Source organism: Pinus tabuliformis, chromosome 6, assembly GCF_031772625.1.
Source record: "Pinus tabuliformis cultivar Carrire ecotype Pingquan chromosome 6, CPIR1, whole genome shotgun sequence".
In the NCBI taxonomy this organism is placed as follows: Eukaryota; Viridiplantae; Streptophyta; class Pinopsida; order Pinales; family Pinaceae; genus Pinus; species Pinus tabuliformis.
The window spans coordinates 1,705,293,673-1,705,437,851 of NC_142292.1; the positions used below are offsets into that span (position 1 = coordinate 1,705,293,673).

The 144,179-nt window shown below is 36.9% G+C and overlaps 2 pseudogenes; both read right to left on the bottom strand.

Moving 5' to 3' along the window:
• Positions 1-31,240: 31,240 nt before the first annotated feature.
• LOC149265554 (uncharacterized) lies at positions 31,241-101,272 on the bottom strand (annotated as a pseudogene).
• A 2,562-nt stretch (positions 101,273-103,834) lies between these two features.
• On the bottom strand, positions 103,835-106,623 carry LOC149265555 (uncharacterized; annotated as a pseudogene).
• Positions 106,624-144,179: the final 37,556 nt, after the last annotated feature.

Sequence of the window (144,179 nt, forward strand, 5' to 3'; positions counted from 1 at the left end):
ATATATTTAGGAAAATAAAGACATCAAATGTACATCATTGCTACATAGATGATCATCCGAATCAAAGGATGATGGCTCTATCAGAATCATCAGTCTGCCACACAGACGGTTGTCTGTCTTATGTACATGAAAATGAATTTATAAAGCTGAGCATGGGAATGCCCGCCTCAGCTAGATCATGAAAAATATTATGAAGATAATGTATTGTATTTTATCTTATTACAGGTCACCTTCCAGCTCGAAAAAACTTCGGATCCTCGTAATAAAGCATTTCACCCAACATCAAAAGATTAATGACCTCATGCTTTAGGGGGAAACTGTTATAGACATTTTTGGGCACTACAACCCCAATCATACATGTCCATAAACCAAGGGCTCCTAAGTCCCTAAAAGTGTTGCTTCACACCCTAAAGGAACAAGGTCAGCTGATTACATCATCTCCCAAAAGTTCTCCACAGAAAACTGCTCAGAACTGGTCAAAGCTTGACCATACAGGTTGAACAGTGCAGAGGGTGCGATGCATCTCACTTGCTCAGTGTAAAGGGTGCGATGCATACTGGAAATCCCTTCTGTAGGGTGCGGTGGCTGAGAGTAGACAAATGGCAGAGACAGTTTGCAAGGTGGATCGTCATGGAATCTTCCAGAAACTTCTCCTATGACACTTGCCTCTCTGAATTCGCCCAGGGATGAGTAAGAGATCATCAATCTCCAAGTGGAATGAAGAAATATCAGAGAGAAGACACTAATCAAAATCCCAGAAGCTGACTCACCCCCTATAATCATCTATATATGGATCCCTCATCACAGAGATCCAGAGGCTGGAATTTTGTATCTTGTAAGGAAGTGTTGTTGGTTTCTTGGTGGAATATCATAGTGTTGGGTGATCTAAGCTTTTCATGAGGTGAAGAAGGGCTTTCATGCTGGGAGGATGATGTTGGGTCAGAACAATTGGTTGTAATCCTCTATGCTATTCTTGATATTAATAAAGCTATTCAAGTTTTCCTCCACATTCTTGTATGTTTGATGGTATATGCATTTGTGTGGTCAATATATATCTGGTCCTATATTGTTTATAATTGTAGATCTCTGTTCTTCAATAGTATTATGCTGCTTTGATTCCACAGGTGCCCTTTGAAGCTGGGTAGATGAAGGAAAAGCGGCAAGGATCTGTCAGAAGGGAGAGGAACCAAGCAAGGAACCAAGCGCAAGACTGAGGTTGGTGTCCTTTGTTCCCCTCTTATCTACTTCTCATAAAGGAAAGTGAAAGTAGTTTTAGTTTGTTTGTTTCTAAGATAGCTACCAGTCTTAGTGGGACTAGCAGCTCTGAGTGGACACTAAGTTTCCCGATAGCAGTGTTGACCCAAGACCCTAGGGAACTTTGTCCCTCAAGAGAATTGGCGACTCCACTGGGGACAATAGTATCGTTGTTCCTAGTTTGGGTTAATTTAAGCCAATCAGGGCTCAACCTTTGATTTTCTTGTTGTGACTGAGTTGTCTATTCCTATAGAAACTCAGACTTTAAGTCTGAGCATTTCCTTCAGACCATTTTTTTTGCTTTTTCTTGTGAACTGTTATATACGCATCTTTGTCAGGTTACAAAAGCATATATACGCAAGTTTCCCCATATTAACGTGCATATACGCAGGTTTCTTTGGGCTTAATCGTGTATACATGCAGTTGTGCATTAACACAGTCGCGTATACCCTAATTTTCCATGATTTTTTCAAATATTTCTTGTTTACTAAATTCTTTTGCTGGTATGAGTACTTCCTAAGCAGTCAAGTTTGGTTGTCAGTCTCTGTATTTACAGCAAGTTTCCAATTTCGAATTCTCTTCGTTTGTGGAAAGTTTTGGTCTTGTTTTGCTTTGTTGCAAGAGTCATCATTTGTGTTTGAGAACACAAGATTTCTCTCTAAGAATATTGGTTGTTCTGGTATTCGAGGACAGAAAGATTGTTTTTAATATTTGTGACAAGATTTATCTTTGTGATCTTCTTGCTTTGTGTCAAAACTGCACCTTGTGGCCATTTACTTTTCTTGATTTTTGAAAGCTGTTGAGTGACAATTTTGAGAGTTGTCTTTCTTGATCTTTTGATCATTGTCACCAAGCTCTTTTTTCTTCTTTTTGGTTGTTTAGAGCATCTTGAAATACCTATTTTGTTGAGTTTTCACCAATTTTGAGTTGATAACTTGCAAAGTGTTTTGGTTGCTTATTCCTTGGTCTCAAAGTTTTCAATAATATTTAGAGCACTTTTGAAAAGTAATTTTTGTTTTTTCTTTTGAAGAAAACTTCTTGAAAACTTGGTTTTTGCTTTCTTTGGCCTTGTTTTGATTTAGTTTCTTTTTTGTGAGTGAAAGTGCATTTTTATTTGTCTTGTGATTTGCTTTTAGTGTTTGGACAAAAATGAGCATTAGCAACTTATATTCTATCTAAACATCTTCAGTGGCTAATTAGAATTGATAAGCAAGTTACTTTCATTCTTTGATTTAGAGTAGTCTTAAGTTTTGCATCAACATATACTTATTGCATTAGGATAAACTTGTGCATCTTTTAGGGCATCCATAGTTTTGTTAATTTTTGTGAGTGTGAAGCTTGTTAAAAGAAAAGGAAAAGGTTTTTTGCTTTCTAAGTGTTTCTTAGAACCCAAGTAGAAGTTGCTTTTCATCGAAAGAAAAATGATTGCATTCATGTAGTTACTTTTTCTTTGATTTTGGTTGATTCATACATACATCATCAGTTTCACTCCCATACCCTTAACTTCAAAGAACAGCCTTTAAAATCAAGCGTTAATTAAAATATACTAGAACTTTTTTATATTGTAAATTTAGACACACCAACAAGTTTTAGGATTTTTAGGGCCTTGGATTAGGCGAGAGGAAAGTAAACTCTCCAAGGTCACTCTAAACTGTCAAACATAGAAGTCTGAATGGCAAGTGCAAATCCAATAGCATTAGGGAGACCAGGAAAGCTCCGGATGTGGGAGTTAAGCACGAGGGTTTTTGAAGATAAGAGAGATACCCCCTCTCATACTTGTCGGATCTTACCTCAAGACTGTTCTACCTGGCTTCTGACATGAGTTTGTAACCTTAGTTGCTTATCCTAGGGATCTACATAGGTGGCTGTGGAGGGGAATCCCGTAGCACCTGAGGTCGATGTTGTATCACTCTCAGCAGTACTTCTGGAGGGCACCCTTGCGAAGCTTAGGGGCTTGCACCAGCACAGGCTGTCATTTGGAGGTCAACATAACTTCCTCTAATACCTTCGCTAGTAGGCCTAGGCCATCGTTATCCCAGACTATCTTTGGAAGGCCCCTACTTCACTTTCTTGTATTTTGTTGTCCGGTCCTCATCACCTGGAGTAGAAATACTCGGAAGTCGCTTGATTGGTTGTATCTTTAGGGACTTTATAGTTGAGTGCTCTTTACTCCTTGTATATAGTGAGCTTTAGGTATTTTTTGTCTAGACACTTTTGAACATTGTATTCTGAGTGACTGGTTTACCACTCTGTCGATCTTGAAAGGCTTTTGGTCATTCTTTTGAAATTGTGGAGTTGCCTCCTCAAGGGCAAAGGTCTTGATTGTGTGTCTATCTTCCTTGAAAAGTCATTTCTACATTCCTGTAAGGGAAGGGTCTGTGAATCAGTTAGATATGGCCCATATTCCTATGGAAACCAACCAAGGTACCCTCCCAAAAGGCAATCCTTGTGCTTTTCCTTTCTTTGAAACGTTGGTACTCCCTTGATGGCCTATTTGAATATTCCTGGATTGAATGTTGGACTACCAGTTTGGCTGTGGTCCACTCTGAATATTCCAAATGCTCTTGAAGCTTCTCAGTTGAACACTTTATTTCAGGGGCATCGCGTTGATGTTTATTATTCATCTTCTTTCAAAGAGAAATCTAGGATTCCTATTTCTCCTCCTTCTTGTAATAAGAAATCTAAAAAGAGGAGAAAGAGGAAGACGAAGAAGAAGAATAATTCTATCCATTCATCATCAACCTCTGCTAGTCATGTTGAAGATGAGCCTTCACCCACTGCAAGTCAGGTTGGGGGCACGAGTCTAGTCACTGCAAATCATACTAGCAATTCATCTTCAACCTCTGCTAGTCATGTTGGAGATGAGCCTTCGGCCGCTGCAAGTCAGGTTGGGGGCATGAGTCTAGTCACCGCGAATCATACTAGCAAAGAGTCAAGATCCTCTGCAAGTCATGTTTAGGGCTCTCAGCAAACCACTGCTAGTCATGTTGGTGGATTGGAGGTTGATAAGAAACCTAGATGTAGAAGTTTTAATCCTCAGTTCCCTTGTAAGATATGCAAGGGAGACCATCTTACTCATTTATGCCCTGATATTCCAGAGGTACAAAGGATATGGTCCGAGTCTAAAAGTACTTCTACTCCTAGATCTGATATGGTTTCTCATCAATCCCATCAATGATTGGTTGATAATGTGGTTGAGCCAATGCAATCGCTGGTTGATTACACTCCTCTTTTGGGGGGTGAAGTGCCTAATAAAATAGTCTATTTAATCTCTAGTATAGAGTATTCTGGTATAGGGGACATTTCGGTTTCTTTGAATGTTCCCCCTCCAAGTTCTAGGAGTGTTTCCTTTCATTGGGATAGTCTTTTCGAGCCTCGTCTTCCTTCTACAGCACCTTTCCAAATAAAGGTCAAGGTTAATTCCACAAATGTCTATCGATGCATGGTGGATGAAGGATCCTCTGCAAGTATTATATCCTCTTTGACTTGGAAAGCTTTCGGTTCCCCAAAGTTGTTGACAACTCAAAGTCAGTTGTTAGCCTATGATAGAAGACCTGGTGAATCTACGAGTGTTCTTCCTCAATTGCCTATTACTTTAGGTGGGAAGATTGTCTTAATCGATATGAAGGTGGTTGATAGCCCTTTAGACTTTAATATTCTACTTGGGCGTGATTGTGTCTATGCTATGAATGCTGTGGTGTCTTCACTCTTTCAAGTGATATGATTTCCTCATAAAGGGAATATGGTCACTATTGATCAGCTTGCATCTGATAATCACCACCCTAATTCGACTTTACTACAGAATACCCCTTGGTTTGTTCCAAGTGTTCAAATAGACTCTACCCAGCCACGAGTGAATTATGTGGCATTGAATCCTCAATGTTCAATCACTTCTGAGAAGGATCCTTTGACTTATTATTCTCCTTCTTGGGACTTGGTCTCATCAATTGACCGAGAGATTCTTCCTATAGGGACATGGGACCCCTTAATTCCCTCTTTTGATCATTGTAGTTCTCATGATTTCTTAGAACTTGATTTGTCTTCATAGGAGAAACTCTTTGAAGCCATGAGTTTTGACTACCAAAGGAGTCCTTGGCCTGAGCCCTGCAAGTGGTTTGTCCAAAAGAACTATTATACATAAGCCGCAAGGTTGCGTGGTTCCCTATACCATATTGTATATATAAGGTATGCATTTTTCAAGTTTTGTATTCTATAACACAAGATTTTATATGAAGTTTATATGCGGGATGTATTAACTTCTTGTCTAGTGTTCCTATTTATGTCTACAGAACTTGGAAGGTTTCTCCTTTGGAAATTTTTATGGTTGGTCTGTTATTACAGGTATTAGTTCTCAAAACTAGCATATGGGTTAGGTTTTCCCACCTGCATTGTGCACTTATCAGTTTCCTTTCCCATTTTGGCCTTAGGATCGACCCCACCAAGTTATGGTGCTGAACCTTCTCATGGCTTAGAAGTATCATGACTTGTGTGGTAGAGCCTACCTTATCATGGGTGCCCTAGTTAGTACCTTATTGTCACTTGGAACTCCTGCTGATTTTTTTTGTCCCTAGGCTCAGGAGTCCTCTTTAGTCCTGCCATGACTTATGTGCTGAAGACTCATTCCTCTCTGCTTCTTCGCTTCGTTCTAGCCTTATATCGTAGAGGCTCCTTCGTGTTGAGTTGTACTACTGCATTACATATTGACTATTTGCACCTTTTGGCCTTTAGCCGGCTTCACTGGACTTGTGTTTAAGCCAACCTTTGACCATGACATCTGCAAAATCAAACTTGCATCCCCTTGACCTCTGCAACTCGACACCCTATGACCCGTGGAAGGAACATACCTTTGAGTGTCTTTGACCAGTTTTCACCTCCCTACATTGAGCATAGGATTGTTCCATTCCCAGGAACTAGATCATCCGCTTCACGAACACTCATTCTTTCCACTAAATTATAGCATTCTTTTATTCTTTTTCCAGCTTAAATAAAAAGACAAAAAAATTATATATTCAAAAAAGAGTGAGAATGAGACAATATTTCCATTTATTGTTGGCAGCTATAGTTAATCATGTCACCCTCGAACAAAGCACTCAAAACAAAGTCTCCTCCATTTGGGTGGGATTTAGTTTGACTTAGGTCCACCTTAACCTTGTTATTGAGTCAATTCTCCCTCGATTGGTTATCTCTTCCAATCATATGGAGGTTTCATTTGTGCCTCCTGAACGATGAGCTTATACAGAGTCATCATATGATGCCACATAGTCATCATTGAGTCGTGCTTTTGTTCAAGGGAAGTTAGCCTGAGTCGGCCTCTCTACGGTGTCTCTTGACTGATTTTTCAGTCGGCCATCCCTAGTTGTCAGTGTCTTTTCTATCATCACATCATCTATATTGGTCCTTTACTTGTGCCGTTTGAGAAGGTCCCCATTGAATTCTTGTTGGTGGGTCTTGTCCTTATCGATGATGACATCTTTCTCTGAGGATAGGCCTAGAGCTACACACTGGCCTTATTTTCATTATTGATAGGTCATCTTGTGCTCAGCATCAATCAGTATCATGGATCTTTGACTGAGTGGTTACCCTTGTGTTTGACATCAGCCTATACTATCACACATTGAGATTCGTGCAGTACCTTAGTTTCCATTTGACCCTATTGATGGATACCTCACCTCTGTGTCAGCTTTCATTATTGGTTGGTTCAGAGGGTTTCTGTCGTGTGCTAGCCATATCTTGTGTATGTCGGAAATGTGCTTCGATTGGGTTACTACATATTTTTCATCTGATTCCTTCCACATTATTGGTCCATGGGTTACACTCGTGCTAGATTGATGAAGGATGCCTTAATGCCTTCATTCCAGTAGATCTTTCCCTATCGACTATGAATCATTGCTCTGGGGCAAAGATCTAGAGTCCATTTGGCAGTACCTTGGGGTTTGCAGTCATTAGTGGCAGATCCTTCACTATCGACAATGGGAAACCATCATTGTCTCCTGATTGATAGATTCTTACAGGTGTTTGACTCCAGCGCATCTATTCACACTTGTTAGATTGTACTGGGTACCTTAACACTCATTGTCATTATCAGTGAGTAGTCTCACGTTTGTTAATGGTATACATCAATCACCGGTAATCAAACAATTTCTCACATGGTCGACCTCAGATCATTTATTCCCATGGTGTAGAAATGTACCACGGCGGTCGGTGAAGACCTCAGGTTGCATCAGCATTTATTGGTTCACTTGATAATTGCTCCTGTTACTGCTAGTTGATACCACTCCACCTTATATGTTTCAGTCATTCATGGCGACATTTTATATGCTGGTACTTGAGTTTGAAGTGTAGTACCATCTTACTCCATCATGTTCATTTGGTACTTTTGGGATTAATCTTTGATATCAATGATCAGCTCCATCCTTCAGCATCATTGACATTCTTATATGTGACATTCAAACATGTACTTGTTCGATCGTGATCAAATGATTCATTATGTATTTTCCAGTCTTCTATACTTATATACTTAGTGGATCCGCTTGTACTTGATATGAGGACATGCTTTACTTTCTCTGAGCATGGGTATGCCCGCCTCAGATAGTGTTTCTTTCTGATCTCCTTTTGTGGCTTGGCAGGTTCAACTCTGGTGAAGTCCTCCTTAGTTTTTGATAGGTTTCCTTTCCATGCACTTACATAATATATTTCGGCCATCATGTAGCCCTTCTGACCTCATATATTAGGGGGCATTTGTTATAGCTCCAAGTCTCACTCTTGATGTTTGTGATGCTGCACTCATGGCCTAGGGCAACCCCTCCTTTCAGACCTGGTCCAAATACTTAAAAAACAATGTTTTACTCCCTATATGCGACATTTCCCTCAGCTAAATGCGTGTGTACGTGGGTCTGTGTATACCCAACCCGCGTATATGTCTTAAAACACTTTAAAAAAATGAATCTCCTTAATTTCAGGCAGAGATCACGAGTTTTACCTATTGATTACCTGTTAGTGCTCATGGCCCAACTGTTCGCAACGAATTCCCAACTAAAAAACTACATTGGGAGAAGTATAAAAAGGCTTCAATGGGAAGGCCTAAGGGAGGAGAGAAGAGAGAGACAAATCACTCTGCTAAGATTATCCCTGATCAGGTCTGAAGATCCTTATGCTTCCAGAACTTCCCCCCATTATAGGAAACTCTTGTTTCCTTGAGCTTTGATGTTATTTCACTAGTTGAGATACTTTGCTATGAGTCATGGAAGGAGTTTATTGAAGGCTTGAGATTGGACGGACCCAGAGGACGGTTTTTCTTGGAGACTGCGAGAGGAAGACTCATGTTAAAGGATCGAAAGGAACTCCAAGAGGGTTTGGACACTGGCTGGATCTACCCAAACGAAGGACCCCCAGGTACACCTCTCTTCGTGTAATTTGATTATATTAGCATCATGGCTGTGTGGAATGCTTGTTTTTCATTGTAGATAACCCCCGCTCTGCTAGGGTATTAACCCAAGACCCTAGGGGACTTTGTCCCTCAACACCACCTTCATGCTTGGAAAATGGCATGGGGGTGACTGGCTGAAGAGAGACTTGGGTCAGCCAATCTATGATCGGGTGGAACGTGGTAGTCCCATCACTAGTTGGTTCATTATATTTATTAATGAAAAATTCATTCCCTTGATTTTCATGTGCAAATGTACTGATCTATATATGGATTTTAATGGCTGATATGTTTATTTTATTTCTATTCCTATTATGTTGTTTATATGCACATTTATGCCGGAGGGTGTTAGAGAGTGGTATTAGAGCTTCCAGGTTCAAACACTTGGACTGGATGGGCTCTATCATATGTGAAATGAAGAACAAAGTTTAAATGCTAGACCTTTATGTCATATTTGTTATAACTATTCTTCTGTGGCATATTAGAAGTTGAAAATTTTTCCATATTTAAGGTAAATCCCACTGATAATGTGGTTAAAATTTTAGATATTCGTTCACAATACTTTAGGAATTATGATCTAAGGAAGATGACCTTCCTGAATGCACCTTTAAACAAATCATGTTGGAATTTCTGCAATAACTTATCTTCTGTAGGATTTCAGAAGCCAACAAATTGTCTAAATTGAGGGGACATACCATTTATTATGTGGTAGAAATTTCAGATATTGGGTCACAATATTTTAGGAGATATGAGTAGAGGGAGTCGAGCCTTCTGAATGCTCCTAAAATCCGGCCTCAAAAAGGTGATGCTAGAATTTTGGTTATAACTTTTGTTATGGACACTCTCAGGAGCTGAAATTGTTTCCACAATGTAGGGAAATCCCAGTTATATTTTAATACAAATTTTAGACATTTATTCACTATATTTTAGTATTTATGGCCAGTGGAAGTCGAGCTTTTAGGATACTCCTAGAATTGTGCACCAAATAGGATTGTGTTGGTATTTTGTTATAACTTTTCATCTATTAAATCTTAGAAGTTGAAACTTGAACCATAGTGAGGTAAAATACCATTAATCGTATGGTTTAGTTTCCATAACTTTTATTACTACCTTTTAGGATATATGCATTGGATCATTCGCTATATTAGTTTGCATGCAAAGTGTTTGAGGAAATGCTCAAATCATTCAACGATTAATTTCATACAAAATGTTTGATAAAATGCCCCAATGAGTATGTTGTTTGTGGTTGGAGATAGTATTGATGTGTAATAGTATTCTTGTAGTTGATATATGCTTACATGTATGCAAATAGTTTTTATATTAGTTTGCATGTAAATTGTTTGAAGAAATGTTTACATGCAAACGTAATAGTATAGTAGTTGTTTGAGGAAAATGTAAAAGTATGGTAATTGTTTGAAGAAAAAAAAAAAATTGGATGGGATAGTATTGTAGTATGATAATATGGATGTAATTTATATATGCCTATTTCCATGAAAATAATTTGGATATTTGTATGTAAGGAATTTGAGAGGTTGTGTGCAAGGAAGTTGAAAAGTTTAATGTAAGGAAATGGAAAAGTGGCATGTTTTTAGTTATTATGTTACAAGTGGAATAAGTGAAATGTTTTGACTTAATCTCATAAAAAATGTATGATAAATGAAAACCAATTTCTTTTCAAGTGTGGTTAAATTTAGTAGAGCTTTGGAGATCCCATTTCCATAATTGGACATTGGATATCGAGCCATTATAGTAGCTCCCTCTTTCTACCTTAGTGTGGACCATGGATAGTAAGGGGGTATGCTTATAGGTTGTTTGAATGCTTGAATAAATGTATGATATGTGACTCACTGTGTATAGATTATATGTTGCTTACATGTTGATTTCATGATACCTACTTACATCCTTGTATGTTAGGTTACATTTTTTAATATTTTGATTACATGCATCAGTCTTGTAGGTTGATTACAAGAACTAATCAATTATGTTCGACTACATGTGGTTATGTCTATTGGTAGTTGGTTTGGAATTGCTTATGCATATTTTTGGTTGCATGCGGAAATGTGTACAATGGAGTAATGGTTGTTGTCATGCATAATTTCATGGTTTGTGTAGTTGTTATGGTCATGCATTGATGACTGGACTCTAGCTGGAATGATGTGTATATGGTTTGGTACTCATTTTTTATGTGTGTATATGCAGTTGTTATGCGTGTATGGTCTTGGTTATGATTATGCATGTATAGTAGGTCAAATATGCCTTATGAAGTCATTGTATGCAATTTATGTCATCATAATGCTATTGGATGTTATGATGCTAATATTTTGGCTAAGATAGAGGAGGAGATGCAAATCATTATAATGAGGTTGCGGCATTGGACTTTGGGATAAGAGTAGATCATCATACATGTATTGTATGTTTGGCATGCAAGTATTTAGGTTAAGGATTTTTATATACATTAGGTTTATATACATTAGGTTTATGTACATGTCTTTTGATGTTATGGTTACATTAATTATAGATGTTGGTTGATTAGTGTAGTTATATTCACATGTGTCAGATAGTCAAGAATGATAGTAACATGTAGTTGTATGCATTGCTATTGTTGTTTTATATTAGATAACTTGATGATTATGCTATATGTTGTTGATGAGTATGTTATAGGTTAACTTGTTGATTGTTATATGATAGTTAGATTAAAGATTTGGTTTTATGTTGTTAATGAGCATGGTATATAGCTAATTGCTGTTATATGCTATTAACTTGATGATTAGAGTTATTTCATTGAGATCTTGATGCCGTAATTTGGATTGGTCATAGGTGTGATGGTTATGTTCATTGCATTGAAGATCTTGATGTTATATGTATTTTTTTAACCTAGTTTGACCTATGCATATGGTTATGGTTGCGATACTCAGGTATGAAATGACATATTTGTGATGTGGTGTTGTACTAATTTGGACTGATCATACATATCTGATTATTATGCATGAACGATAGATGCTTATGAGCATGTAATATGAACATGTTAGTTATTTACTGTTATGGATATCATGATTTATGTTGACATGTTGTAAAGTTATATCTCACTAACTAGATTGATTATGCAGACAAGATAGCCTCTCCTGATATACATAAAGGTATGAGTTTTCTTATGTTGTATATTTGGTTCTTGGTTAATTGATGGTGACGTCTATTTGGTGTTTGAGTTTTTGGTGCTAGTTGATCTATTTAACATGGCATGATTGCAAGTGGTTGAATGATTGATGAATTTATTAATATGAGCATGTGTTCAAATGATCTTGTTTTAAGATGATTGTACTAAAATATAAGTGTTGAGACAGTTGATATGTACATGAATGTAATTGATAGTTGTAGCATTATGTCTAATTGATAGTTGGATGCACTGGGAAATCATTGGGATTGATTCATGGTCTTTGGTGTCAGTCTTGTGCTTTTGGTCTTTTCAGCTTGATTTGTAGTTTTGTTTATGTCTGGTGCAAGGCCTTGCCACTTTGTTGTAGTGCCATATCGTTATGGGCTTCTGTGGTCTTCTTCTTGGTTTTTTTCTTGTTTTCTCTTTTATTGTTTGAGTCTTGGGAATAATTGATTGGAAAATAGGAAATTTGATGAAGCTTGGGGAGAGTTGTGTGGTACTTGAAAGGTAATGTAAGATTTAGATGAAGCTCGATGCATGATTAAGCACAACGGAAGGTAAGACTATGCCAGTTAATTGGACTCGTTGGGTCCATTGTGGTAAATGGACAGTAGCAGTGCAAACATCAAAAATGTAACCAAAAATGGTAAAGTAAATGGATATGGCATGTCAAATTCTTTGTCTATGTTGGGAACGGTTGCTCTCAATGCCTGTGCATAAATAAGGAATTTCTCTTAACCTAGACCTTATATTATCTAGTAATTATGTGATGTTTATATACATATACATAATATATATGTATGAATGTCGTTGTCTAAGATGACCATGATTGTTTTATGCTAATGATTATATATGCATGTATGTATGTATCTATGTCACTGTCTGATAGGGATTGTCAGGGATCATTCTTGTGAAGGAATAATTGCTTACGCAGCTGAATGGAATGAAGAGGTTCTTAGTTCATGAGGAATCAAGTGGGAATAGTAGTCATGACAAATATACTAGGTCAGTATATGTGGTTATGAGTTGATATTATGTGATTATATTATGTCTATGTTATGGACAGGTTATACCAAGGGATACATCCACAAAGTGAAAGCAGTGTGGTCTACGACATGCTAGGATAAGCATCAATAAGACACTGGAAGCAAGGTTTCTTGGTAAGGACATTGTGGTTTTGAATGTGTGGTACTATTTTTTAGCATGCATTGTATATGTTGTACATGTTGCATCTATGATGTGTGCACTTGTGGTGTTTTGTATACATAGCATGTGTACATGTTACTTATGCAATGTTATGTACAGGATGGTACAAATAGGGTTGTGCAATTATTGCATATGGGGTGTTGTATACATATCCTATTGTCTTCAAGATGTATATGCGGTGTGTGTGCATATGGTGCTCTATGCATGTTGGATATGCAGTGTTGTATACAGATAATGTTATGTACATGTTGGGAATGTGATGCTATGTACAAGTGGTGTTGTGTGCATGTTGTACATGTAGTGCTATGTACATATGGTGTGGAATTCATGATTGTACGAGTGGTGATGTGTGCATGTGGTGCTATGTATATGTTGTACAAGTGGCGCTATGTGTAGGTGGTGTTCTGTACATGTCTTACATGTGGTGCTATGTACATCTAGTATTGTGTACACATTGTAAAAGTGGTGTGGTGTACATGTCACATTATGTACATGTTGTGCAGGTGGCACCATGTACATGTGATGTTGTGCACATGTTGTGCAGGTGGTGTGATGTACCGGTGATACTGTGTACATGTTGTACATATGGTATTAGTGCACGTGTGATATTATGTGCATGTCATACATGTTGTATTGAGGGCATGTGGTATTATGTATGTGCCTCATGTAGTCATGGTATTGTGGCATGTGTACTCACTGTGTGGTACTCTGTGTAGGTACATGCATTGGGTGTTATTTCACAGCGGGTATAGATGGATGTATTGTATGGTATACACTGGGTGTAGGTGTATGTGTTGTATGTCAGACGTTGATGCATGTATTGCATCGTGTGGTATGTTGTGACGTTGTATGTGTGTGATGCACACTATGCATATGTGCACCTGGTAGAGGAGAAAGAACTCGGTGTTTTTTGGGTGTGGCAACCGATCTAGTGTCTATACAAAAGAACAAATGCAAAAGTAAGGATCGATGAAGGATACATATAGGTATTGTATTTTAGTTTTATTATGCATGTGACTTATGATTCTGGTATTTGACGATTACATGTGAATTATGATTCTAGTTTATATTCTAGTTTATGATCTATGATTCTGGTTTATGATAGTTACATGTGATTTATGATTTTGATCTATGATGGTTGTGTTTTGAGCTAACCTGATGTGATATTTTTATACATGTTGATTTGGTCAAAGATGCTAGTTTGACTTCTTTTCATAGGAAGTGAACATGATTCCAAGTGTACCTTATTAAAGAACTACCAATGAGGTATGATTTGAAGTTGTTTCAATTTATTTTGAATCTAATAGAAGTTATGTTCTTTCTACAGGAAGCATGAACATTCCTAGTTGGGTAGCTGAAATCGACTACAAGAATTAACAACAGTAGCAAAGGAATTGAAACAGGCAATAGTATGTTAGCAAAGCACTTCAGGAATAGGGCCATTGTGGGACACTGGTACCCAATGGTGTCCATTGATTGCCATGAGCATGCTATGACCAGTATGATGTGTTGAGGTAGTTATATGCCTTGGTTTTTGTATCTTCCGATGCGAGGAAGCCTTGCCAAGGGATAGACTGTCCAGGATGGGGTTTCCAGTAGAACATGGAAGGTGAGTGGTTGCATGGAAAGGTGATCAGATTCCCAAGGGACTGTGTAGCAGATAAGGGAAGGTCATGGATGGATTTATTTTTTGTCATTAGCATTTCTAGATGGAATCAAATGCACATTAGGAGTGTGCCTTGGAACAATGAGCTCGTAATTGTTCATTGAGAAGACAAGTGGAACGGGATTATAATGCTGGACATTGGATGTAGATTTGACTTTGGAGTGGATTCTAGATTTCTTGGGAAGGAGCTAGATCATGGTATTACTTCAAGGGTGGAGGTTTGAGCCTCTAGATTCTCTTATTGTTGATGCAGACATCATATTATTTTATTTGTTGGTTGCACAAATGTGCATATGTGTATATGTATATGTGGTTATTGTAAATATCGTAATGAGTTATTTTATAAAGCTCCAGTATGTGGTATGTTGTCATGATGTTTTGATTTTGAGTAGATCTTTCATTGTAAATATTGCAACGAGTTGTGTTATAAAGCTCCATGGGCAGTATGTTTTTTTTCAGTGGTCATGTTGATCATAGGTGTCATTGAACACCGAGGACGGTGTTCTCCCAAGGGGGAGGGTTCTGTAACAGCCCTGGTGAAAATTCCATGTAAAAAATATATAAATAACACGAATGATGGGACATGTATTCCAAGTTGAATGTTTGGCAAGGAATCCTAGGGGGTGTTCATTTGGTTGTTTATGGTTGTCATACCAGGACGTAACTCCTCAAAAACCATTCGTTATATTCATTCAGATTGGTCTTTATTATATACATGAGGGAGAAAATGTTCATTTCATCTCCCGGTGATTCTTCATATTTTCTATTATTTATTTACATTAGTTACACTTATTCACCCAATCCTGATGATTAGGTGTCAACATTCCCCCCCTTAATCTGAAGGGATGTTGGTGAGTCCAAGCATCGTTCTGAATCTTTCAAGATTTTCTCTTCCAAGCACTTTGGTTAAGATGTCTCCAATTTTCTCATTAGTGGAACAATGGTGGAGATGGATTGTTTTGGCATCAACATGATGTCGAATTAGATGATATTTAGTATTATTGTGCTTCGTTCGATCATGAAACTTTGGGCTTTTGGCCAACTTTATTTTTGAGGTATTATCAATCATGAGTGGAGTTGATTGTACTTGTTTTACCTGCAAATATTCAAGAATTTTCCTGAGCCACACAATTTCTTTTGTTGCCTCAGCTGTTACCACATAGTTTGCCTTTGTTGTAGAATCTGCTGGAACTGATTATTTGTGTGATCTCTAGGAGACAACTCTTGATCCAAGACTCATAGCATAACCTGAAGTAGATGCCCCAGTTTCTTTGTCTCCATCAAAGTCTAAATCAGAGTATCCAATCAAGTTGAAGTCGTCCACCTATGTATACTTGATTCCAAAGTCTTGAGTTCCCTTTAAGTACCTTAGAACTCTTTTTGCAGCAAACCAATGTCCCTCACAAGGCTTTTGCATAAACCTATAGAGGATTCCAACAGCAAACGAAATGTCTGGTCTGGTAGTAGTTAGGTAGTTGAGACTTCCTACAAGCTTTCTATACTTTGTTGCATCCTCAAATTATTTTCCTTCAATGGATGTGAGCTTTAAGTTTTGTTCCATTGGAGTAGTAAGAGGATTGCATTCTGTCATGCCAAACTTGTTCAACAGATCTCCAATGTACTTCTTTTGAGAAAGGAATATGGACTTCGGATGTTGAGTTACTTCAATACCAAGATAATAATGAACATAGCCCAAATCAGTCATTTCAAAACCTTTCCTCAATTCCTTGTTTATGGATGCAATGTAGCTCTCCTTGTTCCCTGTCATCAAAAGATCATCTACATATACCACAAGATATACAACTGTTTTGCCAACCTTCTTGACAAACAAAGTTGCATCATCAAGATCATAATGTTTGAAATTGAGTTTCAGAAAATGCTTAGTTAGTTTTTCATACCAGGCTCGCGATGCTTGTTTTAGGCCATACAAGGATTTAACAAGTTTTCATACTTTATGTTCATGTCCTCTCATAGCAAATCCTTAGGCTGGGACATAAAAACATTCTCTTTTAGATCATTCAAGAAAGCAATTTTTACATCCATTTGATGGACTTTCCAACTGTTCTGAGCTGCGAGGGCAAAGAGTGTCTGGATGGTAGCCCATTTTGTTGTGGGGGAAAAAGTCTCCTCATAGTCGACCCCTTCCCTTTGTGCAAAACCTTTCACCACAAGCCTGGCTTTGTGCTTATCAAGTGAGCCATCAGCTTTATACTTGTTCTTGTAGACCCACTTGCAGCCAATTGGTTTGGTTCCTAATGGACGATCAACGAGCTTCCAAGTGCCATTCTTTATGAGGGCGCATACTCCTTTTGCATCGCTTCTTTACATTCATCATGAGAAGCAACTTTTTGAAGGAAGTTGGTTCAAAATCTATAGACAAATTCAGTTCACAATCATAAGAAGCATTCATATCAACAGGTGAATCAGAGTCATCTACATCACCTCCATTTTGCCGGTTTGAATTTCTAGTTCTTGTCTTTCCAACCTCATCAGGATGAACACTTTCAAGTGTCTTTGTCAGCCACTTTGGAGTACCTTTCTTAGATGGTCCAGGCTACTCCGTTGATTGAGTTGGGACTGAATCAAGATTGAGTCTCCCAATTCTATCAATCACATCACTTAAAGCATCATCCGTTGTTGGAGTTTCATGCGAGGAAAAGAGTGCTCCAGAAGAAGATTCCACAAGTTGATCTAGTATAGGAATCCCCCCTTCAAGATGTGGAATCTGATTATCAAACTACTGAAATGGTTTTTCATTTGTGAATCTATCCAAGCAATCAAGTTTCCGCTCAACAACATTGTCAGTTTTGGATGATTCAAGAAAGATTACATCTCTAGGTACAACAAACTTTTTATTGGCTTCATCATAGAAACTGTATGCTTTGGAAGTGTTTGAATACCCTAGGAAGATACAATTATGACTTCTTGCACCAAGTTTGTTTCTATGTACCTTTGGTATCAAGGCATAAGAGGTCGAACCAAAGACCCTGAGATGCTTTATAGAAGGAACATGCCCATACCGCATTTCATAGGGAGTCTTGTTTCTGATAGCATTAGATGGACATCTATTCTTTATATATACAACACATACAAATGCATCAGCCCAAAGCATTAGTTTTACATTTTTTAAAAACATCATGGAGCGCACCATATTTAAGATTGTCCTATTCATTCTTTCACCTACACCATTTTGTTGGCAATTATAAGGCACAGTTGTTTGATGTTTGATCCCATGTTGGCAAAGATAGTTTTCAAATTCATTTGAACTGTATTCTCTCCATTATTAGTGCGAATAGAACCAATATGAGATTGTGCATCATTTTCAATCCATGTATGAAAGTTCTTGAATGTTTGAAAAGCATCAGATTTGTTCTTCAATAAATAAACCCAACACATTCTGGTGTAGTCATCAATAAATGTCATCATATATTTATTTCCATTTGCAGAAGTAACAGGCATTGGACCACATAAATCTGAATGAATGAGTTCAAGTTTTCTATGTGGTGTGAATCATGAAAACATTGTTTGTTATTCTTTCCTAGAATACAAGCATCACATTGCCTAAGTTTCCTAGGAATTGTAGGCAAACCAGTAACACCATTTTTCTTCAACAAGTAGAGGCTGTCATAGTTCAAATGTCCAAATCTAGCATGCCATAATAAACTTGATGGAAGTGTACCTTCTTCATAATGAGAATTGTATGAGAAATGTTGTGCATGAGTAGAGGTACCCTACAGCTTGAGAAGCCTTTCTTCTTTTATCCCCCTCATGACAAGTGAGTGGTCAGATGTTTTTCTCACCTCAATCTTTCCATAAAACATATGAATGGAGTGACCTTGCTGGTGGATGTGGACCAAGGACAGCAAGTTTCTCTTCAGCTATGGGAGATATAGAACATGATGCAGAAGGAAGTTTGGAAGACCAGGCAATTTAAGCATGATTATGCCAAGCCCTAATGCCTTGAGTTTTGATTGCTCTGCAAAGTATACTACTCCATCAACATTGTCAGTGAATTATTCAAAAGAATATTTTCTATGAGTCATGTGGCAAGTTGCTCTTGAATCAAGCAACCAATCATTTTTCCAAGAAGCAAGTGAAGCATTAAATAAGTCTTCATTTACTCCAATATTACATTGTGCCACAACATAATGAGCAGGCTCAGGTGCTTTACCTTTGTCTGTGTCATTAGTTTTACATTTTTGTTGGTTTCTTTGCTGCACAATTTTGTCCCAAGGTAACTTGCATGTAGAGGCATCATGTGATCCATTTCTTTTGCAACGTATGTAGTGCAAATCTAACTTTTCTCCTTAAGAGTGTCTGCCCCCCCCGCCTCTGAAATATCTTCCTCTTCCTCTTCAACCACCTCTTCCTCTAGAAGAATCTTGGGCAAGATTCTTTTCTTTATGAGTAAGGCACACAGCCTCTTCAGAAGATTCAGGCGTTGTCTTCTTTCCAAAAGCTTTCTCTCTTTCAGCAAATTTTTTCACAAGAGAGTCAAAGGTAATATCTTTGAGATTTCCATTTGCTTGCAATGACACAAGATAATTGGAGTAAGTAGGATAAAGTGCCTTGAGAAAAGAAATAAGAGGAATATCCAATTCAACCTTAGTGGCTTTGATATCATGTAATATAGATTTTACTTCGGATGCAAGAGAAATAGGATCATTATTTTGTAACTCAAGAGTGAAGAGTTTAATCATGAGTTGAACAACTTCGAGTGCATAATGTGAGTCATAGAGTTCTTTCAGCTTTTGTAAGGCTTCGAAATCAGTTGAAAATGGCAAAATATGGCGACTCACCTATTCACTTACAGATGCTGCAATTAATGTATAGGCTTTGTTGTTCTTATTTTCCCAAATTGTGAACTCTTTGTCTGAGGTAGGCTGTTCTGGCTCTTTGTCTCCATCTCCAACACACACTCCTTTCCACAACTCATTGAAAATGAGGTTGTATCTTCCGGGACCACTCAGGATAGTTCTCCTTGCCAGTGAGAACTACTCCCACAATAGATATGATTGAATGCATTGTAAAATCTATGTACTGTAAAAAATAATACTTTTGGCAATATACTGAAAAAAATTGTACTTCTAGTGGCAAACTCTGATATGTTGAGGCCAACGAGTGTATTAAAAATGATGTATTAAAAAAACACAGCCGTACTAAAATGAGAGTGGAACGAGATTCATTGAACACATAATATCATATGGTGGTATGTGGGTATAGCATGGGAGCCAAACGCAGTGTACTGGGAGAGCCAACTGTTGGGATGGTGTATTCAACCGCGCATAGATTGGAGCAGATGGTGGCAAAAAAATGCACTGCGTGGATGGGGGAGAGCGTATGGACCGACCACACTTCCGTTGTGGAGCATCCGGGGTGTATGGGGCATTATGCCAAGAGAAAATCGAAGTTGTGGTATGGCAGCATATGGCATGGAGGTATGGCGCATATGGCATTGCAGAGCTAAATGTGTATGGTAGCATTCAACGTTGCAGAGCCGACTGTGTTAAAAAAACGCAGTGAATATACAGTGTTGTACCACCAATGTGGGAGTAGATGTAAAACTGGAAGTGTCGGATCCACACAGGGTGAATGGGGCATATTATAAGTGCATATGATAGTATTCACAGATATATGAGAGTGGCTAATAAAAGCGCAGCGTTCAACACATTCACATGTTGCAACAAAATGCACACCAGTATTTCAAATGATTCAATGCACAAAGCTTTCACAACTTGCAGAGAAAAGTGACAAGACCAATGGTGGGCACCAGATTAAGGTTCCGATCCGAAAGGTGTGCATTCATATCCACAGTTGTCACCAGATGCACAAGTTTCCACTACGTTTCCACTACGATTCCAGCGATACCATTTAGCTGTCTTTAATGAGATACCACCGAGCGGGCTGACTGTTCAGAGGGAATATAAAACACATATGACAATGGGTTCAGGAATGTGGGTGCAGGCCTCAAGAGCATGGCAGAGGTGTGAGTTCTACAAAATAGGTAGGAAACTAACACCAGGAGTTACACAAAAGCTAATTTTGGAAGCTGGCTCTGATACCATGTCAGACAAGGAGGTAACTCCTAAAAAACCATTCGTTATATTCATTCAGATTGGTCTTTATTATATACATTAGGGAGAGACTGTTCATTTCATCTCCCGGTGATTCTTCATATTTTCTATTATTTATTTACATCATTTACACTTATTCACCCAAACCTGAAAATTAGGTGTCAACAATGGCAAAGGCAATGACTAAGGCATTAAAGAGGAAAAAAGACATTTTTGGCACATTTATTTATGAAAATAATGGAAATTAGGATAAAAGGAAGGGGAAAGGTCATAGGTTGCATGTGAGGAGGAAATTGAAGGAAAATAATGGAAAATGAAGAAAATAGAGGCCTCATTAATAAAAAGGCCTATGAGGATCAGTTGGGAAGCTTCTTCCTTTCAGTGTGAACCTTTTGTCAGTTTATCTTTGGAGCTCTCTCATTATTCTCTCTCTCATACTCTTGGACACTTAGAGCTTTCTTAGATCACTTTATCATTGGAGCAAGAAACACAAAGAAGGCAAGAGGAAGCAAAGATCAAGGAGGGAAAGGAAGGATCAAGCAGCTAGAATAGGCTTCATTGCAAGTATCAACTTGCATGTGTATTTTCATTGCTAGATTTGACATGAATGGGATTGCATGTGTTTCTTTTCTACCATGGCATGGGTTTTTCCAGGTGTGACAGTATTTTCAGCCTATCCTTACCATTTCTTGATAGCTTTGATGAGATGGGTTCTCTCATGCGTTTTGTGAGGGATGGCCGCATTGGATTCGAAGCTGAGTGGGGTGGATCTCCGAATTGAAAAAAACATGGTGGTAGTGGTCCCTGAACCAAACTGAGGATGCACAAAGCCACTAACCTAGTAGCCCCTGAACCGAATTGTGGGTTGCGGTAAAGCCAAATTGTGTGCCTCGGTGGGCCTAAGAATTATTGTCTATGAATGGCAGGATATACGGCAAAGCCAAGAGGTGTTTTTTCTCTCTGTTCAGCCTAGTGATTCCGGGATGGAATTCATGGTAAAGCCTGGAGAGTATGTCTCGATGTAGGGCCTAGTGATCCCTATATCAGATTCTGGATGCACGGTAAAGCCTGAGAGACTAGGAAGTACTCAAATTCCTCACCATGTAGGTGGAGAACTCCGATGGCATCCACATTGATTGGTGTCTTTGATGTGTTCTATGAGTCCCACAGTCATGCTTGGAATATGGTACGGGAGTGATTGGCTGAAGAGAGACTTGGCTCAGCCAATCTATGGTTGGGTGGAACGTGATAGTCCCATCACTAGTTGGTTCATTGCATTTATTAATGAAAAATTCATTCCCTTGATTTTCATGTCGAAATGCACTGATGTATATACGGATTTTGATGGCTAGTATTTTTATTGTATTTATGTTCCTATTATGTTGTTTATATGGACATTTACCCCAGAGGGTGTTACAGAATCATTGGTCCAACTCCATGATATCGTTCCTCCTCTAATTTATGCAAACCACGATTTCATTCATTTTGAAACTAGATCCAAGACATTATGCTCAACAACATTCAACTCTACAATCCAATGTCTAGTAGAAAGACACCATCAATAATATCAAAAACATCAAAAATAACTTGTTCTCTACTCAAGCAAAATAGTGGCTCGAATGCATGCATCAAATATGAAACAACAAAATCATTTAGAAAAATAAACACAACTCACACTCAGACATAACATCAAACCCTCAATATATCTGGAGTAGAAAAGTAATCTGCCATATGCACCAGCAATCTTGAAAAAACAAATTTCAATAGGTGGACCGCTCAAACATTCTCAGCTCCATGCCATTTTCCCTCCAAACAATTTTTCTACACCAGCCATGAATATGGTCTGCAGGATGACAATATGCTACAAAAATCTGCAACATGCTTCAGATATGATCACTACACTGCCATTTGTACTCATTCACTAAAGTATCTCTGTTGATAACTAGGTCTAAGGCATCCTCCTCTCTGCAACTTTCTCCCACTCACAATATCACTGCACCAACCAAATCTCAAATCCAAACTGGAGTATATGTAACATATGTAATGTGTTGGGTGAATTCCACTTTTGGACTAAGATAAAATGTGCACAAAGTTGAAAAATCCCATCCATAACCATCACTACCTATGCACTAAAGGTGTTCACATTCAATACAAGACTTACTCAACAAGTTTCGACCTTATCTCATTAATTTAGAAGCTTCTAGGAATAACCAAGTTGAATCTCTCTTGATATGTGTGAGGAATGTGGAGAAAACAAATTCTACATAGGGTAACACAGGTTTTTCCTTAGGAAAGGGTGTTACTAATAGGGGTAATTTTGTTTTTATGTGTAAGACCCAAGTCAAAACGCATGTTTCCTTGGAGGACCCAAGTTACCCTTTTTTTAGCCCCAAAACTTGGTGAAAATTATTCCAATACCTCCTTAACTTGAAATATGATTCCCTAATCATATCCCAACCTTGTAGACCCTTTGTAAGCTCATCTAAAGCCTCTAAAACATCATATCAAATCCTTCAAACTTTTCTAACTAATCATCATGTTAATACCTTTGAAACTAGTTGACATCATGCCAATAAGTCATTTTCTCTTCCCTAGACACATGCATGCCTTCAACACTTCTGCAAAAAATTTATAGACCCTCTATAGCATATTGGTAATATGACCATGAGCCTAAACATATTTGTAACAAGTCATGAACATCAACATGAAGACCTAGTCTTCCATAGTCCTCAACATGGATCAACATCACTAACACCTGAGCAATCATCTCCAGCACCTGGAGATATGCATATGAAACATGTCAATTCAATCATCTAGACCACCATGAGATTCATATAAAGCATCATCTCAAGCCACAAAAGGCGTCACAAGGTTGACATCAATGCATCATGAGGGAAACACAGGGTTGACATCAATTCCAACACAACCAACTCAATATCAACACAACTAGTTGTAACCAATTGAACATATGCATGACTAAACATCTGCAACACATGCTACAAGGTTGACATCAATGCCAACACAAACTAGCTACAACCCTACAAGCCATAATGCCAACAATTTTATGTGGAGATATTGCAGTCATTCCACAATCATTTGCTACTACATTATTCCTTAACTAAATCCCTCAAGAGTTCTAATTTAATCACAATTATCACAAAATCTTGTGGTGTTCCAAGGGGGGATGTTTCTTCTTGTTCATTTCTTATAGTCATTTTTATTTAAGCTTCCACTTACTCACCTTAAGTATCAATCTATCACTCTTTTCTTTTCATTTCGTCATTTGAGGTTGATCATGGTTATAACATATACCATTCATTTTTATATGTTCATTGTATCCTTCTTCTCTACATAACTTTATCAAATATATATAGCTATTGAGGATTACATTTATAAACTTCCTTCCTTTCTTATAATCGTTGGCTCTTATAATTATTTTCCATCACCACGTTCTAATAATAGGCTTACCACCCTTTGAGGGTAGTTTCAATATCATTCTTGTACATTCCTTCTAGCTTAGACTTCATTTGGCATGTGCCTTCAATAAAATATATTATTGTTCTCTTACTTTGATTGCTTGAAAGCTAATAATTTTTTTACTTCCCTAATCCAACATATTATGTGATTGTCCATTCCTTCAAATTTATTGGCCTCTTTTTAATGTTAATATTTTGGTCTCTAACTTATTTATCAAGGATAAGGGAAACATTTAAGATATATCTTGATTCTTCTCCCACACTCACTATTACATTACCAAATAATTCCATTACATCTTCTTTCTAGGTGTATCATTTAGAGAAATTTATAAATTGCTTTTTCTTCCTTGATGTATTGAGTTTCCCATTATGAATGTGAGTTTATTTATCATTTTTCTTATTTTTAGGAGTGATGTCCTTAGAGAAAAGTAAAAAAATAACCCTTTCATTATGCCTTGAACTACTCATATTTCACATAATCACCGTGATTCCATCTCCATTATTGCTAATTTCCACTACCTAGATAAGGCACATGAATAGTTTTGTTTTGATTTGAAATTTTTTAATTAATAATCAATAGTTGACACATTGAGGAAAATTTATCACTATTCACTTGAACCCTACTTATCTCAGCTTTCATGAACCAATGTTTGATTAATGAGAGCCAAGATCCATAGGGAAATATTAGTATCACCTTCGAATATTTGGGGTAAACTATAATCAAGGAAGGATACTAAATGCTACTCCTTGAATTTATGATAAGGTAATTTGAGTATATTTTCATTGGTTGCACATGATAGCTATGCTTTCCTCTCTCCTCCCTATAATGGGTATTGTTCTTGCCTCTCTCAACCCTTTAGTTGGTTGACCATTGAGAAAGCATGTAAAAGTGTGATTACTTCCTAACTTAATGGTTTATGTTGTCGTAATAGATTTTCCGAATTTATCCCATTCATATTAATTATTTTATATTGACGTTTTGAACCTTCAACTGAGGTTGATCATCAGGATGAAAGTATGTGGAAAATTGATCATTTCTTTGTGGTTAATAAATAGGGAGAAGGTATTATGGTTTAAATAAATGGCTGACGCTGAAATTAAAAAAAGGAATTATGTAATGATTAAATTAAATGAATTAAATTCCTATATTATTTTCAAAAATGAATATATTTTATTAAGTCATATTATGATTAAATATTTAATTAATAAGAGTGATTAATTGTATATTTTAAGATTTTTTATTATGTTAAAAATATATTAATGAGGGAAAATGAGGATAATGATGTAAGGAATTTTTATATTAAAAATATATAAATATCAAGAATATATATATAGATATATATATATATATATATATATATATATATATATATATATATATATATATATATATATATATATATATATATATATATAGAAAAAGTATTGAAAGTGTTTTTTTCCAATGGAAAAATCGTAATCTTTCATTAAATAGAAAAATTACATGTAGTAGATGCCTGTGGCATATGCGAGTTCAGTTGGTCAAAATGACCACTGCATATCAAACTGTAGCAAAAAATGAATGGCCTTGCCATTTCCTATACATATTCAAACTGAATGTCTGTATATCAGCATATATAAATATTTACATATTTGGATGAAAGTCTGGCAAAACAACAAATATATATATATAATATAGGGCCTTTCGACCCTATTGTAATCCTGGTCAATGTATGGCCTGTGGTGATATTGGTAGAAGTTTGTTCCCATCTGTTCAGAGATTATCCACAAGCCTCGAGGAAGTAGCGAACCCTCCTTCGAAAGTTTGTCAACATCTTGATTGTATTCCCTATATATGTGATGACAAGAGATTGAGTTAAACTCTACTTTGTAATTTTAGACTTCATCCAAAATATTTTGTAGAGATATAGCATGAAAATGTTTTTTGTTGTTGAACCAGTTGATGATAATTTTGGAATCCCCATAAATCTGAATAGAAGTGCAATTATGTGCTAATGCAAAATGGAGTAGGTGTCTGAGGGTAATAAGCTCGGAAAAATTGTTTGTTCCCTCCCCTAGACCTAATTGGACCTTAAAGGAATGGTGTTCAGAGATGAATAGCATGAAGCCCCCCCCCCGCCCGCAACCATGTGGTTGAGCAACTCCATCGAAAAAAGCCCATGGCTTAGATTTGTTGATTCAACCCAGTGTCAAGGTTTTGCGATTGTGTGGGTTTGCCTCTTCTAGGATGTCCTGATAAGATGCTACAATGTTTGCTAAGAGTAGTGGCCAGCGGACAGTTTCATTCTTGAATATAATCTTATTCCGAGTGAGCCATATGGTCCAACAGATGATGAGAGGTAAGCATTGTGCCTTAGCTCCCTGGTGTGCTACAATCCAGCTGCTCCATGCTTGGAGAATAGATGTGCCTTGCCATGTGTTCAGCAAGGAGAGATGATGTGTTATAACTTGCCAGAAATGTATGACAGCCAAACATAGGAGGAATAGGTGATCATTGTTTTCTGAGTCATGTTTGCATATAACACACCAGTTCGGGCCATGGATAGATTTGTGCATAAGGGCCTCGCTTGTGGGAATTTTGTTACATAACACACTCCACATGAATAGACGTGCCCTAGGAGGGGCTTTCAATTTCCAGATCTGTTGCCACCATGCATTGGAGTGAGTAGGCTTGCAATCCAATAGCAGTTGAATTTATCCATGTTCTGGGGTGTATTTCCCATGATCAACTGGGTTCCAGACTAGAACGTCAAGGTCGTGATTAAGGTGTATATGAGATTCATACAGAGTTTAAAGATATGAATCCCAGGTCTATTGCCATTATGTAGGGATGTTCAATTCAGGAGTTGTCCTCCATTTTTTCCTAAATATAGAGCTGTGATCGGGATCAGCGATGTGTGCAATCGTTGAGGTATTCCTATGCTGTAGGAATTGTATGAGCTCAGGTGTTAAGTGATATCTGTTACCCCCTCCTATCTAGGGGTCAATGCCTATGCGAACAGATGCACCATTATTGATGTGCCATGCCAAGCCTGATCTGATGAAAGGCATCGATTATATAATATCTTTCCATACCATGGAAATTCCCACCCGAGGCCAGTCTAGTAATCTTACCCAGTCCAATAATTGCTGCAGCCATATATATTTGTGGTATGCCACAGTCGTCCAAAGATTCTGAGATGTGAGAAGGGACCAACTCATCTTGGCTACAAGTGCTTGGGAAAAAATCGGCAGGTCTTTTAGTCCCCATCCCCCCCACCGCCCCCCCCCCCCCCCCCCCCCCCCCCCCCCCCCCCCCCCCCCCCTCCCCATTTTTTTGGCAATGCAATGTTCTTCCATCTTACCAAGCAAATGTTTTACCTTCCTTTTTTCCATTCCATAGATATTGACAGCATATCTATTGGATATGTCCAAGTATTCCCTTGGGGATCCAGGTAAGTGACATCCAATATACAGGGGTGGCTTCCAGGACTGATTTTATTGGTGCAAGGCACCCAGCTCTCGATAGAAATCTATGATTCTAGGATTTCAATCTCTTCTCAATTTTGATAACTAACCAGATTCGGTCAGCAATCCAGTAACTATGGGGTTTTATTCTAAAACCTAGGTGTTTCAGACCATCCGAGAAATTGTGCGGATGATAGTGGAAGAAGTGGAGGGAAGCTCGATCCTCCTATGGGGTGGTATGTGACAGAGATATGGTGGATTTGACCTAATTTGCAGCCATACCCGTGGCTTTTTCAAAGAGGATAAGAATGTCATGGAAGGAGGTAGAGTCCCTGATGCTGCCATCCAGGAAGATCATTACATCATCAATGAAAAGGAGATGTGTGAGATGACATAGATCATTCATTTTCAATCCTTTAAGTCTGCCTTCCCTTTTTGTGGTGCTAATGAGCCTGCTGAGACCTTCCATCACTAATAGAAACAAAAGGGGAGACAAGGGACATCCTTGCTGGAGTCCACGTTTGGCATGAAAGAAATGGGAAGCAGAGCCATTAATAAGTACACTGAAGGATGCTGAGTTTATACAATAGATAATCCAGTTTGTGAAGTCCAGGGGGAATCCAAGATGGATCAGGATCATCTTAATGAAGAGCTAGCTGACACAATCAAATGCCTTCGCAAGATCTATCTTGAGGATAATGTTTTTCAGGTTTTTAGCTTTGATAGAGTGGATGGCTTCCTGGGTTGTGCCAATGGCCTCATGGATCTACCTATTTTGGAGAAAAGCAAATTTCTCAGGTGATATGTGATGGGAGAGAATAGGGCGGAGCTGATTTGCAATGATCTTTGCAGTGATTTTGTAGAGGACGTTGCAAAGAGAGATGGGTCGGAAATCATTGAAGGATACAGGAGAGTCAGATTTAGGGATGAGGGAAATAAAGGTGGCATTGATAGCCTCATACATTTTTCCAGAGATCTGGCACTCTTCTACCATGTTGAGGAGGTCATTCCCAATGAGGTCAAAAAAAGCTAAGTAGAATTCAATGGGCCACCCATTAGGACTAGGGCTTTTGTCTTTCTGAAACCATTTTAGAGTCCCTTCAAGTTCATCTCTGGTGACGGGAGAGGTTAGCTCAACTGCCTCTTCTGGATCAACAAAGCTTGGGAAGTGCCCTGCTACTTGTATGATATCAGCTAGATTTAAGGTAGGTGGCTCCTTGTAGAGCTGTTTGAAATGTGAGATACCTAGTTGTGCTATTTGATTAAAGGTTTTTGCAATGCTTCCATCCAGTGAGGGAATTTTCCAGATGGTGTTGGAGGCTTTCCTTCCCTTGGAAAATTTTTGGAAGTACCTTGTGTTCTCATCCCCTGCTTTGAGCCAGATCGCATGGCTCTTGAGTCTCCAGGTTTCCTCTCTTTCCTTCAGAATTATGGTTGTTTGATTTTCTATCTCAATCAGATTTGACTTGGCTTCAACACTTAAGAATCCCCTATTGTGTTCATCCATAAGGTGTGCCAAGGATGATTCAACTGAGATGAGAGTAAGGGAATCCTTTTGGAGTTTTTCCTTTGCCCATTTAATAGTGAGCTTCTTAAGATGCAATAGATTGTGACAGAAGCCCTCTGCCCAAGTGTGTCCTTAGGAGGGAGGATTTTGCCTCCAGAAGTCTGTAACCAGCTTAATATAGGTGGGATCCCAAAGCTAAGATGAATTAAACTTGAACAGGGCTTTGCGCTTGATAAGAGGACCTGATATTTCAAGGTATATTAGGGAGTGGTTAGAGATGCCTCCGGTTCCAACCCACTTCCTGTAATGATATAATCGTTGCATCATCAGATTTTTAAGCATGAAACGATCCAATCTTCTTGCGAGGGCAGCCTCTCCAACTCTTTTGTTCCTCCATGTTGGTATGGGTCTATTCATAGGGATATCAATGAAATGAGCTTGATCAAGGAGTTTTTCTATGATATCAGATAGTGGGTCAATCTGTGTCGAGGATCCCCAAGACTCACTATATCCAATGGAGAAGTTTAGGTCCCTACCTAAGATGAGATTGTTTAGGGAGGTAAGAGAAAGATTTAGGAGCTGATTCCAGAATGCCTCACGTCCCTAACACAACCCATATACATTCATGACTCGGAGGTCCATCCCCAGCTCAGTAGAAAAAAAATCGATACCGATGAACCCCTTTCCTCCCTAGGCCAAAATTAGGTTTATGGTTTGGGGATTGAATCCCAATGCCAATCCACCTAATTGGCCTGTAGCATCAAGAGCAACAAATTCCCATCTCGAGCTTAAATTCTACAGAATCCAAGTGATATGTTGGGCTTCACCGAGGGTTTCTTGTAGAAGAATAATATCTACAGGCTCAGCAGTAAATATCCTGCGAAGGGCTAGCTTTTTGGGCGAGCTAGCCATACCCCTGAAATTGAAAGATAAGCATTTCATGGTGGAACCATATCAAGGGTATTATGCACTCTAAGTACCCAATCTAATGAGGTTTTCCTACCCAAGACCACCTCAGCACCAGCCCAGAGAATTACATGTGAGAGGTAAGATCTATGCCCTCGAAGAGATTTGATGGTCGAAGAGGGGAGGGACACCCCAAGAACCGAAAGTGTTGAAATGTAATCCCCAAAGGGAGGCTAAGATCTCAAATTATAAGGATGAGGTGGAACCAGGGAAGGAGATGAAGGGGGAGAGGTGGGGACCTGTTGAATGGAAGGGGCAGTGGTGGAGTAAACCAGGTGATGGGGGAGAAGGGGGCAAGGAATTGATGATGGAGAGATAGTGCAAATCTGAGGCAGTGCATTATGTAGATGTTGTACAAAAGATGTATGAGTAGAAGATAGAGCAGGGGAAGAGGGAAGAGGATTACCCAATATTTGAGCCACTTCAGCTACTGCCCTGGCTTGAGTTAGAGGTGTAGATGGAGGACACGAAGATTTGCCCGTAGGATGCTGGACTAGATGGGGTGGAGTCGCCTTCCAAGCTGTTGTAGCTACTGAAGATGGAGCCTTCCACGAGGTGTCAAGGGTATCCTTACCACTGCCTACCTCCTTTTCCATTGTTGCTTCCTGAGGTTTTGAAACCAGTGGGAATTCCTTATAGAGATGCCCGACCTTGTTGCAGCGTCGGCATCTGAAAGGCACCCCCTCATAATCCACAATTTGTACCGCAGTAAAATTTTGTCATTATAGGGTTATTTTTTCTTCCAGACCCTCTCGAGTGTCTAGATGCACCAGAATGTAGGCTAGCATTCGACTTTTGGATTGAACAATGGATTTGTCATAATCCAGGAATGAGCCTAGGGTATTCCCAATCTGCACGAATACTTCTTCGGACTAGTATTGGAGAGGTAACCTTGGTAACCATACCCATAGAGGTCCAGCTCCTATCTGCTCCCTTTCCAGATCAAAGAGAGGGCTCCATCCCTTAAGTAGCACTAGTGCCATTTCAATGTGCCAATATCGTGCAAGAGCCAGATTCATGTATTCTTCCAGGGAAAAATGAAGTGCAAACCATCCTCGAGGTAGTATCTAAACCTCTGGGAGCTGTATGAAAATTTTCCCCCATATCTCCTTAACGCACAATCCCAATCGCTTTGCCGTATAAGATCTTCCACGAACCCTGCCCACCAGAACTTTCCCTTCTTTTTCAGCAACCTCCCCCATTATGAGGCCTTCGCTGAACTTTATAGTGTAATCCTTACCAGATGCCTTCACACACATTATTTTCCTCTTCCCTATACACGGAGCAATAAGGTGGTCCTGTAACAGATCCGAGTGGCTATTAACTTCAAGGTGTGGCTCCACCGACCTAGCTCGGATTACAGGGGTATCGAAACAGCCAAAAGGAGGAGCCGCATTCTGAGATGCCTCGCAACCTCTGGGATAGACAGTAGTCTTTCGTGGCTCTACGGCCACTTCGGGGTGAGATCCTGGGCGAGATGAAGGGTTCTTGGAAAAGCAGAGGTCTGCATTGGGCACAGGGTCAAAAAGAGGAGACGGACAGGTAGCCAGGAGATTGAGGGTACCAGGAGACAGCGGTGGGTAGTCTAGAGTAGGTAAGTCTATGGAGAGGGTCCCAATGTGTAGGGTGGAGGCCGTAAGCCCGGGTAGGGAGACAACCGGCACCGGATGCGAGCTAGACGGAGCTGAGGAGGCGGGAACCTGTCTAGGGTTAGGGTTACAGAATATGGCCTATTCTGGGAAGGGATCCGGCGAGTAGTCTACGACGTCCAGCTCCATACCCTCCATGCTATACCTTGGAATGGTAGTCTGACTATTATCATCAACAAATGGATACAAGTGCAGGTGAGAAATGGCGAGTTGCAGCTGCGGTTCGGGGGTTACGGTGACTGCGGCTAACCATAATCCACATTACGTTTAGGGCTTGGGCGAGTGTAGCTATTGCGCTTCATCAGAGCGTTTTTCCCTTCATAATCTCCAAATTTTCAAAGTATTGAAAGTGTTATTATAAAATTAAATGAATTAAATTCTATATTATTTTCAAAAATGAATGTTATGATTAAATATTATATTCTTAATCAATAGGAATATTAATTGTATATTTTTATGATTTTTTATAATATGTTAAAAACATATTAATGAGGAAAAGTTATATTAGAAATATTTAGAATGTATGTATTAAAAATAATAAATAAATGAATGAAAATATAATTATCGAGCTTTTTAATAAATTAGAGGAGGGTTAATGATGAGATTAAGGGATTACAAATGACAAGATTTGGATTATAGAGTGGGGATCTAGATTTTTCTTCTGGTCCATCAATCATTCTTGTTTATTTTTTTGGGATGTTTATTGATTTCAATGGCTTCTCTAAATTTTCTTTGGAAATAGTGGTCAATTTTGGTAACGATGCGGGTGTTTTCAATGAAAATATGATGCTTTGTATTATTGGAATGTTCAACTAGTGCAAATGTTTCTAATCGATTATGTTTGATGTCAGCATAATGTTATAGGATGCGGGTATTAATGGATCAGCTTGTTTCACCCACATATGGAATTCCAAAGAACAAGGAATCAGATAAACTCCTTTTTGGCATTTAGGATCAATAGGGTCTTTAACAGATTTGAGGTAACTTTGAATTGTATTTGTCGGTTTGAAGGTGGTCAAGCTTTTATGTTGTCTTAGGATATGGGAGATATTACTACTTATCAGTAGTACCTTGAATGTATGGAAGGATGACTTTATTAATGAAGTTGTCAAAATTCTGTAATTTTGCTATTAAGACCAGTGTCTCCCCTAGCTTTATTAAATGCTTTGATGGCTTGATGTTTATTATATTTATGTTGTGTATCATTGTATTCATACTCTTTATGCCTAACTAGGAAAATCACAAGAAATGTGCCTCTTACTAACCATTTAGTAATATAATAATTAATTACCTGAAAGAGAGTTATATTATAAGTACTTGACTTTTAATTCATTTATACAAAAATTAATTTGACTTCAAAATTAATATAAAAGTAATACTTCTTTTAGTGATTACTTCATTTTTTATGTTCTTAAAAGAATATAAGAAGGGTTGATTCTTAATTTACCTTCTCTAACCTAAGAGTTCTTAATTTACCTTCTCATGTGCATACTTCCCTAAAAAATTATTTTTACTAAAGCTCTCACACAATATGAAACACACTAGCATGTTGAAAATGGTATTTTATGGTAGGTTTCAAGACGGAAAAATCCAACAAACAAAATACACAAGGACCGAGAGTAAAGGAAATTCCACTAAAAATTAAAGGAGAAAGGAAATTCAAATCGCATAAAAAGTTGACTACGTAACTATTCATAACAAAATCGATTAGAGGCTCATACGTATCTTTACCAATGGTGGCTAAAACATATGTTCATGAGTGTTTGAAGGTCAATTACCAGTCTTACATCCTCGATTGGTTGCACTAGCACTCTGTCATGGTCGTTCTTATTATTGAGTTTCACAGTGTTTTGGTGTCATCAACACTCTCAACATTAGGACTAATTAGGGTTGTTTTCTTTCTAAATGTTCTTTGTTTTATTTTTTTGAACAACACATGGACTGGTTCATCCTTCAAATTGGTTGTAGTTTTATCCTAGGCATCCATACAGGCCTCTGACCCAGATAGGGTTTCATTTAACTGCCCAATGCTTGTATGTGGCATTTGGTATTCTAATACCTTTTCCATTTGGTTATGAAATTTGTTATGGTATTTCCCAATCCTTATTCTTTGAAGTTGTAACAACTCTGGTACAATCATCACAATGGGCTTGTGATGGGTTTCAACTAGTCCTTCTCTACTACCCTACATATTCCTCTTCTTCTACAATTAAGTTTTTGTTCTATATCGTAGTGGAATTTCACTCTTGGCGAGACGATACCCACATCATCACGTGTTTCTTTGTGGTCATAGTCAAGTGTTTTGTATGAAGGTACTACATGGCTCTATGCCAAAGATTACTCATCTGGCAGGGTGGTGCTTTAGGGTTTCCTCCTCAAGACATAGGCATCTTTTCCGATGTGAATGAGTTGTGAATTTATTTGAGGCTACCCCTCTTGAGGTCATAAAGGAAATTCTAAATATGGAAGCCAAGGAATTGGGAGATCGCAAATATTTCTCTGACTTGGAGATAGGTGGAAGTAGTTTAAAATGGGTGTCGAATCCAGGAAAGTTTTGGAGAAGAATACTTAATTTTATTCACTCAATAACCCACCATGATCAAATGGTGACACTATTTAGCATGGTCACCTAGGATAAGAAACTTGATAACTATGAACTCTTTGAACATATCGAGGATGATATTAAGAGAATATTACAGGACATCAGATATAGTCTTGATGATATAGTGGTAAAGTTGAGTCGTGTAGAACATTTTGTATTTTATGATTCATACATTGATTTAAATGACCATCAAGAAGAGGTAGGTCATTAATGCTACACTTCTCAACATTATTCATGCAAACTTTGATTTTCCTATGAACAACACCGAAGAAAATCTGCCCCACATTCTCAACTAAAATGTTCATCAAGAAAGAAGTTGTGATTTTGAAGTTTGAAGGAATCTACCTATTCAAGTGGTCTTACTTTATATTACTATCTTTTTCTAGGTTTTTAGTATGTCTACAATTCATGTTCATTTGTTTTTATATGTCTATAAACAATAGTCATCTTGATATGCTATTAGTTAGTCACTTTTTGTAAAGTTTTCCAATGGTTTTATACTCTATGGATCTAGTCTAGTGGACACATCTTAATCCAGAACTAGTGATGGAATGAAGAGCTCTCACTGTAATATCTTATGTAATAGTTTTTCTTATCAATAAAATTACTTGGATGAAATTTAATATATATATATATATATATATATATATATATATATATATATAATAAAATGATTAAGTGGTAAAAATGAGTATTGTTATTCTGTTGGTATATATTTTATGCGGTTGAATGGTATGTCATGATGACTAATCCCAACAAGTGATGTGATGTTTCCTTGGAAACATCACATACCATATGTAACTTGAGCATGTCCTTTTATGGAAGCATTTGCAAGGAAAATCGATTGCAACATTGTCAATCTTGTGTTTGTTTCAGTTAAATCTTCATAATTATAAGAAATTAATTTTCTAAAGAAATCTATCATATGATATTGAATATTTCGTTAGAGAGGCTATGACGAGCTTTCTTCTTATCAACATGCATTGACGACAACCTTTCTTACCAAGAAAGGCATAAAAGAAAATAGTTGATTTCAACACTTATTGTGACCTGGAAAACCCTTTATTGTCTAATGTTTCAATGTATAATTAGGGTAAATAATGATCAGTATGCTAACAAATTATTAACGGAATTGGATTTTGAAAATGAATTTTCTGAAATCACGCATTGATCTAATTATAACAATTTCATAACTACGACAAATTGAATAAGTCTAGATTTTAAAAATAAATAAAAAAACACGTGAAATCACTCTTTTAGAATGGTAATAAAGGGAGGACGATTGTTTGATCACTAAATCCAACCCATGTCTCTCTCTGGCGCAAATATCAAATTCCAATTTTGATGAATTGGGTAATTATTACCAAAATTTCTAAAATGGTCATGGCATTCTTCTTCCAATTCTAGGGGTCAAACATCTCGGCCATAAATTTGACAATGGCATGCACCAGAGTCAAAATTTGTGTCCTTTGCTAGTATGATTTTAGTCCAAAATAAACCTAATTCTCATGAGCCATGGGAGGATTCTAGTTTCCTTAATTAACACGTACTACTTTTCTATTAGGGTTAAATCTCAATACAAATTCTCATTATAATGGCCCATAAAATCTGAATGAAATACATAGGGAAATTTTAAAAAATCTACATGAAAACCCAGAAACCCTAAACATCTGATAAAAAAAAACCCAGAAACCCTAAACATCTGATAAAAAAAACCCTAGAAACTATAAAATCTAAAATAAAATCCATAATTTACGGCCCAACTCAAAATCTGAAATAAAACCGTAATTTTATCAGATAATGACAAATTTATAATGTTGGACTAGTTGTTGAATTCCAACTCAGTTTTTTTTAAATCTTTGGGATCCAACATAGAACTTTAGACTCACGTAATCACCCACTAATTAGTTGAAGTTTTGAGTGGGGAGGTTTGTTGAGGCTCGGCAATTTATTTCTTGTAAAAAATAAAAATTAACAGTTTATGTGATTGTGAAGTTATTTGGATTTTTAAATTTGTTCAAGCATTGATGTTTTAGACACTCCAAAAAAAAGTTAAGGTGAAATTGTGATGGATGAGGGAGCATTGCCAAAATTTAAAAAGAAATAATTTGTTAAATTAATGGAATGAACATGCAAAATCCAATTCAAAAAACATGATCAATAAATTTACTCTATCAAACTACACCACAACACCATAACCAAGGATATTTCCATGCTTGAGCAAAGAAATCATCGATGTTGACAAATCAGTGTGTCGATACAAAACTCATGAAATATGAAGTTGTTGCTCCTCTATATTGGATTACAAAACTAAATTAATTTCCATGAAGCTACATCAAGTTTTTAATTAAGATGATAGGTATCGAAAGCAATAATTTTTTTGAAGAATGTGTTTTCGATTATTGGAAGTGTTACCGCTCAATACAGGTGGGGTTCCTACAAAGCAACTACTAGGTCAAGTGGTGAAAATGGAGCAATATCACACTATCACCTCAGTTAAAGCTCCCTTCTCTTTACGGATTTTCACTGATGGGATGAGTCTTAGTATTAGGGAAGTCACTAAGAATAATGTATCAATGGTGTGCAGGCAGTGATTTACAGAGATTATTCAAAGGAGAGACTTTAATGATAGGGTTTGCTTGCTTTAGAAGAAATATGTGTGCCTCTCCAAGAAGGGTTGGAGATAGACATTGAATTAGGGTTTAGGATTATTTCTTGATATGAAGTTCCCTAGGCCTAAGAATCCTAGGATAATAGGGTTTTCTAAGTAATCCTTGTGAAATTGGAATGACAAGGTTGTGGAACCACAAAGAAACCCTAGTGGACTCAAACAATGTCAAGGGTTTGGGGTGAAACTTCAAACAAACGGTCCTAACCAAGTGAGGAAGAAGAAATGGCTAAAAAAATTAGATTTGACTTGATATTTTACTGCAATTACCCTTAATGAAGCCACTAACCAAAGGAAAAATAAGGAGAATGTTTCTCGAGCTAAGGCTTGGCAAAAATTGAGATTCGACCGTCATAATGGCTTGAAAATTGGAGGACGTCTCAAGGACACGCCAGCACAATTCTAGACCAAATTTCACCAACTTTGGATTATTACAATGTATTTCAAGTGATGCACTAGTAGACACTAGGGTTAGGGCTTAGAAAAAGAGATGGAGGGAGGTGAAAATATTTTTTTTAGGTGATCACCAAGGATTAGACCAGTGCCTACTCTATTGGGAGAATGGATTCAATGGTATTTTTATGTTTAGATATTCTTTTACCCAATCAAGGAGTTCCCCAACAACTTCACATAGCCCTAAAGGCATCAATTAGGTCACTAGGAAAATTTATACTTCTTTTATGCTGAAATTGATGACATATCAAGGTAATTATGAAGATCATATAACCCTAGGAACATTAATTCACTATACCAAGCATAAAAAATATGAAAATACTCACAAACTCAAGATTCAACAAATTCACATTTCGTTAGGGCAACAACTCCAGCTTCATGATCGACAAATTTCATACATTATGCATGTGACATAAATAAAAGATAGATCATGAAAAATGAACTTACAAGCATAAAGAATATATCCAATCATCAAGAGAGACAAAAATTGAAGCTCTAATACCAATACAATATTTCCAAACATCAAAATGCTTCAAATATCTCTAATTCATCCTCCAATAAATATAACGAAAACCCATGAAGAAACGATGATCCAAATCCAAATTATGATCAAATTAAATGATCATCACATCAATATATATCCTCCTCTAAGGGGTTAGATTTTCCTACTTAGGCCTAATTATGCCCCAACTAATAAAATAATGTGCAAAAATAACATTACTCGGTGACAAGCCCACCAAGATAACTCCATAATACAAAAATAATCCTCTCAAAAGGGAAAAATGATGGGTACAATCGGTCAAAGGGCCATTGCAGAGGCCTAGTTGAGCCCAATGTGTGAAAAAATGAATGGATGGGCTCCAAAAATAGTGATAAAGGGGATGGCCCCTTCATATCCAATAAAATGACCTATGGTGCCTCTAATTGGCTATGGGGGCACAAAACATCCTCATGGGTCTCCAAAAGCATCAAACAAGATTGTATTCGATCTATAAGGGATGGAAGAATGATGCACGCCCTACCTTTGTCTCCCATGGCGAGACACATCCTCATCTAGGCCCTGGATCAGCTGCCAAGTGTGTGGTGCAAGAGTGTATCCAGTTGGGCAAGGTAGTCTAGGTGCATCATCATCATTAAATAAATGGAACATGAGCAAGAAATGAGTGGAACCGAAGGATCCCATGATGTGGCAATCTGCTCTCTATTATGGTGGAGGCCCATTTCTCTCAATGTTCACCCTACAAATTCCAATATGACCCTCTAGAGGGATTGGATCCCATTTGATCTGAAATGGGGGTTTAACAACTTTTTATGCTTACAAGAACCTCCCACTCAAAAGCTTAACAAATAAATGATCTAGCTTCTGTTGACAATTGTGGAATTAAGTACTTGAAACAGGTGTATGTCTTTGTTTATTTTTAACTGTTTAACTGCTTTAAATCCATTTGTTTCTTATAATATTAAACATACATAACAGCCATATAATGCAGCAAATAAACATCAATGCATAACAGCAAATTTAATCTAGGTGTTCACTCGAATATCATGGGCTACGTCTCCTTGAGCTTTTGTCAATTTGACTTGGCTCTTTGGGATTATGGCTTCAATTCTTTTACAAGTTCCACACTTAACTCCAAAGGTTACTGAACTGAACCAATGGTCTTATAAAACCATCTATATCCTTTTCATGGTTTTCATCACTCTGCAAATAGATCTAAGGTCCCTTAGACTTGATTCCTTCAATCGGTGCACTAAGCTACCCTAAGCTTCTTGATGGCACTAACTCCTTCAGAATTCTTCAAATGTCACTAAAACCTCTTCTACTATCTCCAGAACATATTATACATCAACAATAGACTGATCATTTGCTCAAAATGAGCACTGCATCACCAAACTAGGCCTTCCTCCACGGTTGGCACTGGGTTGCCTCAAACTCCCATGTAGCATCTCGGCCTTTAGAAGTCTCCAAATTATTTTTCAAACCCCTGCAATGGATTCAAAAGGCTCATTACAGTCATGAATGATTTTTGGTTCCCTGAGAACGAGTACTGGTAGCTCCTGCAACTGCCTCCAACCCCTGGTGGCCCTGAGCTCCAAAGTCTCCCTGGATGAAAATATCCTTGAAGATGGATTCTTCAGCTTCTCTAGACTATTCCATTGGCTTCATAAGGCTCCAATTAGCATATCTAGCCTCTTGTTTCACTCTCACTGGTCAAAAACAACACCTGGAATGCATTTAGTCAGTGTCGCCTAGGGATACTCCACTAAATCCGGTTAAGTACACTTAACTTTAGTTAAATTTGGCAATTCCACCTTTTTAGTGCTCCGTCAAACTAAACTATCAGAGATAACCATTAGCTTAACCATCGGTGTGAATGTGATGGGTTAATCCCCTGGTGGTTAAGAGTTAGACCGTTGAGCTGGCGGTTAACACGCAACCACATGGTTTGTTGGCAATCGGTGGTTAAGTCACAGACAATGTGGACAACTCTTATGGGACTGCTAGTGGTCCTAACCCTTGAACTACAAGCGGTTAAAAAATAAATATAACATGTGTCCATTACCTGTTAAGAAACAACGGTGGCGAAGGTGGTAGCGTGCCGGTTTGTCTTGTCGGAGGTCACGGGTTCGACTCTGTCAGACCCCAACAAATTTTACAATATCGTTTCAGGGCCACATGGCAATCTCTGGGCTTGCCACATGTCAGCACCTGATTGGTCACCCAAAAAGGAATATTTTGGGGAATAATCCTTGGAATATTCTTTTTTTAATATTTTCAAAAATCAATTTATTTTTGGTCAAATGTCCATAAATTGCAGTTTACTGGACTTTTTAAATTGCGATAAATCCTTCATATGGTTTCAGTTTTTTGAACTATTCATGGTGCTGGAATCAGGAAGACAAGATCTATCTAGTTGCTTAGGTTCGACTCTCTTTCAAACACTTTGAAATTTGAGCTATCATTAAGGTCCTGGATCAATATCTGATCACTCCTCCCCATTAGGAATCTTTTGGACCCCAAAAGACTGATATATTGATCTGAACAGTAGATGAGAGTACATCACCCTCTTCTTTTCGACCTCCATACACTTGCCTTGCATGGCTAGTGCCTTTGAACCAAAACTCGAATGTAGTCGACACTTCCCTTCCTGGATTTTCTTGTCCTCCTGTTAAGAACCGTCTTCCTTGAACTCATTTTGAATTTACAGAAGATAGATGAACATCGCTTCATTGACTGTTGATCCAAGTTGGTTCAGCAAACATGGTGTAATCTCATGTTTTCAACAGAAATTTTTCTGACCAGCATTCAGAATTTTTGTTACAAATTTTCCTCTAACATCTTGTCAAAATACAAGAAAATAACTTGATGACATAAATTCTTGCTCCATAAAAAGAAACAAATTTCACATCATTTCAATCATCATCATGTCTTTACATCTTGGGTACAAGTGATTGACTAAATCACAAGCTGACTAAAAACTTGCCTTTTCAAACATTTGACCCTTCAAGTCAAGCATGTACAAAAAGAACTTTAACGATTCTTTTTCAAAGATGAAACACTTCATCATTATCTCCCTTTTACAATCTTGGAGACCAAATCAACTTTTCCAAGTCAATCTGACATTGCATGCATGTTTAAACAAAACGATCGACCATCAAGTCAATTACACATACATGTTTAAATATAAGGAAATTATCAACATCCCTGTGTTCATACATACCGTTCTCATGCATGTATTCAATTCTTCAAATTTATCTTAAGCACAATCATAAGTACAAGATCCTTAATCATATGTACATGTACTTTCAAAACTGGAATGAATATAATTTTGCTGCAATAAAGTCAATCCACATACTCAACTTTTCCATCCTGCAACTTGCATTCCTTAGCAAAGAAATGGATCACATCAAAAGACATGCAACTTTAATTGGATAAGAACTCTAACCATTTCTTACCTATCCACATCAAAGGTGTTTCTTTTAACTGTACATTGACAATGATATGTGAATCATCCTAACACACATCAATGATGGAAACTTCCTTTCCATTGTTGCCATTCTCTTTTTCCACCTTCTTCAAATTTGGTGGAAGCATTGTTGGATTCAAAGTCCAACACCTTTCAGAAATATGTCCTTGCTTATGGTACTAAGTACAACACACGTGCATCCTCTTTATAGCATAATTTTCCTTGTCCAATGGACCATTGGCTTCTTGCTTCCTTTTCTTCAAAAGTTTCCTTTATGTGTCCATTCTCTTCCAACATCTACAAACACCATGGTTAACCAAACCACAAAAGGAACATGGATGTTTTTTCCAATGCTTATGCGGAAATTTACCATGCTTAACATAATCAAAAGAAGTGTGATTGAAATCAGATTTATATATTTCCCTTTTACCTTTGTTGTCTTCATGAGAAGGTGAATCGAGTGAAGAAGTGGTTCCCTTCGGAACCCCATCAATCTATTCAATGATTTTAGAGGTTTCACAACTCTCTTGTTCGAGTGCATGCTTATGAACACCTTCTTCTTTGAAAGTATGATTCAAACAATTGCATTTCCCAAGAATACAATCTTTACACTCTTGAGGTAGAAGACCTGAAATGAAGCTTCTTCTAGGAACTATTTCAATTTCCTTCATGGCTGCTTTAGAACTTTCTCCATAAGATTGTCCATAGCCAAGACCCAAATACTTAAGCCTTTCCTCAACCATTATTCGCTCAAAAATTCCTTGTGCATGTTTGCCCAATCCTTTTCCTTCATAGCCCATTTTTGACATCAACTTGGACCTTATGCCTCCAGTATGTTTTTCAAAAGAACCAACATAAACATTCTTAGAGGAAATTGAAGACAAACTAGAATTGTTTACCTCTTCTTCAAGCTAATACTTGACTAAGGCTTCTTTGGCAGCAAGGAGCTATGTCTCCAACTCATGCATCTTTTCCAGGTTCATATTTTCAATATGAAGTTGAATCGCCATTTCTTGCAATTTGTCAAAAAGCAACTGCTTCTCTTCCTTCATAGAATTCAACTGCTCTCGAAGTCTGGTGCTCTTCCTTTCATCCTCATACATTTCTCTCACCATATCCATTATGGTGAACAAGTCTTGCTTCATGTCTTCATCAAATAATCTTGTGAAGGAGGAGGAGGATTTTGAAAACTCATTTTTAGAAGTTGTCCTCATCAAAATGAACAAAAGAACTTCAACAAAATTCACAAAGCATTCAAAGAACTAATGACAAATTTCTGAACTAGATGGGAGTAGAATCAAATTCTTATTCAAGCAGCCTTTTGTAAACAAACCCTCTTGTGCTTCAAGGGTTGCCTTGAGGTCCTTTGGGTAAGGAGAATGCCTTCAGCCCTTCTTCCTTCTTGTCCTCTCCTGGTCTTAGCTATCAATAGCTTTCCCTCACCTTTGTAAACTCAAACAATAGTCAGTTTATAAACAATCAAACAGTAGGATTTGACTATTTGAACACCTTTCAAACAAGCAATATTTTTCTCTATCAATCAAGCATCCTGCTCTGATACCACCTGATCTGAAATGGGGGCTTAACATCTTGTTATGCTTACAATAACCTCCCACTCCAAAGCTTAACAAATATATGGTCTAGCTTATGTTGACAATTGCGGAATTAAGTACTTGAAACAGGTGTATGTATTTGTTTATTTTTAATTGTTTAACTACTTTAAATCCATTTGTTTATGCTGATATTAAACACACATTATAGCCATATAATGCAGCAAATAAAAATCAACACATAACAACAAATTTAATCTAGGAGTTCACCCGAATATCGTGGGCTATGTCTCCTTGAGCTTTTGTCAATTTGACTTGGCTCTTTGGGATTATGGCTTCAATTCTTTTACAAGTTCCAGAGTTAACTCCAAAGGTTGCTGAACTGAACCAATGGGCTTAGAAAACCATCTATATCTGTTATGAAACCAGCTCACAAAAAGATAGAAAAGAGAGATCCACGCCTTAGAATTCAGCCTCTTCGAGGGGGCAACCTCCTTTACATTACATAAATGAACAATTCTTGGATGATACAAATGACAAAACCTCCTTTCTATATATAGGAGTCTAAGGAGTCACAATATAATCCAGCTGACCTAACAATAATAATATAAAGCCACAAAAATAACAATAGAGGGATTCTATGGGGCACAAAAATAACAATATGGGGGTAATAGGGGCACAACAATATAAATAAGGGGTATAACTACAATAGTAATGGGGTAATCACTAGTATTATAGGGACCCAACATGCCCCTCTCCTTCAAAAAAGTGTTGTCCTCAACACTTGAGTAGTTCTGGATACTTCTGCATAAAATTCTCATCCTCCCATGTGGAATCTTCAGCGGATAAGTTCTTCCACTTGATAAGATACTCTGAAATTGATCGATTTCGTAGCTGTCGAGTTCTTGTTTCTATGACTGCTTCCGGTTCCAATATAATTTTTCCTTCCTCGTCAAGTTCTGGCAATATTGTTTGAACTGGGAGCTTGTCGCCTATAACCTTCTTTAAACATGAAACATGGAAAACTGGGTGCAATCGAGAAGCTGCAGGAAGCTCCAATTTGTATGCCATAGTACCAATCTTTTGCAACACCTTGTACGGACCATAATACTTTGGTGATAATTTATTATCCTTCTTAGCTTGCTTTAGGGACATTTTCTTATATGGTTGTAGCCGTAGGAATACCCAATCACCTACATCAAAACTTCTTTCACTGCGATGTTGATCTGCCTGTTGTTTCATTCTATTTTGTGCCAACACAAGGTTATCCTTTAAGAGTTGGAGGACTTGTTGTTGATGTTCGATGTGATGTTCCACTGCCTGAACCTTAGAATTTTCTCTTAAATATGATGTGATGGATGGTGGTTGATACCCATAAAGTGCCATAAATGGGGTCATTTTTGTTGATGTATGGAAGGAAGTGTTATACCACCATTCAGCCAGAGGCAACCATTTGACCCATTGTGTCTGTTTATCAGATACAAAGCAACGAAGATATCCTTCCAAACATTTGTTTACTATCTCAGTTTGCCCATCAGATTGAGGATGATAAGATGAGCTATGAGCTAACTGAGTACCAAGACAAGAAAATAATTCTGTCCAAAAATTTCCAGTGAAAATGGGATCTCTGTCACTTACAATAATCTTTGGGTTTCCATGTAGCTTTTGAACTGTTTCCATAAATGCAGTAGAAACTGTACTGGCTTTAAATGGATGTGATAATGCACAAAAGTGTGCATACTTGGTAAGTCTGTCAACTACCACCATGATGACACTCTTTCCCTCAGACTTGGGTAAACCTGTGATAAAATCCATTGAAACCTCCTCCCAACGTTGGCTTGGAATGGATAAAGGTTGTAATAGACCTGGTGTCTTAATTGTTTCAACTTTATTTTGTTGGCAAACCAAACATTCCGCCACAAACTTTTGAATATCTGATTTAAGGCCATCCCAAAAAAATTCCTTCTTAACCCTGTGGTAAGTTTTTAAAAATCCTGAGTGCCCTCCTAAGGGAGAAGTGTGCAATTCCATAAGAATCTTTTGTTTTAGCTGGGAATTCTTACAGAGGTATAAGCGATCTTTGTACCATAACGAATCATTTTTCCAGCTAAATGTATCAGAAGTACTGGAATCTTGTTGTAGCTTTCGAATAAGTGCCCACACTTCTTCGTCATTCTTCCATTCCTCCCTTGCTTCGTTTATCCAATCTGGTTGGATAATAGAAATGGCACACAACAATGCTTCCACATCCTCATCCTTTCTTGAGAGTGCATCTGCCACCACATTTTGCTTCCCTTTTTTGTAGATGATTTCAAAGTCATAACCCAACATCTTTGTGACCCACTTTTGTTGCTCTTCAGAGGATAATCTTTGTTCTAAAAAGTATTTAAGGCTATCATGATCCGTTTTTACCTTGAAGTGTCTTCCCATTAGGTAGGGTCGCCATTTCTTAAGTGCATGGAGTATTGCCAACATTTCCTTCTCATAAATAGCTTTGCTTAAAAACTTTCCCTTGATTGGACGACTTTCAAAAGCAATGGGTCTTTCATCTTGCATTAGAACAACACCAATTCCATTTCCTGAAGCATCACATTCCACAATAAAGGTTTTTGTGAAGTCCGGTGTAGCTAAGACCGGTGCTTGGCACATTGCCTCTTTAAGATGTTCAAAGGCCTTTGTTGCTTCCGGAGTCCATGAAAATGAATCTTTCTTCAATAATGTTGTTAGAGGTGCTGCTATTCTCCCATAATTCTTAACAAACTTGCGATAATACCCTGTCAACCCAAGAAATCCTCGCAGATGCTTTATGGATGTGGGGATTTTCCATTCCTTAATGGCTTTAATTTTGCTAGGGTCTACCTTAACTCCTTCATGAGATACAATATGACCCAAATATTCCACCTCCTGGACTCCAAAGAAACATTTGGATCTTTTTGCATATAATTGTTTCTCCTCCAATAGTTGTAGCACCCTGTCAACATGTTCAACATGATCCTTCCAAGACTTGCTGTAGATTAGTATATCATCAAAAAATACTAACACAAATTTTCTAAGGAATGGTTTGAAAATTGAATTCATCAAACCTTGAAATGTTGAAGGTGCATTGGTAAGGCCAAAAGGCATGACCAAAAATTCATAATGACCCTCATGAGTTCTAAATGCCGTTTTCGGAATGTCTTCAATCTTCATTCTGATTTGATGATATCCCGAACGAAGATCCAACTTGGTGAAGTAAATTGATCCATGCAATTCATCCAGTAATTCATCAATGACAGGAATGGGGAACTTATCTTTAATAGTGAGCTTGTTGAGCTCCCTATAATCTGGACACATGCGCCATGATCCATCCTTCTTGTGCACCAATACTACTGGAGCCGAGAAAGAACTTTGACTCGGTTGAATTATACCAGCCTCTAGCATTTCTGCAACCATACGTTCAATTTCACTTTTTTGGACATAGGGATATCTGTACGGCCTGATGTTTGGAGGAACACTTCCTGGAATCAGATGAATAGCATGATCATGATCACGCATAGGTGGGAGACCTTTGGGAGTCTCAAATACCTTGGAATGATTGTCCAGGACTTTTTGGAGATCTGGAGAAATAGATGATTCCAATGTGGAAACATCTAGCGAACATAATTGTGCAATTACACCTCTTTGCTCCTTTTTTAGAAGCTTTGTCATGCCATTAGAGCTGATTATCTTTCCTGGTTTCCCTGCAATACCCCTTAATTCAACTTCCTTTCCTTCCATAGAAAATTTCATGAAAAGTTCTTGAAAATTAAAAGCTATTGTACCCAAGGATTGTAGCCATTGGACTCCTAGTACAACATCAGCACCTCCCATTGGAATGGAAAGCATTGGGCTAGTCAATACATATTCTCCCATGGATAGCTTGATATTATGGCACTTTCCAGAGCAATTTATTGTTCCTCCATTTGCAATCATCACTTGACACTCTGGTGCTGGATATAGGAAGCAATTCAATTCTTTTGCTACCCTACAATGAATAAAATTGTGGGTGCTTCCTGAATCAATCAACACTATTACCTTTTTCTTCTTGATTTGTCCTTCTATCTTGATGGTTTGAGGAGTGGTAATTCCCACCAATGCATTACAAGATATGGTCAGATTTATTTGTTCTTCATCTAGGCTTTGTTCCTGGAGTATATCCTCTTCTTTTGACCTTTCTTGCTCCTTTTCTTCTTCCTCTTCACAATCTATGTAGAATAATTTCTTCTCAGCACACTTATGACCTTTTGTGTATTTGCTATCACAATTGTAACAAAGCCCTTTTGCTCTTTTTTCTTCCAATTGTTGTGGTGTCAACCTTGTAGGTTGTGGAAGACTATGGGAAACAACACTTCCGTCTTTATAGTTGTGAATGGTATGCTTCCTAGTTGCCATAATTTTTCTTTCCATTTTTCTTGCTAACCTGAATGCCTTCTCTAATGAATCAGGTTCCCAAAGGTGAACATCATGTTGGATATTATCCTTTAAAGACCCTATGAACACATCAATCCTATGCTCCTCTGGAATATCTTTTACCCTTATGTTCAATTTTTGGAACTCCTCAATGTGCTCCATTACTGAACCCTTTTGTTTGAGACTTATCAATTGGCTAAAAAAAGTGTTGCTTTTTGTATCTTCATAATGTGCTATCAATTCTTCCGTAAAAATTGCCCAAGTGATAAATTTTTTACGAGAGCAAAGCCATTGATACCATACAAACTGATTTGGTTCCAAATATACAGTTGCCATACGTACCTTTTGTGTGTTTTGCACATTATTGAGATCGAAGAACTGCTCCATCTGTAATATCCATGTGGCGGTACCTTGCCATCAAACTTCCTCATATCGATTTTTGGAATATGGTGGGTCTTCGATCCAACATTAGCGTCTATGGAATCATGATTAACATTACTTTTGTTCACATCATGAGTTTCCTTTACAACCTTTTCACCATTAGTAAGTATTTCTTGTAGAAAATTTGTCAAATCTGTCTTCAAATCTGCCATGTCTGTCTTCAAATTTGTCTTCAAATCTGCCATGTCTCTCTTCAAATCTATCTTCGAATCATCCATCTTAGCTTCCATGCCCTTTATCTTAGATTCCACGCCACTTATCTTAGCTTCTGTTAGCCTTTGTGAGCGTGACATTTGTTGCACTTGTTCTTGTAATTTTGATATATCATGTAGCATTTCTTCTTCTTCTTCATGAGTCATGCTAGAGCTTTCAGGTTCCTTACTAGGTGTTTGCATTTTCTTTCCTCGGGGCATCAGTTACCGATAATAATTCTTTACTATGCCCTTTGAATTCCGTTAAACCAAGCTTACACAAAAATTAAAAAAAAAAAAACTACACACCTTTTTTCACTTTATAGAAGCCTGATATTGAATCTGATGTATCTCTGTAATTTCAGATCATCCAGTTCTAAAATTTCTACTTGTAGTAGCCTTCTGCGTCCTCTTTCCAATGACACAAGTCTGAGCCAAATTGGATTCTCCAAGGAAGAGTTATGTGAAATCTCCCACAGTGACTTGCTTTTAGAATGGTTCAGTAGAGCGAACTTGTACGACGTGCCACGAGTCACTATTTCAACCTTTGAATCTGAAACACACACACAAGAAACTACAGTCCGTCCTCTTTCTATACCTTTTTACGAAATTTCAATCTGATCCTCAGAGAGAGAGTTATTACGATTTTCCCCAGGTCACCTGTTTTGAATGTAATTCAGGAGTCTGCAAAAAGGCCAACTTCCTCAGATCATATCTCCGAAAATATCACGCGAAATGCTCTGAAATTCGGACCCAAGGTTCAGCGCCAATTCTTCTCAAATGGGTTTTTTTTGCGACTTCTGAAACGTCACAGAAAAAGTTATAGCGAAAATGCCACGATGACCTGTTTGGAGCAGCAAAACCCTAGAATCCAAAGCTCTGATACCAAATGTTATGAAACCAGCTCACAAAAAGATAGAAAAGAGAGATCCACGCCTTAGAATTCAGCCTCTTCGAGGGGGAAACCTCCTTTACATTACATAAATGAACAATTCTTGGATGATACAAATGACAAAACCTCCTTTCTATATATAGGAGTCTAAGGAGTCACAATATAATCCAGCTGACCTAACAATAATAATATAAAGCCACAAAAATAACAATAGAGGGATTCTATGGGGCACAGAAATAACAATATGGGGGTAATAGGGGCACAACAATATAAATAAGGGGTATAACTACAATAGTAATGGGGTAATCACTAGTATTATAGGGACCCAACAATATCTCTATCATGGCTTTCATCACTCTACAAACAGATCTAAGGTCCCTTAGACTTGATTCCTTCAATCGGTGCACTGAGCTACCCTAAGCTTCTTGTTGGCACTAACTCCTTCAAAATTGTTCAATTGTCACTGAAACATCTTCTATTGTCTCCAGTACATATCACACATCAACAATAGACTGATCATTTGCTCAAAATGAGGACTGCATCACCAAACTAGGCCTTCCTCCAAAGTTGGCACTAGGCTACCTCAAACTCCCCTGTAGCATCTCGGCCTTTAGAAGTCCAAATGGTTCTGCAAACCCCTCCAATGGATTCAAAAGGCTTATTACAGTTAGGAATGACTGCTAGTTCACTGAGAACGAGTACTCGTAGCTCCTACAACTGCCTCCAACCCCTGGTGGCCATGAGCTCAAAAATCTCCATGGATGAAAATATCCTTGAAGATGGCTTCTTCAACTTCTCTAGACCATTACGTTGGCTTCAGAAGGCTCCAATTAGCCTAACTAACCTCTTGTTTCACTCTCCCCGGTCAAAAACAACTCCTATAATGCATTTAGTCAGTTTCCCCTAGGGATACTCCACTAAATCTGGTTAACTACACTTAACTTTAGTTAAATTTGGCAATTCCACATTTTTAGCACTCCACCAAACTAAATAGTCAGAGCTCACTATTAGCTTAACCTGTGGCATGCATGTGATGGGTTAATCCCCCAACGGTTAAGGATTAGACTGTTGAGCTGCTAGTCAACACGCAACTGCGTGGTTTGTTGGTAATCAACGATTAAGTCGCAGACCATGTGGACAACTCTTGTGGGACCGCTGGCAGGTAAGACCACTAGTGGTCCTAACCCCTGAACTGCGAGCGGTTAAAACATAAATATAACATGTGTCCATTACCTGTTAAGAAACAACTGTGGCAGAGATGGTAGCGCGCTATTTTGTCTTGTCGAAGGTCATGGTTCAACTCTGTCGGACCCCAACAAATTTTACAATATTGTTCTAGGGCCACATGGCAGCCTCTGGGCTTGCCACATGTCAGCACCTGATTGGTCACCCAAAAAGGAATATTCTAAGGAATATTCCTTGAAATATTCTTTTTTTAATATTTTCAAAAATCAATCTATTTTTGGTCAAATGTCCATAAATTGCAGTTTACTGGACCTTTTAAATTGTGATAAATCCTTCATACAGTGTCAGTTTTTCGAACTGTTCATGGTGCCAAAATTAGGAAGATGAGAGCTATCCGGTCGCTTAGGTTCGACACTCTTTTGAACACTTTGAATTTTCAACTATCATGAAGGTCCTGGATCAATATCTGATCACCATTTAGGGATACCAAAGCTAAGATGAAGACCCACCTAGAGTCCTATATAAGATCCAATGCATCCACCCACCTTCCAATACAACCAAACATTAGTGAAATTGAGTAAATGAGCTTACAAATCATGGGACCAAGTGGACACTTCATAGTGGCATGCCCTTCCATAATGGGCTTTAGAACATACAAGTGTCTCCAAGTTCAAGAAGAAGGTTAACCAAGGACCCTATTAGGTGGTTTTGACCTTTAATGGGAGTGGCATACCCATGGTACATCCATCAAATGGTAGGTGGTATGTGATATAATGATGGAATGGAGTGGGGCATCATGGGAAGGCTCCAAGCCACATGCCAAAGTACAAGGGTAGCGATTATAGGGGAAGCTCACACTTGGGTATATAAATGAAGGAGAGAGAAATCGTACTACATGAGTTACCCTGACCTTTGATTTTCTACCCTTCTTCATATTTATTTTTCCTTTTATTGATTTTTCCATTTATAATAGCTCAGAGCTCCAGGGGATGAGAGCATGATGTGTGAGATATAGTAGTGAATACCCCCTTAAGGTGGGGAAGTTCATTGTCCATTAGGTGTTGCAATAATCATGGGTTCCTTAATGATGAAAGGGGTTGATATAAGAGGCCCTAGGAACCACGGTGATGGCCACAATAATAGTGGTAAACTTCATCTTATCTTTTGTCTACGTGCAAAATTCGTATGTCCTGACCATATTTGGAATTTTCTGGTATATTTCTTCTTGAGAGTGGCCAAAATATGCATTTTCCTTTCTTTTTAGCTACATCAACCTCCAAGGCATCATTCCAGGACTGACCTAAGGTGTGGACAAGGGGAGGGGGAGGCTAACGCCTTCTGAACCCAATGAAAAATGTGTACCTGGAAGGAAAATATAGTGAATGGGGTTATAATGAGTGGAAGGGAGCAATGTATATGGTGTTGGGATTGGGCCCATGCAACCAAAATCAAAGTTTCCCATGTTGTGTAACCCCTAAATCTAGTATCCAATAAAGGAGATCCCATGGGACTAAGATACAAAGTTAACCATCAAATTGGATAGATGAGACAAGAGTACAAACCAAGCCCACTCTTTCCACCAAATTCCCCCAAAAATACCCAACTACACAATGAAAAGTCATACCTTAAGGGTTGGAATGCCCGTCTTCAAACATACAATCATAACTGATGGGAAAGATTGCATATGGTTGGCTCAGGAAGCGGAGATAGTGGCACATCGAGGTATCTGGTGGTTGCAAGGGGATGTTGGTTGTTGGCTGAGGACCATCTAGGAGAAAAAAATGCCCCTTATGGATATCACCTATAGGTGGTGGTTAACAGGAAGAATTATATTCAATATTGTTTAGGTTAAAGGATAAAATTCCATAAATGTTTATTTGTTCCATGGTAATGTAACTCATTGATCTTATTCAAGGAAGTGTACTCGATACTTGAGTCTTTTTGTTAATTTTCCTTTTCTTTTTACCCTTTGCCATAAGAAATTTCAAATCTGGTTGTAAGTAATAGGTTTTCCCAAAATTTGTTATATATATATATATATATATATATATATATATATATATATATATATATATATGATTTTATCTAAAAAAAATAAACCACATTATTTATTTCGCATTACTATTTTATTCAATCATTATATATTAAAAAAAACAATATTTTCACTTATAATTATTAGTAGTCAAGAATATAAAAACCCAAAGGTCCAATAGAGTTAGAACGATACCTTGATTCTACTAAATGGCATATAATTCTCAAAAACCATGAACGAAGAACACTTACTTGTAGCAAATATATACCTTGCGATTTCGGAGTTGTAATGCTACTTAGATATTGTTAACCGCAACAAATTTTGGGGATGACTCTTTACCCAATTGTAGGCTTAGTTGCACATAATATTTCTATAGTTGGCCACCCCCGAGCCCTCATTCAACTACTATTATCATGGACTACCTTGTCTCATGGCACTCTCCTTCCAAAAGAAAGAATGAATGCTTCTCATCTGCATTTTTGTCCATTAAATAGAACAAACAATTCCAAAAATGGAAAGGGATTGGAATGGGAGCCGCATGCACGCAATCCATGTGTCCACATGCCAACTTTTATTTCTTTGTTTTAAGTTTTACTTAATTCAACCTTTTTTTTAATTGAACTTCCACTTATTATTCATTTTCACTTTTGTTAACTTTACTTATTCTTACTGTTTTTATAGCTTATTTTATATATATTTATGTAGAACTTTATTTTATTATTATTATTATTATTATTATTATTATTTACTATTATTATATTATACTCTTTATTTATTATTTATTGAAACGATATTAATATATAAATAAACAAATAATTTTCTATTATTGTATTTTTTATTATTTGTTTATTTGTTTATTTATATATTAATATCGTTTCAATAAATAATAAATAAATACAATATAATATAATAATAGTAAATAATAATAATAATAAATAACAAACTGAAGTTCTAAATAAATATATAAAAAAATAAACTATAAAAATAGTAATAATAAGTAAAGTTATCAAAAGTAAAAAGGAGCAAAATAAGCAAAAGTTAAATTAAGAAAAAAGGTTGAATTAAGTAAAACTTAAAACAAAGAAATAAAAAATTCATGTTGATACATGGATTGTGTGCATGCGGATCCCCTTCTAATCCCTTTCCATTTTTTAAACCATTCGTTCTATTTAATGGACAAAAAAGGGAGATGAGAATCATTCATTCATTCTTTTGGAAGGAGAGTTTTGTGAGACAAAGGATCCCCTGGTAGTAGTAGTTGATTGAGGGCTCGGGAATGGCCAGTTGTAGAAATATTATGTACAACAAAGCCTACAATTGGGTGGAGATTCATACCCAAAAACTTTGATGTGATCAACAGGATCTAAGTAGTGTTACAACTTCGGAATCACAAGGTATATCATTGCTACAGGTAAGTCTTCTTTGTTTGTGGTTTTCGAAAATTCTATGCTATTTAGTGGAATATTTGTTGTGTTGATTATTAATCGCATAAATTGTTGTAATTAGTTTTCATATCTAATTCCGGGTCATTACAAATTATAATGAAAAAAAAAAAAACTTATTATTTTTACTAGGTTTGGGTTTTCGAGGATAAAATATCTATGTAATTTTGTGTTTTTCAATGCATCTTTTTCACTTTTATTAAGAATCTATTTGCAACAGCTAATTGTGTAGTTTTAAAACCTATAAACCTTATCTTCGGTATAGTTATCAACAAATTCATATGAAGGAGTATGATATTCCAAAGACTGCATTTTAGATTCATGAACGTCATTATGAGTTCATCGTCATTTCTTTTGGTCTATGTAATGACCCCACCACTTTCCAAAGCCTTATGAATCACATATTTCAACGTTGTTACACCATTTTTTCCTAGTCTTTTTTCAATGACATTATCATTTACTACAAATCATGACAAGGCCACCTCACCCATGTGGACAAGGTCTTACATTCTTACATTTATTATCTCATCATTAACATTTTCTTAAAAGGTCCAAATGTACTTTTGGGGCCCCATAAGTGGAATATGTATCCCATATTGTGAGTAAGGATGGCGTACATGTGAACGCCAAGAAAATAGAATATATGAATGATTTAACATGATCTAATACTTTTGAAAGCTTAAGGGGTTTCCTAGGTTTAAGAAGATACTATAGAAATTTTGTGCACAACTCTAACAAAATTGTAGGCCCGCTTACAAGTTTACTTAAGAAATTATTTCAATTAAGCTAAGGCCACTAATCTTTTCTTTCAAACCTTGAAAGAGGCTACGTGCCCCACTCCAGTCTCATCCCTATCTTTTTTCAATAAAACTTTTGTCTTAGAAAGTGACATCTATGGAAAAGAAATTGATGAAATTATCACGAAAGGAGGCCAACCCTTAGTTTTACTGGTAAACAACTTTCAGACTAACACTAGGAAAATCCACTTATTAAAAAAAAATATGATGTCCATTATGCATGTTTTCAACATCTAGCATCCCTATTACCTTATGAATCATTTATAAATTAAAATGGATCATTGTAGTCTCAAATATATTTTAAGGAAATGGATCTCCTCACCAAAGCAATATAAATGGGTCACAAAAATGTTTAGCTATGATTATGAGATCGTCTATAAAAAGGAGAAATACAACGTGGTCATTGATGCTATTTATTTAAAATATGAAGAGAATGGGTCACTTTTTTCCCTCTTCTTCACTATAGTTAATTGATTGATAGATTGTTTTAAGAATGGTTTCAAGATTCAAATACTTCCACACTAATCTACTAGCTTCAATATGATTCTCAAGAATCGTGTGGCTTTGATTGGAATATTGCGAAGCTCCATTATAAGGTCACATGTATTTTCTCCCATAATCCAATCTTAAATCCATGTTTCTTACAAAAATCCATGGTTCACCAATAACTTTCCATTCGTGTTTTCATAAAACATATGTAAGAAAAAAATGCTCATTTTTCTAGGATGGCACAAAAAATGACATTCATAATTTAGGGTTGAATGTGATGTTTTCTATTGAAAAAGGGTGAAATAGTGAATAATCTAGGAAAACTCAAACCTCTGCCTATCCCACCTAATGTATCTACAAATATATCTATGGATTTTATTATAGGAACCCCCATATCTAGTAGTAAATAAATCATTATGGTGCTTGATCAACTTTCCAAACATGCCTTCTATATCCTCAAAAATCCCTTTAAAGAATCTATAGTGGCCGAAGTTTTCATGGACAACATTTTCAAACTAAATGGTATGATATAATTGATTTTCATTGATCGTGATCTTAATTTTATTAATAAATTCCTTAAGCATTTATTCTAACTCTAAGGAACACAATTGCATCTTAGCACTACCTATCATCCCTAAATTAATGGTTAAACAAAAGTTGTCAATAAATTATTGGAAGCTTATTTAAGGTGTTTTACATTCGAAAGGCAGTCTTAATGGGTTCAATGGATATCACTCACTAAATCGTGGTACAATACAACTTATCCTAGTGTAACATGCATTAGTCCCTTTGAGGTAGTTTATGGTCAAATGTAATCATCAACATTATCTTTACATACTTGGTTTCTCAAAAGTACAAGATGTTGAAAAAACTCCTATCATTTGGGACATTATTGTATACACTCTAAAACAGAATTTGTCCATGGCCCAAAACCAAATGAAGCAACAAGTTAATGAACATCACTCCAAGTCCATTTTTCTAAAGGGGATCAAGTGTTCCTTCCTCTCCAACCATAAATGAAAAATCCCTAAAAGTTGACTATCAACATAGATGGCTCCAAAATTTTATATCCCTTGTTTAATTCTCTGGTGATTGGACTTGTTGCTTAGAAATTACACCTTCCCATCCACTCAAAATCCATCTAGTTTTTCATGTTTCTTGCTTAACGAAAGTGATTGGATCTAATTTCAAAATTCAAACCAATATATGAAAATTAGATGAATAAGGTTCCAATTTTTTGTATTCCAAACAAATACTCAACGATGATCTCAGATGTCTCTTTCAATACATAACTCAAGAACTTCTAGTATATTATAATGATACACCACTGAAGGATGCCACCTAGAAGCTTGTCAACATTTTGAAGCAATTTTTACATTTGAAGCCTTAAGGACAAGGATTTTTGTAATTGGGGGAACATGTTAGGGTCTTATCCATTCTAACACCTAAATTATTGTTATGTAAGAAATCACATTAGTAATAAATAAGTTTGATAATAGTGTGAATGAAACTCTTGTAAGAAGGCATACTAGAAATTTCTATCTACTAGAATGTTCCTCTCGTAAAATTCTCTAGAAGGATCGAAAGTAGTATATGGATATAGAACCATTGTAAAAGATGTCTAAAGAATTATTGTAAATAAGCTTCTCTTGATTGGAGGTTTCCCCCTCGAAGGGGAAAGTGAACATTGTGCTTTCGTAATAAAACTATTATCTTTTTCTAATGGTATCGCTCATTTTTTTTACTATAGTCTATTAAATATTTATATATTAGTTCCATTTTCAATTTGAACATTTTTTTCATACAAATTACACTACAGATAACCCCTTTTTCACCATTTATTTTCCATTTATTCCAATGTTAGTGGCAACCTACTACATTGATGCGTGGCATTTTCTATTGAATGTTGAATATAATAATGGATAAATACATCATATCTCTTTATGACTAGTTCAATTGTTACATAAGATTTGGGGGACATCAAGAAAGTGATTGAAAGATTCAATGTGCACTATTCAAGACAATATTATAGAATTATAAGAGTTTAAAGGAAGAGAATGGCACTCGGGGAAAGCTTGAGATATATCATAAAGGTATTGTCAATTCACTAGCTCAAACCAATAGAGACTAAGCTTGGAAGATAGACTAGAAGCAGAATTTGGAAATGCAAGAGGAAGACCAAAGGGATTAAAAAAATTGACTTCTATATTTGTAAAAGAAAGTTGCATGCCCAAGGTTTTCAACATTAGAGAGGTCATACATTGGTGTGATATTGAATTTCTTAGATTAAGATAGTGAATATATCTATTCCTAGCTGGAGAGGACAAGAAATCATGTTAGGAGTACCTAGGTCACTCAATTAATAAAATCACAACTATTAAAATTCCAACTTCAAAATTTTCAACTAGAGTCAAGGTAAAACTCATGGGAATAATGTTTTGGAAAGAACTGAAAAACATAGAACATTTAGACTGATATACTAAGTTACATGAAAAATAATGAGTTTTTTTTTCTCAATGTCAAATTGAGTATTCAACGTATATATCAATTCAGGTTATCTCGACTGTTTGGGAAGAATGGTTGTTATCTTCCCTTCACATGGTTAAATCCCTGCAATTAAAATGATGAGCTATAATGCCTTGATAAATATGTTTGTAATGGACTAGTGCCTATGAACTGTCGTTTACAACTTTTATAAAAGGTATTTTTATTATTTTTTAAAGTAAAAAAAAATAATATTTAAATCACATTTTATATACTTTTAGTTTTCCAACAACTTTTTTTCTCCTAGTTATGTAAAAGGAAAAATAAAAAACACCATTTTGAAGAGGAAATATCCATGAAGTGCACATATACTTTTTATAATCATCTAGTTTAATAGTTTTTGAGATATCTATTTTTCTCTGGGAACCTTAACCACTAGAGAAAAAAGACATTTGTACAAGCTTTAAAAAAACATAGTATGCAATTGAAAACAAGAAAACTATATCTTAGAATAGAAAAATCAATGACAACTATACATGAACCAAGCTTCTCATTTTCTTTGGAAGAAATGAAGATATTTCACTTCCTAAAAGTTGTAATACAATGAAAATTAAAAAAAGCGACGGGGGGAGAGATTCTTAACATTCAAGACGTTCATTGAAGTGTAGATTTAATCCAGTGTTAAGATATCTCAATTAAAAACTTTAAAGGGTAAAGTATTTTAAAACTCTTGATTAAATTATTTTTGACATAAACAATTAACTCTAGTTTATAATTTAAATTTCCATTTAAAATTAACTAGCACAACTACATTTATTTAGTAAATGTGGTTGGTATACGTTGATGGGCATATATCAATCAATCACATGCATAACCAAATTAGTAAATGTGGTTGAAATATGCCGATAGGCATTAGTTGTTGTTGTTGTTTATTATTATTATTATTATTATTATTATTATTATTCATTAATTAATTAAAATTAATATCATTATTGATATATTAGTTATTATTTATTAATATATATATATATATATATATTTATTTATTTATTATTATTGTTGTTGTTGTTGTTGTTGTTGTTGTTGTTATTATTATTCTTATCATTATTATTAAAAACCCTATGAATTATTATTAATTAATTAATTAAAATTAATTTTTAATGAAAATTAATATCATTATAAATATATTTGAAATAAATAAAATTAGAAGGAGCATAGTATAAAAATTTCTCTCTTTTTTCCCTTTCTTTTTTTAAATAGTTTTTTTTGTAAAAAAAAATAAAAATAAGGACCCCATATAAAAATCTCTTTTTTTCTTCCCTTCCTTTTGTAAATAGTTATTTTATTCAAAAATTCTATAAAAAATGCAACATTAAAAGTCAAAAAAAAAACATGTGAGTCGGAGGTCGAGCCTTTCTATTTCATAAAAACACGACTAAGGTTATTGATGTTCCAAATCGTATCTAACCGAGGTCAGGCTGCTTACTCGAACAAAATGAAAGAACATTCTCTAGAACTCACCTCTTGACTATTGACTTTTGTCTTACCCCAACTACGTTGTGCGTCGAGGTCACAACCTCTATTGGCATAAACTATATTTTTACACTTCCCCACTTCTCACCACCCAACTGCCTACCATTATCGGAGTTCTGCCTAGCTAACCTCTGACTACCTGATTAACCATCTCACTAGGAAAAAATTTGCAAGACAAATATTCAAAAAATTAAAAAAATATTCACATGTGCAAATCAAAAGTTGGAGGTCAGGGCTTTCTATTTCTTAAAAATATTTGATAGGTTTCTATCTTTTCGACTCCTAACTACAGTGGCATGGGGAAACATAGACGAACTAAATGAACTAACATTCTCCACACCCCCCCTCCCGACTACTGGCCTCTGTCTTACCCCAACCACACTAGAGGTTGGGTTCGCGGTCACTGTTGACAGAAAATTGAATTTAGCAACATTGTGACTATTGACTACCCGACTGGCTTCCATTATGACTAGAAATAAAATGTTTTTTAATCGGTTTACATGCTAACCATAATTTTCTTTTAGTCTTTTAGGTTTCTTTATTATTTTAAAACAAACTCCTAAATGGAAATCCATTATGTTTCAAAAAAACATTCCCTGAACTCCGACCATGAAACCTCGCCTCAATTTTTGCATGCAATTGGTTGAAACATCTCGTCACTTGAATGAATAATTAACGGATTTCATGTGAATTTATTGTTGCATGTCCCGAGGGTTTAAACAAAATTTAGAAACTTTCTTGTTTTCCGCTCTCTATTTTGAAATCTCTTTTCCACGCCCTGTTCACAGTGGTTCTCTAAAACTTATCCCTTGTTACAAATAAACAAGTTCAAATTCACTGCAAGGCTTCTAATTTCTGATAAGAATGCATTGTCATAGAGAACTGCATTAGTAAATTTGATATCTCTCATAGAAAGTTCAATTTTTTTAATTCATTTTCAGGGCACAACATGGATAAGAAAGTAAAACCTATGACATCAAAGTAGGTTATTCAACACATTAAGGAATGCCTAAAGGGAGCCAAAAATCTAGAACCAGAAAATTGCAATGTCAACACAACTCTCATTTCTAACACCACCTTCAAAACCCAGATGGCAAGTATGATGAAGTGGGAAGAAATTTATAATTTCTTTGAGAATATAATCTATTTAAATTCCAAAACTTCAACTCAGGAAGAAAACACTGAATTTGAAAAAATTAGAGGTATAAAACTCCACAAAGTTGTTTCTAGAGAAAAAAAAAATTCCCTATATGACATGGTTGCATGGGCTATGCAACACCTAGATTTTCCTACCATCACTATAGTAGGCTACAACAAAAAATGTATAGCCTCTTGGAATCTACAAGTAGTTTCAGCAATTTACAAGATGATTCCTCCCAAAGTTTTCTTAAACACTCAGTTTCTAGATAACTTCAACAACGCAAGATTCAAGAAGTGTGAAGGTAATTATGATAAAGTTATAGATTTGAGGCTTTTGTGATGTGCATTTTGTGTGGTGATATCTTCTGGAGTCATCACATTCATTTTTTTTATAATCAACATTTTGAACCAACCTCTGTGGTTCATCATCAGGATTAAATGAGTGAATAAGTCAGATATTAATGAGGTAATAAATAGAGGAGAGGGTTGGGATGGGAATGCATGGAGCCCACACAATTGATAATGATATGAAATAGATTTAGTTTAATTTACTGATTTTATTAATGATTATTAATTTTTTTATTAATGATTATTAAATTTTGACAATTGTATTTTTAGTTATTGATTAAATGATTAAAATTAAATGTTATGACCTAATATTATTAATGATTATCAACTAATTAATTTTTTCTGCATAACTAATTAGTTTTTGTTAATTAGAAGATTTTAATGATTAATTTTTAGTATTGACAATAATGTTTAAATGTTGCATGATTAAAATATTAAATTATAATTAAAACTTGATATTTAATAACGGTCATGAACTAACTTAATCTTATATGCATTACTAATTGAATTTTTATTATTTTCTTTTCAAACCATGATTGAAATAATAAATAATAATTAGAACTTAATGTTATAATGATAATGAACTATCTTAATCTAATGTTCTCAAATTTATGGAAATATATAATTTTCCTAATTGATAATTATTAAAAATATTTTGTTAGTGATGTTACTAAGTCTTGATGCTCATAGACTATTATTATATATTTATTAATTAATCATTATTAAGATATTTTGTTAATGATGTTCCTAAGTATTGATGTTTGTAGACTATTATTATCTCTCTATTAATTACTAATTATTAGGTATTCATTTATAAAGTTTTCTAGTTTTTAAAGTATACTTGATTGGGATTGAGCTAAATAAGGTTTAATTAAAATTAAAATGAATTTAATTTTAATACAAATTAAAGATTGAAAGAGTAAGTTTATACACTCTTGATTATTGTTATTTATTCAAATATTATTTTAATAATTTTTAATATGTAAATAAATCTAACACAACGAATTTTGTTTCTATGCATGCAAATGCATATACTTTCCAAAAGAATCTTCCCAAAATAATGCTTAACACAATAGAGCATGCAAACACATGTTTCCTTTTCGAGGAAATCTAGCACAATATTGTGTGCAAAAACATGTTTTCTTTTCCATAAAACTAATGCAATAAATCATACCAACATTACCCATATATATATTCCAAGGAAACCAACACATTACTATGGTTTTTGAGCATGTAAATTCATCTTCTTTCCCAAAGAATCTTTTCCAATGTAGGCTAATACAACATGCTATCATTTCCCACATACAAATGTATATAATTTCCAAATGAAAGTTGATACAAATCTTGCATGGATATGCATGATATTATACCAAAAGAAACTAACATAATAGTTATGATAAAAGTAATTAAATCTAATTTTTCTAAATAAATATAGCTCAATAGTTATTCTATCCATGCAAAGAACATATCTCTATAACACTGACTATTCTTTTTGCATGCAAGATCTTATCATAATATCCCTTCTTTAATATACGCAACACATATTCCCTTCTCTATAATGCTACCATCATTAGCTATTATTTTCATGTAAACAAATACATACTTCTTTCTCAAAAGGAAGTTAATATAACCTTGTTTCTCTATCTTTCTATATGCAAGTTTCTCATGCTTCCCTTTCAAGAAATTACCATAGATAACCATCTTTTATGCATAAAAAATAGGCAACAATAACAAGGTTAACTTAACCTTTTATGCACCTAAATCAAGAAACTAACACAATTCATCTAGCCAGACAATATTTTCAAGAAAACTAACATAATAACTTTATTTATCTACACACAAAAACATATTTTCTATATCACAATTACTACCCTTTCATGCATGCAACGTTCTTTTTTTTTAACACAATGACCCTTCCTTTAATGCACATAATCTTTTCGAGAAACGAGCATGTTCTTGTTCTTGTATGAATGAGATTTCATATGCATATTTTAATAAAACAATCTTTATTTTTCATCAATTCATTGACAAAACTCCTATGCAAGTAGTTTTTCACTCAAATCCTTGTATTCTTTAAATCAACAACATGGGTAATATATGCATAGAGATTCATGAAAACCATTCCAAGAAAATTAATCTAATTATCTTTTCTCTTTTCCAAGAATCTGATAATGTATGCAAAGACATTTCACTTTAATATTTTCATTTCAAGAATTAACACAGAAATTTATTTCAATAATTCAAATATAATGTATATTATTATTGTGCACATATTCCTCTTAAGAGTCTATAGGAATCATGCTAATATCTCTATGGCAATTAATAATCTAACTTTCTCTCATAATTTCCTGGCAATTTTTTCTTCAATGAAATAACTTATTTTCTTTCTCTTTTCATAAGAAAATTTTGCAAACATTATTTCCATGAAAAATATCGTGATTTCTTTAATATTTTTGTGTGCAGGTTTCACATGTGTTTTCTTTCCAAGAAATCTAATGCCAAAATTGTTCCTTTTGTGCATGCAACTGCATATTTCCTTTCTGAGAAAATATAACACAATTACTTTTATTTTCATGCAAATAAGTGTTTCTTCCTCAAGAAAATTTGGCAAAATAATTATTAACTTTGTGCATTAAGCATGCATTCCTTTTTCAAGAAAATTATTAAAAGAAAAATCACACATTCTTTTCAAGAAGCCTGGCTACTTGTCATTTTATGCACATGATTCTCATTTAATTTTTTTAATGCACTAACACATTGTTCTCTATATTTCTATATGCAAGTAAAGATAAGTAAATATTTTAAGACAACAACCAGGTTGAATTAACTTCTAGTCAAATAAATCATGCAATTTCACACAATTAATTTATCCATGCAACCTTTTAAGAATTAAATGCATGGAACACTTATCTTTTGTTTGAAGAATATTTCCTTTGTTTTTATAGATTCTGCCTCCATATCCAATTCTTTGTTGGAAGTGTCTCTTCAAATTCATTATCAAGTTTTCTCATCCATATAAGGTGTTTTCCTCAGTGAATTCCAATTTCAGTCCCCTTTTCTCACACCTTCCTTGCATTTAGTTTTATGAGCATTAAAAGTATATTGTAACTAATTCTTCATATTGCCCATGAATAATTGAGTCTTTTAAACATCCCACTGTATAGACCAAGAATGTTACGAAACTGACAAGGTAATTCCTTTTGGTAATTACAACCACGTCCACATTAATGAAAATGTTAGTCATATATTACATTAATAATATATTTATTTTATAAATATATGAATTTGCAAGAGTTTTTATTGTAGGGATATTACAGATCAGTTGTTTCGCATGTCATACTATATTACAGATATTATAATTAATTATGTTTCATTTCCTTTGATGAAATGGAATTGCCTAGTTGATCAAAAATTTCCTATTCAGAATTCTGCCCCTATTTTGTGGGAAAGTAACTTTGAATTCCATTTTTATGATATTTGTAATTAAGTGACGACCCCTTTCCGTCAGATTCTATTTGGAGAAAACCCTCCCATGGTTAGTGAATGCCTTAAAGTGGTGTTACATGAAATAGGAGACTAGTTCATGGAAAAATTATTCACAAACATTAGAGTCTATGGAAGTGAAGTCGGCCCTCATCTTCTTCCTATATTTATTCCAAAGAGGATATCCTTAAGAGAGGTAGCCAATCAAATGGCGTTGAATGTTCAAGCTTATAAATTGAGAAAACTCTAGAAGAAAATATGGTCAAACTCCCAAATTAACTTTGGAAAAGTATGCCTCAAGGACCAAGGACTAGCATTTAAGGAGGCTAAAGAACTCAAGCATGTTTGGTTTTATTCATTGACCCTTCATGACTATGACCCTCCAGGAATCATCAACAACCATTATAGGGTTTTCATCTACATCAAAACCTACACACACCAGTAACCTCTTTTTGATGAAATTTTCATTAATATTGATCATTTCCACCAAGATATTGAAAGATGGAGGTTGTTGATTAGGGAGGATAGAAGTAAACTATAATAGTTTAGGGAAACTCTTTATGAGGACTTCCTTAACCATAAGAGTCTTCATACTGATACTACAATTGAAGAGATAAAATTTGTTGAGATATTGAAATACAATTCCAATGACATTATTTCATACCCTGTTTTCTCTTCTCCAAATTTAGAAGAATCCCAAATTGTAAATGTTCTTTATGTTTGTTTTACAGTTCCAAAGACAAACATGGCAACATTAAGCACTCTTAAAGAAAAAGAGAAAGATATTGAGATAGACCAACAAGGTGAAAGGAACATAGAAGTCAAACGTTAGAAACAATAGAGACCAAAGAAAGAACAAGTAATGAAAAACAGAGTTCCTCTACCGACAATATCATTATTATTGATGGCTCAAAAGACACCAGCGAGGCACATATAGAGTCGAAGAAAATTAATGAGGAACTTAAATATATGCATATTGATGCAAAGAAAGATGAGAAAAGAGTTTCTTGAGCAACAAGAACAAAGTATTGAGATATATATATTCCACAGACTTGTCATGACACATCCATGACTCTAATTTCTACAAAAATCCCTCTCGATTATTTTTTATTTAAACCTATCACTGAAGTAGAAATTGTTCGTGAAAGTGTTCCATCCTTGAATGAGTATTAATTTAATGCTAAAACTAATTCAATTGTTAGAATAACAAAGAAAAAGAAATTGAAATTTTCAAAACCATTTTAGAATTTAGTTGGCAAGCAATAGGGAATGTTGAGGAAAAGGTTGAAGAATCCTCCTGGGCTTTGGCAACCTTTGTCAATTATAACCAGCACCACGTTGATGAGATCTCCAACACCTACAAGAACAGTCAATAGAAGATAAAACTCCTAGAAAGTGAAATAGAGAAAAATAAGGCATTCATTGAAGAAAGTTGGCAAAACAATTTCACATTGCTTGTAGGTGGGTTCACCATTGAAAGACGCAACTTACAGAATCAATACCAAAATGAATTGAAACTTAAACACTCCATAGAGATCCAGCAAATTGAAAAGGCACATCCACAACAAATAAGAATATTGAAGAAAGAATGTGACAACAACATTCTAACCATGATGACAACAATGAAGGAAGAAATTGAGACTCTTAATTTTCGATAAATTCAAAGTCATGAAGCAGAAAATAGTCTAGAGATTTTTAAGGCACAAGAAATACAAGCCAACCAAATGTTGAGGAAAGACTAAGCTATGTTTTATAAACAAGTGAATAAAATTTGTGGATTTTATCAGCAAAATTTGCATCTTGAAGAGAGAATAGAATCTTTTGTGGAATAAAGAAAGTACATCAAACAAACAATCACATCAATTATTTAATGGGAAACACAGCTCCAGCCTGACAGCATATTGAAAGTCTCTAAAATGGAATCAAGACTAATGTTTTCTTCTTTGGGTCAATGACCATATGAGGCCAAAGAGATCAAAGAATCCATCAAAAGGGCCACTAAACATTGTTTGTCAATATGGGAAATGGAGATAGATTTTATAGAGGAATTCAATTGGTCAAGCTCCAAACCATTAAAAGATGAAAAACCCCAGTTATGAAAAATAATCTAAAAGACAACACCACAGATGACCAAAAAGTCACAGACATCCCTAAAACCTAGAATTAAGAAAACTTTCAAAGATTCATGCAATTTCCCTTAGAGAAAATCAAACTAGTTTCCAAATTTACAATCAAATATAAAAATAAAAATAAAAAAGTTGTACAGAATTTCATATCCATGTGCAAAGTCAATATCACTCATTTTCATCCTATCCACTTCTCAACAATTTCTTAGCTACACTCAAATTGGGCTAGCTAGATCTAGGAAAACACACCACATTTTCTTAGTGTGGAAAATGAAGACTCTGATGAGGAGGAGGAAGGTTGAACTACCAACGAGATTTCCCTGCACAAAATCCTTTCTAGAAGCATTAAAAATTAAGAGCATAAATTGTTATTTTTGCAAAAAAACTTTAGAAACTTTCCTTTTATCCATTACTATTTTTAGGACCTCTTACATTGGATTAAGGGTTTGTATGGTCATAAAGTGTAAGACTTTTATTTTCCAAAGCATTTTTTGAACTCAAAGATTTTTGGAGACAAAAGCTTGCAATTGAATGCATGTTGTGTTGCCAAATTCATTTCATCTGATCACTTTAACTTCTTGATGGATGTACATATTCTTCAGTTGTTGAGTTTACTCAAGTTTATCTCCAACTCAATATTGGCATGTTGTACTCATTAGTTTTTGGGATATGTCACACCTTATTTTGTTGCTCAAAGAAATTTCATTTTTTCCCCTCTAATTGAAACTATAGTGTACTAAATTGTTATCATTCTCAACATATTTTATTTTCAAGATATATATTTTGAGGTTTACATGAAAATATATTTTTTGAACATCACTTGTATTTACCAAGCAATTTTTAAAGTCAATTTTTTTTGAAATAGTAAACTCCCATTTGAATGTGTCTTTCCTATGGAATTCATTCCCTGATATCTCTTTCATTTTTAAATGGATGTATCTTGTGCTCAATTGTTAAGTTTATTCATGTCTATCTATGATTGAATATCACCACATTCTCTTAAATACTACTTAGGACATGTCGCACATTTTTTTCCTCTGTCAAGGAAAATTGGTTTCTGTTCTCTGGTTTCATATCTATCTGGTAGTGAACTGTGTATTGTAACTATAATGCACTAAATTTCTCATGTTTTCAAGATAGTTTAGTTTCGAGTTATTTATTTCTCCCATTGCTTGCAAGATATTTTTGCAACAAGACTTCTATTTCCTAATCAATTTTTTTAAGAGAAATATTTTTGCAGCACAAAACTCAGACTTGAATGTGTATTGACCTATGACATCGATTTCCTTTCGTCACTTTAATTTCTTAGCGCATGTATCTTCTACCTGACTCTTAACTTTATCCATTCTTGTCTCTGGTGGAAAATTAGGATATTCTCTTAAACACTTCTCAGCATATGTTAGACTTCCTTTTTTTCCTGTCAAAGGAAATTGTTATTACTCTCATTTTGGACATAAATTAATTTCATGTAATTTATTTCTCGAAGTACATGCAAATATATTTCTGGAACAAGATTTGTATTTTGACATGAAATTTTCAAGTGAAAACTTTTTGTAGAACAAAAGTCTGAGTTCAATGCGAATAAAGCCAACACATTGATTTGTTGTTATGACTTGTACCTCTTCACGGATATATCTTCTACTTAATTATTAACTTTATTAGTGTATATTTATGGTTGAATAAAAGGATATTATTTTCAACACTTCTCAGCATATCTTTTCGTTTATTTATTTCTATCAAAGTAAATTGTTATATGTTCTTTAATTGCATATATATTTCATTGTGAACCCTTTTGTTCAAACCACGGTGCACTTAATCATTTATGCTTTCATCATAAGTTCTGTTCAAGTAAATTTCTTTTGTCATCACATGCAAATATATTTTTGGAACATAATTTTTATTTCCCAATGAATCATTGAAGTGAAATCTTTTTGTAAAACAAAACCCTGAGTTGAATGTGTATTTAGCTATCACATAGATTTCATGTCTTCAATTTATTTTTTTAGTGCATGTATTTCCTACTCATTTGTTAACTTTATTCATGTCTAACTCTCATGTATATAATGATATTATGTTGAACACTTGTTAGCATATCTTGCACTTTATCAAAGCATATTGTTATGTCTTATGTGATTGCATATCTCTTTTACTATGAACCCTGATATTCAAATGACAATGCACCTAATTGTTCTCCTTTTGAACAAATGTTCTTTCCAAGAAACATATTTTCTGAATTAAGGCTTATGTGATCCATATTACATTAAGAAGAGTCTTTTCAGTATAAATCACATAGGAGAAAATTTTATCGACGTGTTTCGAACGAGCTAATGTGGTTCATCATCAGGACCAAATGAGGATGCAGATCATAGCACAGGCTTAAATAGAGGGTAATGTAGAGACCAAAAGATCACATAACGGCTAGTTTATGAAAATTAATATGTGAATAATGATTATTAAGATCAAATAATATTCCTATAATATCTAGTTTAAGAATAATAATATTTTAATTTATAATAATAATTAAGATAAATAATAATAATAATAATAATAATTAAACTAGATAGAAAAACGTAAACATTAATAAGAAATAAATCTTCCAAGGCAACCAAATACAGGGAACAGAGTAAAATAAATAAATAAATAGGAGTCAAGACCTGATTAATGAGTCAAGATCCTATAAAAAATAAAATTAAAGGGGACTAAAATAAAAACAAAGCAATCAAAAGGGAGGGTATTATTATTATTACTATTCTTATTATTATTATTATTATTATTATTATTATTATTATTATTAGAAACTAGTTTATGAAAAATAAAATTTTAATAATGATCATTAAGATCAAATAATATTCTTATAATGACTATTTTAAGAATAATAATATTATAATTTATAATAATTATTAAAATAATATATATATGTGTGTGTGTGTGTGTGTGTGTGTGTGTGTATAAAGAGGAATCAAGACTTCATTAATGAGTCAAGATCCTACAACAAAAATAATAATTAAATGAGACTAAAATTAAAACAAGCCAATCAAAAGGGAGGGAAAATATATACATACAGATATATATATATATATATATATATATATATATATATATATATATATATATATATATATATATATATATATATATATATATATATATATAGATATATATATATATATATGAAAGGTGAGAAAACGAATCAAAAGAATACTAACATTAAATGAAAACACCTATATAGAAACAAAAAATTCATAAATAGAAATGTCAACCCCTAAAAAACAAAATAATCCACAAACAAAAACAAATTAGGAGGACAGGAAAGGGACCCAGCTTCTGCTAATATTCCAACCATCCTCTCTATTTAAATTATAAGGAATTTTATAATTTCCAAGGCCTCCCTTAATTTATGATGATGGAAATGGCGAACCTTGGCAATGACATGGGCTTCCTCAATGCATATGTGATGCCTAGATTTTTCTACATGTTCTGCCAAAGCAAAGAGTGGGTCGTGCCATGTTTGATTTCAGTTGCATGCTCATGAATCCTTTTATTAATCGAGCAACCAGTCTCACCAATGTAGGGAGTCCCACAAGAGCAAGGGATAACAAAAACACCTTTCATATTTTTGGGTCCATAAGATCTTCAACGGATCTTATGGAGCTTCGAATGGTATTTAGAGGCCTAAAGGTTGAAGGAACCTTATGCTTCTTTAGGATCCTCGTAATCTTATCTGTAGATCCTTGGATAAAAGGGACATGAACCCCAGAAAAATGATCCTTGGTTTCTTTCTTAGCCTTAGGTCCTTTTTCATATTTGACAAAAACCTTAGTAGATCAGTATCTACTATACCCACTATTAAAGAAAACACTCAAGAGGTGTTCTTTCTCCTCATTGAGATGCTTATCATCAAAAATCCTTAAAGCTCTAGTCACTAAAGTATTGAGAACACCAATATTTTGAGCTAGGAAATGATGAGAATTAGCATGAAGATATTGCTCTATGTGAGTTTTCTTCCAAAAGACTCGATGAGAAAAAGATTCATCTTCATTCCTTGAGAGGAGGATGTCAAGGAAGGGTAGATGATTATTACTTTCAAATTCCATGGTGAACTTTATGGAATTAGATTGATTATTAAAATGGAGGAAAAAATGGTCCAACTCTTCCCCACCATGGGACCAAATGACACAAGTGTCATCCACAAACCTCTTCCACATCCTAGGTAGAAGATGAGAAGAGACCAAGGCCCTTGATTCAAAATCATCCATGAATAGATTAGCCACCATAGGGGAGGGGGGAACCCATGCAGACACCACAAGTTTATTCATAGAATTCCCCGTCGAAGGAAAAGAAAGTAGAGTTAAGACAAATATCAACTAACTTAGCAGTATTAGAATCTATAATATGCTTGATGAACTCGATGGCCTTGATGATAGGGATATTAGTGTAGAAAGGCCTCCTCTAAGACCCATTGTCAACACGATAGGAGTGTCAACTTATCTTCTTGTTAAATATTTAGTAATGAATCTTGGGCCCCTTGTGAGTAATACAGATTCCCTTTCCAACGAATCTGCTTCATTTGTCAATGAGTTGAAGGATTTCAGGCTTGATCTCAATGACAAGCTTGTGAGTTTTGATGTGGTCTCCCTCTACACTAATATCCCTATCATCAAAGCCATCGAGGTCATCAAGCGTATTACAAATCCTGATACTGCTAAGTTAGTTGATATTTGTCTTACCTCTACTTTTTTTTCCTTCAATGGGGAATTCTATGAACAAACTTGTGGTGTCGCCATGGGTTCCCCCCTCTCCCCTGTGGTGGCTAATCTATTCATGGAGGATTTTGAATCAAGGACCTTGGCCTCTTCTCATCTTCTACCTAGGATGTGGAAGAGGTTTGAGGATGACACTTTTGTCGTTTGGTCCCATGGCGAGGAAGAGTTGGACCTTTTTTCCTTCATATTAATAATCAATCTAATTCCATAAATTTCACCATGGAACTTGAAATTAATAATAGTCTACCCTTCCTTGACATCCTCCTCTCAAGGAATGAAGATGGCTCTTTTTCTCATTGAGTCTTTCGGAAGAAAACTCACACATATCTTCATTTAATTCTCATAATTTCCTGGCTCAAAAGCTGGGTGATCTCAATACTTTAGTGACTAGAGATTTAAGGGTTTCTGATGTTAACCATCTCAATGAGGAGAAAGAACACCTCTTGATTGTTTTCTCTAATAATGGGTATAGTAGACATCAATGTACTAAGTCTTTCCTCAAAGTTGAAAAAGGTCCTAAGGCTAAGAAAGAAACCAAGGATCATTTTTTTGGAGTTCATCTCCATTTTATCCAAGGAACTACGCATAAGATTGCAAGGATCCTAAAGAAGAATAATTTTCCTTCAACCTTTAGGCCTTTAAATACCATCTGAATCTCTCTAAGGTCCATTAAAGTCCATGTGGACCCCAAAAATATGAAAGGTGTTTTTGTTATCCCTTGTTCTTGTGGGACTACCTACATTGGTGAGACTGGTCACTCAATTAATCAAAGGATTTGAAGCATGCAGCTGACATCAAGCATTGTAGGACCCGCTCCTCTGCTTTGGCAGAACATGCAGAAAAATATATGCATCACATCTGCATTGAGGAAGCCCATTTAATTTCCAAGGTTAGTCATTTCCATCATTTTAGATTCAGGGAGGCCTTGGAAATTGAAAAAAGGCCCAATAACTTAAATAGAGACGATGGTTGGAATATTAGCAGACTTTGGATCCCTGTCGTGTCCTCCTAGTTTTTTTTTGTTTGCGGATTATTATTTTTTTTAGGGTTTGACATTTCTATTTATGAATTTTTTGTTTCTATATAGGTATTTGCATTTATTTTGATATGTTTTCTCACCTTTAATATATATGTGTGTGTGTGTGTGTGTGTGTGTGTGTGTGTGTGTGTGTGTGTGTGTGTGTGTGTGTGTGTGTGTGTGTTTACTTTGTTCTTTTTTCTTTTTTTTCCTTTTTAATAATTATTATAAATTATAATATGATTATTCTTAAACTAGTCATTATACGAATATTATTTGATATTAATAATCATTATTAAAATATTATTTTTCATAAATAACCGTTAAAGAAAAAATACTAATAATAAAAATAATAATAATAATAATTTTACCCTCCCTTTTGATTTCTTTGTTTTAATTTTAGTCTCCTTTAATTATTATTTTTGTTATAGGAACTTGACTCATTAATGAGGTCTTGACTCCTCTTTATTTATTTATTTATTTATTTAATTTTATTTTACTTATTTATTTATTTTATTTTATTTTTGACTCTATTCCCTATATTTGGTTGACTTGGATTGTTTGTTTCCTATTAATGTTTACATTTTTCAATCTTTCTTAATTAATATTAATATTATTTATATCTTAATTATTATTATAAATTATAATATTATTATTCTTAAACCAGCCATTATAGGAATGTTATTTTATCTTAATAATCATTATTAAAATATTATTTTTCATAAACTAGTCGTTATATGATCTTTTGGTCTCTACATCGCCCTTTATTTAAGCATGTGCCATGATCTACATCTTCATCTGGTCCTAATGATGAACCACACTAAATGGTTCGAAACGTGTCAACAAAATTTTATCCTATGTGATTTCTACCGAAAAGACTCTTCTTAAAGAAATATATATTTTTTCCAATACATGCAATTATATTTTTTATATAATATTTTAATTAAAGAAAATAAATATGTTACAATGATAATGTATTTAATCGTTCCTCCTCTTTCTTCCTATGTGTGACATATGCTCTGTTTTTCATTTTAACAAACATTGAAAAGAAAAAGGTTGTGAATTTCATAAATCATCCAACAATTTCACTCTTGATATAGTTGTAAATGTCAAACCCTACCTCTTTCTATCTCCTATATCATTAGTGGCTAGTTGCAAATTCATCCCCTGTGATTTGTGTATATTGAATGCCCATGCCATTTTTAAAGGAATTTGTTTAAGATTCCCTCTAAAAAAGGGTGTTATAGGCATAATGTTTGGACAACTTATATCAAATGGAACACCTGTGTACTTCACAAAAATAATTGTAATGAACATTGGAAATTTAGGTTGCTTAGATCTAGGCATATTGAAGATATCCTCAACAAATCCAAGTGCACCATTTACCATCCCTTCTTCAACCCAAAAATTATATTTCAACATAACACGCTCTCCATGATATAACAACACTTCATGCTCGAACACATCATCCTCGTTTTCAACATTTTTTGTTCTTCTGGTCTGCTCTATAACACACCTTGCAATTGGACAATTCAATGATTTATGCATATTCTGATTGGGCATGTTGACCAAATTATTTGTTGCAAAAAATTCAACCAAAGAATCAAATAAACTCATTTCCTTTAGATGTAGGAAACTACCATCACGTGACATGAGAAGATCTAAATCATGTAGAATAGACTCTTCATTTATGATGCTAGTTAAAATATTGACAAAAGAATCTTGTCCATGATCATCTCCATGTTTCCTGATGATTTTATCCAAAGTGAAAACAATATTGAATTTTCCCACAAAACATTCCATATTCTTCTTTCTACATACAAAGGTCTATCCTTAATAGGAGGTAGCTTCCCAAGATTACCCATAAGAATCATCAACCTGCCACCAAAAGGAGAGTCCTTGTTTTTAGAAAATGCTTCTCGTAAACGTGGATTTATCTTTATAAACGACCATGGACCTATAAAGCTCATCTCGTCAATCAGAACATAACGAATGTGCCTTATTTCTTCTTAAAACATTGCCAAGGCTTGCCCATTCAACGGTTTCATATCTTTTATAGTATTTTTAAAGTTAATTGTATTTTTTTCCATATATATTGAAAGAATGGTAGTAGGAGAGAGCAAGAGTAGTGGACTTATGCAAACCGTTACAGAATCAAAAAGAGCATGAAAAATATAGGGAATAAGAGTAGACTTCCTAGTTCCAGTTGTTCCTTGAATAATCATTTTCAAAGCATCATTGCTTGCAGCATCAACAAAGTGGCATAAAATGATTTCAAAAGTGACTTGCTGTTTCTCAGATAAAGAGAAAGGTGGCACTATTGTCTCTTGAATTGAGTCACCATTAGCAACGCCTGCTGATTGAGCAAATTTTATAAAATGAATAGCGAGTTCCATAATTTCATCTGGCACTATTATTTCCTACCAATTGTAATGAATATTGTAATCCCTTCTACCAAGATTGTCAAGATCAGAAATGGTCACATTGTTTGGAGGAACAATCCAGGAATGAACCTGCCACTCTTTAGAATCTCTATCAAAATTATCTTCATGAACGATGGGCTCAACATCCTCTTCATTACTCTCATTTGGAAAAGGGCCTCAATCAAGATGCCATGCACAATATCTTAGACTCCTCTAATTCCCAAGGATAATTTCGCTTGGGATTCGTATATCTGAAGCAATGTCGTGAAACGGCTTATCGAAAAGCTACTCACTTCAACAAAATGTTTTGAACTCTTTTCACTCCTCATTCAAAATAGAATTGAACCATGTCCATACGCGAACAATATCATGCAAATTATGCAGTGTTCATGGCTCCTACCTACACTTTCCATCATAACTCCATGATCTTTTTTTTTATATCAAACACAAACATTCCAGAAAATGGGGGTAGTTTTGATAAATCTAGACAAAATTGTTCTCACATGAAATTTCATCAAATTACATCGACAATATCTGGAACACTTTATTTCCAACATTCAAGCGAAAAAATTTGCGACTACACACAATAAGAGGAAGCTTTAGTAACATATGGCATGTTTCTTGTAAACCAATGTCACACTCAACAAGTGTTTCTGCAATAAACCTTCTATATGTAGATAGCGCAGGAGCATCAAATCCACCAGCACTTCCAACCCTTATCAACATTTCATGATAACATTAAAATATTATTTATGCCTTGGAAGCATATTTTGTAGTATATTTCAACAATGCATGTCGAGAAACAACTGCTTGACAATCAACATTTGCTCGCCACATTGTCAGAAGATCCACATTGTGGGCATTTAAACAAACATCATTTCGTGATGCATCATAATTATTTCTTCCTTTTTCATCCATGTGCATTCTAGACTTAGCACACACCTCCTATGGATCATTGTAACAACATGAAAGGATAGACCCTTTTTTCCGTAAACAAGAATCAACACTGCATTTTGTGTGTCTTTTCACTTCGTTGACCAAATGGTCATAATATTCATTAGGATTGCATGAAAAAATGTATGAGGTTTTTAAAAGGCATGGGTCATCATTAACACTTCATGGAACCATGAAATTATGACAGCATGTGTTGCATGGATTCTAAGTTGTTACATATTTTTCAAAGTAGGACTTCGCTTCATCAACATTCAAAGGGTTGGTCCAATATAGTGTTTCCATATTCGAAGCTCCTGGCAACTAGAGGAAACATTGGACGTGTGTTGAACCCCTATGCTTCCACTCATACCTTCCAAGAAAAAGGAAAACTTTTAGTTAGCATATAAAAAACAATTAAAATAATACATGCATCATTCCAAACCCATGAACAATACAAAAAAGAAACAACCATGAACTTATACCATAAGTCTTTAGCTATAATTGTTAGGATATTCCGACACATAGGAAATAGTTAAGTTCAACTTGGTCTAGTATAGAGTTAGGTATAGAGTTAGGTAAAGTGTGTTTCTTTACCGTTGTACATTTTGTAACTTACAATCCGACGGTCACGATATGTAGTGATCCGACGGTTCACTCTCTCCTCGGTATTACCGACACTTGATCTGTGGCTTGACACCCGATTGGTCCATGAGTTCTATTTAAAGCGCATGGAGGGTCATTGTTCGGGTAATCCGTGCATGAGAGAAGCTTATGTAAATTTTCATTCTTTGATTAATAAATTGCCTGTAGTAGCCACGTTGGCGCAGGCCGTGGACTGTTTCCCTCTTTGAGGGTTTTAACCACGTCAAAAATACTGGTGTATTGATCTGTGATCTGGTTGTGAGCGGTGTCCTTTTGGTGTTCTTTCTGAGGAACTTACCCTGTAAATTCCTACATGGTATCAGAGCTATTTGAGGGCTGCGTCCGTTGGTGATCCAAATCTGAAGCCGGTAGAACTGCATCCGACTGCCGTTTCCTAGATCTGTTGTTTCGGACTGCTTTCAGGCCGAGAGGACTGCTCTGTTGTGTTCAAAACATCTGTTCCAGTGAGGAACCCCTTTCGTTTCACACGAAAAGGTTTCCGGTAGCCCTAGCTGCGTCATTTTTAAGATCTTGAGGTATACAGTCTTTATTTGCAGTTTACTGTTATTTTCTCTCTGCTTATTTCAGTTTCGGTTTATTTAGATTTTTTTTCTAACCGGATCTATACCTTTCATTTCTGTGTATGCTCTTTTCCCTGCGACTCTGTGCGATCTGGGCAAATCAGAAACAGAAAGGAAGGATTTTTCTCATGCGTATGCTCTTTTCCTTGCGCCTTAGGGTGATCTCGGAAAATCAGAAACATTGAGAAAAATATTTAGTTTCCGGCCAAAGCTAACTTCGAGCCATAAGGTTCGTTTTCTTTGCATGTCCGTGTTGGATTTTGTGTTTTGTGTTTTGTAGGGAAAAAGAGCTTTCTCAAGGCAAGCACACAAACCAAGCCCCCCCCCCCCCCCCTCTCTCTCTCTCTCTCTCTCTCTCTCAAATTTTTTGTATAGATCAATTGGTTCAAAGCTATTTTAAGAGAGTAGAGGTCTTGGGTTCAAGTCTCCATTTTGTGGGGGCGGATTTTTTCATTCCCGCACATTCGCGCACTTTGCCGGCAACTTCAACAAATTTTTTTCAAAAAGCCATAACTTCTTCATCCGGAAGCCTTTTTCAGAGCCGTTTTTTTTAAAATAGCCTAATTTTTCGAGATCTATCCATTGGAACACTTACTTTTAGCATCTTCAGCTTCAGTTTTTTTTTAAAATGGAAAGTCCATGCCAAGTCATTCTTGACAGCACTAACTACTTCCAATGGATAGCCTACATGGAAGATTTACTTAGAAGTAAAGGTCTCTACAGAATAGCCACAGGCCAAGAGAAGAAACCAAAAGATGAAGACAAGGCTGCAAAATGGGAAAATAGACAAGATCAAGCACGTGGTTTGATAGGGATGTCTATTTCTCCTGATCTTAGATTCCATATTGCAGAACTTGAAACTCCTCATGAAGCATTGGAACAAATCACTAAAGTTTTTGGGATTAAAAATGAAATTAGAGCCCATCAACTTGAAAATGAGTTGCTTACATTGGATCCTAATAATTTTTCTTGCATTGAAGATTTCTTGTCCAAATTCAAGACCCTTAGATATCTCTTGGAAGGTGTTAAGGTTAAGAAAGAAGATAGTAACCTTATTTATTCCATCCTTACTAAGTTGGGACCAGCCTACTCTGTATTTGTTTCCACCTTCAATTCTACAAGGGAAGCTTTCATTTGTCAAGGAAAAGACTACAAGGCCCCTTCCTTTGACTCTTTTTGTGATTCTTTAATAACAGAACAAGAAAAACTCTTACACCTTGGTCTTCTTAATCTTGGAAACTCTTCCAAGAAAGCGTTAGCCGCCCAGCAGCAACCAAATTCAAAGAATCTTAAGAAGTCATATCCTAAAAAGAATGGTCCTAAACCAAACAAGGGTCCTAAGCAAACTCAGCCTCAAAATGAAAGATCATTTCAGCAAAATGATAAGACCAATAAAAACAAATGGAAGAAGACTGATAGACATTGTAACTTTTGTAATCGAGATGGCCACTTAGAATCTAAATTCTTTAAGAAGATGGAAGCCTTGGAAGCCGCAATGAAGAAACATAACATCCATGTGGAGCATTCTTCAACTTCAACTTCAACTTCATCTTCAGGAATGGCACTTTCTGCATGTCGTTGTCAATCATCTCAGTCTGGTTATGCATTAAATGTATCTTCTTCTTCTCATTCTCATGAGTGGCTCATTGATTCTGGAGCCTCTTATCACATGGCCAAAAACAAAGCCATGTTTTCTTCTTTCAATGATTGTAACACCAAAAATATATATGTTGGTGATGATAGATCTCTTAATGTTGTAGGGACTAGAACTGTTCATCTAGACAATGGTCAGTTTAATGATGTATTATGTGTTCCAACCTTATCCTGCAACCTTCTATCTGTATATCAGATAACTCATTCAGGTGAAGGTAAAATTGTTGAATTTTCACCTCATGATGTTGTAATCAAGGATCTAAGAGATCCTAAACAGATTCTAGCTACTGGTATTGCTGATGATTCCACAAGGTTGTATAAGTTTCACAACTTTGGGTCATCAAATCTTCCCTCAGTATTTGTTGCTCATAATGATGAAGTGAGCAAACTTTGGCATGAGCGATTTGGTCACTTAAACTATCGCTCCCTTCAGCATCTATGTAAAGAAAATATGGTGACAGGTCTTCCTATGGTATCTTGCAGAGATGGTGTTTGTTCCGGATGTGTACTCGGAAAACATCATCGGGATAGTTTTGAAAAACGTGCCTCTTGGCACGCCTCAACCCCTTTACAGCTTGTGCACAGTGATTTATGTGGTCCACTTCCTGTTGCTTCATTCTCTGGCTGCAAGTATTTCTTAACTTTCATTGATGATTTCTCCAGACGCACTTGGGTATACTTCTTAAAACTCAAGAGCGACGTATTTAACACATTTTTGGCCTTCAAAGCCTTTGTTGAAAAACAATCTGGACATCAAATTCTTAAGCTAAGAACTGATAATGGTGGAGAATATGTTAAAAACACATTCATCAACTTTTGCACCGAAAATGGAATTCAAATGCAACATACTGTTCCATACACTCCACAACAAAATGGTGTAGCTGAAAGGAAAAATCGCACCTTAAAGGAAATGGCTAATTGTATGCTACAATCTAAAGGACTCAGTCTTAGTTTTTGGGCTGAAGCAATTAATTGTGCAAATTATATAATAAATCGCACTCCTACTAAGGTTCTAAAGAATATCACTCCAGAAGAAGCTTGGAGTTCCATTAAACCAGATGTAAGTCACTTTCGTGTTTTTGGAAGTGAAGCATGGGCCCATATTCCAGATGAAAAGCATAAAGCTTTAGAACCTAAGAGTGAGAAATGTACTTTTGTTGGATATTCTGAAGATGTAAAAAGTTATAGACTTATTCCATTTAAGTCCAAAAATGTTATCATTAGAAGAGATGTAAAATTTGATGAAAATAAATCGGCCTGCGAGCCTAGTCCGGCGGATGTGCCACCTCTTCCTATCTCTTCTACTTTTGAAAACATTTCTTCTTCAGATGATGAAAGTGAGGATGATAATCCTCCTCCACCTTCTCAGGATCCTCAACTTCCAAGATGGGTCCGTGCTACTCGGGATGCAGCAGGTGATCTTGCCGGTGATCCTACAGATCAGCGACGTACACGTTCTCAGTTTGAAAGAGCCTCTTCTTTACTGGCTCAAGCTCAAGTAAATCATGATCTTGACACTTTTGCAGAAGCTTCAGGCCATCCACATTGGGAAGCAGCTATGAATGAAGAATATCATTCATTATTGGCAAATGATACATGGGATCTTGTTCCTCTACCAAAGGGACGCAAACTTGTTAGATGTAAATGGGTTTACAGAACCAAGTATGGACCAGATGGGAAAGTTGATAAACATAAAGCTCGTCTTGTTGCTAAGGGCTTTTCACAGGTTGAAGGCATTGACTACACTGAAACCTTCTCCCCTGTTGCCAAAATGAACTCTATCCACCTTGTTCTTTCCCTTGCTGCCTCTTTAAAATGGGAAGTCCATCAGATGGATGTTAAATCTGCCTTCTTGCATGGGGACTTGCATGAAGAAATCTATATGGAACAACCCATTGGCTTCATCCAAACAGACTCCAGCCTTGTATGTCGACTTAAGAAATCTCTTTATGGTCTCAAGCAAGCTCCTCGGGCTTGGTATGCCAAAATGGATAGCTTTCTTTTAGAATCTGGCTTTTCTAGGTGTTATTCTGACAATACTGTCTACACCAAGAAAGTGGGCAACTCTCTTATCATCCTTGTTCTTTATGTTGATGATCTTATTCTTACTGGTAGTGATCCCAACCTTATAAACCATGTGAAGTCCAGCCTTAAAAAGAAATTTGAAATGACAGACTTAGGACACTTACACTATTTTCTCGGTCTTCAAGTCTTGCAATCCAAGGAGGGTATTTCCCTTTCCCAGTCCAAGTATGCTTGTGATATTGTTCGTCATTTTCACATGGAAGACTGTAAGCCAGCCCCTTCTCCCTTTCAGTCTGGAGTCAAACTTTCAGTCTCTTGTACTTCTCCTGAAGTTGATGCCACCTTATACCGTCAACTTGTAGGAAAACTCTTGTATTTAACCCATACTCGTCCTGACCTTTCCTTTGTTGTTGGCCTTGTTGCTCGTTTTATGCAAAACCCCCGTGAAAGTCATTGGAAAGCAGCTAAAAGAATACTTCATTATGTTCGAGGTACAGTACAGTTTGGGATTCATTACAGTGCCAAAGCAGCTCCTCTATTAGTTGGTTTCACTGATTCTGATTGGGCTGGTGACCCTGATGATCGGAAGTCTACTGCCGGTTATGTCTTCACTCTTGGTTCAGGACCTATTACATGGGCTTTTAAGAAACAGGCTGCCATTTCTCTTTCGTCAACAGAAGCAGAGTAACGTGGTGCCGTGGAAGCTAGTAAGGAAGCCTTGTGGCTTCGTCAGATCCTATCAGAGTTTGGCTTTGAGCAGCAGCATCCAACCACACGTTGGTGTGATAATCAAAGTGCCATTCAGCTATGCAAAGATCCAGTCCAGCATCAGCGTAGAAAACACATTGAACTACACATGCACTTCATCAGAAAGCTCATTCATGACCATGTTCTTGAAGTGCAATATTGTTCAACAGATGATCAGGTTGCAGACATCTTCACAAAGGCTCTCACAGAGGCGAAGTTCACTAAACTTCGATATATGCTTGGAGTTCAGGAAGTTGTCACTAAGGGGGGATAGGCTCTAGTGCCTCCTTCCTTCTCCTATTGTGTCATATTTGTAAATCCTTCAATCCTATCCCAAGTTGTTCTTAAGGGGGATGTTAGGATATTCCAACACATAGGAAATAGTTAAGTTCAACTTGGTCTAGTATAGAGTTAGGTATAGAGTTAGGTAAAGTGTGTTTCTTTACCGTTGTACATTTTGTAACTTACAATCCGACGGTCACGATATGTAGTGATCCGACGGTTCACTCTCTCCTCGGTATTACCGACACTTGATCCGTGGCTTGACACCCGATTGGTCCATGAGTTCTATTTAAAGTGCATGGAGGGTCATTGTTCGGGTAATCCGTGCATGAGAGAAGCTTATGTAAATTTTCATTCTTTGATTAATAAATTTCCTGTAGTAGCCACGTTGGCGCAGGCCGTGGACTGTTTCCCTCTTTGAGGGTTTTAACCACGTCAAAAATACTGGTGTATTGATCTGTGATCTGGTTGTGAGCGGTGTCCTTTTGGTGTTCTTTCTGAGGAACTTACCCTGTAAATTCCTACAATAATATATTTCTCAATAACTAATTCACGAAATATATTAAATGTTTGGTGCGTGTACATAAAAAATACATGCAGGTACTGAATAACATTCTCATTTTTTTTGCATTTTCATTTTGTGGATAGCAGTGTCTTGTTGAATGCATAAGACAATGCAAGTCAGACCACTTATTGTCAGATGCACTCAATGTAAAAATAAAAGTTGGGCAACCTAATTGCGTGATCTTGTCAGTGAGTTTAGAGTGACACTTTGTCCAATATTCCCTTGTATCCCTAAGACAATAGCTAAAACACATTAATTTCTCAGCTAATTTATTGTCAGGAAGATCCCTGAGTTGTTGATGCAAATCTTGAATAGTTGCAAGTCTAGTCTCATGGATATTCTTTTTCAAGAAGAAAGAAGTCATTCCCTGGCTACGATGATGCATAATCATATTGAAAAGGAAATATCAAAACCGAGGATGCCTTCCAAATATTTGATCACAATACCTAAGTAAATGCAAACCATATTCATGCATTTCAACATTTCAAATTTGAGGATACAACCAATTAGAATCACTAGTGGGAAACAAAGTTGGGAATACCATGTCTAGCAACCCTTCAGTGTTATGTTCATTGACGGTGGATGTGTTAATATCTAGCCATTCCATTGCATCATCACTACTAGAATATGTGTTTTCAATGAATCTTCTTATTTGTTCCACTTCCCTCCACTCATTAGGCATTCGAGAAAGAAACGATGATGGATGGAAATACAAATGACCATCCCAACATATCAATGTCCTCGTCGTCTCTCCCTGTTTCACCTAGATCACCGTCAACATATTGTATCCAGCTAGACACATTAGTTGGTCATTCTAGGAGAGAACCAACAAAATCCTATTAATTTCATCATCCCTATTATATTTATCCATATGAATTTTGTAAACCAATGCATCCAACACACGTTTTCTCTTGGCATAACATTCATAATATTTCAACTCAGCACTGCGTCTTCTAACAATCAGAAAATTGATATTTTCAACACTTCATGGAAGCTTATTTGCTATTAAAAATATATCTTGTGTAAAACTAATCATATACCCACTATATTTATACTATCCACCACGAGCAGGTTTGACTTTCAATATTGGATTCACTCATGCTATTGGCATTTCTTTAACCTGTGTCAAAACTCCTAGAACCTCAGGTTTCTCACCTGGATCCATGTTATTAAAGCGAGAGAAATTCTTACTACCTTTGTCACTCTTACATCTTTTACGAATGGGCCCTTCATGTCATCTCACAACTTGTATAAAAGGATACAATTCATTACAGTCTCAACACATTCCCACAACAGAAAAGTTATGAATCCAGTACCGGAACTTTTTATGCACCTCAATCATCTCTCAGCTAAAATGATGGTGGCCACTTCCACTTTCTCTATGAAACAACAATCTAGATTGAGGAAAATATGAAACAACTTGCCAAATCTGAGCATTGGATTGAACATTTCTTTCCATATATTCACAGGAATCCATTCTTCTATATTGGTTGCAGCTAGATTCATTATGCTTGCTTAGATTATAAATCATAATGACAAAATGAAACATTTAAAAAATGCCAACATAGTAATTGTAAGAGACAAAACGCATACATTTTCTTTCCCATCACACCGACGGAGCTAAAATTGAACAACTGGCAAAGGTTGCCTTGGTTTTGAATTTACTTCTCAACCACTATTCACTTGAATATTGCTCTGCAGAAAAAAAAAAAAAAAAAAAAAAAAAAAAAAAAAAAAAAAAAAAAAAACATGAATTAAAAGATGCATTTATAAATTTCCATATATATATTTAAATGCATAAATCTAAGGAAAATAAATCCACTTGGACCATCTATCCTATCCAACGAGAGCAAATCTGCATAGATTCTCTACCAATGACAATATTGCCTACACACTTTCTTCTAGAAACGCTTGTTCCGACATTCGCAATTGGGTGTCAAAAATTGTAAACCGTCCCAAAAAGAATATTACTATCATAAAAAACATCAGATGCCCAATATCCAACTTGAGGAATGCACAAATTCTATGTTCCTCCCACCTATGTTTCTGCACCAATATTCCTTCCAACCATGTTCTACATAAAGAAATAATAGAAGTAAAACATAAAACAATTAATATATTCCATTCACATGCAAAAATCATGTCAAAAAAAAAATACTTCACACACCTCTTGTCTTCCAACAGACTAAGCGTGAACAAAACCTGGTGGAGTGAAGATATTTGCTATATAGTTGCTGCCAGGGACACCCGACCCCACATTGCAACTAGAGTGACTGGTGTTCCCTTCCATATCACTAAGCATATTTTTATCACCAAATAAAATGAATGCTATAAATTTCTCATTTCCATGAATGTGCCCATGTTCCAATACTCCATTTCTCGCATTATCTGTATAGGAACCATCGTTGTCGCTTCCACGAACACTTTCTTGGTAAACACAATGTTCACAAAGAATAGTATGGTCAAAAAACTTTGGTTCGGTAAATAAATTTTAACATCTTCAACATCATAGCAAAGTAACATTTCAAGCAAACGTTCTTCCCATAATACTACTCATATTCCCATACTTATGATTTTCGACTCCATCATGTTGATGATTTTTCAAAGATCTTTTCTTTTCCTGATATGTGGCTCTTATGTGCTCATTTACTGCATCCTTGTTCTGTTGATACCATTGTCGGTGATATTCATTCGCTCTCTCACGTGAATCAGGAGGCTGAGTTCTTTTCGAACTATTCTTTCTTGTTCCTTCAGTTAACATTTCTACAGAAAATTTCAATTCTTTTTTTAATTTCACTTTTCAATCTTCTTTCTCCTCCCACATCCTCAACAACTTGAAGTGTTTATGCTCATTGACTTTATACATCAAGTAAATTTCAATACTATATAACTTAAAATACTAATAGTCATCCTTCCATATTTTAAAGACATACATATATATAAACAATATCTCAAATATTGCAACACAAAAAAAACCATCATTTGCGCAGTCTCATATAAGCAATAGAAAAGGACTCTACACAATCCATAGATACGTAACAAAAAATGACATCGTAGTGCATTGCTTGATCTGCAAAAATAGAAAATCAATGCAAATAACATCCAACAAATTAAATGTGAAATTTACATGGCTATCTCCTCATTGAACAGTCCAAATGTGACATTCCCAAACCCACTAACCCATACCATTGCCATTGTCGAACTATAGCTCCAAACATATAGCTATTGGAACGTGACCTACAATTTCTGATTTCTTATTTTCTACAATTTACCTTCGACTCAAACTGACATGCACCATCACACCCATATCAGCTAGAAAAACTTTGTGATGCAAAATCCTACCTCCACAAGACCTCCGCATTGGGAGATCTTTCATCTTGGGGAAGAGACTAATTTTATCAACCTCTTTCCCTCTACCATTTGGAATTCTTCCATAGCTCCACACATCAATCGGGGTCCATGGATAGGCCAAGCCTATTATAAATTCCCTGGAACGTTCTCACTTCTCTTGGTCTGATCCTTGTTCTGCGAACTTACTATAATCAGTGTTACAACCATACCTAATAAGACTCCTCACCAAAACCCAGGTTCCTACCTCCAACCTCATTTAGCACCCAAACTAATAGGGATTTTCTCTCCATTCTTCGCCATAGATGGATTCTTCTCTCTTCTCAAGTAACACTATTCTTATGGACCTGTCCTAACTTCCAACCTCTGACATAACCTTCAGAGCCTCACTTCGCAAGGTTCCCATTTTTTACCATGCATTGCGTTGTACGGCCTCAACAACCAGCCAAGGGTCACCATTTATAGCATATATTTCTGACCGATGACTACCCTCTTCCATCTCACCAGCCAGTCAGTTATCACCATGCCTAGGTTTTACCTCTCCTTGGCACCGTAAGTTGTACCAAATATAGACTATAAATCTAGATCAATCCTCTCTCCACCACATCAAACTAGCTCTCTGCCTCCACCATGAATCGACTAAGGAATCCCTTGCTTCCTATGTCTAATGCATTAGATGAATCCCTTTAGGTTCACTATGGAAATAGGTCTCAACTCTACATTCATCACGTCCAACTACTTTCTTCCAACAACGCTCCGCCTTATAGGCTCTGTAGGCCCCCAAATCGACATCGTTTCTTCCTACCAATAACTTGGGGTATTTGATATGCTCTATTGTGCTACCCCTCCTGAACTTGGGTGCTACATTCCTCAATGTGTTCTGGCCCCTCCTTCTTTCCCTAATATCGGATGACGACTTCCATGCATGGTCGCTTTGACGCTTCAATGGCCCTTATTCCAAACGAGTTTGGCATGGACTCCTGAATGGGTTACACTTCTCCTGCCACATACATTTTATGAGAGGACCCTTATCGAGCCTGAAAGAAACTCTATGTCGATGTGCATAACTTCCATTGGCTGACTTCCAAGGCGAGGATGCTAGCGGCAGATACCCAATATGCTTAAAATGCAAGGTTGGTGAAGCCTTCCTTCAAGCACCTAGAGAAACTCTCACACTTAGAAGAAGAAATAACTTTAGCAATGGTAATGTTTCATTCTAAGTACACTAACACATCTTAGAAGTAGAGACAACAATAGTTGATAAAAAAAATAAGACCCTTCCCACACAGGTAGTCTACATGTAACCTTTTACATTAATAAATGGGTCTCTGAGACCTCTATTTTCTTTTAAGGTTTCATCCACATTCTTCCTTCACTATGGACCATAAGGTGACTAGCTACTCATATGTATTTAATTATGTGTTGCTTTTCAGTAAAGTTTAGCATGCCATTCAAAATTATGTTAAGCTTAGAGTTATCGCTTTGTATTTATTATCGCATGCTTCATTATATTTTTTGTGCATTAGATGATTTTCCATAAATGCCAGCAATTCATTGAGAGAACACTCTACTTCCATCTCATAAGCTCATGTTGACTTGCTTACTTGTCATTTTAATGAAAAGCTAACACCTTTCATTCTGATTTATTGTTGTTCATCCCCACGATTTAAACTAAATTCACTAACTTTCCTTCTTTTGTCTTCCTATTTTGCAATATGTTCTTCACACCTTGTTTACACTACTTCCCTGAAATTTCAATTTTCAATCTTGCATCTCTTTTTACATCTTGAACAACTTGTACTCATTATGTTAGCTGAATCACTCTATTGTAATACAAGTGAAAAAATAACAAACATGTTTATCAATCCTCCTCAAAATATGAACTTTGAAATATGTAAAAAATCAGCTAGGCATTGTAGAAAAACTATTTCTACATTGACGGGGGGATGTTAGAGTAATGGAGAAATGCACAATTCTAGAATTATTAGTTCTTTGCTTGATGAGTTGTCATGTGATAACTTGTAGATTTTCTCAGCTAGTTTAACATTGTTCCACTGGATAGGAAAGTTCAGATACATTGTATTTCAAAAAGAAAGTTTGGTTAATTTACTAGTGATATTTATTTGCTTATATTTTCCAGTTTTTTTGGTATATTTTCTAATCAAATTTTCTCAACATTCTATAAACATTTGTTGGAATCACAAATTTGACTTATGAATTCTCAATAATATAAATACTTCACATATAAAATACTGAATATATATAATAAAAATAAATTTTATATAACAAAAGACTACATACAGTGCACATATACATAGAAAAAATTTACATTTCATCACATTGTTTGACCTCAAAAATAGCAGATCAATACAAGTAATCTCCAAAAAAGTATGGAAACTTAACATGGTTATGTTTCCATTAAACACTACAAATTTGTATGACAGTCATCTCCAAAATATCTCTCCAAAATTAAACAAACATGACATCTACAACAATGTCCATCAAAAAATTTCTTGAACCCTCAAAGGCTAAATAAGGTTATCCACAGGTTGTAGCATAGGAAGTAGTGGTATATAGTCAATAGAATCTGTATTTGGAAAAAGTGAGAAAAATTTTCCATTTTCAATAACGTCATTGAAACCTTCAACCAAATCCACATGGAAACTAGATCTTTCTGACACAGAGACACCATCGCCAATTGCCTTTGTGCATAATCCAGTGACCATATCATATACCTTTAGTTGGACTTCCATAAAACCCAACATAAATATTTTCCCTTCAACTACACAAAAAGGTATGTAGCCTGGGCATTTACTATTTATATCCATTGAGATAGTATCAAGCAATCTCCAATTGAACCCCCACTCATCTTCACAATGTTCGAAGCTTCATCCAATTGAAACTTGTCCAAACTCAAAATTTTCTATCTCTTCAAGTGACCAAACAAATGTTGAACTGTTGTTTACAAGACAAACCATTTGGTTCGCATACAATCCTAACATGATACATCGTAGTCATGGATAGGAACAAATGAAAAACCCCATTGGTTTCTTATAACATCCAACCAATAGATAATGTAACCATAGAAAGAGTAATCATCATAATATTTGTCTAAGTATAACTAGAAATTTTTTCCTTCGTGAAAGATAACCTCCTTTGGGAGTGTTACACCACCAGAAGGAGGTTTTGTCCTTCTCCAAAACAAGTCTACAATCATGCAAATAAAAGAAATGTGATTCCACGTTTTCACACACATGTTTGAGCACAACCCAAACATATATATGTAGACTAAATTTCTCCAGCAAAGAGAAGAATCCCTAGGCTCCAATAGTCAAACTCCCAAGATTTCTAAAAGTCTTTGTAAAAGGGTTTACTATCAAATAATTTTTTGAATGCAAGGAGCTTCCAAGCCTAGTGAACATAATCATTTATCCAATTGTACATTTAATTTTGTATCGAGAGTCCAGAAAAGGAAAAATCAACCGAGAAATGTGTCCTTTATCATTAAGGTAACATCCAACAAAGTAGTTATCCTGAATACCAACTGGAAAAGAAATAAATCCAAGTTCTATTTCAGTACATCGATTGGAAGAAGCAATAAAAATAAGGATTTCCAACAAAATACTCCATTCTTTACAAACCAACCGAAATTTTATCAACACCGATAAAGGAAGCCAATGAAATATAAGCTCAAGAATCTCAAATGGCAAAAACTTCCAAATACTTGGATCAATGGGAAAACCAGAAACTTCCTTAAAATGAAACCAAATATTTGCATTTTACATTGAAAAGAATAATATCCTTTAAAAAGACTCATCCTATCAAACATACAAATTAGTAGATTTAAAATGCTCAAAAATATTCTTCACAAACATTTATTTAAAAAAAAAGATTTATAAAATAACAATATTTGACAGAAGTCTCAAAAAAAATGAAAAAAAATATCATTTATCTTTTAAAACATCATTTCAACTAACAATCATTGGAAAATAATATTTACCAAAAAAGAAAAAAATTATGAGTACACCAAAAATGTTGTGCGTCAGGGTCGACCTCCCTCCAACTAAATTCTACACAACACCATCCTGTCTTCCAAATAACCAACTGTCTTCAGCGCTGACCACCAATACAATATCGTTTTTATTGATTTTCATGCAAGCAATCACTTTCACTTACTTTCAAAAAAAAAAATTCGTTTTTGAAAAAAAAAAGTTATATTTTTGAAAAAATAACTCAATTTTATTTTAAAACATCCTTTCAACTAACAATTCTTAGAAAATAACATCACCGAATATATATATATATATATATATATATATATATATATATATATATATATATATATATATATATATATATATATATATATATTATTTATTTATTTATTTATTTATTTATTTATTTATTTATTTATTTATGTAAGTACCCCAACTGCATAGTAATTTGGGGTCGGGGTCCCCATCCAACTAACTTCTATGCAAAAGTATCCCATCTTCCGACTACCATACCTCTGCCCTACGCGCAGGAACTTCTACATTGGGGTTGGGGTCACAACTACAACTAACTCGAACACATTTCTATCCCACCTTCCGACTACCCAACTGACTTCAACTTTAATTGCGTTTAAATATTGTTTCTGTGTTATTTTCGTCTCACCAATCACTTTCTTCTACTTTCTCGAAATCGCTTATATTTGTATTAAACCTTCCCCACTACCCCTTCATCTAACCTCACCTCCATGTGCATATATTATCACTCACTACAACGAAACAGGAAATTCATGCTAGATTTAGCACCATATTTTAGTGCATTTTTTTCTCAATTGGGATGAGCAGCCTCGCGCTAAATCTGGCTCTATTGTACATTTTTAAAGCGTCGTTTTATGTGCCAAATTTTGCATCTTTTATTATTCGAAATTTTGCTTCATTTTTTGCATCATATTTTGCACCAAGATTTACATTTGGTTTTACAATAGGTTTTGCTTCTAGTTTTGTGCCATTTTTTGCATCTATTTTTTCATCATTTGTTGTTTCTTGTTTCGTGCCATTCTTTTCTTCTTGTTTTGTTCCATTCTTTGCTTCTAGTTTTTTTGTTGTAATTTGCATGAATTTTTACACCATATTTTGCATTCAATTTAGTACCTTTTTTTGCATCCATTTTGTGCCAGTTTTTGCATCTAGTCATATGCCATTTTTTCTTCTAATTTTGTACCTATTTTTACATCTATTTTTGCGCCAGTTTTTGTGTCTCTTTTTGCACCATTTTTTGTATCCAATTTTGCATGATAGATTGAATCTAATTTAGCACAAAATTTTGCATCCATTTTCACACCATTTTTTTCTTTCACTTTTGCGTTTGATTTGTCTCCCTTTTTTGCATCCCATTTTGCACCATATTTTTCATCTAATTTTACATCATTTGTTGCATCCAATTTAGCATAAATTTTAAAACCATTTCTTGCATCCAATTTTGCATCCTTTTGAGTGTACAAATTTGCATCCTATGTTGAACCATCTGTTGTGTCCACCTTTGTATCCCATTTTGTGTCTAATGTTACATTCAATTTTGAGCCATTTTTTCTTCTACTTTTTCATAAGTTTTTTCACCAAGTTTTGCATCATTTTTTGAAACTCATTTTGCATCCAATGTTGCATCTCAATTTGCATCCAAATTTGAGCCATTTTTATACCCATGTTTGCACCATTGTTTCTACTTTTGAGTCCAATTTTGCACCATTTTCTATGTCCAATTTTGCATCCTTTTTGGTGTCTAATTTTGCATCATTTTTGGCATCCAAATTTGCATCATTTTTTTTTTCCACAATTTGTGTCCACATTTGCATCTCATTTTTCACCTAGTTATGAGTTTGAATTGTCATCTAGTTATGCATCATTTTTGGCATCCTTGGTTTCACCATTTTTTAGTCCCATTTTGCATCTTGTTTTTTGTCTTTTCTTACATCCTTTTTTGTGCCCAATTTTGCATCCTAATTTTACACCATTCTTTACATCCTAATTTTGGTGTTCATTTTTGCATCCTTTTTTGCTCCCAATTTGGTATCCTTTTGTATGCCCTATTTTGTTCCCTTCTTTGAGTCTAGTGTTGCACCTTTTTTTAATTCTACTTTAAAACCATTTCTGTGTCATTGTTTGCATCTTGTTTTGATGGCTATTTTAACATAAAATTCTACTCCCAATTTTGCATCCATGGTTACATCCACTTTTGGCTTCTTATTTAGAGTTATACTTTTATTTCCATTTATGAGCCCCTTTATGGGATCATTTTACTAATTTCAATTAAATAGTGAAATATATTACAGTTTCTAAATATCATTTAAGAATATATCACAATTCAAATTGATAACTTAATGTTTGTATACAAATTTAAGGGTAATTGACAACATTCATAAAAAAATAGCATCATATATAACACTTATCCATAAAAAAAATCATTGACAATTTTCAATATGCATATATGACTACTAAACCAACACCTATCATAGATATCATTATTCCAAGGTAAATTCACAACATTACATCCAAAAATATTAATATCATCATACATAATGATTCTCCATCAAAAAGCATTGACAATTTTCAACACATATATAAAATTACAAGATAATACTAATAATATCCTCATCATCTTTAATCAAATCAACTAAGATCCAAATGTTTGATTATCATATCAAAAATCTTTCATGAATATCAGTATTCTAAGGTAAATTCATAACATCCATCCAAAGATAGTAACATCATCATACATAATAATTCGCCATCAAAATAATGTTGATAATTTTCAATATATACATAAAATAACAAGATAATAATGATAATATCATCATCATATTTAATCAAATCAACTAAAATTCAATGTATGATTACCAAATTAAAATGTTTCATAGATATCATTATTCTAAGGTAAATTCACAACATCCATAAAAAAATAGGAATCTCATCATACACAATAATTCTTTATAAAACAAATGTAAATATTTTTCAACATATTCATAAGATAATAAGATAGTATCAGTAGTATCATCATCATTATTTGAATCAACTAAAATTTAAATGTATGATTACCATATTAAGACATCCCAACTAAATATCAAAAATAAGGCATGGCTAGCTAGCACCACGAAAATCATAATCAAGATCACCCTCATGATCATTTCCATGATCATCATCTTGGCCATATTGATAATATCATCAATGTCATCATCACCAACACCGTTGCGATCCTCATCATCATCGTCTTTGATATCTTATGTAAGCTCAACATATTTTGTATCATCATCTTTGCAGTCATTACCTATAGCGTTCTAGAAAAAAAATCAATATTACATGTTAGTACTAATTCCATAGCACAATGCATATTTTTGTTACAATTCTAACCATAAAATGAGGTAGGACATAATAACATTTAATAGTACTAAAAATAAAATGAAAATATGGTTTAAGATATATTGGAGATCCATCTAAGATTACACTCGTAATTCACATTAAGTAGTAGAATGATTTTTTAATGCATATGAAGTAGGTACCCATTTTTTCTTCATATTCTATTGTGAATGGTTATAATGATGTCCACGCATGATTGGTAAATTAAGAGTTACTGGAAGCTTTAATTCAAATTATAATTGTAATTCGGATTTAGAAATTGAAGAAATTTTAACAAAAAAAGAATGTCACATGAAAAATTAAATTGCTTTTAAAGAAAAATAAGTTGCATACAATACGAATGTCACATGAAATATTGAGTTTTTTTTAATGCTTGTACTTTCTCTATGATATAATGGATCCTAATGTTTGTTCAAGAACAAATTCTCACAAATAATTACTTCATTTTATCCATTATACCTAGTGACGACAATGCTTCCATTCAAATTATTTTGAACTCCCTAAATTATAATGTAAAAGAGAAATAAAATTTTGATTTCAATTTAGCTCTAAATCCAATTGATTTTGAACTTCCTAAACCATAAAAATTTTAAAAATAGTTTGATATTATTATGAGTTTAGCACTAAATACAATATATGTAGTGATGTAAGCAGGGGGCTTTCAACCAGACTAGGTTTAGGTGGAGTGAAAGGTAAGGTAAGGTGGGCATTCTACAAAACTTTAATTGGGAGGAAAGATATCCCTTGTCCGCTAGTGGTGGTTAGGATTTAAATGCGTGGAAATAGAGTTTGAAAGATGCCAACAAGAATTAAAAATTCTCAAGTTCATTACCTCTAGAGAGTGGGTTCATATTATATCTTAGATTATTGTACTCTAGCTGAAAATTGGGTAAGATGGAATTTTTAGAATTGGAATATGAACAAGAATGTCAAAAAAAATGATTTCTAGAGATATTGGGTTTGTTAGCACTAGAAAAAAATTATTAAAAACTTTTTATTTTAGTTCAAAAATAAAGTTCATCAATCTAGAAAATTTATTTCTAGAGTTATCGAGTCCATGAGAACTAGAAGAAATTTTAGTAAAAACTTTTTTATTTTGTTTAAAAAGAAAATTTCATTTCTATAGTTCCAACTCACAACCGCAAGTTCCAACACCGAACTCCAATTCCAACTCACAACCCCAAGTTCCAACACTAAACCCCAAGATATGATATATATCTATGAAGTACTAGTATGTGCTAGGAATACAAATATGGCTATAACAAATAACAGAAAGGGTAGACAATGAGACCTCTAGCTTATTTTTGATATTTTGGGCCTCATGGGCATAGTCCAATGTGCCGAGAGTTTCTTCAAGCTAGTAGAAATATGTTGAAACATTTTATATTGTGCAAGTCTGTGTCCTCCCACACAACGAATCATGTAACAGTCTTGTAAGTTTACTATTCCTGCACCCGTTTTCAAAGTTAGATACAAAATTATAGTATAATTTCATTCTCAATTACACTAAGGCTCAAACTACTTAAATTCCATAGAAAAACTAAGCCAAATATACTTGTAAGGAACATGTACAAGGTGCTCCACAAGAGCAGTAATAACATGACCTAATGTAAGTATGCTTTTGTTGATCTCCCCTACCTCCCTTGCATGGCCCTGTAGAAGTCATTAACTAAATAAAGATTATTTATCTGTCTATAGTCCCTCCTAGGATGTATGCAGTGTGCACTAAATATCTCACACATAATCTAGTTCAGTTATGAATATTTGATTTTATTTTTCCATGTTGTGTAGGCAGCAATATTTGACCAGCAGATTCCAACCTTGCAAACCATAATCTATTAGATGCCATTCCAGTTTATATACTAAGTAAAAAAATAAGCTTAAACTTAACCATCTACTAAAAGTTGGATAGTTTGAATGACCTCACCTCCCTAGCCCCTAACCGAGATATGTTTTCTAAACTAACAATATCAACCAAATTAAGCTTTTCGCATTTAATAAACTATTTTCCTTCTAGTGATTCTTCTTTGATATGAATTGTGAAAGAAAATAATGGATGGGAGCAACTGTAAAGAGAAAAAAAAACCATAATTAGAAGTTAGAACTAATCCCATATCTAACGAGAAGAAACAATGTGGAGAGGATTTACTTTACCTAGATTGCTTGTTGAGAAGTGTTTTTATTGTTTGTCACTTAGCAGAGCCTCTTTTGAGTAAAGTAAATATTGCATTCACCCTGGTAACTATTTCTTCCTTAAGGCCTCACACAAGTACCACACCTTTTGCATCATCCATCAATGCTAAGGGATTTCATTGTTTATCATCTAACATAACCTTAGATATCTCATCAGGTGCAAGCAAGCTAGTGATTTGTTCATTGTACAACTCCAAGAAGGTGACATTGTATTCAGCATTTTGGCTTTCTACAGTGTCAAATATTTGCTTAACACCCTTGGAATCACACTAGTATTGGATAGAAGCTCCCCATTTGGTGCAATCTACAGATGTAATGGGTACAATGGTTATACCTCCATCATCAAGTTTCCACCTAAGGCCAATATATTGCTAGATCTGAAAAGACCAGCATTTTAAAATTAATGACAACAAATAAATTAAGTGCAATTTAATAGGTGCTCCTTGAGGATGTTGTGCTAGAAAACTAGTTAGAATTATTCAGTCGTGAATTCAAACAAGCCTTTGCAATAAAAAGTATGAATTGAAAAATAGTAATGTAGCAATTTATCAGATAATTGAATGTAGCCCCGGGAATCATTAAAAAATGATCCTCACATAAAAGCATCAAAACTTACTATTGACATTTTCCCTTCACCTTCCATGGTGTAAGTGTTTCATGTGCCAGCTTTTCCATAAGGCAAAGATTGTGTAATTGAAACCTTATAATACTTCATTTATTATTGAAATGAAAAATTGATCATAGAGATCCTTTTTTTGTGTAGATGGACGAAATACCTACAGTTTATGAGATTTTCGTGTAGCTAAATTTGCAAAGACAGGGATATAGTAATATTTATATTACTTAATGCCAGGCTTTATAGTACATCCAAAAACTTCAACGAAAAATGGGATGAATATGCTTCAAGATGAATTTCAACAAAATATTCACTTTGTTCAGTGGTTAATTATTATGCATCTGTGAAAATATTAATCGGAAATTAAAGTAGGAATTTTCCATTTTTAGTGGGAAAGTAGGTCAAGGACATAAACTACAAAAAGAAACAAATTCTTACTTACAAAAACAAATTAATACATATAGGTAAAAAAATTAACATACAATATTAAAAAAATGAATATTATGTGTAATTAATCAAATGAAATACATACAATCTATACACAGATGGATTACGCAACATTTTTGCACTGAAATGTTCAACACACGTTAACATTACCTCATTAGGATCAATAAAAAATTAGAAGTATTATAAAATATTAAGCCTAACACTTACTAACAACTAAAACATATCAACTAAAAATTATAACAAAAAGTACAACATATCTAAAATTCAAATCATGTCAATATTTTATTCCTATAAATACATGAAATACTGGAAGCTTTGAGTCATAATCTAATCATTTAATCCTCTCCCCTGAACTAAATTATTAATAATATAGACCCTACCTCTCTTTAAAGAGGAAGCTAGGGTTGTACACTAAAAATAACCTAACCCTGAGCACCTAGGTTAGAATGTTCATTCTACATGCATACATGCATGAGCTTCCCTTCTAGAGAAATGTGCCTACACTAGAGTAGCCTACCCATGCACCTCACCTTCACGCTCTCCTTGGGATCAACAACCTACCTTTGTAAAACCTATTTAAATTTATTTTCCTCAAACTGGAAAAGCAAACCATAAATAGAAAAACAACTCAGAAAGAGAAATTAACTAAAATAGAAAATTGAACTGAACAGGAATTTTCTAAATCTGGAAAAAAATGAATTGAAGGTGACAAACATGGAAATAAAATAAGATTGAATCATGTATGTGACCTCTACTCCCCTACTTAATTTTGCCTCCCTCACACTTTGTTGCACACATGGTCCCAAGTATAATATTGTACGGATCTGTTGTTGTACTAACTTATTTTTATGTAAACCAAATTCTTGGACACATTCACAAGTTCCTATTGAACTAGCAAGTGTGCCTAGGACAAAAAATATAACACTCTCTCTTACCAAAAAAATATTATCTTCCAAATAAAAGATTCTCTTACTGCATCACAACCCCCCCCCGCCCCGCACTTGGGGCTTGATCAAATTGTTGAATTCCTATAGAACTAAAGAAACATGAAGCTAGATCATTGTTTATGTCTATACTATAAACACTCTTTGGAATCTTCAAGGTGAAAACCTTTGATATAAGAAATACTACATCAGCAACCTACCAACATCCTTTGCCCTTCATGTCAACTTCACTAATCAATGTCTTCCCATGCCACAACATGAATTTTTATAGATTTCCTATAGTTACAAACTCATATGTATACATGGCCAAAATAATTTTATCAGATCTATCAAATAAATAAGTGGCATCTACACTAAATTTATAAAATCCCAGCATGAATACAAACACATTGATACCAAAATCCAAAACTAGTGATGCATGCATCAGCCCATCCAAGGCAAATCCCACTTCCTCATAGAATCCTTAAACCATTGGAGTAAGAGTCTCATCAAGGTCAACTCCCTATCCCTGAGAGAATCCTTTAGTAACAACCTTAGCTTGGAATTCTTCCATACTCCTATCAACTATAATGAAGGAATCAATCATTGATTCCACAAATAATTTTGTAATTGTCTGGTCGGGGCCAAAGGAATTCTCTTCCATCTTGGTATTGTACCATACTTGTTCAACCATATCCATGAATAGGCTGCAAAGGCCACTTTTTTAGTTTTATGGATGTTGTATTCAATGGTAACTTGATGACCATCAAACTCAATCAAATACTGTAAATATATCATGAAAGAAATTGAAAGAAAGATCTTCATTAAATTAGGAACATATAATATAGAAATTAACTCAAACATCACTTTAAGGCATCTAGAAAGACATGGAGGCCAATCCCTTAACATGATATGTGGCATACTCCGCATGCTTTCCTCCCACAAGCCCTATGTATCAAGGCTCCATTGCACACATTCCACCTGAAACCAGAAACTATGTTTCATGGAAATACATGACACCATAGAGAAGGGAGTATCAAGCTTGGCAGTCGGCTCATTCACACTTTAAGCAACTACACTTCCTACTAAGTCACATGACATAGGAAATGGAAATATAAGTGTCCAACATGAGACACGATGACCTCATTTGCAACATACAAAGAATATATATATGAGTATGTGGAATTCACTATTTTGTGAATTCCACATATAAAAATGAAATATAGACAAAGATTCAATTTCTTTTAGAATTTAGAAACTAAAACATTTACTATTTTACATGACAATGATACGTATTCAATCATACAAATTTTTCTCTTAAGTCCATTCTCTTGGTAAATGATGTTTTTTCCAACATTTGTTGTTATTGGAACCCCACTTCCAATAGATGGAGCACTAGAAGACCCTGAAGAAAATGAAGGAAGGTAGATAACATTGTTGGGGGAATTCCTCCCTTTCCTTTGACCTTTCCTAGTTTCCATTGATGATTTAGTCATGATTTTTGTGAAATGAGGAAGATAATGTATTTTTGTAGGAAAAACTTGGCTATTGGTGGACAAATCCACTTTCTCAACACTTGGACTAAACTAACAATGCCCTAAGTTGCATTCCAAAATGTAATGACCACACATTGTCACATATGATCACAACATCATCCTCCATATATTCAACTGGCCTTCTGTCTGTAACAAGTTCTAACAACAACACCCCAAATCCATACACATCATATCTTTCATTTATCTTAAGGCTCTGACAAGAAAATTCGGGTGCCATATATCCTAATGCACTCTGTATTTTTCTACTAAGAATGTATCTATCAAGCATGGGAAACAACTTTGCAAGGCCATAATTTGCAACTTTAGGGTTGCAATTCTCATCGAGCAAAATATTGATGGATTTTATGATATAGTGTATGACTGGTAGTCTACAAGCATGGTGAAGATGTGCAAGCCCCATTGCACTCCTCATAGCTATATTAAACCAATTTGACCAACTTAACGGGGGATATATTTGGGATATTTCATGGAGTTGACTATACAAACTTCCACTTTGAATCTAGTCATATATAAGAAGCTATAATTGAGGTGTACAATAGTAGCCTTGCAAATTCATTATATTTGGATGCTTGACTTTGTGCAAAAGTTTTATCTCCTTCTCAAAGTATTCTTGTGATTTAACCAAATTTGAAACCATCATATTCTTTATAGCAACTACTCGCTCATCTGCTAGGACTTCTTTGTACACAGTGTCAAACCCTCCCCTTCCAAGTTCACATTCTTCGTTAGTCAATGCAAGAGCACTAGTCATCCAATCCTCAAATGCATAAACAGAGGTGGGTGTAAACATAACTATTTTTCCTAGAGGTATATTAGTGGATGGGGACTAAGAAAAGCTATCAAGCATAAGATTCATCTATTTTGAATCAGACTATGCTTTTACATTTAGGATAGTCACATCAACGACACCAAATGAAATCGTAGTTGCTACAGATATTGCAATTATTAAAAAAACACTTCTCCACGTATTACAATTATTTAGATATTATTGCAATCGTAGCTTCTACAGATATTACAACTTCATTACATCTATATTTAATCACCTAAATTCCTCCTCTGGTTGGACTCCTGCTTGTCTTTGGATTTAGAACTATTGACTTAGGCATAACCACGGGACAAGTAACATTCACTCCCAGTCCACATAGGCCTGCAATTCCTTCGAAAGAAGTCCTCTTTAATGTGTTAAATATACAACCTATTGGTATCCTCCCTTTAAGTTTGTTGTGCGAAATTTTTACCCATAATAGATGACCCAAATTCCCTAATTGCTAGGGTAATTCTCTAGTAAGATTGTTCATTGCCAAATTAAGCTTTATCAGTCAACTCAACTTGGATAATTCCTTGGGTACATTTCTAGTCAAACTATTATTCACCAAGCTTAGCAAAGCCAAAGATGAACATTAGCCAATTTCTATAGAAATTTCTCTAGATAAGAAATTTCCATCAGTTGCAACACTGAAAGAGCACTGGCATTACCAAGTCTCACAGGTATGGCTCCAAACATATGATTGTAACTTAGATCCAAAGACACCAATGACTTCAGATTACCAATCTCCGACGGAATCTTGGAGGCGATAAGGTTATCTGACAAGTTCAATAGCTTTAAATTGGAGCACTGAGTGATTGATGGAGATATTTCCCCACTCAACCTATTGTGTGACAAATCTAGTTCTTCCATAAATTGGTATAATTTTGTGAACCAGCTTGGAGAATGCTCCCAGTGAGAAAATTCCATGACAGATATATGTTTTGTAAACCCAACTGAAACAACTCACCAGGAATGCTTCCAGTAAATCCATTCCTTCTTAAATCAACCGAGTAAAGCCTACTAGCACCTAGTAAATATTCTGGAATGGGTCCCGAGAGCTTAATACATCATATATTGATGAGCCTAACATTCTACAGGGAGGACATGGAGGGAAGCTATCTAGTGAAATTGTTACTTTAAAAATCTAGATACTCGAGGTCTCTCAAGCTTCTTATCCATGATGGGATAGTTCCCACAAACAAATTATTGCTAATGCTAATAGATGAAACAAAATTCAACCCTTTCGAGGAATCTAGAAGCCCACTTGAAGACAAGTTATGGCTGAAACCTAAATTTTTCAAAAGAGATCAGTCACCTAAATCAGCTCGAAAAGGGCCAGAAAAGTTGTTATTGTTGAGATGAATCTCTAGAAGACTACTGAGACCCACAATACCCACAAGCACAGCTCCTATAAAGGAACTGTGGGACAAGTCCAGTGATCTTAGATTTTTCAACGACCAAATTGACCCAAGAAGATACCGACACAGTTAGTTTGGAGACAAGTTCACTTTTGTCAAAGTAGAACAAGAGCTTAGGCTAGAAGGAAGGGCACCTTAAAACGCATTGTGGGAAAGGTAAAGACACTGAGTGTATCACATTGTTGAAAGAGTTGGGTAGGAATTGCACCAAAGAACGCATTGTGATTCAAATTCATGATTTTATGGCTAGGAATCTACACCAGATCTGCACTAATATTGATATCACTAGAGAAATTGTTATAGGTAAGAGAGAGTGTGTGAACAGACTAAAGCCTAGTGAGACCTATGTCGAGCACCACTTCTATGACTCTTCCTATTTTTTGGTTGCACACCACACCTACCCACATACATGCAATGTCATCATCCTCATTCAAAGAAGCAAAGGATGACTTTTATCGTGTAAGTCTACCTTGAAAACTATGAGTCCCAAGACATCGTCGTTCACATCAAGTCCAAACTACTTAGAGAAACCATCAAAAATACTACAACTTCCAACATAGTCAAATGCAATAGGCTACCCATCAAAGATGGCTACTAATATTATCACTTTACAGCTCTCAAAGAACTAAAAACTTGCATTACCTTAGGGACTTGTTTCCTTCCACATGCTATAGTTCCACTAAGTGTAAGATTTCGTTCTTTCAAATTTGGTGTTATTTTCATATTCATTTTCTTTAATTTGTTTTTGTTATCTTCAAATACCTATTTTTGATTGACTGGGATTTTTGTATACCATCTAATTCAATATCAAAACTCTGTTCCCAGGCATTCTCAAAAACAACAAAGAGGATGGCCATTTTTATAGAAGTTGCCTCTACAACATGAATTAAACTATGGAGAACTAATTGATTTAGGGGTAAGATAATGCTAACGTTTTATGGGTGAAGATGGTAACATCATGAGTTTTTCTTTATATGCACACATACACATCAATATATAATTGACTTAGCATGTAGAATGTTCTTTGAATACCGGAAGTGTTGTGTGTGTGTGTTTGTGAGAGAGAGAGAGAGAGTTATTCATGATTTAATGAAATTTTTAGGCTGCTAAAACTGAAGATGAATCGAAACGATGTAAGAACATAAACAATTTTAATTGTTATTGTTGTCAACTTGAAGAGTATGTGAGTTATTTATCCTTCCCATTTAAAACTTGTATTTATTTTGAGTTTGTTTAATTATATACATATACCTGGAAATTGCCCAAATAATTCAATTCTGAATGGTTACGTCCTCCACAATGGGTTCTAATTTGATGTGAAAAATGAGATTGTGCCATCTGGGTGGGGCTTCCTACTACAGATCCACTAGACCATACTCTCCTTGACTCATTAATTATTGAATATTTTTCCCAACAACTTGTTGTTGCTTGAGCAGTGGTTAGTTCTTCGTTGGCAATTTCTTGCTTAACTTGTCATCCTTTTGAAGTTTCAGCCGAGGCGAATTGTAGTGAATTAGCAGGAGATCTCTGTTTTTTGATATTTTCTGATATCTTTGGAGTTATTAATGTACATACTTTTGATAAACGTGTATGATCTAAGGTTCAAATATTGTAGAAACTACAAAAGAGTCAAAACTTTTTACTTAAGGAATTTGGTAAAAACAATTCAAAAATTACTTGTGGTCAAGGTCGTTTGTTTAAGATGTTTACAGAGGTTATACAGAATTGTTTCTCAGGCTCGTGGAAATTAATTGATAAGGATTGGACCTTGGTCCCGAAGCATTTTGAAGGTTAGATTTGTTGAAAACAATTTCTTTTCTAAACATTAAATGATCCAAAATTATATGGGTATAAATTTACACTGCTGAGAATATTTTAAATACAAAGAGAATATGACACAAATGCTCCAAAAATCTAAAAATATTGGCAAATATATCAGTTTACAAGGCCTCCTCTGCCACTTTAAACCCTTTCAAAGTGTCTGAATATTTTCTACCTTCAAAGCAAGGAGGGTTTCCAAAATAAAACCACGTTGAGATAAAATCTTAGCGAAACAAATTAATTTTCCATTGCAGCTTCTTTATATGATGCAGATTGAATTTTCCACAAAACTACAATACATCTTGTTGAATGTCAATATTTTGATGCAGAGGAAAAATTTCATTACTTAGCATTCATCATGGATTTGTTTTCATATTTTCCCATGGAATCAAAACTAAATGATGCAAAGTAATTTCGTTTTGTGCATACCAGACTAAAAGTGAGAATTAAAACCGTTGTTAGATGCAAATCTAATAGATGTCACTTCCTCCAACTCTGGAAAGAAAAACAACGTCAGATTTTCATCCAAGGTAAGATACATAATCCCTATTTGAGGGCTAAAGCCAAGCTCACTATTACCATTAATCTTGATAGAAGGTTTGGGATATTACCTTGTTGAATGTAAATATTCAATCTATTTTCTTGCTGGCAATATTTTGTAACACAATAACTTCTCGCTGGAAGTCATTGCATGTCACAACCTGAAGCACTTTTCTTCTCAATTCTTCCTTGTTTAATGGCCTAAGACTCCCAACCAAATCAGAAAACTCACCATAGAAGGACCAAAATCCATACAAAATATTATAAATAAAATGCAAGTAAAAGGGAACGACAGTGAAAACCCTGCATATCTGTAACGGAGGAGAACCTGGACATTGACACCTTGTCCTTCTCGTGTCAGATCAACATTTTTGTTGTAATCTCAAATAATGGATGAAGAAGATCCAAAGGAAGAAACCTAATAGAGGTTTAGGTAAGGGCAATAGGGTTTGGGAATGGTGGAAGAACAAGAGTTCCAGTTTGAAAATCTATGTTCCCACTCGCATCCTAAGTGCCCTACACTCCTGCACTTTTTGATTTTGAGAGGGTTTCTTTCTCTATTTGGGTTTATTTCTATATTTTCTTTGTATTATCTCTCTCTAGACTTCACGAGACATATGGTTGAGAAGGAAACATCGATGTATGTATTGAATTTCAACTCTCTGACCTTCTCCCTTAATGCTTGTTTTTTTGGAAAACTTCTCTCTTAATGTTAATACTATCAATTGCTCCAAAAAGGTGCAAAGAGACCCCAATAAGAATGTTAAGTTGAAAATTTTGTGGTTTAGTTTTCATAATTAATTAAATATAAATTGATATATTAGATTTATATTTTTATTGTTTTTTGTTTTCTAGGAAATATTTAGGCAAGATCCACAAAGAACCCAAGGATCCAATACCACCACGGATCATGAGATCATGAGCAAGATAACTCACAGAAACAGTAGTCACCTACTACCAAATTTGCACCTTCAAACTCAGCATAGCCTTATGTTGAGCCATCTCAACCCTCAGTGGAGGAAGCTCATTCTTCCATCAATATTAGGCACATAAGTAAGTTACATTCCCATTCTTCTTAAATAAGTTACATTCCTCCACTGACTTGCAAAATAATTCGAATCCACACAAGTTAGTGCCTTTCCTTCATCTAGTAATGACCACACATTGTCACATAAGATCACAACATCATCCTCCATGTATTCAACTGGCCTTCTGCCTATAACAAGTTCTAACAGAAACACCCCAAATCCATAGACATCACATATTTCATTTACCTTAAGGCTCTGACAGAAAAATTTGGGTGCCATATATCCTAATGCACTTCGTAATTTTCTACTAATAATATATCTATCAAGCATGGGAAACAACTTTGCAAGGCCATAATCTGCAACTTTAGGGTTGCAATTTTCATCTAGCAAAATATTGTTGGATTTTATGTTATAGTGTATGACTGGTTGTCTATAAGCATGGTGAAGATGTGCAAGCCCCATTGCAGTCCCCAAAGCTATATTAAACCAGTTTGACTAACTTAACGGGGGATCTGTTTGGGATCTTTCATGAAGTCGACTATATAAACTTCCACTTTGAATTGTGTCATAAATAAGAAGGTATAATTGTGGTGTCCAGTAGTAGCCTTGCAAATTCACTAGATTTGGATGCTTGATTCTGCGCAAAATATGTTTCTCCCTCTCAAAGTTTTCTTATGATTTAAATAAATTTGAAACAATTAGATTCTTTATAGCAACTACTCACCCATCCCCTAGGACTTCTTTGTAGATAGTTTCATACCCCCCCGCCCCACCCCCCCATGCCTTCCAAGCTTGCATACTTTGTTAATCAATGCATGAGCACTAGTCATCCAATCCTCATATGCATGATCATAGTTAGGTGTAAACATAAGAAGCTTTCTTAGAGCCATATCAGTGGATGGGGACTGAGAAAATCTATCAAGCATAAGATTCATTGATTTTGAATTGGAATGTTCTTTTATATTCAGTATAGTCACAACAACAACACCAAATGCAATCGTACTTGCTGCAGATATTGCAATTATTGTAGAAACACTTTTGCAGATATTAAAATTCTACAGATATTCTTGCAATCTTAGCTTCTGCAGATATCACAATTCCGCTGTGTGTATATTTAATCACATGAATTCCTCCTCCGGTTGGACTCCCTCTTGTATTTTGATTTATAACTATTGGGTTAGGCATAACCATGGGACAAGTAACATTCACTCCCGATCCACATAGGCCTGCATTTTCTTTGAAATAAGTCTTGTTTAATGTGTTTAATATACATCTTGTTGGTATCCTCCCTTTAAGTTTGTTGTGTGAAATGGTTACCCATAATAGATGACCCAAGTTCCCTAATTGCTAGGGTAATTCTCCAGTAAGATTGTTCATTGCCAAATTAAGCTTTATCTGTCGACTCAACTTGGATAATTACTTGGGTACATTTCCAGTCAAACTATTGTTTTCCAAGCTCAACAAAGCCAAACATGAACATTCACCAATTTCTGCAGGAATTCATCGAGATGAGAAATTTCCATCAGTTGCAACACTAAAAGAGCATTGGCATTACCAAGTCCCACATGTATGGCTCCAAACATATGATTGGAGTCAATACAGTTATCTAACAAGTTCAATAGCTTTAAATTGGAGCACTGAGTGATTTATGGAGATATTTCCCCACTCAACCTACTGTGTGACAAATCCAGTTCTTCCACAATTTGGTATAATTTTGTAGAGCTAGCTTGTAGAATGCTCCAAGTGAGAAAATTTTATGACAAATATATTTTCTATAAACCCAATTTAAATAACTCACCAATAATGCTTCCAGTAAATCCATTCCTCCTCAAATCAACTAAGTAAAGCCTACTACATCCCAGTAAATATTTTGGAATGGATCCTGAGAGATTATTGTATGATACATTGATGATCATAATATTCTGCAGGGAGGACATAGAGGGAAGTTATCCATTGAAATTGTTACTTGACAAATCTAGAGACTTGAGGTCTCTCAAATTCCTATCCACGATGGGATAGTTCCCACAAACAAATTAGTGCTAACTCTCATAGCTGAAACAAAATTCAGCCCTTTTGGGGAATCTCACAGCCCAACTGAAAACAATTTATGGTTGAAATCCAAATTTTTCAAAAGAGAACATTCACCTAAATCAACTTGCAAAGGGCCAGAAAATTAGTTATTCTTGAGATGAATCTCTCGAAGACTACTAATACCATCAATACCCATAAGCATAACTCCTACAAAGGAATTTTGGGACAAGTCCAGTGATCTTAAATTTTTCATTGACCAAATTGACCCAGGAAGAGACCCAGATAGATGGTTTGGAGACAAGTTCAATGTTTTCAAACTAGAACAAGAGCTCAGGATAGAAGGAAGGGCACCTTGCAATGCATTTTGGGAAATGGAAATGACTCTGAGTGTATCACATTGTCGAAAGAGTTGGGTAGGAATTGCACTAATTAAAATTTATGATTCTGTTGTCGGGAATCTGCACCAGATCTACACTGATATTGATATCACCAAAGATATTTTTGTAGGGAAGAGAGAGCATGTGAAGGGACTGAAACCTAATGAGACCTCTACTAAGCACCACTTCTGTGACTCTTCCTGTTTTGGGGTTGCATACCACACCTGCTGACAAACATTGGTTGTTATCATCCTCGTTCCAAGAAGCAAGGGATGATTTTGGATCGTGCAAGTCTGCCTTGAAAACTATGAGTCCCAGCACATCATCATTCACCTCAAGCCCAAACTGGCTCAGAGAAACCATCAGAAAAACTACAACTTCCAACATAGTCAAATGCAACAGGTCACCCATCGAAGCTGGATACTACTACTATCACTCTACAACTCTCAATGAACTAAAAACTTGCATTACCTTAGGGACTTGTTTCCTTCCACATGCTACAGTTCCACTAAAGCCCTAGGTGATTCCTCTTACACAATTAAAATATTTCTAGATCAGAAATGTATCCATATACTAGAAACAAGTCCATCAATTGGAGACAACAAAATGCAGGAATGATCTAGACCAATGTTTCTATGGTTTTGATGTGATTTTGGGGCGATTGTGGGTATACGTAGAGCCAAATTTGCTTACATGATTAAAATATTTCTAGATCATAAATGTATCCATAAACTAGAAATAGGTCCATCGATTGGAGACAACAAAATTGCAGGAATGATCCAGATCAATGTTTTTGTGGTTCTAATTTGATTTTGGGGGAGTGTGGGTATACGTAGAGCTGAATTTACTTACACAATTAAAATATTTCTAGATCAGAATGTATCCATAAACTGGAAACATGTTCATCGATTGGAGACAACAACATTGTAGGAATGATCTAGATCAACGTTTTTGTGGTTCTTAGTTGATTTTGGGGTGAGTGTGGCTACAGGAAGAATCGAATCCGGTAACTTTGCTTCCTGGTTGACCCTTAATAGAAAATTGTTGGCCTTTGGAAGATGGTGACTTTGAAGTATATTTACTTTTGATGCATGTAAATACTAAGTATTGATTGTCCCTAATTGGTGAAATTAATACAAGAGAAATTGAACTCTATGTTATGTGTGAAATTTTCCTTTGATTACAAAGATTCTGGAGTTATATGAAGCAATGTTTTATTTTTTCTGTTCAAACCTGAAATGTATTAGGTTGTATGAAAATCTAGACTACACAACAATTGCGCCAAACTTGAATATTGTTGTAGGTAATACCAATGGTAATATATTGGTATTGAAAGTCAAGATCTGAAGATATGTTTGTGTGTTGTATGAAAATCTGATCTACACAACAATTGCGCCAAGCTTGAAGATTTTTGTGGGTAATACCAATGGTAATATATTGGTATTGAAAGTCGAGATCTGAATATATTTCTGTCATATGGTAAGGAAATCTGTGAATTATACCAGAGAAAACAAATTTGCATAGTCATTGTTGAATCTGGTTGAAATATAAATGACATGCAGAGTTTGGATTGGCATTGGAGCTTGTAGAGTAACACTTAATCATCACATGGGGAAATTATTTGTAATTACCACATGAATTATAAACATGTAATGGATCCAACACACATAAATGACTTTAGGTCATAATTACAGGAACTTCTTGTAATCACAATTGTAAAGCAAGCTTAAGAAGGATGTTGCATGTGAATGGATAATTGTTGGTAGCATTAATTTCCTACCAACAAATTTGTTTGCATCACTGACCAATTTTCCATCCCATTCAATACAATAGTAGATATGTTGGAAAAGAAATGGTTGAAGCGAGGCAACTTATAGGAGCCATCCAAAGTTGGGTTCACCCTTAATGAAGATCTCAAACCCTATATTTCCTTCTAGATCCTCATTTGTAGTGTGCCTCATCTTATTATCTGTTGTACCTCTACGACCACGACCGCAACCCCCTCCCTTGCCTCGTCCACCATCAGAGACAATGAACTTGGAGTTATGACCATGACCACAACTCATCCCTCGACTCATGTCCAACATCATAGGCATTGAACTTCGATTAAGAGTGTTCATGTTTTATTTGCTCCAATTAATATCCAAGGGAATCAAACCTTGATCAATATATCAAGGACAATGATGGAGAATATGTCTCTCAATAATTTAAGGACTTATATGCAGCGGAAGGAATTAAACAAGAGTTGACAGCACCTCATAACCCACAACAAAATGGGGTGGCTGAGAGGAAGAACAGAACTATTTTAGGAGTAGCACAGGTAATGTTGCATGACCAAGGCCTACCACTTCACTTGTGGGCTGAGGCATGCAACACAATGATCTATTTGCATAATAGAAGCCCGCATTGCATACTTGGGATGAAGACACCAGAGGAAGCTTTATCTAGTAAGAGACCAGATGAGGGTCACTTCAAGATCTTTGGCTCATCGGTATATTGTCGTGGGACAAAGGATGTAGGGAATAAGCTTGAGTCGACAACAGAGTTGGGGATACTTGTGGAGTACACTGATACACCTCACAACTAATGGGTGTAATTGCCTACCATTCAAAGGATAGTGGCTTGCAGAGATCTCAAGTTTGATGAGAATAAAGCCATGCGAGTTTCCCTTGAGAGGCAGCTCCAACTACAAGCTATGGAGGAACTGTTGGTTCCTAAGGAGGAGGAGCCTCGGACTGATGCGGAGCAGCCACATGCAGAAGTTCCAAGAGTGGAGACATCCACTCAAGCAGATTCTTCCAAAGAAGGACGGAAGCACACAAGAGAGGTTGACAGATTTTTGAAGGATGTGAGAGAGAATGTGGGAGCACCATCTTCTCAGCGTAGACAGAGGAGGTCACCTGAGAGGTACACTGAATAGATGGCCCTTGTTGGGGAATGTGTTGAGACTAGACCATCCTCCTTTGTGGAAGCAGTGCAATAGCCAATTTGGGTTGATGCTATGGTGGAGGAGTATGACTCCATAGTTTGTAACAGTGTCTGTTGGCTTAGTGGGGCCTGACCCAGGTTCAGAAGTGATTTAGCCAAGCAAATACCAGTACTACTGGCCCTTTCGGCAACAGTCCGCGGAGCGCAGATTGAGGTCTCACCTGAAGTAGTATGGGAGGGTGATAGAACCAAGTTTCCACACCCTGGGGATGTCTGATATGAGGTGATCATTACATGGTCCAACCTTCGCACTTATTATGCTACGCGCACCGGTGAGCACCCCGCGCCCTGTGATACTATCTTCGCATTGTTCTAGCCACAGCGCGACCCATGTTATTTACCCAAGTCCTCCTTAATTAAGCTTTGTTAGCTAATTACTTAGATTATTTTCACATATAAGCATTCATACAAGCATTTATCAATTGCGCATAGTAGATAAACAAAGTAAGAGTAATGCATAACATCAAAATACATATTCAAGAACAGATGCATAGAATAAAATTCTCTTTATTAACTTTCAATCCCAAGTATAGACCCGAATCTACCCTATGCACTCAGCTGCAAGGGTCCGTGCACTCAGCTACGGCCTCTACTAGGCCTCTACGCACTCAGCTACAGAGCCTCTTCCTACTACTATGACCCCGTACACTTAAGATTTAACTCTTAACCTTGAACCATGCCTTCACTATTCTATCATTCCTTGCTTAGCTTTACACTTAGAGCCTCACTCTATTTATATAATCCCATGGTTTTCAGACCATGGTAGGCCGACATAACTTTACATTAAATTACAATATTCTAGGGTGGACAGCCCTATGACTCCTCCTAAACTTTGTGCTCTACGCCCGCAATTCACGGAGTCTTACAATACAATTGACCAAAACTTGGGCTTTTAGCCCCAAAACATGCTGCGGGGGATCCCATGCCCAACAGACCCCCAACACAATCATTGTGACTCATCCCAAGTCACTATGCTAGTGCGACGATCTTGGCATGGAGCCCCTCCAACTATGCCTATGCTGCACGAAGGTCCGCAACGCACTGTTTTGCCATCTTTTATATCTGCTCTACTCTTTCGGTCGAATGCTCGCTGTCAGGGGAAAATCCCTATCTTAAGGCATGCATCGCCTTCATCTATGCGAGCTTTCCTTCAATATCGGTAGTGATGAGGAAGGCCTCATCAATCCAGGGTTGGACGTGCGCTTTAGGTACTGCATCTTTCTGTCGTGCGGCATCCACCTATTCCTTCAATGCCTTCGCTTGCTATAGCTTTGCAAACCATTGAGTCAGCCCAACTATCTGCGTCGTTCCGCGCACACTATCATACTGCACTTGAAGCTCCCGTGCCTCTATTTCCAAGCGCTGTATGGTGGGGTCCTCCTGTAAAGAAGTGAGGACCATGAAGGATTCTTCCAACATAGTAGTACAGGTCTACACTGCCTTTCCTATTTCCTCCAGCCCTTTTTAGATAGCGCTAGCATGTTGTTCCCTAACTTCCGGGGTGTGGATAACTGCACCTTTAATCACAGTTCAGCAATCTGAATGTTTAGGTCCAGCTATATCCTCGTTGCTTCTTCCTTTGCCTCGCGAAATCCACTAGCCAATCTGTGAATTCGCTCTCCTACTAGTAGATTTGCTGAGATAGCCAATTCTGGGATAGTTCTATAAGCATCATCCACTGCTTGCATCAGTCCTTGAGTCTGCACAACAAGTTCATCATGTTGTTGGCTAAGTTGTTCCATATTTATCTTTTGTTCGCTCACGAGCTGTAGCACACGGCCTTCTCTGGTGCGAAGCTCGGCTATGACCCCATCCTGTAACTGGTACAGGGTTTCTCGCAGAAGGGTAGCCAAGTTTACGCTCAACCCTTTAATCTTGCCCACTGTAGCACGGTCAACTTCGTTTGCTATGGCTAACACGCCCTCGGGGAACATGAAAGTGTTGACCACGTGGGTGCACAGCATCTGTTCTATCTCTGATGTACATGGTGCGGCATATGGGGCCATCATTCCTATTTGAGTGGGTTACACTTGTAGTCCCTGTAACTGCATTCGTAGTGCCCCCAACACAGTGTTCTGCTCCACCATCACTTCTTGGAGCGCGTCCTTAGTGACATCGCGAACTATTTCACTGATGTCAAAAAGATCACCTTCTGTCACCATGATTGGGTTAATGGACATCTTGGATGCCTTCGTCTTCTTTCTGGGGATCAGTTTCTCAAGGACGTGCAGCTGTTTCAACTGTTGTGAGGTAGTTTCCAGACTCACACGCTCTTCATCCAGGTCGATGTCCTCAGCCCACTGCCCTGTGGATATTTCATGGCCCCCTCAGCCTCTTTTATGGGTGTTGTTGTTGTTTATGTCGTCTATGTCACTGCTGCTGCATCGACCTTCTTCTGCTATGCGGCTGCTTCTTGTTGATGGCGCCTCTTTTTGGCCAACTGCGCAATGCGCAACTTCATGTCCTTCTTCCTTTGCTGGCCTGCGGCCTTCTCCCCTACCAAGTCTGGGGCGCGCCACTCCGGAGGCCATGATTCCAATGTTGTGAAGATGGCGTCATCAGTAGTAATAAATGGAATATTTGTCCATTTCTTTGCTGGATCCTTCCGCACCCGGACATGAATGTTGTGCATGTCCACTTTAAACTCTGCAAAATTCTGCAGAGTGGCGTACACTGTGGAAGACAGCTGTGGTCTTCTATTGATCCACATCCAAATGCTCACCTCCATCAGCACCCAAAAAACCTTGACCGCGTGGATCCGCTTTGCATCCTTCGTGGCCTAGAGCAAAGCATACTTCGTAGCCTCAGGAAGGTCCTGGTCAATAGGCAAGAACTGGCTATCTGTCGGTAGTTCACCTACTACTAGCACAATGGATAAGAGAAACCATGCATAATGGAAGGTCTTACCCTTCTCTTGGGCCTCCTTGTAGTTTATCAAAAATTCATCATACAGGAACTCTGCACAGTTGAACTAGACCCCCTCCATGCACTACTCGACAGAGCGCAACCATAGGCATTGGTACTTCATCGGCACGGAACTTCTGCATTAATTTTCCGACCAGGAGCTGGGTGGCTACGCACACACCTTTGTCCTTGATACTCTCAACTGCGTAGCCACGCTTCTTCTTTTGCAGCTTGTATTTGGTTTTCATGGCTTCTACGAGAGCCAAATCGCTGCTTTTACCAGCTATTTCTGTGGGATCCCTTCCCTTAGAGGGAAGCTGTGAAATCCTGTGAATAAGTTCTACCGTGATGGGAATAAGCTCCTCCAGCCATAGATACCCATCATGCACTAGGCACAGTAGCTGCCTGATGACAAAAATGGTGACGGGAGCACGATGAAAGTGGGGTATCCATCGTAGATGAAGTAACCTGACCTTCTCCACACCGCGCAGCCATTTTCGTGGCTCTGAAGTGATCACTGGCCCCTCCAACTTCTGTTTCATCAAGCTTTCCGTCATCATGTGTGGGAACTTCTCGTTGTCTTCAAGGTCCCAATCTTCTAACTTCAGGGTAGGCACCCGATTGAGGGGCGGTCCTTCAAAAGTAATGTCGTCAAGGAGGAGCGAGTCTAGAGTGCACTCTTCATGGCCTCCAAGTCTTTGGTCAACCTAACTTTCCCTTTCCATGGAGGGACGTACATGGGTAACTTTGTTGCGAAATGCATTGGTGGGACATCCTCCTCATCATCATATTGTGCCTCTATTTGATCAATTAGAGCATGTAAGTCTTCCTCCTCTTCCTCTGATTCAATGGTGACAGCTTTGCCTTTTTCTTCCATTGATAATTTTCCGAATCATGGGTTTCTTGGGGATACGCGGACTGGTCCCATAGTCTGCTTATCTTTCTTCAGCCGTGGCGTCCGTGGTGATTTTGGAACTTCTAGCACAACCGCCGCATCTCTGGGCTCCTCATGGACCATATGGGGCTCCGCGGCCTCACCAGCAGTATCTTCGGTGAATTGCACTCCTAGTCTAGTAGCAGTCATCGTGTTTACACAGGATATGTTTTGCCGCGTACTCAAAGGTGGTAAGAATGCTCGGTGCTCAATGCTCTGTAACTTCTCAAATCTCAAACAACCAAGTGTTGTCTCATGGCTAGCCCTGGGGGTTTTATAGCATCTTTTGAATTTGAATTCGACCATTCCCCCCACTTCTAAGTCATTAATGCCTTCTTGGCGGCAGATCGTCCCAAATCTAGATTTTAATTCGTATCTTAATTGCTCGCCACCCACTCCTCTTTTTCTTAAATTGGACATCTTGTCATGAACACTGACACCAATGGTCACTTCCCAGCCTACCCGCACGGCAGCGCAGCCCCCTCTGCACAGGCACGACCCTTGTGACATGCCAATCCTACGTGCAACCTCCTTATCACGCAGCTTCCTCACAAACTCTTTTAGAGTCCCACGCTCTCTTTCTCCTTCCAGCCTAGTCCATGGGTATTCCTTAATTACCCTCGTGATAGTCAGCACCACGCGTTCTTCCTTATGTGATGTGCTCCCTTAGTTACTTTGTTTGGTAAGGTATGGTCACAGCCATGGTAGCAGAGTCACAAATTCTTAGCGACAATCTTCCAATGCAGTAGTATGGTTGTCCGTATCTTGCCTTGTTATTCTTAGTTTATCGAAGAGACATGCTTGGGTGATTTTGTCTTCCAGTTTTTTGATCTTCGTGTCCATTAACATGCTTTTCTTCCTCAGTTGTACCCGATCTTCTTTGAGTTCACGAAATTTAAGGTTCCCTCGCTGAATGGCTTCCTGAATCCACATATGTTCACCCTCGCATAGCTGCATAATTCCTTCATCTTCGTCCTCGCATACTTTCCCAACTGTGGGAGCTATCGGGTGAGGATTCCTTTCCTCCAAAATTTTGGTCTCGACTCTGTTCCTCAGCTTTGGAATCATCTCCGTGCTCAGGTTTTTGTATGTGGCCCTATAGGCCCATCGAATTGCTAGCACGCACAAGTCCCAATCAGTTTGTCTCGCCTGGTGAACCCTATTCAGGACTCCACATACCTTATTGAATGCTTCACGTGGAACGCTTGTGGTGCACGTCGCCTTTCCTGCTGCAGTGTCCTGTTCCTGAGTTTTGGGTGTACTTGTGTGGGCTGCCCAGTACATGTCTATACCCATCGAGACAGGTGGGCATGCAAGTTGCTCTATCCTTACTGACCGACTCTTGTTCGAATCTAGGGGCTTCCAAACCGTAGGGGAATCATCCTTTTACATTTGTGCCAGTTGTGTAGCCCCCCATCGTGAGGGTGTTGCGCGCAGTGCCCACTTCAATGCATCGAACCGCTATTGTTCTAGTATTGTGCTTTCAAATTTGCTCAAGAATTCATCCACCACTGTCAATTCATCATATTTCGATAGCTCTCTTGCCTCTGTTGTCACGCAACACAGTGATCTAACCATCATGTTGCAATTCAGCGTCGTCACTTTGTGCAAATGATTATGCCATCGCTCTACTTCTTCGTCTGAATCCAAAGTGCAGGAGCTTTCGCACTCCCATGAGATCCTCCCATCTACAGTCGGATTCACCCAATCCTAGTCTCATGCAGCTATCTTGTAAATACAATCAAGATCATTGTCACTCTCATCATCGCGCATTAGTTCAGTGTAGTGCGCTCCTTCAGCTAGGTCAAGTGGGACTACTATGTGTAGTGACTTTTTCTCAAAGATCATTTTGTGCTTCTTCAGGTTGATGACTCTGTTCATATCGATGGCCCAGTCTATTCCTAACAACATGGGATAGGGATTGTTGTCATTGACAATCTCTATTACTTCAAAATCCGCCTATACGCTCGCACCTTCAATATCAACTAGCACCCCTTGCAACCCTCCCATGGGAAAAATCTTCTGTTCGTTCACCATTTGTAATTGAATAGAGGACCATTGTAATGCGAGCCTGCCCATGCGTTCCCATGTTTGCTTCGGTAATACATTCACGTCCGAACCCAGATCTAGGATTACCTCATCCATCTCATACTCACCAATCTGTGTAGTCAACCTCATTTTCCGTCCAGTGCGCAATGCATGCTTCCCCAATTTTTGAACTACACGCGGTTCTCCTGACCCTGTGCACTTGGTAATCAGCGCCTATAGTCCTTTAACTGTCTTGCTGTCACACAGCAGTTTCATGCATGTCTCCAGAAAGGTAGTGAGCATTGAAGGATCCATTCCTAGCTCTGGTTGATCCTTACTCCCTGTCGTGAAGGCCTTCGTGAAGCTCTTCTTAGCTTCCATGAATGTCTCCTTTGCTCATTCTAAGTCAAACTCAAGTTCCTTTGTAGGATCCTTGCAAACCCATGTACTTTCCTCTGGCTGCTTCCCCGTATCCTCTTGTTTCCGGGAAAACTAGTGTCTTTTCGATCTGCTAGTCCCACTAAGATGGGTAGCTATCTTAGAAACAAACAATTCAAAGCACTTTAAGATTTCCTTTACGTATGATAGATAATAGAGAAGCAAAAAGGACCAACCTGTACCTTCCGCTTGGCTCCTTGCTTGTTTCCTCTCTCCCTTGATAGAACTCACCACTATTCTCCTACTTTTCCTGTTTTAGAGAATACCTATAGAGGAAAATCAACCAAACACCATCAAAGCATCTCGATCTATGATATCATAAACAATTTTACAGAATCAGAAATACATTAACCATACAATTGCATCTACAAATAACAAGATTCACAAATACACGATTATATGGAGGAAAACTCAAAGAACTTTATTGATAGTAGAAATAGAAGAGAGGATTACAACCCAACTGTCTAATCCAGCATCATCCTCCTAGCATGAAAGCCCTCTTCACCTCATGAAAAGCAAGATCACCCAACAATACAATGTTTCTTCTCAAAGAGAAACCAACAGCACTTCCTTACAAATTACAAAATTCCAGCCTCCTAGATCTCTCAGATGAGGGATCCATTTATAGATATTTGCAGAGGGGTGAGTCAACTTCTGGGTTTTTGATTAGTGTCATTTCACTGATAGTTCTTGGTTCCACTTGGAGATTTCATTGATCTCTTACTCATCCTTGGGCGAATTCAGAGAGGCAAGTGTCATATGAGTAGTTTCTAGAAGATTCTCTGGGTTTCCACTTAGCAAACTACCTCTGCCATTTGTCTACTCTCGCCCATCACACCCTACAGAAGGCTCTTTCAGTATGCATCGCACCTGGCCAATGTAGCAGCCAGTATGCATCGCACCCTAAGCATGGAGCGGTCTGTATGGTCTAGTTTTGGCTAGTTCTGAGTGGTTTTTTAGGTGGAACTTCTGGGAAATGAAGTCATCAGTTGACCATGATCCTTTAGGGTATGAAACAACACTTTTAGGGGTTTAAGAGTCCTTGGTTTATCGACATATGTGATTGGGGTTGTAGTGCCCAAATATGTCTATAACAGTTTCCCCCTAAAGCATGAGGTTGTAAATCTTCTGATGTCGAGTGAAATGCTTTATCATGAGGATCCGAGGTATTCAAACTGGAAGGTGACCTGTATAAAATACAATACAATACATCATCTTAATATTATTTTCATGATCTAGCTGAGGTGGGCATTCCCATGCTCAGCTTTATAAACTCATTTTCATGTACATAGGACAGATAATCGTCCGTTGTTGCAGACTGGTGATTCTTGTAGAGCCATCATCCCTTAGCTTGGATGATCATCTGTATAGTTATTGTATACATTTGATGTCTTTATCTTCTTGAATATATCGCAGCCCAAATGGATGAAACTAGATCCGGGGTCTTCAAAAATCGTTCAATATTCGCCCGATGTACAATTCGATCCATGTGAAAAGATGTTCTGAAGTCGAACATGGAAAGACATCGCCTGATTACTAGCCAAAGATGTAAGTTGTTAACAGGCGCGAGAGGAATCACCGATAATGATAATGACCCTCAAGGTACTACAGCACAATTCACGTGGTGTGAATATATGACCCGATATCGAACACCGTACAAAATCTTTCGGATGAAGGCCATTGATGTAAACTTGTTGCCAGAAGTGAGAAACTTGCCATTGAGGCAAGCAAGCTTAAAGTACTGGAAGGGTTGTTCCTAACTCAACTTCTTGGATAATGCGTTGATGTCGACAAGAAGTTACCCGTTGTAGGAGGACGTTAATGAATCCCACATCTATGACACGAAATGAAGCAAATGATTTTCTGGAGGTGAAAATGATCTAATGATACAAGGTTCAGGAATGACAGTCATGAAAAATGCAGGGTGAAGGTATTGCAGTGGATGAGGCATTAGTTGGGTGGTGAATTCTCTAAATGACTTCTCTTGAACATATTGGCGACACTGAGATGGATTGGTAGCATTAACCCCAAAAAATGGATGGTATGTGTTATAGCTCCAAATCTCACTCTTATGGTTTGTGATGCTGCACTTATGGCCTAGGGCAACCCCTCCTTCCAGACCTGGTCCAAAAATTTAAAAAACATTGTTTTATTCCCTATACGCGACATTGCCCTGAGTTAAACGCGTGTACACGTGGGTCTGTCATACCCAACTCGCGTGTATCTATTAAAACACTTAAAAAATAATAAATTCCTCTTTTTCGGGCGGAGATCGCGGGTTTTACCTGCTGGATCACCTGTTAGTGCCCGTGGCCCAACTGTTCCCAACCAACTTCTAACTAAAAAACTACTTTGGAGAGGGTATAAAAAGACATCAAAGGGAAGGCCAAGGAGAGGGAGAGAAAGAAGAGCAAGATTATTATGCTGAGATTTTCCCCTTAGACCAGGTCTGAAGTCCTTGGTGCTTTCTGCACTTCCCCCATTTTGCATAGGGAACCCTTGTTTCCATGTGTATTGGTGATCATTTATCCTTGATATCATCATTGAGTAAGACTTGGAAGGAGCTCTTGTTGGAGGCTTGAGGCTGGAACGAATCCGGGAGGAAGCTTTGCTTGGAGCCTGCTGAAGGTGTTCAGGTGATATCTTTCCGTTATATGTACTTTATTTGCCTTTATATATAAAGAAACACGTCTTTGTTCCCGAAATAATCTTTCTTTATGCTTATGAGATTCTTGTTTTGAATTCTTATGCAAGTGGTTACTTAAAGATTTTTATAACTAACTTTATAGCATAAAGATGGTTTATACATAAGTATCTGTACATGTACTGTTGTGTTCTTTGATTTGTTTGTCTTGTAGGTCAAAGGAAGAAGAAGGGAACTCCAAGAAGGGTTTGGACCCTAAAGGCCTTCTCGAACGTAGGACCTTAGGTACGTACCCTAAACATTAGAATTTGCTTAAAAGTAAAAATGATGGCTGTGTGTGTGTTTCTTTGAATAAGCAATTTTCAGTCTGGTAGAGTCTTAGCCCAAAGGACCCTAGGGGTACTTTCCCTTCAACCAGAATTGGCGACTCCACTGGGGACAACACTCTTGTTGTTCCTAGTTTGGGTAGTCTTCAAGCCAATCAAGGCTCAGCCCCTCTGTTTGTTGGCTCTAACTGTCTGATCTTTTCTTGAACCCCAAGCTTTTCCAGTTTTTCAGTCTGTGTTTTTTTATTTTTCTTGAAAGACTTCAGATACGCTCTTTTCCTGGATTACAGAAGCGTATATACGCAAGTTGTACTAAGTGAACCCGCGTATACGCAGGTTTCCTTAGTTACAGTAGCGTGTACACGCATTCTGCACTTAATTGCAGGCGCGTATATTACATAAATTTCAAGATTTATAAATTTTCTTTTTGCTGAATGTTTGTCTGGTGGTTTGGGTCAGTGTCAAGCAGTCACTTTTCCAGTAACAGTTCTCTGTTTGACAGGGGGCATCTTGTTTTGAACTCTCTCTAGTCATAAGGAGTATTAGTCTTGTTTTCGTTGATTGCAAGCGTCATTGATTTTTGACACACAAGATTTCTGTTTAAGAATCTTGATTGCTCTGTTTCGGCAGAGTAGGAAGATTGGGTTCAATCTTTGTGTCCATTTTTGCTTTGATGACACTTGTGTTTGCTTAACGAAATCATTTTTGTGACCATTTGCTCCTTCGTTTCGGGAAAGTTGTCTGTTACCATTTTCTTGAAACTTGTCTTTTGATCTTTTGGGACTTTCATTGCTGCTTTTGATTGTCAAAAGCGATTTGAAACACATTTATTTTTGTTGAGTTTTCATCATTTGAAAGGTGTCGATTCACAAAAGTGTTTGGTTGCCCATTTATCAATCATTGGTGTCAGTATTTTTGAGAGCTTTCCTTTGAAAAAGACTTTTTGGTTTGATTGAAAGAAAATCTTTTGAAAGTTGTTGAGTTTCGCTTTCTTAAACTTGCTTCTCATTTGATTTCCTTTTTTGCGAAGTGAAAGTGCTTTGTTTTTATCTTAGAACTTGTTTTTATTGTTTGGACGAAATGATTGGTAACACATCATCTTCTATCTAAGCATTTTAGTGGCAAGACAAAATTTGGTAAAGCAGCAACTTTCCTTCTTTGTTTTTAGAGTAGTCTTTGAATCTTGCATCCACATATAGTTCTTGCATTAGGGTAGGATTTGCATCTCTTTTTAGGCATATTTAGTTTTGTTAGTTTTTGTGAGTGTGGAGTCTGAAAAGAAAAAGAAAATTTGTTTATATTACAAGTACCTCTGAACCTCATAGAAATTGCTCTTCATCGAAAACAAAAGTGCATGTGCATGTAGCTAAGTTTTATTAATTTCTTTTGCGTCCATAAAAACATCACAAGTTTCATCTCCATTACCCTGTGACTTAAAGAACAGCCTAATAAAATCAAGCGCTTAATTAAAATCCACTAGAACTTTTTGTTTTAGTTATTACACCAACAAGTCTAGGATTTTAGGGCCTTGGATTAGGCGAGTGGAGAGTTAACTCTCCAAGGCCACATAAAACGTCAAACATAAGAGTCTGATTAACGAGAGTAAATCCAATAGCGTTAGGAAGACCAGGAAAGCTCCGGATCTGGGAGTTAAGCACGAGGGTCTGTGAAGACAGGGAAGAGAGATACCCCCTCTCCTACTTGTCCGAACTTACCTCACGACTGTTCCGCCTGGCTTCTGTGACGAGTTGGTACCCATAGTTGCCTCTCCTAGGGATCTGCATAGGTGGCTGCGGAGGGGAATCCCGTGGCACCTGAGGTCGACGTTGTATCACTCTCGACAGTACTACTCGAGGGCACCCTTGCGAAGCTTGGGGGCTTGCACCGGCGCAGGCTGTTGTTAGGAGGTCAGCGTAACTTCCTCTGATACCTTCGCTGATAGGACTGGGCCCTCATCATCCCAGACTATCTTCGGAAGGCCCTTTGATTCACTTTCTCGTATTTTGGTGTCCGGTCCTAATCACCCGGAGCGGAAATACTTGGAAGTTGTTTGACTGGCTGTATCTTTAGGAACTTTATAGTGTGTGCTCTGTGCTCCTAGTCGGCTTAGCTTTTAATTTTTTGAGTCTTTAGTTAGATCATAACAAGAAATTCAAAGTGGCTGACCGGTCTCCAAGACGGTCTCGAAGACTTCGTGGTCTCTCGCCACCTAGTTTAGAGCCTTCTCCTAGAAGGCGCAGAGGGGATACTACCGGTGGGGTCCGTCCCACACCGGTTGACGCATCAAGGATTGATCCTCCTCTCGGGGATATTAGCGGCCAAGCAAGGCCTGGCACTTCTGAGCAAGAGAGGGACACTCCAGTCCTTTCTCGAGTTCGTTTTCAAGCGGAGAATAACGTATAGGTAGAAGAACTTTCAGAATCTCTAGTGATTCCAAATTCTCCACTACCATCTAGTTATCCGGACGTATTGCAATACGTTGGGACTCCGTTACATAGACCAGCGAGTCCAGGTTACGCTATGCGCTTACCATTTATGATCACTACTGGAAGCATGGCTTCTACGAGTGCTGCGACTATGCAAACCCCAACATCGGTGCAAGGGGGAGGAACCATTTCCATCCCCTCCGCTTCCTTGTTCGGATCGTTTGCTAGCACATCTTTGGTGGGGTCTACCTCCATTCCGTCCACGAGTGGAAATGCCCAAACCAATGCTTTTAGTACTGGTTCCTTCCTTTTTGGCACCCAATCACAGGGTATTCCATCGGTTCCGTTCAGTGCCGCTACGTCCATGATGGGCGGATCGGCTTCATTCCAGGGTTTTCCTTTTGGAAGTGGTCATATCCCACATTCCAACCCAACGGTAGGATCCATGCCTTTTTCTTCAATAGGACAAAGCAGCGATCCTTTCCAAGGTTGGAATAACCCTGGGGTTAGTAGCGCAGGAACTGCGAATCCATTTATCGGCCAACAAGGAAGTAGGCCGTATTCCACGGTTAGCATGTTTCAAAGTATTCCTCCCCTTGCTTCGGCTTGGAACCCATATCAAGGGTTATCAACTCCTTACCATTCTTTAGGAGGAAACTTTGCAGGCTATGGAGGTTATACGACAGGAGTTGGTCAAACTCCGAATTTCGCTGGACCACAAGGCTTGCCTTTTGGTTCAGCCGGTTCTACTGGTCACTTCGGGCAGCCTGGTGCCTCCCAAATCCCAGGACAATCTTTTCAGAACTTTGGGAGTTCTGCCCAGTCTGGGTGGAATCCCCTAGGTCCTCCTAGGCTTCTGTTTCTGGCAACGTTAAACTTGCCAGATCTCACTAAGCTAACAAATGATCCTATCAGATACAATCCGGCCTGGCCTCCGGTCCCAACCAAACTCCCTTCGAATATACCAAAATTCGAAAGGAAAAGTGGTGAAGATCCGGGCAATCATGTAACCACATTCCATTTGTGGTGCTCATCCAACTCCCTCATCGAGGATTCGATTAGGTTGAGACTCTTTCAGCGCACCTTGACTGGTAATGCGGCTAAATGGTACATAGAGTTGCCAGGGGGCAGCTTTACATCGTTCGCAAACTTAGCCAATATCTTCTTGAATCACTTCCAGTTGCCTGTCCGCTATGATGCCGGAACTGAACTTCTGGCTACCTTTCGTCAGGATAAGGCAACCCACATTTCTGATCACATTCAGGAATGGAGACGGAGAAAGAGGCTCATCAAAGCCGAAATCCCTCCGGAGTACCGTCTAGAGTGGTTTTTGAAGTCTTTGCAACCCGAGATCTCCAAGGATGTCTCCATGTCTGGGGTCTATTCTGAGGAGCAAGCCATTTTCAGGGCCCAGCAGTTAGAACTGATTTACTCTCAGTCTGGGATCCTCCAAAAGTACTTGCCAGATGCTCCTGGATCTAAGGTTGATTTAGCTAAGCCAAAGCCAGGTCCGCACGCAGATGGTATCGTTGGGTCAGTAGACTCATCTGCAGTGAACTTGTTGAATCAATTGCAGCAGTTGTCATTACAAACTGCTTCTAACAACCAAGTCACATTGTCTAATCCTCCCGCTTCCCAAAATTCTTCCATTAACGCCGTCCAATCCGATAACCCCAAAGGAAATCAAAATTCCAATGGGAAAAAGAAAGGACGTGGTAAGAAGAAGAACTCGGATGGGAAGCCCAATGCAAATAAATCCGGCAACAACGCTGGTGGTGGTAAAAGTGAGTCGAGAAAGAAAGTTAAGTTCCCTTGCAAGTTATGCAGTGGGGACCATCTAACTCATCTTTGCCCTAGAATTGAAGACGCTCAGTGCTTGTTAGGACAGCAAGGGACTTCTAATTCGCAAGCTGTGTTAACTAACGTGTTTCCCCAAGGGCAGCAACTTCTTGCTGGCGCGAATTCGAATCCTGGGACCTCCTCAGGGGGCAACCAGGAAGGGGAAAAAACATCAAATGTTTTTATGATGGGTTCAAACGTTAACGTGACTACTCGGTCACGTGATTATGGTGAAGCAGAAACATCTAAGGATAAAACGGTTCCCGGAAGTAATGACCTTCATATTGAGCGACCGCTTGTTGAGACTATACCTAGGATACCGAAAGGTTCCGCCAAACGCGCGACGATTAACCCTAATGCTAGGGCCGCCCAAAATTACTCCATTGTGGAGGATTTGGCTCAAAGCCCGTGTGCTATGTCCGCTTTGGAAGTTCTCCAATCGTGTCTGTCTCAGAGAAGTGCTTTACTCTCCGCCATTGGAGCAGTCGATCCAGCTAACTCTTTAGTGCTCTCTTTTGACATGTCAAATGTCAAAAAGAGACTCCCTCATCATATGGCTTTTCAGGTAAAGTCAACATATCGGAAAATCAATATTTTTCGCACCGTTATAGATGAAGGAGCTTCCACATGCGTCATGTCCATGTCATGTTGGAAGGCTATTGGTTCACCTTCGGCCGTTCCTTCACCAACCGTCTTAACTGCATTTGATGGCCATTCTCACAAGCCGCATGGGATTATCCAATGGTGATGTGACCAGTGAATTGAATAACCCAACCAGACTCAATCATGGTGATGGAGTGAAAGTGTCATGTTCAAGAGCAACCTGCTACCAATGAAGTTCTTCAAGTTTTCTTCCCTTTTTCCCCAATCATCGCTGACTAGTACCTCTTTATTTTTGTCAAGCTTGAGGAGGATAACATATGCTTGTTCTATAATTTGCCCTTTGGGCAAACCTATCACTACGTTTTAGCGAGCCTAGTGACAGTGAAATTCACTCTTGTCCAGATGGACAAGTTTGTCACTATTGTTTTAACAAGTTTAACAAAAAACATAACTCGGTCCTTTTCATGTTTAGAGAGTTTGAAAAGGGACACAAAGGAAACTCCAGCAGTCCTTTTTCGTGGCATGATCCCTTAAGTCCGAAAAAGTATAAAATAATACGAAAGGGATGACTTTTCGATTGCTTTAGCAAGCCGAAAGAGACAAGCGCTCGATCTTTTCGTAGAATGATCCCTCAGGTCCAAAAAGATTAAAATGTAGAGGAGGGATGGCGCTTCCCCTTACTTTAATGAGCTAGAAAGGCTAGTAGCTCGGCAATATTTTCATATTTTACGAGTCTAAAAAGAGCTTAAAAGAGACTCGTTTTTTAGAAAGGAGTGATGTTTTCGGGTAGCAACTGGTTCCAGGTAAGTTTGGAACTTCTCAAAGACGGCAGTGTAAAAGGGTGGCTAACAGAATCACTCATCGCAGTTGTTCCTCAAAAGGGTAAACAATCAAGTGGAAGCGTGAACCTTACAGAAACATTGCTCATGCAAGTCATTTAAAGATGTCTCTCATTAGTAGGTTCATTTTTTAGTGAGCTTGTACCATGCGAAACCTTTCTCATGATAATAGCCAAAGATGTTCAATTTACCATCAACACTAGATTCTTTCGATGGTCATACACCCTGTTCAAATTGCTCCATCAAATTGATTAGAAATACAAATACATGCCTAAAAAATGAGTTAAAAACCAAAATTTTACTTGAAGTACGTGAATAGTAACATAAAAGCAGTTTTACCTCTCATTTTTGCCACTTCATTCAATTTTGGGATTTTTGGAGCTCTCGAGGTGTTTCCCCCCCAAATTTCATCAACTGATTTCGGGAGATTCGGTGGACTATTCTCCGTGTCGTTAGGACCAAGCAGGAGCTAACCCTGAGCTCTTCAATTTCAATTCATCCTTTTCTGATTTTGAGCAAGCTTTCCCTTTATAAATGCTGCAAATGTCCTTAGGAACATACAATAGATAGCTGGATTCCGAACGGAATAGACGCCAGTAAGTTGTAGGATGACGAGTTGCGAATCTATCCTAACAACAAGTTAGCGTATGCCATGTGCAATGGCATCAGAGAGAAGCTCTATCAATGCGTTGTACTCAGCGATGTTATTCATTGATCAACTAATACATATCCCTCTGAAACTCATTAACTCACTGCTTTGATCAAAAATGGCCCAGACTACAGAAGATAGATTCCGCATACTATGACTAGCTCCATCTGCGTATCCAACGAATGATTCCAACAGGTCCGACATCTGCTCCCAGTTTATCGGAGTCCTGATCGTAAAGCAAGACCAGGTCACCTTCTGAGAAGACACGGGTTTTGACATTTTTGTCAAATTATGCCTTGACACGTTTCTTATGAGCTTCATTAGCCAATGCGGCATCACGATGGGTTTCATCCAATTGGATTAGTTCCAAGAAACAAGCTTCTTCCTCCGAAGTTTCGGGAAGTAGATCGATTGCGAGCTTGAGAGATGAAATTTCACACTGAATCGGTAAGACCGCTTCTAGACCATACACCAACTAAAAGGGAGCAAATCCGATCGCATTTCTCACCGATGTCCTACATGCCCACAAAGCTGAGTACAGGATTAAATGCCAATTCCGTTTGTGGACTCCAATCATCCTTTGCAGCATGCGCTTCAAGACTTTATTGATGGCCTCAACTTGTCCGTTAGCTTGCAGAGAATACAGAGTAGAACTGTTGTGGGATAGTCCTAACTTGGCAGCCAATTCAACCATCATGTGATTGCGAAAATGTGATCCATGATCTGTGAGTATAGCTTGTAGAACACCAAATCTGGAGACTACATGATTGAAAAAGAGAAGAGCAGTCGTTTCGCCACTGTTGTTTAATGTAGGCATCGCCTCGACCCATTTTGTAAAATAGTCGACTGCGACTATGATATACCCATGCCCCCCGGCCGAGGTGGGGTTACATGTCATGAAATCTATGCCCCATTTGGCGAATGGCCCAACAGCAACTACTGGATGCAGCGGTGCGGGTGTTAGTTTGGTTTTGTGGTCGAAGATTTGACAAGCAATGCAACTTCTAACTATGATTATGCAATCTTTGAATTTAGTAGGCCAGAAGTAACCTGCTCGTAAGATATTTTGTGCCGTAGCATAACCAAATTGATGCCCCCCACACGCACCTGAATGACAATCATTCAGGACTTTTTCGACCTCCTCATGTGTGAGGCATCTTCGCAGAACTGTATTGACACCACGACGGTAAAGTGTATCACCGACGATCATGTCATCTTTGGCTTAGAATTGAGTACGTCGTTGTTCGGAGTGAGAGGTGTTAGGCCTAAAGGTTTGGGTTTGGAGATAGATCAGTATATCTCCATACCACGGATCGCTTGACGATATCAGAAACAAAGTTTCATCCATGATTGATGCTTTAGATGTTGAATCATTGGACGACGATGGGAGGTCGCATAGTAACTCCACGAAAACTAGAGATTTCTTTGATTTTGATTTTGTGAATTCCATATCAAACTCTTGCAAAATGGCTATCCATTTTGAATATTTGCCCCCTAGTAATTGACGTGACAGAATGTAGGTCATAGGGTTGCAATCTAACAGAATGGTAGTTTTGTGAAAGAGGATATAGTGTCGAAATCTTTGTACTGCTTGAACAACTGCTAGAGCCAGCTTTTCAACATAGGAGTACTTGCTTTCTGTATCATTTAAGTTTTGGCTTAAATAATAGATTGGATGTTCAATTCCATTGTCTTCTTGTACTAAAACCATTGCGATGGTTGTATCTGCTGTGGCGAGATACAGGTTAAAGTCTTTTTGATAGTCAGGAGCGTACATTAATGATGCTTTTATTAGGGAATCCTTTAAAGCATCAAAGGAAGCTTGCGCAACCTGATCCCATTTGAAGGGCACTTCTTTTTTCAAAAGACATGTATAACCTTTAGCAAGTTCGGCGTAATTTGGAATGAACCTCCTTAGAAAGTTTGCTTTCCCTTGGAGTTTCTGAATCTGAAGCAAATTTGAAGGTGGAGGCATGTCGATGATTGCCTAAACCTTACATGGGTCGAGTCGAATTCCCTTCTTAGAAACTATGAAACCAAGTAAATGACTAGAACTGACACAAAACATACACTGGTGTGCATTGAGTCGTATCTTGTAGTGTCAGCAATGTAGAATTATAGCTCTAAAATGCTGCGGATGATCAGTCCGCTTTCGCGAATGAGCTGGTAGATCATCGAGATATAGTTGAATGAAGTGTTTGATGTCATGGAAGACGTAGTTCATTACCCTCTGAAAAGTTGCCCCTGCATTCTTTAAACTGAAAGGTAGTTTACAATATGTGAATGTGCCCCATGGACATATAAATGCAGTCTTCAACTGGTCCTGTGAGCGGATGTTTATTTGATTGTATCCAGAAAATCCATCCATAAATGAAAATATTTCGCATCCAGCACATTCATCAATTATTTGGTCGATGAAGGGTGTAGGGTAGTTGTCCTTTGGACAAGCTTGATTTACATCCCTGTAATCAACACACACTCTAATCGTTCCTTGTTTTTTCATGATAGGAACAATATTCGATACCCAATCAGTTAGAGGAATAGGGTAAATGAAACCAGCATGTAAAAGTTTTTCAACTCCTACCTTGATGGTAGCAACTTTCTTCGGGTGAACCGGTTGAAGCCGCTATGATACTAGTTTGATATCTGGATACCATGCAAAGACATCCCTGAATTCGTGAAATAGAGTGTAGTATATTTCCAGTTCTGAAGAAGAATAGGATTTGCCAACATGAATATTTTCTACAACATTAGGTTTGGTCGAGATATTTATGGCGATAGTCTCTTCAATATTGGACAGATTTCGCTCGGAATCCACCGTATTTATAGTGTTTGATAGAAAATCAAAAACTGAAGGATGATTAAGGTCGCTGAAATAATCTTCGTCATTATCTGAAAGATGGGAATGATGGTGGTAATCTTCCCATGGTGTCTCTCCTATCATCATTGACTGAATGATTCCTTCGTCTGTAGAATGTATACAAGACCAAGGATCAGAAGAGGTGCCATACTCTAGAGACCTGTCTATCCAAACACTCGATGAGTGTTGGTTTGGGTTTGCTGCCCAAGCCCAGAAAATTGATTGCTACAAAATTTCTATGGGGCTTGGGGGCAACACCTAGCAATGATCCATACTAACAAAATGTTCAGAATTCTTCTTAATGTTTGGTGATGTAGAAGATATCATATGACAGGTTTCCACTGTGGCCACTTCCGCCAGATTACTCGGAGGCGGAAGGGCAAAAGTACCCATTGAAGCGAGGTCTTTTAGGAGACCTACTCCGACATTTTGAAGCAATTGAGAGCTTCCATGGATCATTGGAATGCTTCCTGTAGCTTGTGAACTATTGGGGAAAAAGGTTAGTTGGTCAATGATTGTAATTCCGCCTTGGAAGGGAAATGCAATCTTTCTAAAATATGTTGACACAACAGCAGCCATAGCATAAATCCAGGGCCTTCCTAGTAAGATATTGTAGTCGAGGTTTTCATCAATGACCTCGACTTCAAATTCTATTGTCTTGCCCCCCAGTTCAACTTGAAAGTTACATAATATCCCATATGGCGTGTATGTTCTTCCATCGAATGCTTTTAATGTCATTGATGATCGCGAGAAGGGTGGTGAGCCTAAAGCTTTCCAACAACTCATTGAAATAATACAGGTAGATTCCCCCTCATCAATGATTTTTCGATGAACAGTTTTGTTGAGGGTTTTTACTTATATAAGAAAAGAAATTTGAGCTAGTAACTGAGGTTCATATCCTTTATGGTTAAAGGCAACAAGATTGGAATCCACTGGGTCAATCCCACCTATTGCTGATAACAAAGCCTGCTTTTGGGAGGGGCAATTCTGAAGTACTTCAAGTGTCGACATAGCGGATGGCGATTGAGCCAAATCCTCTACTATATTATAATTTTGTGCTGCTCAAGCACGAGGATTACATGTCGATTTATGTACTACTCCCTTTGGCAGCTTTATTGTTAGTTCAGGAATGATGGGTGGCACAACTTCTGACGAAGTTGTTGTCGAACTACTAGGTTGATATGTAGCCTTGTTGTTCAACATCTGTGGATTCCCATAATCTTTATTCCTTGTAGATATCAAAGCATCATTTTGTTTCTTCGAGACGGATAACATAAGCACTTGGGATGGGGAAGCATGATCGATGGCAACCAGATTAGTTGCTGGGTTTGGAAACAAATCAGTCAATACTGCTGAGGTGCTTAAAGTTTTTAAAATTTCTTGACCTCAGCTCGATGTGGACAATTTTTTGTATAATGGTCCTCATTACATATGAAACATGGTTGATTAGGTTTCTTTTGCCCAGCAGGGTTTTCAGAAGATTTTTCAGGAGTTGAATCTTCTTGTTTCCTCTTTTTGTTTTTTCCTTTCTTCTTGCCCCCTGGTTGCTTTGGTTCTTTGCCTTTTTCGGATGACACAGCATTAACCTCCAAGGCAGGAAGTTTGTCATTTGCTTTTTTACTAGAAACAGCAAGGGCTTTACCAGATTGAGCCTTTGCGGTTTGCGTACTTGAGGTACTAATCACGCCATTGCCGGCATGAGAGTCCCTGTTTGATTTAGGAGGGAGGGAATAGAAAATTCTGGTCTAGGAGCATCAAGGATTTTGTCATAGAGTGTGCCAGACTGAGTATAGATCAAGTCCAAATATTGTGCACAAGCAATGACTTGCTCTTTAGTGACAACTACTACTTTCACCACATCTTCTGTAATAGAAGGTAATAATGACTTAATAATCCACTCAGCTAGAAGCTGATCAGGAACATATGACTTTACCATTCAACGATGACGTCGCCACTCATGAATATGATCAGATATGTGAGTGGTTGTTGTCTGTTTAAAGTTGGTAAGGAGTTCTGTCCCTGTTTCATACCTTATGGGTAACTGAAAGTGGGTTAAAAAGGTAGTGGCAAGGGTGCTGAAGTTATTGAATGAAGCTCTAGGCAATTTAATGTACCATTTCGCTGCCAAACCAGTTAGCGTTCGCTGAAAAAGGCAAAGCCTAATCGAATCATCATTGAGGGTGTTGGATGAACACCACAAATGAAAGGTCATTATGTGATTCGATGGATCTTCACCCAGATTTCCATTGAATTTAGGAATATCTGAGGGAAGTTTATGAGGAATCGCTGGCCACCAAGGGGCATAAGCAATTGGATCATTCGTTAACCGGTTCAAATCTGGTAATTCTAGAGTTGCTACAAAGGGCAACTGTTGATTCAAGTTTGGCGAAGCATACCCAAGATAAGATGGGATCGCCTAAGCAGTGGGTCTTTGCATACCAGCATAATGTATCTGATGTTGGTAACTTTGATAAGGTTGATGGACATAACCAGTATAGAATGGTTTTTGATAACCATTTTGAAAATACGGTTGTCCATTACCTAAAGCGCCTTGTTGCTCAGGTCCTCAGTAAACTTGTTGGAATTGGGGTTGTTGATATAGCACCAACCATGGTTGTTGAACCATTTGTTGTTGCCCAATACTAGATGATTGACCAAGATACAGAATGATAACACCTGTTTGAGCCTGAGTCGTTCCGGTTAAGGAACCACTAATCTTAGATTATGATGGAGCCGTAGAGACAAGAGGTTGTTGTACTGCAACCTGAGAAATTTGAGGTTGAAATACAACAGGTTTTGCTTGTACTTGCGACATAGTCACAATAGTAGGTGTAGTGGTAATATTCGACACAGGTTGGGTTGGTTGCATTGAATATACAACCCTCGTTTGTTGAGGCAGTATTCGTATCCAAACACTGGATGTAATTCCAGTTTGACTTGAATTTTTTTGTGAGCTCTCATACGGTTGTTCTCTGGGAAGGAACAATGAAAAAGCATATTGCCCCTCGTATGGTGGTAATTCAGTGCTCAAATTATAGATGGGTATTTGAAGACTGGGTTGCCCAAATTGAAATTGGTATGCAGGATCAATTTGTTGATCTTCAACATAAGAAATGCCAGATAGGATTCCAGAGGAACCAATGGGAACAGACCATGCCGTCGAAACAATCCCTGGGTGGACTCCATCTAGTGATTGATAACTAGTTGGGACAGATGGTATACCAGCAAACATGGTAGGAGTGGTAGCAGGAAGTTCTGTTGCGGTTGTATCAGATGACACAGTCTTAGATGTCGATGTTTGTTCAGACATATTTAGTCTATCCAAAATATTTCCTAGCGATTCGACAGGAACTTGCGATGAAGGATGATTAAAAGAAATAACTTCAGGAATAGAAGGATATAAGTGGATCCCAGCTCCAAAATGCAATGGAGTACCGGATGGAGGATCCTCTACAATTTCCTCTATAGTAATCAATCTAGGTGGAAGAGGTAGACCATCAGGTCCGTAAAATATTTTTGGGGCTGAAGAAGTTATAGTTTCTGCAGTGACAGATACTGGAGGGGTGACACCTTCTGAATTCTGGAACTCAACTTCCGAATGTTCAGATAAGTGAACTTCAGTCCTGGATCAGCTCTAGATGGAGCTATTTCAGGTATAGAGGTGTCTACTGTTACACTAGGATCAGTTCTAATGTCCTCTTATAACTGTGGAACTTCTTCTGTAAAGGCAGATGTACCAGAAATGATCGAAGTAACTGTAGTCTCTGATGATGTTGAAACACAAGTTTCAAATAAACTAGGAGAGGTGGACTCAGTTAAACGAGACCGTTTTGCCTAGAATGGTTTCGTTTCCAGAGTCAAAGACGGTTGACTCGCTAGCCTCTGCGAACGACAGGGTTTTGATTGACTTTCTTCCACGATTGCAGATTACTTGATCAACTCAAAATTAAAAGGGGAAAATGTTATTCCGAATTAAATAAATTTTATGACGCTATGACACAACTTTTCTTTTGCAATTTTTAAGAGTCGAGAAAAAGCTAAAGATGACTCTAGTCGCCTTCGATTTTTAATGAGCCTGAAGTGACAAGTGCTCAGATGGACCTTTTCTTTTAAGGAGTCAGAAAATAACGAAAGTGACTAGTTTGGAAATCTAGACAGAGGGATTACCAAACCAATCGAAAAACTGCAATATACACCTTGGTGGTAAATTAAAGAGAAATTACCAAGGATTTTACGTATGGCAGTCAATCTTCCCGAATCTTGTGTTCAATGCATTGTGATCGATAGGGTGGTAGACACGGATTCCTAAGGATATAGGATATCAGCCTATTGTGGTCTCCCAATATATACTCGACGGTATGGGGAGCACAAGTCTGTATTGGCACTTGTCGTATCAAAGAGGAGGAATCACCCAACCTTCGATGAAAACGATAGCTACCAGGTTTTATGACGTCGGAATACGTCTCTAGCCTAGACCTCTAGATGTGTTGCATTAGGTTCCAAAGAGTTTTTATGTTCATTGAGGTTTATTTTAGAGTTTATCTTTTTTAGAAGTTTGCCTTTCAAGGTTCACCGCGTGATGTAGATGTAAAATTCCTAAATATGCAATCTAAAATGATAAACAGTCGTTTGCTTTCTTTTAGTAATGAAAATCCTAGCTACTAAGGAAAGAAGAGTACGATTGTTTCAACAAAGAGCAGAGAGCACACACTAAATGCACTTTTACTAAATCATTTTCTTCATGTAGTCTAAATGCAAATGCACATGCATGTATTTGTTTTTCATTTCCTTAATGTGAGAATGCCAAAAAGGAAAACTAAGTACATATTTGAACTATTTTCTTCAAAGCGACACATCAATGATTTCTCTTCAAAACGAAAGGAAGACTAAGACGACACTTTCAATTTCGAATGGAAAAGTTCTTTCGACACATCAAATATTGACAATTCAAATCAAATACAATGGCAAAAGTACAATCGACTATCTAGAAGAGGAAGACTTTATGACACTCTTCTTTTCGACTCACAATGACAGTTATGACACTTCTTTGCATCAAAAAATGACAGTTCGATTAAGCTACTCTTGACAAAGGAGGACTATAAATTATGAAAAATACATTAAAAAAATTCACAAATCCTGATCAATGGAGGCTGAATAATGCGAAGGAAGGAGGCTTCAGCAGTGTTATACTAATCATAAGCAGCAAAACTACTGAATAGAGCTGAAAACGAGGAAAAACAAAATTCTAGAGAGGGAAACAGTATCATTCAGTCATCGCACCTGTCCTTAAGGGAAACAGGGATGCATCTCACCTGCAACACAGGGGAGGTGCGATGCATATAGGCTGCTAGTTACAGACAGTGTGATGGACCAGGGAATGAAACTGAGCTTGGTTTTCACCCAAAATTTGCAGCTAAGTTCAGTGATTTAGGCTGAGGTATGATAAACATTAAAAACAAAGTACAGGGGTATGATCTTATGAGCTTATTGAACTACCACAAGGGTGCTTAGGATGTTTTCAAGTCAGATGTTCAGTTCATAAACCAACCCAGAGATTGACGAAAGCAGTGTTGATCTACTTTGCACTTGCATAGCAAGGGCAGTTCGAAGTCTAGCTAACTTAACTTCAGGCTTCTTCTGTAGTTTATAAAGCAAACAAAAGTAACAAACAAACAAACTATTCACTCCCCAGTGGAGTCGCCATTTTGTTTCCGAGAAAACTAGTGTCTTGTCGATCTGCTAGTCCACTAAAATGGGTAGCTATCTTAGAAACCAACAATTCAAAGTGCTTTAAGATTTCTTTTATGTATGATAGATAAGAGAGAAGCAAAGAGGACCAACCTGTATCTTTCGCTTGGCTCCTTGCTTGTTTCCTCTCTCCCTTGATAGAACTCGCCACTCTTCTCCTACTTGTCCTGTTTTAGAGAATACCTGTAGAGGCAAAGCAACCAAACACCATCAAAGCATCTCAATCTATGATATCATAAACAATGTAGAATTAGAAATACATTAACCATACAATTGCATCTACAAATAACAAGACTTACAAATACACAATTATATGGAGGAAAGCTTAAAGAAATTTATTGATAGTAGAAATAGAAGAGAGGATTACAACCCAATTGTCTAATCCAGCATCATCCTCCCAGCATGAAAACCCTCTTCACCTCATGAAAAGCAAGGTCACCCAACAATATAATGTTTCTTCTCAAAGAGAAACCAACTGCACTTTCCTTACAAATTACAAAATTCCAGCCTCCTAGATCTCTCAGATGAGGGATCCATTTATAGATATTTGCAAAGGGGTGAGTCAGCTTCTGGGTTTTTTATTAGTGTCATTTCACTGATAGTTCTTGGTTCCACTTGGAGATTTCATTGATCTCTTACTCATCCTTGGGTGAATTCAGAGAGGCAAGTGTCATATGAGCAGTTTCTAGAAGATTCTCTGGGTTTCCACTTAGCAAACTGCCTCTGCCATTTGTCTACTCTCACCCATCACACCCTACAAAAGGCTCTTTCAGTATGCATCGCACCTGGCCAGTGTAGCAGCCAGTATGCATCACACCCTAAGCATGGAGCAGTCTGTATGGTCCAATTTTGGCTAGTTCTGAGTGGTTTTTCAGGTGGAACTTCTGGGAAATGATGTAATCAGTTGACCATGATCCTTTAGGGTATGAAACATCACTTTTAGGGGTTCAAGAGCCCTTGGTTTATCGACATATGAGATTGGGGTTGCAGTGCCCAAATATGTCTATAACACCTCTCCCATGCTCGTACTACTTCTGAGCATCATGTTTACATTCAGGTCCTCTTCACGTAGCTCAAACCTCATCATTTGTATATTCTGAGTCAGGTGAGGCTAGAATACCCCTTTTTCGTGCATCCTTTTGATCAACGTAGGACAGTCTATTGTTTCATGATCGAACTGAGCACAATACGAATAGGATATCCTCGTCGGGTTGGTACAATTGCGGGCATAGTGCCCTGGTCCTCCGTAATTATAACAAATTAATTGTCCATGGCCCCTTCCTTGTTCCATTCCACCTCGTCCTTGGCCTCGCCCCTGAAATCCAATGCGCGCCATCCCCACATCTGGGTTGAGGGCTCGTGTTTCGGTCTGCATCCTATAGGCAGGGGTCTAATCCACCATTAGCTCATAACTGCAGAAAGTTTGCTCATCGTGGCCTACCGACCTGCAAAAATTACAAAACAATTGCTGGGGTGTCTGTGTATACTTCTGCAAAAAATGACAATTATCTATTGTGTGTTTCCCTCCTATCTGACAGATCGTGCACCATAAAGCGGGTGTCGCGCTCAGCCTTGCCTGTGCCTCTGGCCTCAACATCATTGGCCCTCCTCCTACCAAGTAGTTCACGAACACTAGACAATGATCCTTGTCATGGCCCTGGCCTTTGCACTTTATGCACCATACTTCCTCGCGTGCCTCTAGCCACAGTGCCCTATCCTACCTCAAACTTTTCATTTCCAAACATAGATTCTGTAGTTGCACATGGATTTGTTGAACTCCCAACCCAGGGTCTTGTATCGAGGTCTCATGTAATCTCATAGCCATTTCGAACGCTTCGCCCTAGGTGGAAAGTTTCTGTTGTGATAGCGTCGTCCTCAAGAGTGGTGTCAAAGATGCTACAAACCATGCAGGATGTTTTCCATCTGTCAACGTCATATTGGCTTCACAGATTAAACTCTTCAGCCGTCAATCCAAGTCCCAGGGAGTCTTGCCCAGGAGCATCATTATTTCTTTAAACCCGATGATTGACTGTGTTTCTGACTTTGGCCTGCTAAATTCCCTATTCAGCGCGTTCTGGATCTCTGTTATCCCTACGTTTGGGTGGTCGTTAGAGAGCTTGATATACCATGTTAATGCGCGATCCTACAGCGCGCTCACCAATGTAGCCTTCTTAATATTGTCATATGTAACACCATGTGCTTCCCATACTTCTCTTACCACGAACCAGAACTGGTCAGGATCTTCATTCCCTACTCCTCTAAACACTAGTAGTTTGATCGCGCTCGCCATATTGAACTATGGAGGTGGTGGAGGTGGTGGAGGTGGTGGAGGTGGAGTGGATGGAGATGGAGGTAAGGGAGGCAAAGTGGGTGGCGGTGTGGGTGGGAGTGGTAACTGCGAAATGTGATGCCTTATCAAACTAACTGCACTTCTCGGAGAGACCTTAGCAAGCTCTTCCTTGCTCTCTTGTGAGGGTGAAACTAAGGGACTTTTTTCTAATTCTTCGCTACTCTTGTAGATCTTTCCACTCCGCGTAGTCCCAAACATTAATGTATTCGGATGACCCTTTTTCCACAAAATATCATCTTAATCCAAGTATTCAAAGATTTAATATATTTACCTCGTGGTCCTTTGATAAAGCATCGCTCTACCTCGCTATAGCTCACGGTCGTGTCTATCGCAAACTCAGTGATAAATCCCCCTATTATCTGGTTGAGCCAATGGTCCACAACCCATGCAATCTTATATTCTGATGCTTCTAGTCTGCACACTAATTCCAAAGTCCACACTATTGGTTTATCGAGCCTACAATTTCCCTAGCTGTCAACTAACTACGCGATCCACTCATACAGCTCAGAAGGAAAGGATGCAAAGAAAATCTCATCGATTTCTGTATACATGTAGCACTCCAACCACTTTTCCTTAGATACTTGTGGAGTTCTGTTTTCCTATGTTGCGAACTCGTTAATCTTCTTGTCCAACCACTCTTCAATTTTCTTATTTGTTGGGTTCCAATGGCATGATATCAGACATCCCTTATGCAGATCCCAGTCCCAACAACGGAACCATTTGTTGGATTAGTGGGACCTGACCCAGGTTCAAAAGTGATTTAGCCAAGCAAATTCTGGTACTACTCGCCCTTTCAACAGCAATCTGCGGAGCGCAGACTGAGGTCTCACCCGAAGTAGTATGGGAGGGTGCTAGAACCAGGTTTCCACACCCTGGGGATGTCTGATATGAGGTGATCGTTATGCAGTCCAACCTTCGAACTTACTGCACTACGTGCATCGGCAGGCACCCCATGCCTCGCGATATTGTCTTCACGCTATTCTAGCCGCATCGCGACCCATGTTATTTACCCATGTCTTCCTTAATTAGGCTATGTTAGCTTATTACTTAGATTATTTTCACATATAAGCATTCATACAAGCATTTATCAATTGCGCGTAGTAGATAAACAAAGTAAAAGTAATGCATAACATCAAAATACAGATTCAAAAACAAATGCATAGAATAAACTTCTCTTTATTAACTTTCAATCCCAAGTACAGACCCGATTCCACCCTGTGCACTCAACTGCAGGGGTCCACGCACTCAGCTATGGACTCTACTAGCTCTCTGCGTACTCAACTGCAGAGCCTCTTCCTACTACTATGACCCCGTACACTTTAGATTTAACTCTTAACTTTGAACCATGCCTTTGCTATTCTATCATTCCTTGCTTAGCTTTACACTTAGAGCCTCACTCTATTTATACAATCCCATGGTTCGCGGACCATGGTAGGCCGACACAACTTTACATTAAATTACAATATCCTAGGGTGGACAGCCCTATGACTCCTCCTAGACTTCGCGTTGCGTGCTCGCAATTCACGGATTCTTACAAAACAATTGACCAAAACTTGGGTTTTGAGCCCCAAAACATGTTGCGGGGGATCCCATGCCCAACAATGTTTGGGACGAGGTTCCGAGACCGAATAACAAGTCAATTGTGAGTTCCCATTGGCTTTACAAGGTAAAGCAAGTTGCTGATGATGGGAGGATCATGTTGCTGCAGTATAATCCCTTTCTTGTTGAGAGGGAGTGTTGAAATGTGGCAACAAGAATATTCCAATTTAATTTGTCCTTAAATTAAATTGCGAATTAAAATCGAATTTAGTCTTAATAGCTACTTGGAAATAATTAATTAAGTTATTTTGACTTAATTAGTTGGAGAAATTCAAGTTAGAAGTCCTTCTAAAGTCATGCAAGAGTTATCCCTTATTAACAAGATAAGATTGAGTTATATTTGAGTTGTAATTAGTTAACTTAGTTTACTGAGTTAAGTCTAGTTAAATTAGTTCCAAACTGTTTGAGGAACTAATAGAGAGTTAACAGTCAGTTGATGCATGCATGCACTCAACTAGTGTACTCCAGTTAACTGAAGATTCTCTCATCAGAAACTCATGCATGTCTATTCTGAGAAAGATCTAGTTGAAATTAAAGACAAGGAAAGTGTACTATCAGTTGCATGTGTTTTCATATAAAAAAAACTCATGCATGTAGAAGGCATCGATTCCTTGAGGATTGCGCAATTCTAACCGTGTGTGAGATCAGGAGATCATCCACTTGGTAAATCAAGTTTTTCCACTTGGTTGAAGGACATCATCCCAGAGGAACAGCACAAGGAAATAGGAGCTTAGAGGGCAGAGAGGAAGGCTTATGAGAAGCCTAGATTTCTTGTGAGAATCTGTGAGGATTGTACTAAGAGCTGGCTAGCTGTGAGAGCTAAGGCTTTGTATAATTCCTATGTATTTCCACCTTGTATGATAATACAAATAGTGGTGTTTTTAGCTCAGGCTTTCCCCAAAGCATTTTCATGTGTATTATGTGATTGATTCTTCTTCTTCTGGTTATATTGTTCAGCTCGATCTTTAAGCTTCCGCAAATTGATAGTATAAGTAGGTTATAGTATTCTATTTTGATTTATATTGCATTATCGGGTTTACCTACAGTTAGATTTCCTACATGGTATCAGAGCTGGTTTTGTAGAGAATTTTCTACAGTTCTACCTCATATAATTAGCAAATGGGGGAGGAATTACCAAGTAGTAGTGATTGATGCTTAGAGATACTTTGGTGGAATGGCTATTATTTGGAATGATTAGGACATCAAGGTTACCAATATGTTTACCTCTTTTCGCATTATGACAATACAATTTTATTTAATTGACATCGACGACTACTACCTGTGTCCAATGTATATGAATCCAATATCGCAAATGGAAACCTCTATTTCTCAATTCTACTACCAGCACAAGTAATTTATACTCCCATCTCCATGGATTATTGGGAGTGACTTCAATATTATCAAGTCTCTCGAGGAAAAGAAAGGACAAATCACAATGTTTACCAAGAGATTTTGTAAGCTATACCATCAAATCCCTAAATTATTCTCCATTAAAGTGCTCAAGCAATGAGTCTCCAACCCACACATGTGGATCAATGAGATGTAATACATGTGTGTGATATGACTAACTTAATACATTGTTTTAATAACTCCACAAACTTAAGTATTTCACTCCATCACATAAATTGACCGTAGTGTGACATAAGTAAACCAAGAGTAGACATGAAACCCTTAGGCAACCAACATTCCCTATATCCTCAATTAGGTGCTTAAATGGTTAAGTGAAAATGCAAGGGGAAAAGAGTACTACATGATTTAACCATCACAAACATGTGATCAAGTGTGATTAGGAGTGTATATATTTATATTTTTTCCAAAGAGAGAGTGAATACATGAGTTACCATTCATTAGGCCTTATTTTTATTTCTTTTTCTTTATTACATATAGGAATTAGGGAATGATATTTTCATAAGTTTGGCACAACTCATAGATATAACATTTACATTAATTTTCACTTCAAACTTAGAGTTTACACTTAGATACATGATTCAAGTGTATCTTTAATGATTTTAGCTTTCACTTTTTTATTTTATTTCATCACAAATGAAAAAAGGGGAAATCTTTTGCCACAAATTTATGAATTCTTAACAATGAATTCATGATGTTATTCTCTACAAAAAGGATGGATATTCTTGATAAAATCTTATGCTTGTGGATGTCTCCTCCCTAGTTGAGAGTGAGTGAGGGTGGACACCATATTCTCCATGTGTCATGTACTATGGCTAGGACTAATAGTCGTAATCCTAGTGAAGACACCAGTAGGGAGAATGGTGGATTGGATAAACATATGGGACCGATATTCTTTGAGAATTTGTACTTTAACTAGGACTAACCGCCATAAGTCAAGTACATTAATCCAAGATAATAATAGTCATGAGGATCGACGTTTCCTCGTGTCGAGTATTATGACAGTGGATTATGAAATGGTCATGTGAGAACATACCTATTGAACATCGTGGTGGGGTAAGTGCCTTGAGATGGGGAGATAGAACTTGTTAGTCAAGGCCTTACTAGTTTGACAATGTTGGCTATGATGATGTAAATCATAGTTGATGCTTATCAATCCATATCCTTTCTTATATGAATAGTTCAACTTGAGAGTACTTTGTTGTGTCATAATGAATACCTCCCTAGTTTAAAGGGAGTTGAAAAATGTAACTAGTGCCGGTCTTCATATTGAAATAAAATGTAATTTTTATAATTGATATTTATTATTATTTCATTTTTGTCAAAGCATGTTCTTCATGCTTATAGAGTCAAAAATAAATTATTTTGAGTCAAGTCCATTTGGACTTTTGAAAAAAAAAGAAAATGAATTTTTATTTTGAGTCAAAGAATCAACACAAGACCAAGTCGGCCCCCTTTAAACATGTCAACCTGAGAGGTAGTTATTCGACACTCTTTGATAGGTATATATCAATTAACTCGATCACTTGGAAGACCAATCACTTATCATCACAAAACATCGTTTCTTATGCCAAACAAGAATAAAAGACAATCGAAATTAAAGGAGAGATGAACTATAATTTTTTTAGCCTATTTCTACACACATGTGTGAAGGTTCGATGGAGTCTCTATGAAAATTATAGGTCCAAACTTCATCCTTTAGTGCAGGTCCAAAATTATGTGATTTGACCATATTTTAGAGTGTTTGATCAATGTTGACTTTCGTTGACTTTGACTTGGTTGGAGGAGACATGGAGGAGGGTTGACTTGGATATTTGTGGCAATCTTGGTCTTGCTCTTGGGTCTTGTATATCTCATTTTGATCTATTTTATAAAAGAAGTATTTTTGGGTTTCCCCCTTATGGGGTTTTGGCTTGGCTTGGAACCTAGTTCTTGGTGTTCATTTTTACCTTGTGATATTTATGTTTTTCATTTTTGTGTAACTACTTGATGAAGAAAAAAATCTAAGTAATAATAAGCCAAAAAACATTCACAAGTAATTATCAAGTTAATATAAATCAATCATTTTATTCTAACACTTGGTTTCTCAACATGAAGTAGGGTAATAGGTCCTATGACATCCAACCTACGATCTATGATGGGAAATTCTCAATTTTCTCTCTGAAGGAATATGTCCCATTGAGGGGGTCAAGAAGAGGTATGAGGCATCACCAATTTTATAATTGAAGAAGTTTAAATCATGGTTTGTCAATTTTGGCCCTATGTAGGCAAGAAAACATGGAAGGAGGTGATACCCTCGGAAGAGTTCAAAAGGGTAAGGCGACATAATGCCTTATATAAATATCTAAATCCAAGGACCTCCCTCATAAATAGAGTTAGACACATATTGAAAGAGAGTAAAAAATGATCCATCCAAATCTTGATAAAGACAATAAAACATACCTTGAATATCATAATAAATGGGACATCTATAGATGAGGCGACCCTCTAACTCTATCTCATGTATATGGAAAAGCTAATAGATATTATTGAGAAGAGGAAAATATCCCAAGAGAGATGGAAAATGTAAAAGGTTTGATAGTAATACGTGTGTAGAAGATGATGTTGAAAATAGGAAGTTCATGAATCCATGACTGTAAGGTCATTGGCATCATCATAATCATTGTCATCATCACCACCACCATCATCATCATAATTATTATCATCATTACATTATCATCATAATCACCATTCATGTTGTCATCATCATCATCGTCATGATTATGGACATTGTCGTCAATTGTTGATAATATTAGGTGTCATAAGAAATATCATCAACCCAAAAAATGTTATGAGTGCTAGAAAAGGGTTGTAGGACACATGATATATGCAAGAGAAATAACAACTATATTTTTAGAGATGATCCATGATCATCATCATCACTACCATTATCATCATCATTATCATTTTCATCATCCCCATCATCATCATTAATGTAATTTCTATCATCATTATTGTCATCGTCGTCATGGACATCATCATCATTGGCATCATCATCATCATTCATGCCATTATTGTTGTTGATGATGACCTAGATGAAAATAATGATAATAATGATTAGATGATCCTGACTTGGAAGATAACGCCAAAGATAATGATTATGAATATGACCATGACAACATTTAAAAATTGGGAAGATTGGCCAAGATCATTAGCATTGTCATCATCACAATCATGGTATCATAGTCATCATCATTTTCATTGTAACCACCATTGTCTTTATCATCATTTTCATTATCATCATAATCACAAGTCATGTCATCATTATCATCTTCATTATCATCATCGTCATAATTATTGACATTGTCATTAGTTGTTCATAATTTTCAATGTCATAAGAAATATCATCAATGCAGAAAATATGATAAGTGTTGGAAAATGGATACAAAAGTGAACCAAAAAAATGGTGGCAACAATAGACATAAAATTGGATGAAAAGTGGACGCAACATAAGTAGATGCAAAACAAGACAGAAAAATTGATACAAAAGTGGATGAAAAAGTAGATGCAATAGTTGATGCAAAATTGGACACAAAATAGGATGCAAAAGTGGAAGCAAACATGGGTGCAATAGTAGGCATAAAACTTTGCATGAATTGTGGTGAAACAAATGTGGATGCAACAACAGACGCAAAAAAAAAGACACAAACTTGGATGCAAAAAGGAGGCAAACTTGGATGCAGAAAGAGATGTAAACATGGACCAAACATGGGTGCAACAGTCGACACAAAATTAGATGCAAAAGTGGATGCATCAGAAGTGGATGTAAAAGTAGATGCAAAATGAGATGCAAAAAACATAGACAATATTTGATGCAAACTTTTACAGAAAAGAGGATGCAAATGTGGATGCAAAAATGGAAGCAAATGTGGGTTGCAATAGTAGACACAAGATATGGCACAAATTGTGGCACAACAAAAGTGGATGCAAAAAAAGGTTGGATGCAACAACAGAGAAAAAATGATGCAAACTTAGATGCAAGACAAGATGCAATAAGAGATGTAAAAGTGGATGCAAACATGGGTGCAATAGGAGAAACAAAATTGGATGTAAAATATGGATGCAATGGAAGTAGATGCAAAATAAGATACAAAATGAGACACAAAACCCAACGCTTAAACCCAACACAAAAGTGGATGCAAAACGAGAAGCAATATTTGATGCAAATACTGGATGCAAAAGAGGATGCGAACATGGATAAAAAATTGGAAGCAAACGTGGGTACAACAGTGAGTGCAAAACATGACACAAATTGTGGCACAACAAAAGTGGATGCAATGATAGAGGCAAAAAAATAAGCAAATGAAGATGCAAACGAAGATTCAAAAAGGAATGCAAAAGTGGACGTAAACATGAGTGCAACAATGGATGAAAATAGGATGCAAAAGTTGATGAAACAAAATTTGATACAAAAGTAGATGCAAAATGAGACACAAAACCCAATGCAAATTCTAACGCAAAAGTGGATGCAAAATTGGATACAAAAATAGATGTAAAAGTCGATGAAAAACGAGATGTATATGAGGATGCAATCATGGATGAAAAATTAAAAGCAAAAATGGGTGCAAAGGGAGGTTCCAAAGTAGGTGCAAATTATGGCACAAGAAAATTGGATATAATAGTGGACACAATAATATATTCAAAAGAGGATGTAAATATGGATGCAAAAGTGGATGCAACAAAAGTAGATGCAAAACTAGACACAAAGTTCAATGCAAAACTTCGTGCAAAGGGGATGCAAAAAAATATTTTAAAAAGGATGCAAAAGAGAATGCAAGAGATGATGCAAAATTTGATGCAACTATAGGCCCAAAAAGTGGATGCATCAGAAGATGCAAAAGTAGGTGAAACAAAATTAGGTGCCAAACTTGATGCAAAACATGGTGCAAAGGATGGCACAAAACTTGGCATAAAACGTGGCGCGGTGCAAAAGCTATTACAATAACTAGTGCTAAACTTGGTGTAAGACCTGGTGCAAAACTCGGTGCAAATTTTGCATCAAGTTTTGCGCCATATTTGATAAATGGACACAAATAGCACCAAAAATGGCCTCTAGACGCAAAAAGGAAGCAAAAAGGGACACTAATCACAAGGTTTTGTTGTAATGACTTGTCAACAACCTTGTAACAAAAAAAAATTGCTTTCCTCCTTTTTGATTTCTCTTTCATAATCTCTTCTTCACACCCTCTTTACACTGCTTCTCTAAAACTTTTATCCGATTAGGAAGAAAGAACTTCCATTTCACGTTGTCGCTTGTAACTTCAAAACTAAAATCCTTTTATTTCTTTTTACAAGACATTATATGTGAAATAAAGCTAAATCTTTGAAACAATTGATAACAAGTTT